This window comes from Amphibalanus amphitrite, unplaced genomic scaffold (genome assembly GCF_019059575.1).
Source record: "Amphibalanus amphitrite isolate SeventyFive unplaced genomic scaffold, NRLGWU_Aamphi_draft 000726F_arrow, whole genome shotgun sequence".
Taxonomy (NCBI): domain Eukaryota; kingdom Metazoa; phylum Arthropoda; class Thecostraca; order Balanomorpha; family Balanidae; genus Amphibalanus; species Amphibalanus amphitrite.
In genome coordinates, this window is record NW_024882220.1 from 57,985 (window position 1) to 202,163 (window position 144,179).

General features: G+C 54.5%; 2 protein-coding genes across 9 annotated transcripts; one reads left to right on the top strand and one right to left on the bottom strand.

Annotated features, from left to right (window-relative positions):
* Positions 1-4,695: 4,695 nt before the first annotated feature.
* Positions 4,696-5,616, top strand: LOC122365273 (adhesive plaque matrix protein-like). Its single transcript, XM_043336313.1, has 2 exons — positions 4,696-4,729; positions 4,990-5,616. Exons 1-2 carry the CDS (start codon positions 4,724-4,726, stop codon positions 5,497-5,499), a joined length of 516 nt encoding a protein of 171 aa, XP_043192248.1. The 5' UTR covers positions 4,696-4,723; the 3' UTR covers positions 5,500-5,616.
* A 579-nt stretch (positions 5,617-6,195) lies between these two features.
* Positions 6,196-118,172, bottom strand: LOC122365261 (ephrin type-B receptor 1-B-like). 8 transcript variants are annotated; one of them, XM_043336293.1, is made up of 20 exons: positions 117,969-118,170; positions 96,570-96,701; positions 75,397-75,476; positions 51,251-51,923; positions 27,310-27,465; positions 24,760-24,920; positions 22,506-22,650; positions 21,404-21,528; positions 20,433-20,601; positions 17,855-17,966; positions 17,076-17,146; positions 15,720-15,737; positions 14,587-14,634; positions 13,174-13,352; positions 11,229-11,441; positions 10,232-10,441; positions 9,702-9,880; positions 9,124-9,282; positions 8,585-8,659; positions 6,196-7,762 (listed from the first exon to the last, which is right to left on the bottom strand). In XM_043336293.1, exons 2-20 carry the CDS (start codon positions 96,637-96,639, stop codon positions 7,495-7,497), a joined length of 3,111 nt encoding a protein of 1,036 aa, XP_043192228.1. In that variant the 5' UTR covers positions 96,640-96,701; positions 117,969-118,170; the 3' UTR covers positions 6,196-7,494. The 8 variants fall into 8 exon arrangements, with proteins under 8 accessions (XP_043192228.1, XP_043192229.1, XP_043192232.1 ...); XM_043336294.1 differs by lacking the exon at positions 15,720-15,737 and having other exon boundaries at positions 117,969-118,172; XM_043336297.1 differs by lacking the exon at positions 8,585-8,659.
* Between the last annotated feature and the right edge of the window lie 26,007 nt (positions 118,173-144,179).

Below are 144,179 nucleotides of genomic sequence, written 5' to 3' on the forward strand. Positions count from 1 at the left end.
AGTTTGAAAATTTGACTTCTTCAATTTTGAACAGGTTTTTTGTATAACTTGGCCGAAAAATAGGCATTGATCTGAAATTTAGAATGTAAATAGAAGTCGGTAAGGGTGATTACATATATTCCGTTTTTTTTTTCGAGAATCGAAAAACTTAAAGGAATTTTTGCAATTATATTAACCCGCGCCCCGTAGGGGGGGGGGGCCGAAACGGCCCCCCCGTCCTTTTCGGTCGATATCTCCTAAACCGCTTCAGATATCGCCACCAAACTTTCAGGACCCCTCCGGGCATCAATTTTACACATTGTGACCAAAAATTTTCCAGAGGCTGTGATAGGTTGGCCACAAATGACGTCAGAATGACGTCATGTTCTGTCATTTTCGACCGAATAAAGACCTTCGCGAGAAGACCTGTCAGGCCTACAGCTTTGAAGATACAGAAAAATGATCAAGACATAAAAGGTGTAGAATTTACAGGGCTACAAAACTGCTATCTCGGATTTTTGAAATTTTTGAGTTTTGAACCCCAAAAATAAAAAAACATTTTTTTAGATATATTAGCCAAAAAATCCAAAAAGTTTTTTGAGTTTAAAAAAACGGAATATATGTGATAGTACCTACCGTCTTCTATCTACATACCGAATTTCAGATCGATACCTCGTTTTTTGGCCAAGTTATAGCAAAAAAACTGTTCAAAATTGATGACGTCAAATTTTCAAACTCAATTTTTGGCAGTTCTAGACCTCGTAGAGCAAAACAAAGACCACCATTAGACTCCCCGTGACGAGCTGCATCGAATAGATACCCATTTTATGCAAAAATATCAACTTTGAAATTTGACCTTATTTGACCTGACCTTGACCTGACCTTCACCAAAACGTGACCTAGGCTGGCCCCAAAGGCTGCCTAACCCACATAATCGCATTTGTCATGTAAAATGGACCATAAAACATGTATCACACGACACTTTCATATTGTGACCCCGGTGACCTGACCTCGCTGTGACCTGACCTGGTATCAGTGACCTCAGATAGCAAAGTATGTGTTTGACGAACAATGTACCATCGATGGTTTTCAATAAATTACCAATTAACTCGATTTCACAACACATTTCTTGAAATGCCTGTGAACGGTGAAAATCTGACCTTTGACCTGACCTGTGACGTCATCGGTTTGACCTAGGTCAATGAAATTTGGTCACAAGGTAGTTCCCGGGTGGGGCTATCGAACGCCGTTCGAATTTTGAAAATCGGCCGGTAACTTTCCGAGATCTTAGGGGGGGGGCCGAAACGCCCCCCCCCCTACGGGTGGTAGGGTCCGCCGATAGCCCTACGGGGCGCGGGTTAAAAAATAGGGGGTCAAAATTCGAAAACATTTAAAAATCCGAGATAGCAGTTTTGTAGCCCTGGTAATTCTACACCTTTTATGACTTAAACATTTTTTCTGTTTCTTCAGAGCTGTAGGCCTGCAGCTCTTCTCGCCAAACTTTTTATTTTGTCGAAAACGGCTGAACATGACGCCACTCTTACGTCATTTGCGGCCCATCTATCATAGCCTTTGGAAAATTTTGGTCACAATGTGTAAAATTGATGCACGGGAGGGTATAAATACTGAAGGTTTGATGACGATCGACGCAGCGGTTCTGGAGATATATCGAAAAGTCTGGAGGAGGGGGGGGGGATAGCCCCTCAGCAGGGCGCGGGTTAAAGAGACCAACATAGGTCTCCAAATAAGCATTGCAGTTTTGACCCACCCAGTAGAGCTTGAACACTGGATCAACCGACTCAAAATGTCATTTAAACTCCTCTCACACGATCAAGTGTTCCTTAACCCTCGCCCGCACATGGGGGGGGGGGGTTGCCACCCCCCCAGGTAGTCTTTCTGCTCTGCACTCAACATTTTTAGAGCTAGAAGGCTGATTTTTCGTATAGCTGCTCCTCAATCCTTTCTGGATGTCCACTGAAAATTTCACGTTTCTGTGGTTTTTGGTTTCGGAGATATGACCTTGTTTTTCAGGTCATGTCATGACCCAAATGGCCAATTCTCAACATCTTGCGTTGGCTATAGGCCTTGTGAGCTTTTGACACCTTGATTTCGGACTTTTTTGCCAGTCTTACCCCTCCCACCTATCATGGAACATGTTGTTCAACGATGTACAGATGTCAAGGTACCTAGGTCATCTAAGATAATTGCGTTTTAGGCAAGCGGAAATTACTTTTTGTGAAGTTTTTTGACTGCATTTTTGGTAAAAGCTTCTCAGATCATGATTTCACGTAATACGGACCCATAAACAATCGGTGCACACATCAGTATACACACAGACACACACAGACATACAAACACATATAATTGACCTTGACCTAACTTGACCTGAAATGACCTCAGCAGCAAAAACCTGGTCGGGTAGAGTGAGTAAGAGCTTCTAGCTGGCTTGGAACCAGAAAACGGCATCGTCATCGGTATATGCTAAGCAGCGCACTTGATATCCAACGGTGACCCAAAACAGCAACATTTTTTTGTTTGACCTGACCTGGAAGGTCAATGACTGACCTGAGAAGGTAAAACTGGGTATCATTGGATTCGTCTCCTCCCAAAGAATTTTTTTTTGGTCTTTACCGCTAAGCTCTATCTCCAACAGGAACGAAATGGCGCGGGGGGTGGCAACCCCCCCCCCCATGTGCGTTCTAGGATGGGAAAATGGCATGTGCGGGCGAGGGTTAAAAAGTCACGGACTGACCTAAAGTAATTTATGGGCCATGTAAAACAAAAATAGCTGCACAGTGGTTCTTGAATAGAGGTGTAGGAAAAAAACACGATCAAAGCACATCATTCGATAGCTAATGGATCGTAGTAGCTTTCCCTGCAAAACACTAGCTTGACCGTGTGAATATCTCGTTTGACCTGAAGCCGCTTGTAGCAAAGTAGCCGTTCTCACGATGGCTATCTGGTACACATTTGGCTCATATTTTGTGCAAATTGGGTGCACATTTAGTCAAAATAAGCTTGTATTTCTTAGAAAATATCAGTTTGGGTTGCGTAGTTGTTTATACCCACATTTTTTTAAACTATCAGGCTTTATTTTCGATTAAAACATTGAAAAAATGTCATGATATGAAGATATTTGTTGTAAAAGAGATCTGATGCAGATTTGGTCAAATTTGCGAATTCGTCCGATTACCCGTCGTGAAAACAGCTAACGCCTCTCCACCTAATTAACCATAGTTATTGCGATTCACTGAGCTTCATTTGAACCGGACTTTGATAAACTTGTGACAATTGACATTGAACTTCTACCGAGCAGCTGTGTGTTTGCGATGAATTGGTGAACTGCAGAAGCAGTGAATTCGCAGCAGGTGAATTTTGCGCAACTAATAACAGCGCTGCTGGGGGATTTGGTAGGCACGTGGCAAAGTGGATGTGGCAGAGTGGCTGCTGTTGCAAAATGGCTGCTCCGTACTTGATAAGCTGCTTCAACTTAATGGACAACAAACGTTATTGATATTGAAATGTATCGTCATGCGCTCATCTCGGCCACTTTTTGGACACATTTCACATTTCATCGGACACATCACATCGGACACATTTGACCCCCCAAAAATGCAGTTCAAAGCTTGTCCATGAATGTCCTTGCATTGTCTACCTACAGTTGGAAGATGAGAAATTTATCCTCGTTTAAACCTTTTTACCATCAAAAACACTTTCCGTACATGAGTCAATTATGCTGTCTCATGTCGGGACAAATAAGTCGCCGGTGTCCGTTTCGCCCCGGGGTTTGGGGCCAAGCGGCAAAAAAAAGCGAAACATTGAATGCTTTACAAATATCCTATATGTGAATTGTGAAGGCCTTTAGAAATAAAACAAAGTTGAAATAAAATGCAATTTAGTAGGGATCACATTGGAGTAAAATAATCGTTCCAAGTTTAAAAAAGTTTTAAAATCAAGTGTCGGCATCATAAAAAGTGTTAAGGTGGCCGCTTTGCCCTGGTCTTCCCTACAATGCAATGTAAAACCCGCACGGAATCTCATAGTTTCCTCATTTTAGCGTCTCTTCCAAGTGTTATGTCAAACAATTATGTACGATAAACTGCGGATTTTGTATATAATAATGTCGACTTGGACACCAAAATTATGCAATTTGATGGGCGTTAAATTAAAAAAGAACTACTAAAAGAATTAGCGGCATTTACTTGTAAAGGGTTGTAGAGTGAAGCATTCGCGCTTTGTCTTTCTTTTAACAACATTTCTCAAGCACAAAATATTGCCCAAGCGGCTGCCGTAACCACGGACGTATAAATAAACGGACGTTTATTTATACGTCCGTGGTCGTAACATTCTTGCCAGCTGCTGCATACAAAGCAAATAAATGTTTGGAAGACTTCTGCGTAGGTACCTGAATTAAAACGAAAGAAGCTCAACGGCAAAGGCTATCAAGACAGCATACCGAAGCCATTTAGCTATGCTCCATAAAGTGCAAATATTGAAATGATTCTGCAGAATCAGATCAAACTATTCGAAAGAAAAAGGGCACATGAAAAAATGCCGATGAATTCATACGATAATTCCCTTCCCTTCCCTGCACAAGTGAACCGTACCTACAGTGTTCCACATCTAACTGTTCGGCCCCGGCCCCGCCCTCCCTCCAATGCCCAAGGTTACGGTCGCTGGCTGGTATAAAGGCAGGCCGGTCCATCGTTCACAGTATCAGTCGCCAAAGACCCAATCTGCAAACATGAAGGTCAGTTCTTTACACAGAACTAGTATAAACCTTTACCTAATGCCTATACCGTTCTTCTGAGTGCATATGGCCTACGAATAAAAGTTCTATGAAGGAACCCCAATTCGGCTGTATTACCTACTAATAAATTGATCTCACCGTGTCCGCTTTCGAACATTTTACAGTCTCCAATTTTACGGAATGAAATGTTTAGGTGAAGTCCCCGTAAAACATACCGTAAACCTGCCCATTTCTGACTGCCATCTTTGTCTGTCTTCCAGTTCTTCGTCGTTGCTGCCCTGGTGGCCGTGGCTGCCGCCGCCCCCTCCACCCCCTACAGCCCCCGGCCGGCCTACCACCCGGCCCCGGCCTACGCACCGGCCCCCGCCTACCACCAGCCGTCCTACAAGGAGCCCGCTCAGCCGTACCAGTTCGACTACGCCGTCAACGACCACTACTCGGGCGCCGTCTTCTCGCAGAACGAGAACAGCGACGCCAAGAACGTCAACGGCTACTACTCGGTCAACCTGCCCGACGGCCGTGTGCAGACGGTCAAGTACGTGGCTGACCAGCAGGGCTACGGAGGCTACAACGCCGAGGTGACCTACGAGGGCGAGGCCCGCTACGACGCGTACAAGCCCAGCTACAAGCCCAGCTACAAGCCCGCTTCGTACGCCGCTCCGTCCTACCAGCCCGCCTACAAGCCCGCCTACAAGCCCGCTTACCAGCCCGCCTACAAACCCGCCTACAAGCCCGCTTACCAGCCCGCCTACAAGCCGGCTTACAACTAAATACCCGCAAACAAAATTGTCAATTCTATTTATATGTACTAAATAGCTCTATTTCTGTTTGGTCTGTTTGTTGTGAACGTTTATGAGTGCACAAAATATACATTTCAGTGTCGTTTATGTTTGGTGTTAGCATATACATATCTTCATCTTCACGGTATGGCCGACGATGAAAGCTCAGTTAGACATCTTGTAAAGCGACAGACCAGCGAAGGCCACAGTGAGCCCTTCACATGCGCAAGTGCGCGTTGCGAGACTCCGACTGACTTATGCAGGTCATTCTTTTAGCTCGTACTTGGTAGGAGTTACACTCGTAAAGCTGTCAATCAAAACGACTTCTAGTCAATCAGCCCAATAGTTGCTGAGATATGAACTTTCCCAAAGCCAAGTCATGTTAGAGCCACACTTCTTTGCAATTGCCTTACACTTGTCTGAGATACATAAATGAATCTAAAATACCTGACCGCTAATAACTAGAAGCCGTTTATTTCAGCTCGATGCGTATTTTGCTGTGCTTGGATCCTTTATAAACCTATCGATCCGCTTTGCTCGAAGCAGGGTCGAGAGATGACTTTTATTTTCTGCTCGCTAGTTTCATTCTTATGGGTATTTGTTTAACCTAATTTTGATATTTTATGTTTCCAAGGTCGAATTCAGCGTTTCGCCTCCCCCCCCTCACAAACCGGAACAGTCACCGCATACAAATACCATCATTTATTTTCAACTCAAAGCTCTATACAAATAGTACAACAGCGTTATGTATCAAAAACTTGATCCCTCTCACGCCAAGGAAGCTGAAATTTAAGCATCGGAAACGGGCAGCCAACGTTTCGAGTGCGCCAACCAATAACGCGTGCGTTAACAACAGTGTTTTGCAACCAAACGCACTCGGTGACCGTCGCTGCGCAGACGGCGAGCTCGGTACACACACACTCGTCGCGCATACAGACACTCTCAGAAAGGAACTAGCCGTGTACGTTTCGTTGGGTGTCCCGGGCGCTCTGCTCGGGCCACCATGGCAGACAAACCGGGTGGAATTGCGAGCTGTCAACTAGAGCGGCCGCCAGATTCACAGGGTCTGTGGATTCAGACAGGCGCGCTGGGCCAATCGACAGCAGCCAACACCACCGATGGGAGAGGGAGCTTCGATATGATGGTTGTTTAGTATCGAACTAATGAATGACAAGCCGCTGAAATGACAGTTTCGCTCACTCGTCCCCTGGCTTTGCTTCAGATGCACCTAGCGCTGCCCAGGGGCAGCGAGGAGAACTAGCATTTGAGTCAGCGGCCGCCAGTCGACAGAGCGTAGACACACGCTGAGCCTTGCTCCCAGTTGCGCTGGCACTGACACTCACATATCAATCTGATGCATCATACACACGCGTACGTCGCACGTTCGTTACAACACTTTCGATGACGGTCAGCACACACTGACACTAGCTGCAGCGAGCGCCCGAACGACACAATAACGCTCGAATCGCTACACGAGCCGCGAGAGATGCCCGTGCCAGTGACGGCTGCGCGCCTCCCGCAGTACCACCATAAAGGGCTTTGCATATTGGCGAATGTACAGTTTGTACAAAACATAAATACAGGCGATAAAACTCAGTACAAATGATCAAAGGCAACATCACAGGTGTCCACCGTGAAAGAAACAGCGAGTCGGGGGCACGGGCGAGGGAGAGCGAAGCGTCCCGGCGAGGGGGGCAGACTGGAGACTAGACATACAGCTGACGACACACTGGGGGAGAACGAACCGACGGCACACTTATCATAAGATCACAGGCTTTCATATTAATGTCTTTGGAAGGCGGGCGCGCCGCCTCGCCGCACTTCGATAACACCTAGCGCGGACACTGCACCGCTTATGGAATGTCCGCGGTCCGCGCACACAAACTGTGGAGGGCATGACATTTTGATGAGTCTCCTCGGCGCCACCGGGCGGGCGCCCGTTAAAGCCCGTTGACTTGGCGCCGCACTAGCGCCGCCACTCGACCACTACACGAAGTACGCCTCAGACATATTCGCATGTATCTGGGCGCGTAACGCTTGCACACTGTTCATGATCTTTTTCTGGTGGCCGACCAGCGTGACACCGAGCGCCGGCAAGTCGGCGTGCGTGAGCCGCGTGACGGCATCCATGCTGGTGATGCCGGCTCCCTGGAGGTTCTCCAAGTAGCGGGTCATCTTGATGGACGCCAGCCACTCCTCGACAGTGGTGATCTGGGTGAGGTCGGGCGCGTCCGGGGCCAGCGGGTTCGTGTTCCTGGAGAGCGAGAGAGACGGTGATGTCAGACTCAGAGGGAAGGTAGCAAGGGGTGCGTGAGATACGGGTAGGGTTGAATAAAGGCCAGCTAACTCTCAACCGTCAACTCTCATCGGGTTGATAAACATTGTTTACGCAGCAGTGGTTACTGGCCACCCATTTCCACTGTTGCAAACTAGTTAATTCAAAATGTAAGATAAATAATGAATAGTAAACGTGTGTATATTCACCAATGTAAAGGCCTTGCGGAAATTATATTTCTGAATAACTTTGCATAAAAAAGATTGCAAGCAGGCACGTCTCAATCAATGTCAGAAAAAGCAATCGGAGATAACAGCATGCCAGGAACCACGGTGCCGTTAAGTGTGACAGGGAACATAATGCACAGCCTGAGTTAGTTGCACACTGCGCAGAACGATCATATAATTACGGCAAACAGTACAGTTGTTTTTCGTCAGCTTGAATGAAAAGTGACCTAACTTTAAAGATGCAAAAGCTAGGTTAGGTGCTAGGTTTCTCAGCGATGTGGATAGCAAGCGAAAGCTACGCCAATAAATATTGCATTAGTCGTGCCGTGCAAGTGAAAGGGACCAGAAGAACGAATATTGGAGGAAAACTGCGGTAGCTGAAACGCTCATCCAGCTCATCTGAGTTAAGTTCAGAAAACCGGAAAGCTACGAAAATGGTTCATGTCCCCTCGAGTTTAAAAGTTCAACTGTCTCAAAGTGCAGCGTACCTATTCTCATGCAAAGAGCATGCAACCATCGTGCAAAGCGTGCGCACACAGTGCAGAGACAGGCAGAGACGATGATCGACTCTAACCTAGAGTATTCGGGGGTGAACTGCACCCAAGACGATGTGGTGGTATAGTACGGCCCATAACTTGGCATTGACCTGCTGCAGGGGCGACGACAGCCGAGCGGACGGAGAAGACAAAGGGGAGAGAAAGGGGAGGGAGAGAGAGGGAGAGAGACAGACCGTCACCAACAGGCATTTAACGGATGACGTTCACTCATGGTGAAAACGTGGAGATGCGCTATTTATGCAAGTACCGTTTTATTTATTCTTTCGTGGGCTACATCTTTCTCTTTTGATTGCACACGACTTACTTAAATTTTCTTTCGTTTCGTTAATTCGCCTCAGATAAAGCATAGCGTAAAACAGCTAATCTGCTTTGAAGCCCAAAAAAAGTACAAACGAAAAATCACGTCTGCCAATTATCTTCATAAGCAAGCCGCAATGATCTTGGCCGCAATGCCTAAGAAAATCTGCAAATTAACACAGCCCGTTAACTATCTACTACCTCAAGCCCCTATCCCAACGCGCCGTCCCTACCATCCCTCTGCTCCTCATCTGCTCACCTATTGGGCGCCACCTTTCGCAGCGTGTCCGGACAGTTGATGAGACTGTCCAGCGTTTTGACGGTGCTGGCAAAGGCCGGCCGGTGGGCGCGCTCCTTCTGCCAGCAGTCCAGCATCAGCTGGTGCATCGCCTCCGGGCAGTCCATCGGCGCCGGCAGTCTGGCGAGGGAATGAGTGGGGTCAGACGGTTTGAAAACAGGTGTCAGTCAGTTTGAATGGTACACAGTAGCGACAAACGGTTGGATGGAACAGCGGGGTAAGACTGTTTAGATGGAACTCAACACATGCTGTTGAATGACAGGGACACTGAATAGACTATCCGATACAGGCCATAGAACGGCTGTGCTGCTCTCTGAAAAACATTGACAGTGTTTCAGTGTTTCTTCAGAGAACAATACATCCGTGCTATGTCCGAGCCATCGTCAGCTCTTGTGGGAGGACAGCATCACTCCCTGATACAATTATGTCTCACCCAGTCCCCAAATACACCCTTCAACTCTACCTGCACATCTCCTAATCCGCCCCGTTCCCTTCATCCCCAGTTCTACGTTCCCTTCCTCCCTAGCTCCGGTCCTTACCGGTATCCCTTCTCTATGCTCTTGATGACGTCCTGGTTGCTCCAGTTCCAGTAGGGCCGCTCTCCGTACGACATCACCTCCCACGCCACGATGCCGAAGCTCCACACGTCCGAGGCGGATGTGAACTTGCGGAAGGCGATGGCCTCCGGCGCAGTCCACCGCACTGGGATCTTGCCGCCCTGCGTACCGGGAGAGAGGAAGTCAGTCACTGGAGGGGGATTTACGGGTGAAGCAAGCATAGGGGGGTGTTTTGAAAAAGGGGGATCGTTAATACGTTTAAAGACGGTAGAGTATGGCTGGTAAGCATGCTCTCTAATAACAAAGCAAATAAGCATGATCATCAATTTGCAATAAACGTTTGAGAGGTAAGACCTGTTTGAATAATTGCCTATATTGCTGAGTTGTGACGAAAGCTGAAACACATTTGAAAAATATCAGACCTAAAGTAACGAGCAAAACTGTTTACCTCACGTCATCCGTTTCGCGAGGATACTGAGCACCGATCCTACCAGTCCTTCGCCACCACTTACCCGTGTGGTGTACGCGCCCTCTGTGGTGCTCTCAATCTCTCTGCTCAGGCCAAAGTCTGCAATCTTGCACACCAGCTGTGAGTTGACCAGCACATTGCGCGCGGCCAGGTCGCGGTGCACATAGTTCATCTCGGAGAGATACTGCATGCCGGCTGCAATACCACGCAGCATTCCAACCAGCTGCAGAATCTGGAATTTGCCGTCGTTTGCCTGTCGAAGAGAGATGGGATGGGTTAGTGAGTGGAGATGGAGTTGAGGTGTCATCTGCGGTCTAAGACGGTAGTCAAGGAGGTTACTGCCGCAGCAGCAGCGGTAGCAGCAGCGGCAGCAGCAGCGGTAGCAGCGACGACCACTGCGTCCGACATGCCATTCAGTCGGCGCCGTCATGTTTAACATGAGAGACGCCACTGCCCATTAGGGTCTACACGTCGCTGTTGGCCGCACATCTGTGAGTGCTGCATGCCAAGTGACGGCCGTCAGCGAGAGGTGCAGTCGGCGGCGACAGAACTGACCACGGCCAGCGGCTCATTGAATATTGATGGCTCTCACCAGTCGGCCACAGCAGTTCTGGGAACAGGCGCCGGCAGAGCGGTAGCGCCGGCGCATATGCACCGATTGGCACGCTGGGAGAGCGCGACTAGGCGGGCGGACTGACCCTGGTCCGCTCCGAGTGAGCCGCTCCCCCCCCCCCCCTCCTACGCTGTGCCTCATGCGGAAAGTTGTCAAAGCGAGAGGCTGACCTAACTCTACCACCACTATATGTATTCGTAAATACCACAAGAATTACTAAAGGATTTCATTGAAACTTCACATCTTGAAGTCCATAAGCTACAAGCCAACGCATATTTAAGCCATTTCTCTCGCGCATTCAAATACTCTTCGCTTGAAAAAAGAAATGCCTGCATCTTTATAGCATAAATAAACTGCTCCCCACCGCACACACAATAAAACGTTTCCAATTGTGGTCCACCCTAATCAGTCAGGCGTCTCCACTGACCCTGAGGAATGTGTCCAGGCTGCCGTTCTCCATAAACTCGGTGATGATCATCACCGGGTTGCTCTTGGTCACCACTCCCTGCAGGAAGATGACGTTCGGGTGCTCGAACTGGCCCATGATGGAAGCTTCAGTCAGGAAGTCCACTCGGGCCTTCTCCGATGAACCGGGCTTCAGTGTCTTGATGGCGACGGTGATCTCCTGGCGAGCTGGAATCTGAGGGCAGAGGTCAAGGTCAGTTACAGGCGGGGTCAAGGTCCGTGACTAAGGGGTCATTGTCACAGCAGGTAGGTAGGTGAGTGAGTGACAAACAAGGGAAGCAAGTAACATTAACTCAGCATTTTCTGTACCACTGAGTACACCTTGACCATGTTCTTAGTCGTTGGGTTTGCCCATTTATCTTATTTGCCATCGGTGTACGAATTTGCCTGCCACCGGGAGCCAGATGCACAACAGCGCAGACGAATGTTCGTGTGGTTTACGATAAGACTCGTGGCCTTGCGTGACAGTGAAGGATTAGCCGCAATAGTAATCCGATCCTTGGCCACAGCTAGCAACGGCAGGGTGAGATAGACGGCCCGACTCCGGGTGGTGGCCGCAGCGCCATGCAGAGTTGCTTCAATGATACGACAAACGTCTTTTACAACTACTGGGCCTCGTATACCAGGATATAGCAGTCACCAATGGGCAATAGTATAGCCGACATAGCGCACACAAACCGAAATTGACCCGTCTAAGGCTAGACTATGCTCATAAAGCATAAATAGTTAGACACATTCTCGGTCGCAAAAATAGCACAGACATTCCATAACCATTTTAGATCCGACTGAAGTTCGTAATTCTCCAACATATCACAAACATGACCCGAGGCGTCGGCGTCTATTTGATCGAGGAGCGGCGCTCAGCGTCCCCTACAATGTGCGGCGACCGCGGCAGCCGGGCCAAATTCCGTGCCGACCCTCGCTCGTAAACCATCCACGACACGTCACACGGGCGCCGTAATGAGCGCGTGACAGTTCGTGACGGTTCGTGACGGTTCGTGACGGCTGCAGGACAGCTGACAACCGAAATCTGACGTCCCGCAGGTTTTGCGGCAGTGGCATGCGTTTCTTGTTTACCGTTTCCACGAATATCCAGCATTGATCCGACCCTATCCGCTAAGTAATGCGATGAATCACATTCAGTACCTGCAACTGACCGATGTGAAGTGCCGACGCTGATCTACTGAATAACGAACCACCGCGACTTGGATATGCATGTGAGGGGTTTCTAGCACCGAAAGTGGATTTTATACAGCCCCACGGAGTAGGGCTGTGAAGTAATAAATTTCAAGTTTCACATAGCGGGCGAGGTCGCTCACACTTGGCGGTCAGTCCACTTAGACCGGTATTAGGGCCAACTTAGATCGTTAACATCTAGTCCCAAAGAAATACGGGCTTGGCTCGGGAATTAAGCGGTGTTTGTGGACGTATTTTTGGCTGAGTGCCGGTTTAGTTATTTAGAGCGTTGTCAGACAGTGAAGCGGCACTAACATATAGCTGTCAGAGAACCATGTTTCAAAGGCCACCGGCTGAGTACTACAAGAAAAGGCTGTCTACTTCACAGCAGAGTGTCTTGCTCAAGACGGAGGGCAACAAATCTGGTCGACTGCAACTCTATCGACTGCCACCGAAAGGACTCAGCCAGTGACATGTTTACAGGGCTACAAACTCATAAATTAGACGTGCATTAAAGTCGGCTGGGGACTCAACCCAGCTGCAGTGTTTATAAAGTTGCATAGCAGCCCTGAGGTTCGTTTTGTTTTCATAGCAGAACACTCCCATGGGCGAAGAGCTCGGGGAGGCTGAAACTTGGTTCCCTAAAAGCTCTCACTTCTCATTCCCCTTCAACTAAAATAAGTTACCCCTGCCGTTTCCTCCGTTCCACGCTCATCAACTCCCAAACTCACCCTGAGTTTTCCTCTGCAGACGTCTCCAAACTCCCCTCCGCCGATCACCGCCTCGATGATGATGTGAGACGCGTCGATCTCTCGGGCGAACTCGCGTATCGCCTGGTTCGGGTCCTCGTACGTGTGAGGGTCGATGTAAGTCCGCTGGTGAGTCACCGGGTTGAACAGCGGCGTCGTCACTGAAAAAGGCAGAGACAGAGGTTAGTTCGACGTTTGGAGGAGGAGGGTTTAGTTTATATGTGGGATATCCCGAGTTAATGAGTTTCGATCTAGTTACTAGCGGTCGGAGTTATGCTCGCAGCCAAGCCAGATTAGATGAGTTTTTGGCATGCTGACTACGAGAAGCATCGACGAAAACTACAGCTTATTTATACCCAGAAGTGTGTTGGGTGGTTGGTTTTTACAACACATCTATTTCAAGCATGGCAAACATCGGGATCCGGTCAAGTATATTATGTGTCTCCAAGCTATAGAATCATCAAATAAAAGCATGGCCATTGGTCCTAGCAGCGTCATGCTTTCTCCCAACTGTGAATCTCCTTTGGGCAGCTTCCCTCCCAGTGTCATGTTGTGTGATGATCGCCCACAACCATTCACCCAACTCAGCCCTTCCACAAATTATCGCGATTATTGTTATCACCGGAATAAGTTACACCCGCCCGACATATAAAATTCCCCCAGCAATAACCCCATCAAATAGCCAGGTGGTAGCTGGCATGCAACCCTGCGCCACATACTCCGCCACCGCGCCACCACTGCCGCGGAGGGTGCGTCATTGATCGCGTCCTTTCGGCGGGCACGGACAGATCCCCTGTGCGATAGGCAGTCAGCCTCATAGGCGGCACAGCACGCGACAGCCTCCCCGACAGGCGAGACACGCGATGGGACCTCTCTGCTGCGACACGCGACCCTTCCCCCGCTGAGACACCGCCTCCCCTCCCCTGCATCCACTGAGGTTCCGCTCTATCCACATCATTTCGACTGGACTGACTCTCAAAGAGCAAAGCAGGGACATTTTATGCAGGGACGTAATGCAATTGCATATCATCAGACGCACATCACACGCATAGTACATTAGGTAAATCAAAAATCGACAGCCAGAGGCGCTAGCAGTACCGGGATACCACGAAGTTCCGTAATATTGCCAGAATCAGTGACACCAATGACCATTCAGTGACCTCTAGTGACCTTGTTCTGACCCCTGGTGACCCATGATGAGGGTGGTGACCTTTCACTGACCCTCAAGACCCTAGTGACTATTCAGTGACCTCTGATGACCAGGCAGTGGCCCCCGTTGACCCTGGATTAACCTCTGTTGACCCTGTTGACCCTCCCCCTCCAGTGACCCCCTGATGCCCCCTGTCAGCCGCGGGGACGCGTTGAGGGTCGGTGCGCGACACGGCCAGCACTTACTTCCTGCCGTATGGGTCTGCACTATCGATCCGTTGGCCACATGGTGCACTGCAACAGAGCCGGACAGAACAGCGGGGCAACGGTCAGAAGGGGCGGGGGGGGAACGGAGAGGGGGCAGAACAGCGGGGCACCGGTCAGAAGGGGCGGGGAGGGGGAGCACTGGCCAGAACGGGCGGGGGAGCTGAGGGTGGGATAGCGGTCAGAGGGGGCGGGGAGGAGGGCACTGGTCAGAAGGGGAGGGGGAGCAGGGGGCGGGAGTAGGGGCAGGACGGCGGGGGACCGGTCAGAAGGGACCGGGGCTGGGCAGAAGGACTATGGACCGGTCAGATAGGGCGGGGACGGGGATGGGAGGGTATAGCAGTCAGAAGGGGATGGGGATGGAGAAGAATGGCGCAGATGAGATGAGAAGGGAGCATGAGCAGGAAGAGACCAGACACATTATAAAATGTCCATCCAGCTTAAAATTATTCATCGTAGACGAGTGAACAATGCTTTTAAGCTTCCACAGTGGACCTAATGTCACAAAGTATAACGGCACCACTGACATTGTAAAAATGTTGAATCATGCCAGGAGGATACTAAACTACCGTTTGCATTGCTCATTTTTTTTTCTTACACATTCCTAAACACACACCGAAACAAACGATGACTCATCAACACAGGACACGAGGCACGCACTCTTGTGAGGGAGCCTATAGGATAGACAAAAACTGCAAATGCTACTATTTTTCCCACTTTCGCTGTAAATGAAACGGCTACAGTTGAATATGGTTGCATGTAATTTTCAATGTAATACATCGACTTTGAAAACAAGAGTCGACAGACATTCGGAAGCACGGTTCTAAGTTGATGAAACCTGGACGATCGTTTATACACTTTGTAAATTAAAAAGACGACAGAAGTAATATAATATTTACACAGCAATACAACATTCACAAAGTAATTCAGGTCCATGCTGCTCATTTTACGCTATTCATTTATCAGCGCTGTCATGGCATGCACTACTATGCGGGAGGCATTATTAAATAAGACCGGCTTCCGGCCTCACTGCAGAGGCAAACCGTCCGCTTCTCCAAGAACGTAGGCACATGCAAAGCGTCTAACTGCGTGGGCGAGGGGCAGGCCAGACTTACTGTAGGTCACTACCAGGCCTGGCAGCGTGGGGAGAGGTCAGCAGGTCAGGTCAGAAGGTCAGGTCAACGGGTCAGCGAGTCAGGTCAGCCCAGCTTTGGGTCAGAGGAAAACACCCAAAATGGACAATTGGTAGCTGGTCGCTGATATGGTTCGAAAGGCAAGATCTGGATGAGCTATCTGGTACTGACACTTAGGAAAGGACGTGCTACAGTTCTTTGAGCTTACTATTACTAAAACGTTGACAGATTCTTTAATCAATCAAGAGACTCGTTCCAAACCAATAAATGATCCACCACAAATGAAAGAACCGCGTAAGGGTGGCCAGTAAAGGTTTCAGGACGGTCGATGAAAAGGTCACCCGTCTGCAATTTGGCCAATAGTTATTTCCTCAGATAAGTTCAGAACTGATTAGGCTCACAGCCAGACTGATTGGACAACTTGTTTCACGTCCCTTCTGCGGCATAATGACAGGTCGCCGGTTTGAAGATGAGTTTGGGATACTGGGCGTTGATACTTTGCACATGACTTTTTTGCGTTCTTTCGAATGTTGAATGTCGAATGAATGTCTTGGGAATGTTACGATCAATCAATTGCCCTGCAATTGATTAAACTTACACCAGGAGTTTTTTTTTCTGGAGGGATACCTAATCGGTACCCTACATCCCGTAAACCATATTATGCAGCACACAGAAAGTGGTCGACTTTGGCCCTTCGTTTGAAAAGGGCTGAATCCACCAGTGGGAGCGTACTCACGTTCACTCCACCCTCATGTCGCGGTCTCCAGGGGAGGTCTGTTTATCTCTCACAATCTGCCCGGACATCATTCACCACTGTTTGCTGCAGCGCTACATGCGGTCATGTCTGAAGATTAACAAGGTCCGCCCAATTCAATCAGGATCCTTGAATAAGCTCGCGTGTATGTTCTGTCTGGAACGTCCTGTCCGACACCCATCTGCTCCCCATGACCTGGCTGTGTGCCCAGCGACCTTCTCGAGCGCTGATGTGCTTCCAGCGACCAGCGCGGAATAAGCCACCTGGCTGTACAGTGTACTCTGACTAAATTTGGTATTACCGAGTAAATAGGGCAGTTGCAGTATAAACGTGACCACCTGCGAATACCCAACAAACTCATCTAAACAATTTTACTTATCCAAAGAAACTATGAACGAAATATCTGAAAAGTTTACGGGAGAGTGCCAGACAATAAGTACTCAAAATAACTAGCAAGGACATGGCCGTGATATCGGTATGGGTACAGGTATGGGTATATGGGTATTGGGTATGAATGATTGTGGCCATAGGTATCGGTGGGCGTGGCAGGGGACGCGTCTCGCGCGCTGGTTAGTTCTATGTACCTTCACCATTGCGATACTCCAGCGTGTCACAGTCGCTCGGCTGTTTCTTATTGCACTCCTCGTTACCTCGGCTGTAACGGAGACAGAAACGTCGCGTCAGAAATATGGAAAAAAAGAAAAAATATGGAAAACGGTAAGCGGAAAACTGAAAACGGACAAAAACGGTATACAAATACATACTGTATGATAAAAAACAACGTTTAGCGTCTAGCATGCGTATTGCATTTAGCAACAAGCCATAACAAGTATTACTTCAGCGAAGAACATCAGAAATGTATGGATTCAGCAATGCCACATAACCAGGCAAGAAGTGACAAGAGTATGATGCCAAACAAGTCCCATTTTGATTCATTTATGCCTGCTTACATAAGCACATAAAGCCGAGAACACGGCGAAGGAAGCGATAAGAGAGGAGCATGTCAGACATTTCTGTAGTCGATATTTCGTGTTGCAGGTGGCGACAAGCAGCCTCATAAAACTTGTCACAGACGGTGACACACCCGTGATAATAACTATGACTATAAAACACCGTAATAAAAATATCCTGTTATGCATAATGTCTTGACTACCGCTCGACACCAATTTCCATTCAGGGCCTGTATGAAAAATATGATCGAACACTAAACCCTAGCAGTGCACCTGGGAGCCTGTTGCCAATTGACGACAGCTTGACGTTGTTTACAGACGCTTGCGTTTCTGGCATAGGCCTCGTGATCTATGTGCACTACATTAGTCAACGTTTGCCCTGTATTTCTTGAGTTTTTCCCGACGTATCTCACCTTCTGAGGAAGAGTACCGCCATGATGACGATTATGACGAGCAGGGCGATGACGGCCACCGTGGCGCCGGCGATGATGCGCACCTTCACGCCGTCATCCTCGCCAACATACGCTGTAACATCGGCAGAAACGTCAACGAGGTGCCACAGAGACAGACTCGGTTGACGGCAAGAGCTACAGCTAGCTCACAGGGGGAGAGGGGACACTACAGGACACTGAGTCGGTTTGATTAGCGAAAGTGCAGCGTGATAAATAGATTGGCTGTCGTGTGATCGCCCTGTACTGCGACAGGTATTTGTCAGCCCTGTGTAGCTCTGTGATCTGGCAAATCGCTTACGATCGCACCCTCCATTTTGGGTGACATTATCCAATGTAATCCGCTTCGTTTCTCAGTAATGACAATGCAACAGGCAATGTTACAATTTGCCAGCAAAACGAAAGCTTTTTAAAAAGAGCATCACAGCCAGCACCCTGGCCATCAGCCATTACGATCAGTTTTAAGTTTTAGTAAAACACGCATCTGTAAGAGGCTGCTACACACAAATGTATGAAGTACACAAACAATCGAAGGGTTCAGCAGCAAGTCAGCCCAGGACTCACTATACGTTTGGACTCACAAATCACTTCACAGCTCACAAACCCCGACCTCAATTCGAGTTCGGCTGAAACTTTTGGCAGCATTCGCACCACTCGATAAATCCTACACCAGTGTCAAACGTTATCACTTCGCTGGCGATATAAATTGAGACTCGAACCTGTCATAGTATGATTTAAGGGCCACAACCAGAGTGTCATGAAATGCAAATTCAGTTTATGTGTCGTCAACGCGCCTGACGCAAGACACGGCTTACCTAATAGGAACATCACGTGTCTTAGCCGTGTTAGAATACATTCTGTATCACTTTAATGTCAAGTCATCAAGTCAAGTCATAATGTCAAGTCATCAGCAGTTAAGTGCGGGAAATTGAGGCGATTTCATATCACACGACGCTAAAACCTAAAAGACGTGCAGTAATAGGCATGTTGGCAGAGAACGTCGAAAGGCGACTCCAGTTCTGAACGGGACTTAGAGGATTTCTGTGATGTTGAGAAAATTAACAAATACATTACGAGAAACGAAACGGATAACTTAGATGATACTTGACTGAAGAGCTCTCCTTCATCGATACCAAAGCGAACATATTCGAAGAAGGTAACGTACCGCGAAGAGCTGATTAACATCATTGGAAATCTGGGACCACACGATATCCTAATCCCGTCTTGCATGTCAATAGCGATACTAAGTTTTCCTACGGGTATTCCTCTCCAGAAAACCCATACCCGTATGACAGATTTATCGATACTCGATTAGATGAATAACGCAGGCCCTGGGGCAGCGAACGCCGAATGAAAATGTGCTTTGAGTGCCCAGTAGACCATCAATCGCAAATGAGATCTAACCTACGGCTGGGCCGGGTCGAGCCGCGCCGAAACCGATCCAATCAGTTGATTTGTGCTGCAGCCCAGCTTCGATCGTGCCCGCCGACGTCGCCAACTTCCCAGCCGTTGGCGCGCTTTGCTCGTGCCGGATTAGCTCAGCGGTCCACCATGAGCGGGGAGCTCGCGGCCATGGAGACCGCCGGCCTCCGGACCGTGCCCGGACCGTGCTCCGGACCGTCCGGGTCCGGTCCGGTCCAGGGTCCGGCCACTGTCCGCTCCTCCCCAGTCTGGCTGGCGTCTCCGGGTCGGCGTTGGTGATTTATTTCACACATAAATCGGCCAGTGATGGCTCTCCATTGGAAGGCCCAGATTGGTGCCGGCTGGTCAAGCCCAGAAATGTATATGGTCCCGAGGCGCCAGGGCCAGAGCACAGAGGCTACAGATATGGGGGGGGGGCGAGGGGGACGGATGGAGGTCAACAGTGACATTTGACCTTTGCGGTCCTTTACAGCGCTCTTACGTATGGTTGTAAGACGGAATAAAAATGACGATGCTGTATCAATAAAACTGAATTAAATTTGAATGGCACGAGTCCGCTATTCATCACTCCGGCTTTTCATTGGTTTCAAAACCTCCTCCTCGCTGCCAATGCGGTCTCTCATTCAGCGCCATATCAAACTGCCATAGCGGATCGTTTTCTCGGCTGGCTGGCGACCTCATAGCTCTTCAACTGCGCCCCATGACCGGCCTATCGGCCCCTGCGGTCGAGGTACGGCCCCCTGATACCGTGAATGACCCGGCCACATTTCCGGCACTCCGGGGCGGTCGCCGGCCGGAAATACGACGCCTGGGGCCGGCCTGCCGAAAACGACACTGCCCCGCAGCCGTCCCGGGGGTGCTGCGAATTTTCAATATGCAGGCACGTTCGTTTGATAATAGTATTTTGTGTTACATGCACGGAGCACATATTCTTATTCAGCATGAAACACAAAAATACTTTTCGGGCACCAAGTGAAAACGGCGAGCTGCATCGTCCTACCCTTAGTCGAACTCTACGAGTACGTTATATTCTGCCCCCTTACTCTGCCCCCTTACCCTGAGGCCTGCCCTGTCTCCTCACTGTGTCCACTCTCAGCCACTCTCCCCGCTCTCTGCTCACCTGTACCGAGCAGCTGGCCGGTGGTGCCGAACACAGGGTCCGTGAACTCGCCCCATCCGCGGCTGGTGCGCGCGCGCACCTGGAACCCGTACTCTGTGCGCTGCTGCAGGCTGGAGATGGTCGTACGCGGCTCGTCCGTGAACACACTGCTGGCGTTGGATTCTCGGCCCTGCGGGGAGAAGGGTCACAGGGTCATACTCGGGTCATACTCGTACACAGGTCGAGCCACATAGACCCAGAAAGGTTGGAAAGATGTCAAAAACAGATTGTGATTTGTCCAGTGACGTATCGATTCGTCATACTCGCATCCAGAGAACGCCACGGAACGCTAGTAAAGCACCGCCATCCCTTTCACTTAGTAACCACATAATCCAACTCAACCACAGAGCCACATGACATAAAACAGGCTCAGCAGCAGGTCCCACAAAGACGCCTGTTTGTCTCGCACTGCCTCCTTACCCGCCACCGACACCTCCCGTCCCCTCTGTCCTTTCCCGTCCCCCAGATCAGCACCAGTTAGCCCTCCGTCGCGGGTCCGTAATGCAGTTATCCACCCGGGGACGTAGCCAGCCGCCCCTGGGACCCTCTCCCCCACCCCGAGTCTCCTTCACTGGACGGTCGGAGCTCTTTGGTCTGAGCTGAGTCTGGCTGAGTCACCGAATCCTCCGAGTCATTACTTATGCAGCAGCGGGCAGAGCGATGGGGAACCACGCGCGGGACAGGGCGACAGCAGGCCTTCACAACGCCCCGGTGATGGTCAACAACAAAACACTGTTACCGCGGCCCCACGAATTTCCGTCCGAGACATCGTAAAAATAATTTGAGTCGTTGTTTCATAATACACAATGCCTGCATTATCTTTTACAGTGCATTATTTAGCACCTTACATACTTCCCCGTTGGATCCTTAACTCGATATTTCGTCAGACGAGCGGTTTTACTGAGTAGTTAGGACGTCTCTGAGCGGCGTACCTTGACAAAGTAGCGCGCCTCGTAGTTAAGGACTTCCTCTTGTGGGTCGGCAGGCGGGTCCCACACGAGGACAACCTCAGAGGAGCGCACGGCACTCAGCTCGAGCTCCGAGACCATCGACGGCACTGTGGGGTACAGGGTCACGGTCAGAAGGGGTCACCGGCCACAGCACGGAGGGGTCATGGAGATCATATGGGTCGCGGGTCACGGGGTCATTGGATAATTCACAGAAGGGGTTACGGTCATATTGTGCCGCATCCCCAAATTAAATTGATACCGAATGCGTTGTTTCTGAGACCACAACAATTATGATTTGAGATGAAAATGATTTCAAAACATCCAGATTCAATAAAATATGTCTTCTAAGCCATTCACAATCGAAACAGTGCCCCTGGAGCAATAGACGTCATGTGTAATAAAAACGTCGGTCAGCAGGTGCACACGTTGACCGGCAGACAATTTGTCAGGTCAGCACACATCTCGACTGACAGCGTGATAGCTGACATTGTGACTGTCTGACAGGTTGACGGTCTGACATTGGGCTGGGAGCGGCGAACTGACAGCAGGATAAGAGTCTGTCCACGATATGAAGACGGTTACCGGGAAATGCCAGGAGCGGCGGGGCTTTCCAGCACTGAGAGAGAAACGAAGTTATATGGTGAATCGAGCAATCAATAACAGAAGACAATGACTGAGTAGAGACTTTAGGGAACGCCATCTCTCAAGTCGTGTTACCCGCGCCCCATCATTGAATATTTGTCATGCCTTCATGTGCCGTCATGACATTCTCGAATCCAGCGCTGAAACCTTCTCATGACAGTTTCAGCGATATTGGAAATGCCGACGACGTTGACAAACGACATGATTTCTTAAATTTATCGAAGGGATCAGTCACCCATGTGACCTTATTTGTGACCTTATATGCTCTGACTCTATGGCTTCCTGTTGACCGCTGAGGTTTCAAAACTGATCTCAGACGTTTGTGTATCCCTGAGGACCTTTTGGTCATCAGGGATACACATTCACAATGAGCTGAAGTCACCAGCTGACCTGAAGTGGGCACCACTGACACGTGATGGCCTGACATGACCTCACTACTGACCTGAAGCCTCCGTGGTGACCTTGATCTGGACGTATTTGTCGTCTCCTGCCAGCGACGAGACGCCGTTGCTGCTGTAGATTTGAAACTCGTAGGCGGTGACCGGACTTAGGCCCATCACCGTCACCTTTGTGGTATTTAGACCCGCCTGGAAGAAAAGCGAAGGTCACGGTAAGACAGAGGTAACGTAAGACAGAGGTAGGTCAGACCGTGAAAGGACACGTCAGACGAGAAGAGTTCAGGGCAAGACGCCAGGGATCATCTATATTATATTGTTTAATTAAACATTTCCAACATCTTGTCAACTTCAGTCGTGTCGTGCCAGCTTGAGTCGGCATTCGAGCAGTTGCAACAACCGTTCCAGTTGGCTCACTTCAGTAATATGTCATACAGGCAAAATCAATGAGCAATGTGCACGATCTGTGTTTCACGGATGATGTGAGGACGGGGTAAGTCAGTTCCAGTTGAACTCGTGACCAGTCAGCGCGCATTGTTCTGTCAGTCATCCCACCGAGGAGTTGAACGATTAGTCATGGCTGACTGCCTAGCTTCCGCTGCTGCTGCTCCTGCTGCACATGATAAATAGTGACGGAATAAGCAAGGGTCTAGCTATCAAATCAAGAATCATGGGAGGGATGAGTTCATTTGGTTTCGATCCAAATGTACCACACATGTCATCGAAGCTGTGCATGCCGCGCGGAAGACCAAGTCACAAGCCAGAGCCATGGGTCTCAGAGGCACCCCAGGAGATCGGGCCATCAGAGACGGTACCTATACCGGGAGGGGAGCGGTTTCACAGAACGGGCGCAGATTCAACCGGTGATAACGGCGGCCAACCGCCATAAATTGGCTCCGGAGAAAGAGACACGGAAAGGGTTTCAGGTTCGTGGTCTGTTTGCACTCTAAATGGGCCATTTACTTTGACTCTGACGTAAAGGTAAATTTTCCGACAAACCAGAATTTCCTGATCGGTCAGTGAACCGGAATGTCAGTGCTTGCTATGCCTATGTCGCGGAAAAGATCTCTTCAATCGAGCTGTTACATTCACTCTTAATTCATATCAGCATAGCAAAGAAGAAGCATGACCAGGAACAAATTGATCTTCAATGCATGATGCTAACATCCTTCTAAAAAGCAGACACTGGAGCCCATTTCTAGAGACACCCAAAAATTTACTGATCGGTGTTGACCTTTTCAGCACTACCAACGTATTACATAACACCCTCGTCCTCTCAGTCCATACACGTCCCAACCCTTCACGAATCTCCATACCTAACCCAGCCACCCGGCCCACCACTGGCTCTCCCCCCCCCCCCCATCAGGGTGCTGCCTGCCCTCTCGGCCCGCTGATTCTCCATTCGCTCGGGTAGACCCTTTGACCTCCATCGGACCGCGCCCTGGCTCGACGCATCGTTAAGCCACAATTTTTCCGGCCAAGAGGGGCACTTGACACAATCGACGGGAACTGAAGATGGAGGGAGGGAAGGAGCCAAGGGAAGGGGTGGAGATGGGGAGAGGGACAGGAGGAGTCCAGTGAGAGGGTTAGGACTGGGAGAGCGCGCTACTCTTTCCCAAACGGACAACTATCGGTTGAGGAGAATGAGAATCATTGGTGGAGCCCAATTTGAACCAACTTATCGGAAACTCACATATTTTTGGTGTGCATTTTTTTCTATCAATAAAAAAAACATTGACGTAAAGCTCCATTCGTCCACGAGCAACCAACAGGAAACCTAAGACGTTGCAATAAATATGGCATAAAATGACACATTACCGTCAAAAAGCTGTCCTTATGAGATGACGACACGAGCATGAAATGACGTCCACGTTCACAGACTATGGTCATTGGTCTTGGGATCTCAAAGCTGTCACCCCTCTCATCAGCAGACAATGGTGTATGGATCATCCGACCCGGTATGTCATGTATGAGGCAGCACGTGCTTAATCGACGGTCAGCCATAGGGGATGGGAGGGAACGTGATCTCCTTCCCTAATGATTGTGGGTCACCGGGGACAGCGACCAAAAGGGCGACATAATAGCATACGCCGGGGACGGGAAAAGTGTTAAAAGATGTATCACTCACCCCAACGATGATCTGTCAACGTACCCAACCCACTACCCAGCGACGGTGACCCGTCAATGTACCCCATTACCTCACCGATGACCCCATAGACTACCCCGTCACCCCACCGGTGACCCTGCAGTGTACCCACGCACCCCACCGGTGACCTCTCGGTGCTCTCTTTCATCACTCACCTGAGCCGGAGTATAGTGTACCGAGCCGCCGCACTGGGCGCAGCGAATGTAGTAGGTGGTGTCTGTTCGTCCTCCCTCGTACATGGGACGCTGCCAGACCAGCACAGCCGTACCCTGGTCGACAAACTCCACCACCGGCCGCTGCGGCTCCGACGGCGGCTCTGAAACGACAGACGGAGGTTAGGTCAAGTCAGGTCAAGGCAGGTCAGGGCAGGGCAGGGCAGGGCAGGGCAGGGCAGGGCAGGGCAGGGCAGGGCAGGGCAGGGCAGGGCAGGTCAGGTCAGGTCAGGTCAGGGCAGGTCAGGGCAGGTTGGGTCATGTCAGTGCAGTGCAGGGCAGGTCAGGTCCGGTCAGGTCAGATTAGATTGGGGAAGAACAGGTCAGAGCAGATCAGGGAAAGGCTGAGACGCTGAAAAACCTGCTACACAAAGCGAAACAGATCGTTAGCTCGGTTCGCCAGTGAGTCATGCCAATCAGTGACGGTTTGTCATCCCTCCCCCTCCTTCAACACTCCACAGTCGTGTCACGTCCCAACTGCAATGGGACGGGGGAGGGGGACACGCGCCCCGCTCTCCCCTCCCCATCCCTTCCACCGTCAATGACCCACTCACGTGCTCATATTTCCACATTAATTAGCATCACCGGAAATTGGAGGACTCAGACGGCGCGCTTAGTATGCAGTGACGTCTGCGCTGGGCCCCCGACTCCGCTCACTCTTTCCTTTCCGCGCCCTCTTTCCCACGACCTGGCATGCTTTCTCACATATCGACAAAACTATTTCACCATACATTATATCTTTATATATCATATTAAATTATATCTTTTTATGAATCATAACATTTAGGTACTTGCTAAATTCTATATTAGGTATATCGTGATAAAATATATTACATTACATTACATTACATTACATTATATTATATTGCAATATTTATCGAAAATAGCCTATTTTACCCCAAATCTGGAGCGTTTTCAGGCCACAGCGGCCGATCGTAGCAGGCCGAGATAGCTGATGGCCGAGCAGCCATGACCACACCACGCCATGCATTTGGAATGACCCGCGCTGACCGGCGGCCGCCCCAGAAAGGTCGGCCGGCCGCCGCGCAAAGCCGCCGTGATGGCCCCGTTTGGACGCTCCCGGGATACGGGGCGCGTGCGTGAGGCGCGGTCGGGTGGTGAGATGGTGAAATGATCACCGATCTAGCGACATTGAAGTCCGACGTGCGTTCAGGCGGTCGGTCGAACGAGCGGTCGGATGGTGCGCAACGATTGGAGGATCAGGAGGGCGATGAGGAGGTGCTTGGCTACTCAATTGCGCGCGCAATGACACATCCCGTGAGAAGTGGAACGTCTTCGTGAGCGGTCATGAGGTCTCAACTCTCTTCAACCAAGAATGTATAATGATTCTCATATTATAAGTCTGTGGAAATTATAAATCTCAGAAGGATATCGCATCAGCCTGGCACAGAATGGGACGAGACCGTCACCTATGCACTAGTTACTGGTCGGTCCCGGGTAGCCAGAGTCATAGAAAGACGGCACGACAGAACGCATCCGAATCGTCCTAACTAGATGGACGATGTCGGCGTACCCGCGACCCCGGTGCATTGAATGCCAATCTCTGTCAGACACAAGAACCAGTAGGGCGGTCCTCAGCGATACATCAGGCCTAATGGGATGCCGCGTCGGCAGATAGGCATCGGTATAGATGCTTCTGCGACCCCTGTTTATCATACGAGAGTCGGTTTTTGCATTCTGATTGTTTAGATTCACTGTGGTGCTAGACGAAGAGGGCGTCATTTTATCAGCAGTCGTAACTAGCTCCGTCTGTCACGACTTTGGTAGAGCAAGTGAAATCGCAAAAGGCGATCCTCCCAAACATCTCCAAAGTTGGCAACTTTCAGTCGTAGTTTGCCGAACTTGAGATACATCGATACATTATTTGTGACTCACGGTTTCGGACAAATCGCATATCTTGGGACGTCGGGGCGTATTTGGTGCTCACATAAAGATCATATCTTTCCTGATATGACATTAATGGCCGCTGACCTTGTAACTTCAAAGCTGCTGTTTGATGTCGAGCGACACTTACCTATTCCCGTCGCAGATTTGGTCTTTTCTTCGAACGAATTTAATCGTGACTTGTATAACTCACGATCCATATGACCACAAATCCGTCGAGGCTGTAAGCCATGCTGACTGATCCGGCCAGTTTCCATGCCATTTTCCCGCAACGAGCTGTCCCCGCATCCCACATGCTCGGGCAGAACGGGCCCAGCAGAATCGCAGCCAACACATCACACCGCACGTCCATATGGTGAAATCATCGACCTTCAAACACGCCAGTAAAACATATCGCACCAATCTTGGCACGTTAGAAACCTTCCTGACTTCCACGTTTCACTGGAATAGCTGAAATTTATTGACACAGCTTTGTAACACTACCGGCTACCGCATGCATCCAACCACAACCACTATTGTCCTCCCATATCCCTCTACACTTCCAGACCCCGGATCCCTGCCGGTGCTACCGCGCCCTGTGCTACTTACGTGTACAGGGCGCGTCTCGTGGGTCCTTGGCCGCCCTATGGTAGCCGGCCTCGCAGTGACACTGCACGGAGGCCGCGTACGAAGCGCTGCTGTGGTCGGGACAAGCGCGACAGGAGCTGTTTCCCACCGTGTGCTTGAACTGCGACGGGGGACACACTGAAACAGAAAGGAAAGAACGGTCAGTGGCGGCTTGGAGATCGGGCTGTATGGCGCGATTGTTGAGGTTCGTCTGATATAAGCTAGTGGGAAATATGTATGACGGTAGGATCATCACAAGCCTATGCGGTGCGGGCCGCGGGGTTATATCAGGCTTGCTTCACCAACACAATGAGACAGAATAGAAGATGTTGGAGCTGTTATCATCGGACAGGACACAAAAAAGGAACATACAAACACAACAGATACGATCCAGATGATGAGACAGAGCAACTGTAGACAGCAGAAAAGCATAGTGTCACAACAAGAAGTCCCAAACAAGCAACAAGCTGCCTCACTCCTACGTTCCCCCCTGGGACGGATGCTACCAGCCGTGACACGCTACACATCTCCGCTTCTCGCATCACCGACCGTGACATGTCACATCACGGACCGTGACGTGTCACATCACGGACCGTGACGTGTCACAACATACGCCACGTCGTATGGCGCGTCGACTCCGCAACGCCGCTGAGGTGGACAAAGGGTCCGTCTATGAATCATGAACGAAAGAAAGCGTCATGTCTCTCCATACAAGACAACAGCGATGTGACGCGGTGGTCGGAAGTCGGAACTCGCATTCCACTCGAAATCATCTGTGATGTGCTTGTCTAGGGAAGAGGAAACGTGGAGAGGCGCTAATCCTTAGATCATGCCTCCGGACAGCCCTCTGTCGCGCTGAAATATTCCAGGCCCCAGCAGCGCTACAAGGGAAATGAAGAGAGTGACACATCGGGAGACAGGACGCCTTGTCTTGATACCCCAGTTAAAACAGGGACCACCCCGGCGTTCCAGCTTCCTCCGACGGGACGCCAAGATTCCCACGACTCGAAACGAGGAAGTCACATAAGTCAATATCAACATAGAAAGACGCTCAGAGACTTAGTGGAAGCTATGCAAAACAGGCGCCGAGATGCAGAGACAGATGGCTTTACGACGGATGATGTAGGAGCATCTTTGTGTTCTTTTGTTTTGTTTTGTAAAGCTTTCCCGGCGATCCATATCTTGCCTGTGTCTGAGAAGTCTGCACACTGCAGCGACTGGTATCCTTGATAAACATTACGTTTCCAGTTCATTTGCACAAACTGGTCAGCGGCTGCACGTCACACCACACTCTGACAAAGGCCACCCGTCGTGGTCGGTAAGGAGCCGGTCTGTGACAGTGGTGACGGCCGGACCACCGGCGACGCGACGCCACTTCCTCTAGACCCGTTCTCCTTCCTTATACAAAGTTCCCTCGGATATCTACTCTCTCACTTACACTACAGGGTGTCTCAGAAGTTCGTTCACAGGTACCAGCCATGCTTTTTTGTCAATAATTCTGAATCAACAAGAAATTAACAGTCGAAATTTTGCATGGGCATTGGTGACAACCTTCCTCAAGCAGTCTCATTGTTTTCAAGTGCATTCGACCCTTCATGAGCTCACAAAAAGGGTTCACCTCTGACCATGGGTCAGGCACGAAAATGTAGGTTGCAAAGTCGGGTATGTCGTGAAACTCTGTTTCAGGAGTAATGGGAATGGTTAAGTCGGAAATGACACATGGCTAAGTGTCGGCGAGGATGAGTGCAACATGATGATCATCTCATAAAAACGGTGGCTAAAATTTTTGAAGGACGAAACCATGCGAGACTAACGGCGTTTTGAACGACCCTCGCACGACAGCAGACTCGTGTTCCGGAAAGCAGCTGAAAATGCGGTCATAACTATTGAAAACTGGCAAGAAGGTCACAGACAGAGGTTACCCATTTTAAAAAAGTGCAGGTCATCGTAAAATAAAGACAAATTATAATTTAAAATTGTTTATAATATCTGTAACGCTAATTTTTGGGGACAATAACACAAAAATCGTCAATGCCAAGGACACCTGACCCTCCAAAAGTGTCAGTTATTGTAAAATTTTATCTAGCGAAGTTTCAAGAGGCAGATCTGCAGCGAATAATTTTCTTCTAAACACAAAATCCCGATAAAACCACACGATGGACAGGTTTGGGCCGTTTACAAAGCAGAACATCCCCCGAGGAAAACACTCCGCAACCGAGCGAAGGTCTTGGCATGGGGAATGACGAGCGCTTGGAATTTGCAAAATTTGCACAATGTGTCTGAGAAACAGACGTCCGACACATTCTGCTACCATATGATGCGAAAAATTTACTCCTGGCACTTCCCGTTTGTTCAGGACTGGGGTCGTTTTGAAAAGGAAAATGGCGCTTGGGATGTCGGCGCCAGTCATTCATGAAGGAGTTAGCGCTAGAGAATGCCTACAAAATACTCAAGAATGGTGTCCATGCAAGCTGTCGGCTTTCAGGGAAAATCAGATGTTGCCGGGGAGCTAGTCAAAACTAAATCCGACGCAGAAACTGCAGGGGATTCCCCTGCAAGAGCTTGAAAGCTGGTAACCTTTTATCAGCCTCCGGCAGCTGACGGAGCAACAAAAATCGGTATGGGCAAATATTTTGGAGATACAGCAAAAGGGTTGGTTTCCAACCTTCTTAATCAGTTGTCAAAGCATGCATATTTGTCTAGTGTACACACAGACACCAAAATTGTATACTTTTGGCCGGTTCTTGTATGCTTTATTGGCATGGGAAATGTGTGAACGAACTTTTGAGACACCCTGTACATCCCTTCCGACTCACCCTCCCTATAAATAGAGGTCCTTAAGCACCCTAAGTCCTCCTTCCCAAATTGACAAAGCCATACTGCTCTGAGTCCACATTCCGCTTTCATACGTTTTCACATTATACGGTTTTAATTCTGCGCTACACGAACAGGAATGCAAGTCGTTATTAGAAGCTACGTCACCTTGTAAAACAGCCGAACGAAATTGCCGGCAAACCCGTCTTTCCCGGTGACAAAGATTCAGTATCGAACCACCAAGGATGCTTGAGTGTGCATCGAGCAAATATCTCCAACCAAAACTAACGTTCATCCGATGGCTATTCAGCGGCTGAGCCATGCAGCAGAGCTCTGTGTAGTCAGTCTGAGGCGGCTGCAGTGCAGCTGCAGCCCGCTGACGGAGATCACCCACACCCCATCACGATCCCGACCTCCTGCGCCGATCGGACGGGTCTGGAGAGGGTGAGACCGGACAGCCCGGCCGCCCCATGCGGCTGTGAACGTCAGGGCGCGGACGGACCAGCATTCATCATGGGAGGAGAACAGGGCTCCTCGGTCAGCGCTTCGAGCTATCGGCATTCATCGGGCGGCTGGCGGTAGACGATTGTGGATCGACTGTTCACGGTGGAGAGTCGGGAATGTCTTCCACGGCGGACAGTTGGACTTTCTGTCCACATTGGAAAGCCCCTCGCCAGCAGCAGCCAACGGTAGGCCACTGAGCGCCCCCGCCGTCAACTGTCAGCGGCTCGGTACGTCAATGTGTCAGCAGTAGGCCGAGCTGTCTCAGATCGGTGTGATTCCCTGGCAGGCAGCGATCGCCAGCTATCTACGAGCAGTCACCGCCAAAGACAAACGGCTGCTTATTCGGCACTAACGCACCGGCTCGCCGCGCTATCAGTCGGCGATCGAGCCCGATCTCTCGACCGGGGGCTGCCGAGGCCTATCGTGGCGATGCATGTTTCATGAGCGCCGCCGGTGGCTCGTGACTGGAACACGGACCCCGGCCGTGGCCGGCGACAGCTCGACGGTCTCCTACGCAGAGCACGGCAGCCGTCAGCGGCTACGGTCGACTACGGCCGGCTACGGCCGGCTACGGCCGGCTGCAGTTGGCTACGGTCGAGTAAAGGTCGACCTCAGCAGCCGCCTCCAGAGAGCACGCCAGAGCTCACACACCACCGCAATAAAACGTAATGAAAAGGTTATGTTCGGTACGCTGAAAAGGACCAGTCCAGCCAACGCCCAGCCAGAATAGAGCCTCTGTCAAATAAGGAAGCTCGTTAACCAGCTGCGGTCCGGTGCCAGCAAAGCCGCACGGTGACAGTTGTCGGCGTGTCGGTCGGCCAGAGCCGCACTCAGCTCGGTCATCACGATGTGAGCACCGCTCCCCGCCCTGGCCGGCTGCTGTGGGCGGCTCTCTGACTGCACAGAGACCAGCCGCGCCGACACACGTAAAACCTGTTGGCACTGCCCCCGCCCGGCGCCGCGCCGCTCCTCCTAGCGCCGCCCCGTGGTCGCGCGCGGCAGGGTGCCAGCAATTCGGCGCGGCGCCTCCGCCCTGGCGCGACAATATGCACGTGCTAAATCACAGTCGACTGACGAGAGCAGTGTCCGGCTGGGAGCAGAGAGGGGACAGAGGGGATACCACAGCAGACCAGCCATGGAGCGTGCCCTGAGAGGCGTGATAGGAGGGAAGGAGAGAGGGAGGGAGGGAGGGAGCCCGGGGGTCCTGAAGGGAGGGTGCAGGGAATGCCATCGGAGCAGCGCAACAGCGACGGGAGGGGCTCGACTCCGAGTCACGCATGGGCGAGTCAGTACAGCCGAGTCGGACTCAGGGCGGAGTCATGTCAGACATGACAGTCCAGGGCGGAGCGCTCCAAATGTCTCCAGAACACAGGGTCGGCCGCCGAGTCATGTCACGTGACATCCGGGCCAGTCGCAGAGGAAAAACGGCCACTGCCAGCTGCGCAGCAGCGGAAACTATGAATGGTCACAAAGGAAAGCACCACGCAGTTATCTTTGGTACCGAGGAAAGCACCGAGCGGAAGGTTATCGCAACGATACCAAACACTTCTTAGAAACAAAAGTCTGGCACCTTTCATGCATGGCTGAGTGTTCTGGAGTTTACCACGACTCTGTTGTTTCGCCTGAGAATCACTGTTGTTGCCTCGTCGGCACTACATCGCATGACGCTAGAGACTGGCCAAGACGGTGTTATAGGTACCAAACGATTTTCACGACTGAAGACATTGTTTGTTCCAGCGCCTGCCTCAAGCCGATATGCTCCTATGAAATATTTTATCGCATGGAACATGACGGAACACCTGCAACAATAGCACGTTTCCTTGCACGAACGGACGCGACGCGAGACTGTGAACCCCCATGTCGAGGATTTACTTTGTGACGACAAGCACCGGGCCTCGTCAAGTCCGGAATAGGCCGAATTCCAACACTGCGGTCATCCCTGACTTCTGAAGACGCCATTAGGCTCCCCCTGACATTGACATACGGCTCGAGTCAAGTTTCGAATTAAGTAGACAAATCACACGAGGGCCTTAAACTCATTGTGCTCAATTCCGCGACCAAAGTTCGCAAAGCACGGGTATGCAATTTCAGAGCGCCCGACCAGCTAGTCAGCGAATATGACGGAGCATCACTGAAAGTTAGTGCGATTTATGTGGGATTGAAAATTAAGCCAGGCTCGCGCAATCTTCAGCACTGGTGCTCTCCAGAAATTGTGGTATAGGCGACAGCGAGGGACGCGCACTGATGGGCATCATCAAGCGCTTTACATCGAGAGAAGGCGCATTTGGACCTCGCTCACAACAGACTCTCAGGGGACCAGATGACACACCAGCAACAAAGAGGGATTCTCTTTGATTAAGAAACTCGCTCGTATCAAAAGCAAGGCGTGACACTGTGCAACCGGCTAGAGAGCCGCGCAGTCCATCCTCACAGTGAAGCAAACGCGTCCAAGCATACCACGACCCTTCCAGCTCACGCTTTCCTCACACATTCCTTTCGCACAAATAACGTCCAGCACCTCTTTTGTCGTCAGCTCACAGCTCTGAATCGCACTCTCACGCACAGATGGATTTCGTCGTGCCTTTCAGTGTCATCTGCAACAAAGCTCGGGGGCATTCAGCGCCTTGCAATGCTTACAGCGCCATTCCTGGCGTTGCATACCACGAGGTCGCGGTGGCGGGCCGCACCCCTCTCCTCCCCATGCTTTGCCCCGGGACTGGGTTCTACTGTCCGGCACCACTGCACAACCGGAGTGCTCTCCCGACCCGTCCAGACCCGCTCTGAACAAAGCCGCCGCCGCCTTAATTCCCGCTGATTCCTGACAAATCCATCTTGTGCACCAGCCGGTGGCGGCCCCGCGGGCTGGCTGCCTGGCTCGCCGGGTAGACGGATTCGTGGTACGCGGAGCTGAGCACGAGGGCCGGTCTGGCTCGCTCGGTTCTGCTCAGGCTTCACTGGAGCCATGATGCTGCCGTCACGGTGGTTAGGGCGGTGGAGCAGCACGGTAGGCCCTCCACCCAGCAGCCCGAGCACAGACCCAGCCGAGCAGGTATGCACATTATCTGCCGCGGTGTATCACCCGGAGCTGCTCCCCTCCCTCGCCCCTTCTCCGGGTGGCCCGCGGCGCTCAGAGCTGAGATCTCACCACGGCTCTGACCGACCCACCGGGCGCAGAGTCGCATTCCGGGCGGACCGCGGGCCGCCGCGCCGCCGGCGCCCTGTGCAACTTGCAGCCCGTGCAGCGGTGCGCGCAGAGCGAGCCGGCACCAGCCGGTAGCCAGCCGCGCTCTATCAGCTCCGGACATCGCCATAAAAATGGTGATTTGTCCGGCGTGCATTTGTTGTCCTCTCTCTCGTGAGCAAGAGCAGTGATTGCTCCCGAGATATTCCTCGAGCAGCGGCCGATCGCAATTTATAGTTTACTCACTTCTTGGAATCAGGTTATGACTGTGTATGGTAATGAGGACAATTACCATGGATAGAAGACTCCTGTGGAGTGTGCTGCATGCACGATTTTATTTCGCCACCGGTGGGCTTTGCATTCCGTGGTAGATTTGAAAGCCACGTCGTGAATCCCTGCTGGTGGCGCTAAATCAATGAAGGAGACATTGATACCGCCATATCTGTAGGGAAATGTTCTTTTCGCGCAGCACATGTGAGTTAAGTATTAAAATGGTTCGTAATATTGAATCACATTTTTCAGGTAGCTGGGCGTTTCTCATTTGTTGCAGCTGTAGATTTGTACGCTTCTGCAGCGCTTAATAAAATCATTAACCTCAAAACGTACGTCACAGTTCTGAATAATAAACCAAAGATAGCGCCGGCGAGGAGCAATGCTGTTTCTTATGCATGGACGGTCCAAATTACAGTCCTGCATTAAACGCGTTACGTCAGTCGTCAATTTAGCGCCGTCCTCTTTAATCCTGTTTAACAGCGCGTGCCGGCGATAGCGGAGGCAAAACGACATCTCTGGACTGAGCTCATCTCCGGTCCAGCCGCCGCCGCATGGCGCAAATGACGTCACCAAAACACCGGACCGACCATTAAACCCTCTCCCCCGACGTTCGCGCCGACTCCGACGCGACAACGGCGCATAAACTGTCTCGCAGAAGCACGGATAACGTCACTCCGATTAATTTCTGCGTCGCGTCGGAAGCGCCTATTTCCTCCACTGCGCGATAGGCGTCGCTTGTCGCTCTCTCGCGGCTAGCACCCCTTCACTAACGACAAATAAATCACACTCGATCCGGCCGCTGTTTCCGCGGCCGCTCGCTATCTTCCCCAAGAGGCGGCGTCTCCCTCGCACGCCTCACGCGGCACGTGCCACCAAAACACGCGCGCGCCGCCCCACATTGTAAGCCCGTGTTGCGCGCCGTCGCTCGCATTGTGCCCCCGTCTCGAACCGGGCCCCGTCAGAGCGCAATTTCCGGAAAACCATCAGTGCCGTTTTCATCAATTCTTGCGCTATCGGCCGACTTAATGGTTCCATGAATAAGAAACGAGCGCCGCCTCCACAATTGCCGTCCGTTGGTGAGAATAATGGGATCGCAGAAAGCAGAAGGCGAACTCTCGATCGGGATCGTGGCCAACCAATGATCGGCAGATTCATTCGGGATCATTTGAAGTCATTTGATGCCACTTCGGCTAGCCCTGCACCCATCAAAGTTTTCGGGAAGATTGCGAAATATCTCGTTCATTACTTTTCCATCATCCGCTCCGTTGCAAGTTTCTTACCCGTGATTCGCTGCAAACCCCGACTGTGTCTCTTTAAACTGGCGCCAGTGGCCTCGTCTCGAGTCCGCCGGGGGCGTTGTTGGCGGCACTCCGAGCCGGTCATAGCCCGCCGCTGGCGCGGTTCCCTGGGATTGTGAGCCGTGCGGCCACCGCCGCCCACCACAGTATCCGGTGGACGGGGAATTATGGCACACCGCACGGCAAGTTTCGTATTCAGAGCTCCGGCGCCGCCTCCACCCCCGCCGCCGCCGCCGCGTCGTACCACCTGCACCTACCGCCTCCGCCCCCGCCATCGCGACCACCCCACCACCGCCGCCGCCGCCGCTGCTGCCTCCATCTCCATCCCAAACAGCCTCAACGTCGTCTGACCGAAATTCCGAGCCGCGCATTTAGCCGCGTATAAACAACAAGGGTCTGCAATCGCGACCATCTTGCGCAGCGGGCGGCCGGGCCGTTAGGGCCATGTGCCGTCCGGTTCTGGGCGACACTGGACCTTATGGAGGCGGCGAGCCGGGCCACAGCGTCCGCCGGCCTCCCCCGGTTCGGGATAAAGAGGATAGAGCTCGGAGGCCAGACAGCAGGAAAACACCGGCCGGATATACGCGACACTTACACGCACCGGGCGGCGACAAAAAGCGCAGAGCGCCACTGCGCGCCACTGCGAGATGAGTCCGGGGCAGCCAGGAGGCGGGCGGCGGGCAGCGGCGGGCGGCGAACGGCGGACGGCGGGCGGCGGGCGGCGGGCGGCGGGCGGGAGATATATCGAGGCCAGAGCACCATGTTTGTAGCCTCTCAGCAGCCCTCGGTCGATGATTTCAGCCGAGCAACAGGCTGTGATCGGCCACTGGACGGCTACAGAGAGTCGAGCCGTTGATGAGAGGGATGGAGAAGGATGGAGACGGAGGGAAAGGATAGAGAATAAACGAGCTAGCAAGAGCGCTGACCGGGGTATGAGGATGGGAGGGGACGAGAGGGAGTAAATGCCGCGCTCAACCAGCCAGCGGCGGAAGGGATCGGAGGCCGACCAGTCTGCTACCATCGCCGCCCGATCAAGCACAAACAGAATCATCAGATCGGCGCACCGGGCCGCCTCCGGGGGACACCTGACGGGGTTTGATGAATGGGAGGGCGGGGACCACCCAGGAGAGCGGCCCGCTGGAGACGCCTCTCGGTATCGCACGAGGGGCAGATGGGACGTCCGGTGGAATTCATCAGATACAGCTCGTTGCATTGTGTATGAAAGAAAACGTGAAACGTGAAAACTGACATTGTTAACACGCCTAAAAAACATTCAACAGATGAACGTTCTTGGATAACACAAATTCGATTTTTGCAACAAAAACTCAGCACAGTGCTCTTGCTCACTTCTCACAATAAGAGCCGTGTGATATTGCGAAGCGTGCAGAGTTGGTTGGCTGAGCGGGTGAGACCACCAGCCGACGCGCTGGTGAGCTGCGCGTGCACGGCCGGTGTTAGCGTCCTGTGAGCGGCCGCAGTCTCCCACAACAATTGTCCGTATGGCCAGCGTGTGACCAGGTGAAAAACGAGCGTTCCTCCGCCACTACCTGCTCCGAAGACGGAAACGAAAGCAGTCCTGGACACCCTAATGAAAACTGAGCGGCACCAGATCCTCCAACAGCCGCCCGCGTCCCCCACGAGACGGGGCAAATCAATGCAGACCGGGACCCACGCCGCCGGAGTCCCACTGAGCGCACAAAGCCGCTCCGAGTCCGTCGCCCTCGCTGGTCACCCAATGGAGCGAGCCGGGCTTTTTCCGAGCGGCCCGCGTCGGTCCTCGCCCGAAGACGCAAACAAACAGGAGCGATGGCGGGGGTGGCGGGCGCGGGCCGGGGCGGGGCGGGGGCGGGGGCGGCAGGTAGTCCCACCGACGACAAGCCGGGTGGTCCGCCGGTGAACTAGCCGTGAAGCAGAGCGGATGACCAATCAGTGACCGGTGCGGCCGAGATGGGACCGACGTAACGGTCAGAGCGACCACTTCCGCCATCCTGCGGGCCCGACCGGCCGGCACGACACAGGCACAAAGGCGGGGTACACGCAGACCCTGAGCAAAGGATAAAGGGGAAAAACGAGCCACGACACACCATTCATTTCTCAGAGGAACGGCTTTCAGACCAATTTGGCTAAGTCGCCTTTCATGCAAGCCAGCGAATGTCCATTTATTCAGTCGAAATGATAGAAGCACCAACGCAAAAACAACCAAATCTCGAAACAATGCTCATTGCTACTCAAAACAAAGAAGCCAATATTCTTTCTGTTGAAAGTTCCACCACAATAAGTCCACCAATGGCCTCCAGTTTGCACACATTACGCAACAGTGGACCGTGGACAGGACACATTCCCAGGTGATGACGTCACGCCGGAAGGTCCCACGCCGGGTCGGGGTCGCTGCCTTGCCAAACGGTGCACCCTGGGACACAACCGGACACTGCCCGCTGTTCAGCGTACGAAAGGGAAGGGGCTCATTGAAGAAGTGTAACGTCTCACCGCATGGTATGCTGTGGAGACTCTGGGGTATTACACCCCGAGGGAAGACAATATACGAGGACCTTGGAATGCGCGTTGCGCGTCTGTTCACTACGGTGCGCCAAGGATAAGCCCCCGAGGCTTCAGACGAGGGACAGGAACCTGTCACATATGGACAGGGCCGGCACTGTTCGCCCGGCACGCTGTTATATCGCCTTTCAACGCGTCGCCGTCCAAATGGGCCGGCGCCTCCGACCCCACATTCCGAGGCGTCATTACAGCAGCGACGAATGTCGCAGAATGTGCTGCCGAGCGTTCGCCGCGCACCGTAATGGGTGCAAGTGCCGCGTTTGCTCCACAAATGACAGGCCAAGGAGAAAACACGACAAATAGGAGGCACACGAAACGACGGCAATGCATGGGTATGTGGACAAATAAAACCACCCATGATCGCTCACTAATGACACGACTCAAGCCCGTTATAACATCCGTCTGCGATTCTGTGTTGCATCTTTGTTGTCAGAACAACTTGGGCGTAGCTCCAGTCCAGCGTAAGTCCACCGCTCGCGCACCATCCTCCCACCGCGCACATTGTTATCCCCACCGGCATGCGCCACCCAGGCATAATAGGCATCAACATGACGACCCGCGGCAAAAACGACCGCTGCTCGCCGCACAAAAACCGGCCGACAGTCGCGGCCGGTGCGCGGAGCCTTGGGAATCGGCCATCGCCCGGTCCAGTTGAGACTCGGTGCACTGAGGAGTTTCCGCTGCGGCGGCCGGCGGCGCGGCGCGGTCCGGTCCCTCACCGGGCGAGGAGCGGTGCAGCGCTGTAACCGACCTTGGCTGACCGAGCGTGGCCGGCCGGCCGGCGTGCACGCCCATTACCGGAGCGGAGGAATCCGCCTGGCCGGCCGCTCTCCCACCGCCCCCGCCCCCGCCCCGCGGCACGGCATGGGGGGGGGAGGGGGGGGGGCAGTCGTCGGTCGTGCCGGTGAGTGGTCGCTCGCTCGGCCTGCACACCATTACCATGGTAAGGTCGTCAATTACCGGCCCTGCCCCGATCGCTCCCACTGCCGACAGACACCCGATCGACAAACGCTCCCAACGCTCTGCCCCAGACAGCAGCGACTCCTCTGCTCTCTCTTCGCTCTACCTTTTCCATCCCTCTCTTATCGGTCAGACAGACACCTTCTTTTCATTTTATCTATGCCTACGCCCTGGCCCCATTCCAGCACATGACTTATCCATCAGTTCTGTTGTGTTTTGTTCCGTCCTGTTTTGTTCTAGCTACCCCGTTCAGTGTTGGGCCGCACCCATGCCGCACCAAACACCACTAACCGTCAGACGAACTAAAAGCGTCTCAAGGATACCGCTCGAGATGGTTTGGCGATAATTCCGACAGCTTCTGCCCTTTACTTTTTGCCTGCGTTGCCATTGTTTTCAGGTTTTTCGCTGCGGGTTTTTGTTCCGAGATTCTGTCTCGCGGCGGTGGACCGGCTATGCTTCACTTCTGGCGCGGCAGTTGTGGTCACGGCGAGGGTCAGCCTCCATTCGTTCGGGCCACGGCGGCTCACCATCTGGCAGCACAGCTCGATCTGGCAGCCGCTCGATGAAACAATCACTCCGTCGGCGTCACGTCGGCCATATTTATTGGTGTTCTGCGTCATTTGACAACGCCGTTGGCACTAATGAAGCGGGCCAACGGCGGCGGCGGCGGCGCGACGAGGGCGAATGCAGCGCAGTCGCGGCATATTGAGCCCGCTGCGGCGGATTTGGCGCGGCGATCGCGCCGGATCTGCCCCACTGGCGCGCCGGCGACAATGGGGCCGTTTAATTAAAGTGGGATAGATACCTAGCTGAGGGAGCAGCCATTATGGTAATACGCCACGCCACTGGATACGTTGTCACGACGCCTAACGGCTGTTAGCTAAATAGAGCGCCGGCTGCCGCGACTGCCGACGCCAAAAACGTCCGGCCGCACAAAGGGGGCGATCGAGGTTACTCAGCCTACCCACGAGCGAGCGAACCATCGTCGTAACATCATCTGCGCTGCGCTCACCGCCTAGTTCCACGACCATCAAGCTTAATGGACCGACCTGACGAGCACTCTCGTCTGTCCAATTACAGGTCGCGTTTCTGGTCCTCCATCGCGGCGCAGCTCTGCTGCACGCAACAGGGCGCGTCGGTGACCCGGCAGCCTTGCGAGCGTCCCTCCCCTCCCAGCGTCCTCCCTCTCTCCTCCCGACCGACTACCTTTCCTAGCGAGAAATCACAGCTCGGCCCAATCTCATCTAACTAAACGCGGTGTAAAATTATGTCTTCTCGCCGAGTCACGGCGTCGAGCGGCGGACAAAGACGACGGCCGGAGACACGACGAGCGGCGCAAACCGCCAGTCAGCGCGGCCAGCGCGTCCGTTCACTGTGGCCACACTGGACCGAGCCGTGCCGGGCTAGGGACGACGCTCGCGTGTCCAGCGAGCATCTATCGCACCTCGCACGCAGGCCTGCTTTTTTTGCTCAGTATTTCAAGTGGGTGGATGCGGCATTGAGGCGGTTGGATGGCGGTCGGATGGCGGTCGGGACTCGGTCGGGGCTCGGTTGGGTCTCGGTCGGGCCAGTCTCCGTCTGTGGGTCGTTTCGGGCCGATTTCGGCGCCGGAATGGGGACAGCCGGGCCCGGCAGCGTCGCTCGGTGCGTCCGCCGGGACCCGGCTGACCCGTCGGACGGCGCACCCAGGACCCAGAGCGCCAATTACAGCGACCATTACCGCGCGTCGCACCGGTCCGCTCCTGCCCCGGGCGGCGGACCGGCCGCGCACACAGACCCGACCCGGACCGGACCTGAACTGACCTGGAACCGACCTGACTTGGAACCAACCTGACCCGACCCCACCCGACCCGACCAGGCCCGGACCTGAGCTGACTTGGAACCGACCTGACCCGACTCGTCCCAAACCGACCAAGCCCGAAACCGACCTGACCCCACCCTACCATACCCCACTAACCCGGATCCGACCTGACCTGCCAGAACCACGGTCCGCTCCGATCCGATCAGGCCCGAAAGCGACCACTTCGAACACCACCAATGTAATGTCAGTCCAAGCTGATCCTCAACCGCTCAATGTCGCAGGCTCGCCTCACAACCGCACGTCTAAACCGACCATGCTTCCATCCCAAAGCATTGAACGGCGCGGTCCCAACTCAGCTTCCCATCCGCTCTCCGCGGCGCAATAGCACATCACACGAGCCGTGCTGGCTGGTCGGGTTACACATCAGACCGCTCTGCCGACCGCCGACACAGACGGCCAACGGTACCGCCGGAGATGCTAATAGGAACGGCCACTATATGTTGGCCGGATGACCACCCGTATGATAACCGCGCCCGTGTCCGCCCCGGCTGGCTGTGACGTCATCGGTTCGAGGTAATGACCTCAGCTAGTGGCATAGTGGAGTCGCGGTGAGGGTTTTAACTTTTAACGTTAATCTGAATTCGAGAAACGGGAACTTCGCAATAAAGGTGGCAGAGAATGTCAACGACTTTGGGGAATCGATGAAATTGATAAAGATTCCATTTTACGTCCGTCTACCATTTGAGCGGTCGACCCACCTGAGAGTTTGTGTGGCCAATTTACAGCCTCCTCGTTCACGGTCGATCGTTATCGGCCCAAACTCGGAATAAATTCGGTCGTCACGACCCGGCTCTCGGCGTGTCCGTGCCTTCTCCGGCCGTCTCCTTCCTCGCTCTAACGGTGCCGTCTTCTATCTCAGCGAGTCACGTGACCGAGGCCGCGACCGACAGCCAGGGTCACGTGATGACGGCCCGTTCACGCCAGTTTGAGCATCCCGCTGGTCAGAGGCACGACAAGCTGACCGGGGACGCACGCCGCGCGCCGCGCCGCTCCTTGCCGCGCACCGCGCCGCTTCTCGCCGCTCAGCGCCGCGCCGGCCAACCCGTTAATTTTATTGTTCGATTTGCTGAACAATGTGACTGCGGGCGGCCTGAGCCAGAGAGCAGAACAAATGTGCCTCTCGTCGTGCCATGAATTACATCCAGCGAGCGCCGGCCGGGTCTAGGGAGATCTCGTTAGGGAGAGAACCGGCGAGTTCAGCCTGAGATTAGAGAAACTGCTGTGATGATTCCAAGCAGTGAATTCGTAAATGGCTTTAAATAAAAGAGGTACGATCCGATAGAATGGTAACTGCTACCGAGTTTCATTATTTTCAACATCTGTGTTAGCTGTGCTCTACAGTTAATTCCACTTCGTAAAAATGTAAATGTTATACGAGTATGTAGCATTGTAGACCATAAAGCTTTACACACGATATTTCATCGCTAACAGCGTCACGTTGTCTACCCTCTGCGGAGGGCTCACATACGCCCCTCTTCTTCATCCCTCTCCCCGTCTGTACCCCGCGCCCTCTAACTGTCGGCGGGCGCGCCCCCTGAGCCCGGCTGGTGCGATTGGACGCACCACCAGCCGCCGCCAGATATGGATGGTCCGGGAAATTATTAATACTCGCCCCGTTATTGCTACCCATGACTGAGAGAAATGAGATAATCCGGCTCCGGGCGGGGCTTGTGTGTGAGTGTGTCTGACGGGCCGCCAGCCGTCGCTTCAGATGAGAGGTCAGGAACCCCAACTGAGGGTGGGGTGGCTCATTCTTCGCAGTCCCGTTGCCATTGATAACCAGACAGCCGCCGTCTTCGCTTCCCTGCCGCCGTTGCCGACGATACCGATAACGACGATGACAATGACGACGACGACGATGATGACCACGACGGCGAGTACGTGACACAGGTCTCTCCCCTCGTCCAGCCCGGAAGTGGAAAGCGGCCTCTTCGTGACCGACTCCGCCTAATGATCATCAGTCACGATACGGTCCTCGTGGGTCAGCCCGAGTCATGTCGGCTGACCGCAGGCTCGGCCAGTGAGACCACAGGGCCGGAGACGGGTATTAGAGTGAACGTCCGTGATTGCAGTGCTCTGGCGCGCATGAGTACTACGACTACGACTACGCAGATTAGTGCAAAAGGTGTTGAGGAAGCGAGGCATCTTGCAAAGGAGCTACGATTTGCCAACTTGGTTACGCTTGATTTCACAGGACAAAGGTGGAAGATTTTTTTGATAGAAATTTTGTCCGAATGGATGAATGGGTGGCTATGGGCCCGGGTGCTCCGCTAATTACGTGGAAAGAGTTTGAACATCGGTTTACCTTTACTCCAACAATCTTCGACCTACGTTCCAAAAGTTCGTCCAACGTTTCAACAGCGTACCACTGCCGTCCATTCAACGTCCGACATAAGCTCGACCAGCGCTAGCCGGCCAACGTTCGGCCGGCGTTCGCGGTCAGCGTCCGACCGAAGTCTGTCCCTGTTCCCAGGCTGGCAGCGCTTTGTCGACAAAAGTGCCGCATCACGCTTCATTTCGCGCGCTCCGGCACAATTAATTTGTATCACGACCGCCGGAGCCAGCACATGGCACGTCGATTGCGGCGCTTCCGTCTCAGCGCAGCACGATTCCGGGACCGAAACGAAGTGATGACGCCGCGAAGCCAAGCGACAACACAACAAAGCGAAGCGATTGGTACTGGGCCATCGATGGATGGTCATGCTAGGCCGGCGAATGTAGAGCCAATATCTGGCTGTGAGCGAATTGCGCATCGAATGCGACCATGCGATGGCGGTGGACATGCAGTTTTTCAGTTGACTGGAATGGTCAGTTGGCGACGCTGTCTGATGCTGGGCTGCCCAACCGGTTTGTCCACCCAAAACCAGCTAACGTATTGCACAATCAAGCATTAACGGGACGTTGAATCGTGATTAGCGGGCCGACGTGACACGACGCGACACCGAGCCAGTGGGGTCCAGGGAAGGGGGAGGGGGAGGGGGGGGGGGGCGATAACGAGAAGGGTGGAGAAGAACAAACAGAACCGCGGCGGCCCCGCCGTGGTCGGCCGATAACACGCGCAGTGTGAGCCGAGCCGCGGTGTACAAGGGGTGCGCGGAGTGTTTCTCGCGCGGCGCGCGCGACGAATGCGATATAAGTGCTCGGTTTGGTGTACGGAATAACAGGACAACATCAACGGAGCGACAGGAGACGGACGCATGATGGCAGGTGGGCGCAGCGATAGGCTGCGGGGGGGGGAAGGATCTAGGTAGAACGGCCACGAGGAGACGGGATAGGGGGGGGGGGGACCGTTCGACGGGCGCTATAGTAGTGGGCGTGACGGAGAGGGGCGGGTACCTAGCTGACCACGACACCGTGCGCCTAGAGAGGCCAGCATCTGTGGTCCCCGTCGTGTCATGGCCACGGCCGACGGGTGTGACCTGATCCGTATATGCCGTGTGCACAGGAGGACCTGGTAACTGTGGTCCCCGTCGTGTCATGGCCACGGCCGACGGGTGTGACCTGATCCGTACATGCCGTGTGAACAGGATGACCTGGCAACTGTGGTCCCCGTCGTGTCATGGCCACGGCCGACGGGTGTGACCTGATCCGTACATGCCGTGTGAACAGGATGACCTGGCAACTGTGGTCCCCGTCGTGTCATGGCCACGGCCGACGGGTGCGACCTGATCCGTACATGCCGTGTGAACAGGATGACCTGGTAACTGTGGTCCCCGTCGTGTCATGGCCACGGCCGACGGGTGTGACCTGATCCGTATATGCCGTGTGCACAGGAGGACCTGGCAACTGTGGTCCCCGTCGTGTCATGGCCACGGCCGACGGGTGTGACCTGATCCGTATATGCCGTGTGAACAGGATGACCTGGCAACTGTGGTCCCCGTCGTGTCATGGCCACGGCCGACGGGTGTGACCTGATCCGTACATGCCGTGTGAACAGGATGACCTGGCAACTGTGGTCCCCGTCGTGTCATGGCCACGGCCGACGGGTGTGACCTGATCCGTACATGCCGTGTGAACAGGATGACCTGGCAACTGTGGTCCCCGTCGTGTCATGGCCACGGCCGACGGGTGTGACCTGATTCGTACATGCCGTGTGAACAGGATGACCTGGCAACTGTGGTCCCCGTCGTGTCATGGCCACGGCCGACGGGTGTGACCTGATCCGTATATGCCGTGTGCACAGGAGGACCGGGCAACTGTGGTCCCCGTCGTGTCATGGCCACGGCCGACGGGTGTGACCTGATCCGTACATGCCGTATGCACAGGAGGACCTGGCACTCTGTGGTCCCCGTCGTGTCATGGCCACGGCCGACGGGTGTGACTTGATCCGTACATGCCGTGTGAACAGGATGACCTGGCAATGTGGTCCCCGTCGTGTCATGGCCACGGCCGACGGGTGTGACCTGATCCGTACATGCCGTGTGAACAGGATGACCTGGCAACTGTGGTCCCCGTCGTGTCATGGCCACGGCCGACGGGTGTGACCTGATCCGTACATGCCGTGTGAACAGGATGACCTGGCAACTGTGGTCCCCGTCGTGTCATGGCCACGGCCGACGGGTGTGACCTGATCCGTACATGCCGTGTGAACAGGATGACCTGGCCACTGTGGTCCCCGTCGTGCCGTGGCCACGGCCGACGGGTGTGACCTGATCCGTATATGCCGTGTGCACAGGAGGACCTGGCAACTGTGGTCCCCGTCGTGTCATGGCCACGGCCGACGGGTGTGACCTGATCCGTACATGCCGTGTGAACAGGATGACCTGGCAACTGTGGTCCCCGTCGGGTCATGGCCACGGCCGACGGGTGTGACCTGATCCGTACATGCCGTGTGAACAGGATGACCTGGCAACTGTGGTCCCCGTCGTGTCATGGCCACGGCCGACGGGTGTGACCTGATCCGTATATGCCGTGTGCACAGGAGGACCTGGCACTCTGTGGTCCCCGTCGTGTCATGGCCACGGCCGACGGGTGTGACCTGATCCGTATATGCCGTGTGCACAGGAGGACCTGGCAACTGTGGTCCCCGTCGGGCCATGGCCACGGCCGACGGGTGTGACCTGATCCGTACATGCCGTGTGAACAGGATGACCTGGCAACTGTGGTCCCCGTCGTGTCATGGCCACGGCCGACGGGTGAGACCTGATCAGTACATGCCGTGTGCACAGGAGGACCTGGCAACTGTGGTCCCCGTCGAGCCATATCTGGCCCGACGACGGGTATGACCTGACACGTGACGTAACTCGCGAGTTCTACCCGGCAGGTAATGGTGCGAACTGATCCAGAACAGGCGGGCACGTATAGGAGAGGGGCGGGTATCTAATGGCCTCCATCGGGGCGCGGCGGCATTGGGTGAGACGGCAATTTAGTGGTGTCAATCGTAGCTTGAATCTGTGGATTTCCGATTTTGTCCAATGTCCAATCCGGAATTCGGTTGGACAATGACGCAGGTTTGGGCAACTTTGGACAATCATTGCTACACCTCAGCATTTCTATAAAGCAATCGTGGTTAACACTGATTGGCGAATAGAAAGATCAGCCTTTGAGATGATTAACACATTAAAGCTGCTAAAAATACATAAAAAAAGATAACAGTGTTAAGTGTAAACTATTGCGTAGGTTTCGGACATCTTTGGACAAATGGCTAGCTTAAACATTTTGGACGGAAATCGGCGTAAGCATTGGAATTGGACGGACATTGGACATACATTTTCTGCAACTAACACCACTAGACGGCATACGCCGAGGTGATAAAGACGAGGCGCCGTCAGCGAGGTGTTGTCGCGGCTGAGCAAATATTGGAGCTTACGACCGGTCGGGACGATAGCGGAGGGTGGGAGAGCAGAGAGGGAGAGTTTGAGGGCACGCAGCTGCGCGCTAAGACAAACAGGTCGGCCGTGCCGAGGCCCAGGGAGGGGAGATGGGGCGTTGGGAGCGGTCTCCAGCGGCGGCTGGGTTCTGGGGAGGGGCCGGTCATAACGGAGGGTGGGGGTGGGGGGGGGGGGGGAGGGAGATACACTTGGCTGGACATGTGCATCGGGTAGATCGAAATAGTCAGTGTCACTCTGCGGTGCAGTGATGGATTCCAGACTGGGTGTGTGCGCAGAATAGACCGTCCCAGTCAGTGTCACGCAGCCGTGCAGAGATGCATTGTATGTCGGCTAGCCGGGTGCCCCGGGCGCCCCGATTTCGGCTGGCTTTGAGCGCTAGGCGGATTGATATGGTGAGTGTCACGCTGACGTGCCGCGGTGGTTCCCGGCTGGCTGTGTCGACTGCGGTCTTTCCACAGGGCACGTATCAGCAAGAAGGCTCATGTTAGACCGTTTCCAACGCTAAGTCGGAATGTAACTGCACAACTGCAGGTCGTCACTGTCCCGTCGCGGCGGCGGCCGCCGCTTGTGATACTGATGGGTCGGGCTTTCGAATGAGCCTGATCCGTACACCTATCATATCCCTCGTCCGTGTGCGGCGTTCTGTTGCGTCTAGCGTGTGGGGAAGGGGTCAGTTGGACCCCCCCCCCCTCCCCCTGCCGTCCGGCTCCTGATTGGGCTGGAATGCCCAGGTCATCAGACCAGTTCGGTCGCCAATGGGACGTCATTAAGCTCCGCCAAAGCGAGCCTCAAGGACGTCACCCCAAACGGCCGACTCGTCTCGTCTCGTCTCGGCCGGCGCCGGCTCTCCCCCAGCAAGGCAGTGAACGCGACGGTTAGTGTATGTAGGTTGGACCACCGGCTGGAATGACTGGATCCGGTTATACTCTGACCACGTGGTGTGGGCGTCACATTTCTGTTGGCTTAGACCCGGCGTCGGCAAGGCGGTCTAGATGACATTAACAGGGTCAACATGTCGCCAACTGGTCGGTGCGTGTGCATGTCATCGCGGCCTCGGTATGGTATCGATATATACCTGGCGCAATAGCGGCGCCTGCCAGACATGCCAAGTTCAACGCGTATAGCCCAGCAGAAACGCAGCGCGGCAAACTCGCTGACTAGTGCTCGCGTCAAACGCGAAAGCCGGACATGAGGGGAATCTGTGGACCCAGTGGTGCTATTTGCTTACGGCCTGGGCGGCCGTCGCGGTGATAAAAGCTACACCGCCGACAAACCGACGAACAAGGGAGGGACAATGGCCTGGGACGGACGGAGAGGAGGGGAGGGGAGGAAAGAGGAGAGGAGAGGAGAGGAGAGGAGAGAGAGAGAGAGAGAGAGAGAGAGAGAGAGGTTGGAGGGCGGAAGAGAGAGAGAGAGGAGGGAGAGGAAGAGAGAGAGAGAGAGAGAGAGAGAGAGAGAGAGAGAGAGAGAGAGAGAGAGAGAGAGAGAGAGAGAGAGAGAGAGAGAGAGAGAGAGAGAGAGAGAGAGAGAGAGAGAGAGAGAGAGAGAGAGAGAGAGAGAGAGAGAGAGAGAAGGGGGGGGGGGGGGTGCGGCGACATGGATAAGGGAACGTGCGGCCGAGCGGGCGGACGCGCGGAAAGACGACCTCGAGTGACTCATAACGCACACCGCGGCGCCGGCGCGACGGGCCGGTCAGGCAAGTGCAAACAGCAGATAGCCCGGCACGGCAGGCTGTGGTACTGCGATCCTAGGCGTGACTTCGGGGGCGTATTCATAATTAGACTCGTGCATGATCCTACGCCGTCGACAGTGCAGAAGGGTGGAAGCCAAGCGACAGGCTGTGGACAATGGTCGATGCCAGAGAAACTGTCGTTGGGCGGTTCCGGCACGGGGCTGACATTGGATACCGCGGTGCGGCGCGGGGCCGTTTCGCGAAAAACAATCAGTCCGCCGAACGGCGCCGTGCTGGGGTGACGGCAGCCATTCGGCGAGAGGTCGCGGACGGTACGACACGGGGACCGTTCCATGCTCTGCACCGCTGCCGAACATGATAGTGAACCCGTTGAGTGCGCGCGATAAACCTAATGGCGAAGTGCGGCTCATTTTAGATCTATCACAGTCGAGAGATGTCGGGGTCAACGCCGGGTTAGACCCAGACGAGTTTCGTGTGACGTACACATCATTCGACGAGGCCGTGCGGTCGATTCTCCTAGCTGGAGGCGCCGGGACCTTGCTGTTCAAGACCGATGTTAAAAATGCATTCAAACTTATACCTGTCCGGCCCGGCCAGTGGGCGCTACTGGGGTTCTGTTGGGACGGTTTACTATACTACCAGGTTTGTCTGCCATTGAGGCTAGAAGCAGTCCATGGGTTTTCAATGATTTTGCCACATGCTTGCGCCTATGTGTTCCAGGATCAGACATCGGACGTGTATATACGCAATTATTTAGATGACTTCTTCGGGGTAGGGCGCGGAGTATCGGACAGTGCCGACGTAGCGTATGTGAGACTGCGAGACATTTGTGCGGAAGTGGGCGTGCCGCTGGCCGAGCGGAAACGCGCCCCGCCATCAACACGGATGGAGCTTCTCGGGTTGTGATAGACACAGAAACACCCTAGACACCCTAGCGTTGCCAGACGCCAAGCTAGTGGGCACCCAGGAGTTACTAAAGACACTGCTCGGGCGACAGAAATGCACACAGCGGGAACTGCTGTCGGTGGTGGGACGCCTCGTGCACGCCAGCAAGTACGTCCCGCCGGGGAGGGCGTTCACTAGACGCCTGCTAGATGCGGCGCACTCTGTTAGCGGACCGAACCGCCGGGTGCGGATCACGGCCGATGTACGGGCGGTTTTACGGTGGTGGGCCACTTTTTGCCGATGTGGTACGGCATTCCCCCCCCCCCCCCGCCACCGGGCGAGTACGACCACTGTATTGTGATGAACACGGACAGCTCACGTCGGGGGATGGGGGCGTGGCACGGAGACGAATGGTGGATGATGGAGTGGCCCCGCGAGCGGCAGTGTGACGCCGCGCCATCCATGACGTGGCTGGAGCTCATCCCCGTCATGGTGGCATGTTTGGTGTGGGGAGAGAGATGGGGCGGGCACCGCGTGCTGATCCGGTCCGATAACATGGGGGTGGTGGGGGTCTGGGGGAGGGGATGGTCGGGGTCGCCACTGATTATAGCGCTGCTGCGTCAGCCCCTGTTCTGGACGGCGTTCCATGAGTTCGCTGTATCCGTCGAGTACGTGGCAACGAAAGAGAACGGCGCGGCCGACGCGCTCAGTCGGCACGACTTGGCGCGGTTTCCGGCGGCTGTGGCCACAGGCGGCCCAGTGTCCGGTCCGGCCCCCATCGTGTGTGGCGGAGTACCTACAGGACCCGAGCCGTGGAACCCACGTGCTGACAGGTACCGCCTGTGAACCCTGTGAACGGGACACGCGCGCATAATCTAGTATGAATACACATACCCTTGGTTCCTTTGGGGTGTTTGGCGGTGGCTCGCACAGAGCTGGAGGCGAAGATAAACCCGGGTGTTGACGGCCTTTCACAGCCAAACAGGGAGAGGAGTTGATCGGAGGACACGCTAATCAAGCATTAACGGGACGTTGAATCGTGATTAGCGGGCCGACGTGACACGACGCGACACCGAGCCAGTGGGGTCCAGGGAAGGGGGAGGGGGAGGGGGGGGGGGCGATAACGAGAAGGGTGGAGAAGAACAAACAGAACCGCGGCGGCCCCGCCGTGGTCGGCCGATAACACGCGCAGTGTGAGCCGAGCCGCGGTGTACAAGGGGTGCGCGGAGTGTTTGCCCACCCACCATCCCCATCATCACCGTCCTGTCCTTTGTTCCCAAACGACCCTCGTCGTCCACCCGGGTTTGACGAAGCGGTGGCTCGCACAGAGCTGGAGGCGAAGATAAACCCGGGTGTTGACGGCCTTTCACAGCCAAACAGGGAGAGGAGTTGATCGGAGGACACGCTAATATCGCAAAAACATCCACGGAGCACATGTTGCGTTGCGCAGCAGATCAAACACGAACACCACAACTATCACAAAATCGTTTTACGATATCGCTTACAATGCTTTAGGAATGTTGAAGAGCCGAACAGTGTTTCGAAAACGACTGGCTTGTGCGAAGTTGCAGGATAAGAACGTTCAATCTCGACATAAATTTACTCTTAGAGCTGCTCTATTGTGGGCTTGCCGGAGCTTAAAACCTTGACAGGGTAATGTCTGATTTGAATCATCCTCGTAACTAATCTATCTGTCGGTTACCTGGTCGAAAGACAAGTTCGGTAAGCTCCAACAATGCGGAGCGAAATGCCATGTAACGAGCCACTCATAATTGTGGGACAAGTACCCACATATACAAGCTCATTCATACAGGACACGTCTAGGTCGCATGTGGCATGCAAGGGCACATATTTGCACCACACGAACCACACACATTCTTCAAAATCAAATACAGCCATTGCGTTTTTAACTTGAGGAAAATACTTGCTGCAAGTATTGCCGAAATAGGCGCCAGCATTTGAAAGTATAACTGGCCCTGCGGAATCCTAACAAACCAAAACCCTACCCAGCTTGAGCTGACCCTCCCAGACCCAGGCTAACCCTAGCTCCACCCCAGTGGGACTGACCTTGACACCGCTGGCGTTCCATGTCGGACTCGAAGCCGGGCTTGCAGAGACAGCCGCCGTCGAGCAGCTCCCACTCTCCATTGCCCTTGCAGATGTACTTGGGCACCGAGTCATGTTGTCGTACCGCGTTGGCGACGCAGCTGCCCCGTGCTGTTTTGATCATGGTCTCTTCTCGTCCGGTAGGTGTGGCCGGGAACTGCGCGAAGCCGGCCGTCACCTGCGGGCACGTCTGGTAGTACACCTTGACGGCCAGCAGGGAGATGCAGGCGCCCTGGTCGCGCACCGCGAAGTAGACGCCCTTCTTGGTGACGGGGATGGAGCGCGTCTCGACGTTGATGACCTGCTGTTGACTGGACGTGGAGCGACCCTGGTCGGCAGCGATCCGGTCAATCAGCCGGTAGCTCTCCGGTTCCCAGGGCGGAGGTTCGCGCGTGGCCGCGTCGAACTCGTAGTACAGCAGGCTGAAGGTTTCCTTACAGGTGAGCGGTGTTCCGGGGAACAGCGAGCAGTCGCGCATCGAGAAGCGCAGCTCGATGTAGATGCGTTCTGCCTCGCCTCGCTCGATGAACGGCGTCCACAGCCAGTTGTTGACGTTCTGGTGGGCGACGTCGCACACCACGTACGACCGCCAGTTGATGCCCTTGGCGAAGTTGGTGAAGCTCTCCTCCACCCACTGTGAATGACAGAAAGGGTTCGTTAGTGGCTGTCATTAGTGACAGGTCGTTAGCGGGGTCACAACAGGTCAGCCACACAGGTCAACTGCTGAAGGTCGGGTCGGTAGAGTGGTTTAATTAGCGCAATATGTAAGCACGCAGTCGACAAGGCCGATCACGCTTATGATTAACGGCCGATCATGCCCACATCGTTACGCGTATTTTGAGCAGCGCACACAAGCATCGAACGTGATTCGACTCGGCCGCCAAATCAAGCCACTTTAATGTCTGGACATGCTTAGCATCTGGCAAGGGGAACGGATGTTTTGCAGCCGGGTAAAAACTGGGACCATTTGACGGCCAAACAAAATGTTGCCAAACGACTAGCCATAACGCCCAGACAACGTGTGCCTGGTTTTGATGTGAGCTGAGTGGCAGCTGTCTAGTAAAAATTCAGTGCAACGGTAAGCATACATGTGGTAGCAAACACCGCTTCTGATCAGCTTGACTGTGATTGATTGTGTATGTTTATATCAACGCACGTTTTACGTCAAAAACTTTTGGCTAAGATCACATATTTTCATTGGCGAGTGAATAACGCCACCATGAGACCTTTCCTTGGTTATAAACGTTGCAGTTTGATGTATTAGGAGTCCTGTGTGACCCACCATAGGTCAAGGTGGATGCGAACACTACGCGCGTCCCCATCAGCAATTTGAAGGACCCAGAGGTCTGCCATCGGTGCCAAATGCACTTTAATGCCGCAGTAAAATCCGACGGAGATAGTTAGAAATGATAAGTGGATGTAAGTCCTCCTGTGATTGAGGTTATGGGACACGTTTCGCAAATAAAAGGAATTTTGTAGCACGGTAGGATAGTTAATCCCTGGAAATCAGGAAGATTGTAGCTAACTTTTGCTTCATATTCAAAGTTTATTGCCGCAAAGCCATTCGAATAGATTCACGAGGGGTCTACTGTAAATGTTTGGCTTCGGCCGGGGATAGTTCCATGCCATGTATCTGTATATCTTTGAGGGCATTAGTTTCGGTAGCACAAATATGCCTAACGAACGGAGGATCGATAATCAGGCTATTTGATCCGACTAAAGCCAGGAAATGTTTCTAATTATTCAAGGACAATCATAGATGTTATCCGTATAATGAGGTATCTTGGTAATGGCTCTTTCTAATAAGGCTTACGCTCCGTCAAAGAACTTTCAGAAGGTTTATCGACAGGCCAGAAGAGCTCAGAATACCGTAACATGGTTCATTGTACCAGCTTTCCGTCCACCAATCGTTGCAAAATGACCCTTGTGGCCCTCACTTCCTCCCCTAAAATAGCGCTATTCGACCGAGCGGGGGAGGATACAGCTCGGACCAAGTAAACCATCAGTCAACTGACACACTCCATCAGATAAAACCCACTGGCCGGGGGACGACGGAGCTCCGCACTGTATTTTATCAAAGCCCTAATGAATGGATTGGGTCCAGGCCGCGCTCTATCCGCGGACCCATTCAGCGCGATCCCCATCTCCGTGCACAGTCGGTCAGCTATGCCTTCACCCCCCCCCCCGTCGTGCACATCGCCGCGGGGCGGCTGTCAGAGCCCAACAATATCGCGCCCTAATCAGAGTTATGGGCGGGGCCGGCCCCTCTCAATATCAGGCCGAGGGTAATTTATCTGTCGCGGAGGAGACCGCGTTAAATTGTCCCCGGCTAACGAGCGACAAGCCGCCCGTCCGGGAGCCATCGTTCTGCCGTCCCCGCGGTGCAGTGTCACCCTCGCGACACCCCCTCTCGTCCCCCAAACTTCCCTCCACGTGTGACTCACACACACACACGCCCCCACTGACGGCAGCAGACCCCGTCAGCAATCTGCCGCTGCGGCGGCGCCGCCGTCCGCGCACCAACAGCCCTATCTGGCACCGACAAACGGATGCGTAATCCTATTCCAATGCATGGGCCCTTTTATTCGGCTAAAAGCCCGGGGGACTGTGCCGAGCGGGCCGCGCGCCAGGCCTGGGGAGGGGCGCCGCTGACGGCTCCAGGCCGTCCTGTCCGCAGAGACCGCCTCGACCAGGCGCAGAGCGTCCCGAGGTGCTCCGACGTCCCATAACGAGCCGCCTGCTGTCGACGGCTCGACTGCTCAGCTCCGCACCCGACCCGACCCAGCCCCGCGGCCGTCTCAGGGGACAGACAAGCCGCACGTGTCGCAAGAATAGGCCGCTTGGTGCCAAGAGCCGTGCACGTGTGTGTGTGTGCTCGGCGCCCGCCGTCGGCCCGGTGCGGACCAGTAACGACGCTTTGATTGGGACCGTGATCGATCCTGGGGGTCCTCGTGCGCGTGTTCGCGATCACGGCGACCACAGGCTGTCACACAGAGCAGACCGCAGGCACCGCGTGCCACAGGAGGGGGCGCCGCGCTCAGGGGCTTCCGCCCCCTCCCGAGCAATTAGTGATTTCATAACGAGCAATTTGCGCGTCGCATCGATTTTGGCTTTCCAACGGCACACGACACTCAGCGATTGGGGGACGTTCGAATCGATTCAGCCCCGCCCTACGGCCGCGGGCCAAAGCGGTAGACTTCATTCTTCGGAGAAAATCAGATTTTGTGCGAAGCGATTGGAGACGATAGCAAGTTTCAACGTTGCTGCCGCCACAACGGGTGAAACACAAAACAGATTACGACGAAATGTTCAAACATGGTTGAAAACTTGGAGCGTCTATTGTTGATACAAAGTGACGTAGGGTCTGCGATACCACTATGTGAAAATAAAGTAAATAAAATATATCTAGACAATAAAAAGCCGAGGCGACGGCCGATCGCTGTAATACATTGTCCCATAAACCGTGCTAGCAGTTTCGCTACGTCAGACAGTCACCGCAAACTTCCCGCGAGTGCGATGCATCCAGCGGCGGCGCAGTCCCGGTTGGGAGTTTATCTGGCAGTGAGTTGTTGGCGTGCCGTTTACGACCGGGCTAGCCTATCTTCCCGACGCCCGGGACAGCGGAGCTCGTCCCGGTCCTCGGACAAACTGAGCCCCGAGAAATGAGACCGTGTACTACGGCGCCGGGAGACGCGCTAGTCGTCACGCGCATCGCCGTCTCTAACACAGCCCGCAGAGCGCGTTTATCAGAACAAACGACGCCGCAATAAAATGGTGAAAAACCCCTCTGGCGGCGTGGGTCACAGAGGTCAGCTCTGTCTACATAACTCACAATTATCGAGCCATTGCTGAGGCGAGCTGGCCGCACCCACAGCCCCGGACAATGCACCTACACAGGCTTGATACGCACCGTTCGTCACAGCTACGTGCGCCGAATTCGCAGCCCACGCGCCGCGAACGCCGCTCCTCTGCCGCACGCAGCCTGCACAGTGCACACTGCACACTGCACAGGTGTGACGTCACACTAGCACGGTGACGTCATCACGCGCAACACCCGTCACAGGGCGGATCAAGATGAACGACGTGTCTCTCACGAGCGTGTATCTTGTTACGCGCTATTAAAATGCAGGAATACGTCTCGCGGCCCTCGAAATATCCAACTATTAATACTGGCGAGTCGGGCGGGCTGAACAAGCGTCAATTACGACATTAAATAATCCTGTGCACGCCCCTTGCGGTGGAAGAGGCGCAGCGGTGGGCGGAAGGCTCAGACTCTGCCGCTGCTGAGTCGCTGAGTAGCATCGTCGCATGACCTGCCCCTTGATGAGCGGGCAAATCAGCGCTGCCAGCTGGGTCTCCGGGTCACCAGGTCACAGCGGTGTCCGCGTTCAGCCTCCGGGTCAGCGGTTCGGTCGCGGGGGGGGGGGTGCTAATGAAGATTTACCGAACTGCACGAGCCCTCCGTCTTCCGAATCCCGGCAGCCACCACTTCTGAATGCCCGATTAGCCTCTCGGCGCGGTTATGAAAATAGTTCCGCGTCGAGCAGTCAACTTTAAAGCCAATCCAATCCATCTCCAGTATGGCAGAATAGTCTCTTTTGTATTTCGTCGGAACTCCAGATTCAGAACGGCATAGCCGGTATCATCGACCATCGAGCACGTGACCTGTCAGCTCGGCCATCACATCATAGCGAGCAAAACCACGTGACCCACAACCAGCACCACACATCACCCACCGCTGACAATCACGTGACCCGGTCGGCGCGTCTCGAAAAGGTCACGTGACAAAACGGCGTCAGTCTTGTCGCATGCGGCGCGAGGTCATGTGACACAAAAACTCCCCTGTTGACGGCTCCGCTTTGCATACAATGCGGCGGCGTCCGTTGGCGGTGTCATGTTGGTTGGCAGGTCGCGCCTAGGCTCCGGAGGCCGGGGTGCCGTGGTGACCGGCCCAGGGGAAAGGTCGCTCCTAGCGTCCGACGCCATCCGGGTATTGGGACAAACAACATTCCTCGCAGACGAACCAACGGCCACCGCCACGCAGGTGCCGGGATGAGAACTTATACAGCGATCTGCTGCAATGCGAGGAATATCGATATTTACTATCAGTAAAGGCAACATTTACCTTTTCCAGTGTTCTTCGAATAAAATACATACCTACCTTCCATTTGCCTGATTACAACCAAAAAAAGTGGTCAAGATGTTTAGACAATTCACCATTATTTTGCTGAGCCTACATAGACCCCCACCAATACACTGACCAGCCGACCCACCGCCGACCAAGCACCCTCTCCTCTCCTCTCCTCTCCTCACCAGCCTGACCGACCCGGCACTACCCATACACAGCACGTGGTAATATGGCCGCCAAGGAGCGGCGATATTTGCCCGCGGCGCGTCGGCCGCAGAGGGGGCTATCTATTTGCGTTGTTTGTTCAGGCTCGCCGCTGTGCCCTCTGCTTTGTGCACGAAGCGCTAGACCAACACACTCCACCGCTAATTGGCAGAGAGCCGCGGAAATTGAAAGGGAGACGGCCCATGGCGTCATGTAAATAATATAACCGACAAATGTGAGAGGGCGGAAAAGAGGGATCATGACTTACATATTGGATGTAGCGGGGTCAGGCCTTAATGAGCAGTAAATACTGACAAAAGACACTGCCACAAAATAACTAAATCATGTCACCCATTAGCGTATACAGTTACAACCCAAAGTCATGGCCCGATTGATGCAACATATATACCGACACAAACTCCTCGAAGAAGGCAGCACTGCTCCAACCAGTACTGAAAGACCGGTCTCCATTTGTGGGATCTCGCGTTTCCTCCGCCGTAATTGTAACGACCCTGGCGTTCATCGACGTCCCCATCGATTCGGTAGATAGTCGCCGGTCGGTCCGTTTTTGCTCGTTCGCGTGGGGGCGACAATTACACCGTCGAGTGCGCTGCCGGCGTTCCGTGCCAGCCGTTCAGCTCGAGACGATTGCCTCCGATCGAGTGGATCGGGTCGCTCCTTTCCAGACGACCGGAACAGTCTGACCGGCACACCTTCGCCGGGTGTTTGTGTTTTATAACACCGCCGGTCGGTGTTTACGGTTCATACCGTGAGCGGATGCCATGAAACCTGACCCAGTGGAGGCGGAGACGAAGAACCGTTTTAATTTGCGCCCTAAAAGGCGGATGGCATGCTGTTGCTTATTCACTAATAGGTGATCAGAATGAACAACAGACGGCTCAGTTATGGATTCTCAATTCGCTTGAGTATGCCTTTGCTGATTCCGCATAAGCTCTCATTTTGGCGAAGGGTGAGAATTATTCAACAATCGATATCCCGAGGCTAAATCAGTGCCAACGGTCTTTCCATTGTACACAACAACTCAAGCCCATTATATCCAGCGCACTTCAGTGTTCAGGAAACAAGAGCAAAACTTGACACGCTGACCAAATATTTGACTTGCAATTCCGCTTACAAAACACATCGCACCTAACTAGAGCCAAACATCTTGTTGAACCAGTACTTCAGTCCCAAATACCTTCGTAATCAGTCAACTTTCATATATCACTTGCCATGGAACAAACTAACGAATCTTCCGAAACGAAGTTTCTATCGCTTTTTCCGTGAGGGCAGCTGGTCCATGCCGGCGGGAGCGCCGTCCCTATTTTGATTACAGTCGGCATTACTCCACTTAGCTGCAGCGCTATCACGCCAATGGCGGCGCCAGCAACATGACATAACGGGGTAAGTTATGCCGACGGTAATCGGGGGTCATCGGACGGCGACCGGCGCCGCTCGGCCCGCCGCTGCAGGTCCGGCCGGCGGAGGCTCGCAGCTGCAGAGAAACTGCTGGGAGGTATGGCGGCCGAGCATGGGTCCGGCTCGAGCCCGAGTCCGGCTTGATGGAGCTGAGAAGGGCCGTCCCACCGAGCTGAGAGTAAGCTTCAGGAAGCTACTCCCCGGGCCGGCATGATTTTAGGTGGATAGTAACGAGAGAAAGGCGATGGTATGAGTAACAACGAAAGGGACAGGTTTTACTCAACGTTGCCATGCTGGTAACGTTAAAAATAGCAATTCGTCGACCACACATTGTTTTTCTTTTTTATCTGAGACAAACATGGAGGGATTAGTTTACTAAGAGAGAAATATCAGCAAAATATTGCATTAATCTTTGGAGCAAATAATCAACCTCGTGAAGCTAGAAAGGAAGGCAGGAAATCCTAGTTGATTAGGCAAGCCCACGCGTCACTCTGAGTCTGCCTCAAAGTCGAATAAAGTAGAATTAAAGTCCCGGGAACTCTAATCCACCGACACTTCAGCGGCGACAATTTGAATACGCCGCGGAATCTTTTGATCCAGAACGGGGAAGTGGAAAAAATGGGTGGCACAGAAGAAAGAAAGTAATCAGAAACCCCAAGCTCGTTCCTAATCAGCAGCATAGCGTTTTTCAAAGGGGCTCCTGCCACAGCCGCCGACAAATACGCTCTCTGAGGCCAACTGGGCCCATTGTGAGCGTCAGTGATATTAAACAGGCCTGTTGGGAAGCTGGCAAAGTGCACCGGCACACTGCCGGTCCGCCTCTGTTGTTCTGAGGCTTCGACAGAACATAGAAAAAGGCGAACAAATGTGCAGGAACCGGTTCTCGGACACCCGGGTGTGGGAGCGGCTGTGATGTGAAGACCGGAACGACCAAAAACGGAGCACGGCCGGAATACGACCAAAGCACGACCAGAATACGACCAGAGCACGGCCTACGACTGCGATTGAAAGAATGGTGTTAGCATGGCCGCCACCAAAAGATAAGATCACTGCATGACGACAAGCAGAGCAGGGTCAGTGTTGACGATAAAACATAAAATTATACAGCCTCGTGTTGTCTCAGTCACGGGGTGTGATTTTTATGTCTCGAATGTCCGATGAGAGGACTGCAGAGGTTCATTGAACTACGGTACTGGTGGGAAAGCTCCACTGAAGAGATAAGACGTGGAAGTTCCACGGACTGGCTTGCTTTTTACGTGGATGAAATCTAACAACCAATTATATCAAATTATAGCAGACATTCTCATTGTGTTCGCTGCATAACTTGCACTACCTATATTAATGGTTTGATCACGACTGATATTGGTAAGCTAACCGATCACGATTGGTTCCGATTAAAACCAATAATAGCCAATCAAAGAACTTTTATTGCGTTGAGTACCCACATGTCGGTTCTGAAGATTATTGGCACACCACAACATTACTTCCTGTCAAACCTTGTTACTGAGCCTGACGTTTGACCAACGCAAACCAAAGCAGTGCATGACAAAAACTCTGCACCCATGAGGTCATCACTGCACCTAAGCAAGCTGTGGCAGTAACGCTCAGTAAGACTCTACCGCTCAGAACCGCTGCTGTTGCGGCTAAAGTGGCGCTGCTTTGGGCCATTCTCGCCATTCGCTCCATCGCCTCTGTACAGATCTCAGCCATCGACCGCTGCGCACCACAGCGCAGATTTTCCGAACAATTAGAAACACAAACCGCACTGCTCCGCCGGCCGATTCGTCCAACTCAGGCGGGCCAAATTGGAACAACTGGAGCGCACCCACCTAATGAGACGCATTTTGTATCAGTGTGTAAACCTGCTCGAGAATGGCCGTCGGCAGAGGCGGTGATGATGAATCAAATATGGGGAGAGTTGGGCACACCCGCTCGAGGGCTATCAAGGCCGGTCGAACATCGATGACGCCGGAGTTGGGATTGACCCGAGTCGAACAGAATTCGGTGGTGGAGGGAATAAGACAGCTGCTTGAGAACCGGTATGCTGATCCGCGGGAGAAGAGATGATGAAAGTATCTGACAATACGGGACGTGATCGCTCAACACCAGCCGAGAATTGGGTTACCTGTTGGGAATAGCATTCATTTTTGTGTTTTTATGCTGAGTGAGGTAATCCTTGGCAAAATAAAATATAAAGCAGCGCACACAAAGACATGATTACTCCTTCATATTTCTTCTCGCAAAAATAATGAGCACCTCAAGCGTCCTCTGCGCTCTCTGAACTCCGCTTTGAACTAGCCGGTGCCCTCAGCTACCGCTCTGCATCAGACTTTCTCTCTCGTCTCGGAGACTTTTGCCTGTATCGCGCATCTCGAGCGTCTCTAACGTCCACCGGCGTCCTAATAACACTGAGCGTCCCCTGGAACCCTTCAATATCCGGCCGACGCCGGCCATCCGCCGTGGCCGGCCGCTCCACCAGCCGCGTCCGTCAGCCGTTCCCCGCGCACTGACCCAGCGTTGGCGGACGGTGACCCGACCGACCTACCCCACCTGCCACTAATGGCAGACGACCGAACGCATCCGATCGCGGCCGCACCGAGTTAATTGACCGGGATCCTCCGCTCCGCGCACTGGGAGTGTATCAAGGTCCTGTACTGGGACCAAATGAGAAGCGACGGCAGGGCCCGGTTCAAGGTCGTACGGTCCGCAAAGGCCGGTGTCCGGTGTCTTCGTTTCAGGCGGCCCGAACAACCCTTTCAGGCTTCAAGTGGATTGCTGAAGGAGAACCTCCATACGATATTGAGCATGGTGAATCTAATTCAGGATGATAAGCAGCATTGATTTTTCTCGAAAGTGAGCTCACGGGTCACATGGTACACATCAACCTATGCCTCGACCACGGTCAATGCCATCTGTTTTTCTCCATCCCCTGGTTCACCCCGCGTCAGTTGGCCGGTATACGCTGGTGGCGATGGAGGGAGGGACGGAGGGAGGGGGAGGGGAAGACACAATGGTGGCGGCCGGCGGCGGCGGCGGGTCCTTTGAGCCGCGGTCATCGGTCATATTTGTCAGACGGAGGCGGCCGCTCCCACAGCCACCGTCCAGCGACCGGATCATCTGCGGCTACTCAGAGGAGGTCCACCGGAGCCAGTGACGTCACGGGGAGATCTGCAGAGGTCAGACGAGGTTCACAGAGGTCTCAGACGGCTGGATACTGTCAAACGCCGACCTGCATTTGGGTCTGGGAAGTGCAGAGTGGAATCGAATTTCGTTCAGCTATAAGGACGGTTATGTAAGAACACAAAGGAAATAAACTATTTCAGACCGACAATGTGAATCAGATCTCGAAGACATAAGTGTACTAGAAATATGCCACAGGAAACTGAGCCAATTGAAAATTCACCTCAGTAACTGATAGTTCGGCCAAGTCGCGGCATATATAAGCCATATGCTAACCAGGGTGTGCCCTGAGATCCAGTGTCTCTTGGCCTGACCTCCATGGATATGACGACTGAGCCGGAACGCCCCAAGTGGAGAAAACCGGCCGGCGACCACCCGTCATCAGGCGCGCCATAATTTGGCGCGTTTAGGTCGGGGCCGAGGGCAAATTTCCGTCGTCAGATGACAGTGATCAGACGCACCTGGCCTCCAGTGAATACACAAAAGGCGGGCGACGACGGGCCTAATTTGTGACCGGGTCCGCCCTGACCGCGACCGTCGTATGGGAAACGGAGAAACGTGCGCCGCATACGGGCGGCGACCGCACAGGACGACACACGGAAAACGACGTGATATCACAGGTATCATGGGGAGTCACAGGGCGTCACCGAATGTCACAAACCATCACAGAGGCATCAGAGGCGTCCCGAAGACCCAGCCACAACGAGCTAATACTCGCCTGGATAGCCAGCGCCACCGCCACCTCCGACCGTTTGCAGTTCACAATGGGATTACAGGCAGAACACAGAAGCCAAGTCAGTGTGGCGGCCGGCTGGCTCGGCTGGCCGTCCAATCGCCCCCTGCCGCGCTCCCCGGTGCTCGCCCTTAAGCCGGCACCGCAGCCACTACCCTCCCCGGAGGCAAACGCTAGGCGCGAGTCCCGCAGCTGAGGGTCAACGGCCAGCTTTGATTTTCCTGGCCGTCTGCGTGGGGCGGTAATGAACATAAAGGACGCCGATTTATTCACAGCCAGGACAAGATAAACTTAATGAACCGAGGGAGTCAGCAAAAATAAAGGGACCGCGCCGACGTAATAACTGCCGGCGCCGCTGATTTGCAGTCCCGCGAATTTAATGCTCAGCGCGCCAAACTTCCCGAGACAATTGCAGCACTTCTTCGGCCAAGTTTCTGTAACAATTCAGCAAAAGTCTTCGTTCGCCACTGTTTTCTCAGCGAGCAGAAGACAAACACCAGACATCGCGGCTGATTTAAAACCTCATAAATATTTATAAACTTCACCTGGAAATGAAAACAAGTCGATCCGAAATTGCGTGGTGCTATCGCTTTGGCTGCTATTGCAGTCTCCGTTCAGCCACCAGCCTCCAACCGGGACACTGTGCCGCAATGTCTGGAGACTGCATGTCAAAGCCGGCGCACAAAACACTAACACCAAACCGCAGAGCCATCATACAGGACCGGCTCGAGGATGGATGGCCAGCCTCGCCGGCCCTGCCGCCGGCCGAATCTAAGGCAAACAACCCTCGCCGGTCGCCGCATTATTCATATTCATATTACCGTCCAGGGGCGAGGTAAATACCTGCGATTTTCTTCATTAGCTGGTGAACGGTGCTGGTCCGTAAACAGGCAGCCGATCGGGAGAGCGGAAGCAGTACCACCTGGCCAACCAAAAGGAAGGGGACAGGTTCAGAGGTCCATCGCCAGTCAACAATACAACACCTAGCGCAGAGGCCGCCAGGCTAGCTGGGACCCGCACTCGGCGACAAAACAGCCGCTCTCTGGGCCGCGCGGCACTACCACCGCGGCGCGGCCGGCCAGATCGCATTAGGGCCGCTTCAGAGGGCAGCAGACGGATGGCTCCAGCCGGCTGCGCCCGCTAAGCCAGCCGCGCTGCGCAGCCGCTGCCAGCCGGCCAAACACCGGGCCAATCCCTCGACAGGCTCCCCTCCAGCGGAACTCGTACAAAAGCGCGTCACAGCGGATGCATAAACAAGAATACGACACGTGCTGGAAATTGAACGCGTCCACCGATCGACTGTGAAAGGGTACGATTGTTGTTGGACTGCGTGAACGGAGAGGCAGGCGCCCGGCCAGATGAATCATGACATCCCCCTCGCCGACTCCCCTCTGACCCCCTCCCTCCCTCCCCGTCGGTCTAGATCTCAGTCGGTAGCGGCGGTCGGGGAGCCCGGAGGGAGAGACCGTCGAAAACAAAACGTTTCGTTTTCATTAGTGGTCGCCGTCGTCCCTGCCGTTGTGTGCGCCCCCGGGCGGTGTCTCAGATGGGCGGTCATTATTGGTCTGCCCGCAGCTTCTAGAGCAAGACAAACTCACCAATCTCCGCTCTCATTGAACAACATCGGCGTTTGTCCGCGGGTGGCTGTCCCGCCGGACGGCTGATTGTGTTTACACTTCCTGCACGGCACACTAACTGATACAGGTGGCTTTAGACCCCCAGGTTGGCTCAAAGCTCGCCTCTAGCCCCCTCTGGTGTCTGTCCGGCCACGGCTCCGTGGGAGTGAGAACTCAGATCCCGTGCAGCGCGCTGCCGCCGCAGAGCGCCGGGCAGCCACCTAATTAGAAGGTCATGGAGCGCAGTTTATGGCGGTCGGCCGAGCGTGCAGCCACCACCAGTGAGGGACGCACCTCACCTCCAGCCAGCCAGAGCTCTGCGGGAAGCCGTGTGAAGCTCCGCGCCGGCCGACGGCCCAACAGCCACTTCGCAGAAGAATCGCCGACCGCTTCCACACCACGAGCAGTAAATCAGACGCGCCGTAAAGGGGCCGCATTTCAGTGAGTCCCTGGACTGCATCGCGCGTAAATGTCGCCCCAAATTGCAACAGCTATAAGATGACTCCTACATCAAAGGCATGGGTTCAGTTTTGTCACTCACGGAGTTAAACTTTGCTTCTTAGAGTCAAAACGCATTAGTCCGAATTTCGAACTGTCACAAAGGACGCACGCAAACTTCTCCAGAAACACTCTGAGGCCCGCATATGACATGCATTCGAAACGACACTCGGCATTCTGGGTGAACGACGAGCAGTTCAAAGGCCTCTGGCCGTACCCGAAGGCTCACCCCAGAGACGAACAGATGATGCCCCAATGACTGTAACACGCTCGGTAATTGACATTGACTGCGGCATAAACTACCGACACAATGCCCGAAACTATTTATACTGCCCTCGAATCTGCACCGACCCGCTTACAAAAAGCTAATCTAGCGAGCATTCGGCTTATTACCTTTGCATTCGACCATGCCATTCACGCTCCGAACCCGAGGCTATTGGGCCGGACCGTTGTGCCTCTCCTCTCCATCCCTCTCCCTCTCTCTCCCTCCTCCGTCCCTCCTCTGACCGGACCAGGCTCTCGGCCGCTCGTCTCTGGCAATAAGGCGTGCTCGAGAGGCGGTCAGCGGGCTATGTGGGCAGCCAGCCGACCGGACGCCGCCCTCTACACGCCAGTCAACGCTAACAAATTCCCCCGGGCGCGCCCCAGAACAAACAAGCAGCGTTTTTGCGTCGGTGGTCGGGCTACTCACGACCCGTCGGCCGGCGAGCATCGGACGTCCGACGTACGTCTGACAGGAGATCGACAAATAGCAGCTCTTCGAGCTGATGACACACACTGACCCCACCGGATACTGTATCGGACACTGAGCACCAAGAATAGCATTAGTCAGAGCGTCACGAGACGCCAAAATGTACCGGTGCCTCCCATAAAAACCACCGGTATCCAGCACACCTACCGGCATCACAATGCACCTCGGTTTGCAATCGGCTCACGCGATTGTTTTTGTGCGGGTGCTCTTCAGAAGCGCCCCTCTGACGTGTTCCGCACGCCGCCCCTCCACTCCCACCCAGCGCGCGTCCTCCGTCCTCTCGAGTGGAGCCAGCAAAAACGGCGCATGTTTTCGCGTAAATGGCAACAACAAGAGTCTAAGCGTGCAACAACAGTGCCCAGCTCCGCCGACCTTTTCCGTCTGACAGCGGCCAGCGATTTTTCATCCTGTTTGTGGTGCATTCATCACGCACAAGAGCTCCTCGCACACTTATTGTTTGTATAATCTGGCGTTAATGGGGCTTTGTGTGCCGCTTATACTGACAGGCATAGATCGAATCCATCGGCCGTATTGAACAAACGGCGCTGATCGCGCAGCCAGTCCGAGTCCCGTTCCGTCGCGTCGTCGGTCGCAGCTATTTGGCGCTCGCCGTCGTCGCATCGAATATCCTCACACCAACCGACGGACATTAGCGCATCCTATATGCAGAAGACGGCGCCGCTGCCTTTACGGCAACATTTCCTGCCGGCACGGCCGCCACCTCAGGCCGGTAATGATGATGTAAGCTGTATCGCCGTGCATCTAAAACGCGCCGAGCGGTCGCCTAATTCAGGCCAATCGCCGGTCTTCGCGGCGGCGGCGGCGGCGGCGGCAGCGAAGGCAGTAGAGCGGAAAGGGGTGCGTCCAAACGGCGGAAGACGGGGCACGTGTCACGCCAGTCGGTCGCGCCCCAGGCCGCGCGACAGCGCCGCCAGCGGTGCCTAATAAAAACGCCACGAGGCGGCCGACGGCGTAAAATACGGCTGCTCGCGGGCAGCGGGAGGTATCGACGGCAGGGAGGCGGCGGCGGCGGCGGCGGTGGCCACGGCGGCACTCCCCCCTGTGCCCGCACACATCGGCCCTAGCAAACACAGTCGGCAGTCAGTGCGCGCACCATTGAGCTGCCATGCCTCCCCGCTGCAACACCAAGTAACGGCCTCGGATCCATCGATGCTCCGCCCCGTAAAGCACCCCAAACAAATGGAGCTGTCAGCCGACGCATCGGCTTCCAGCGCTCACGAATTAAGCCCGACTGAAAGTACGCCCAAAGGAAACAGTTGAAACAGCGGCTCAGTGGCAACACCATCAGCAACTGTCAAACAGCGGCGAGAGTGGCCGCCCCAGGAGCCAATTCAGCGGCCAACTTGACGGCACACCGCGCCTCGCGTGCAGAACCGGCCGTCCAGTCACTGGGGGAGGAAGCTCGGAGCGCCTGGAGCCTCCCAGGTCACCCAGCAGGCTCGGACCGCGCTGTATCCACCCTAGTCTCACACGGAAAGACTTTGGAGGCCCTCGAAGCCGCCTCGGACCGCCCGTAGCGCTGCCGAGAGCAGACAAGGCCAGTCCACCGCAGGAGTGCCGAAAACATTCCCTGTAGTGAAAAGGCGCCGGGAATTATACCCAATTAAGCTAATTCGGGCTCTGGCGCCGGCTGATGATGCTCTCGGGTGGGCGGCCGGGGCTGGGTCTGTTCACCGAGGGCCGTACCGCTCCAGTCAGCACCCACGCCGCTCCAATCGGAACCCTTCCAATTAGCAGTAATTGGCTGCTTATCTGTCAAGGCATGGCAGAGAGGGATCCCGGATAGAGGGGAGTTGTGCGGTGCACCTGACACTCTCAAAGGGGAGCGCTGCGTAGTTGTTCAGCATTCGCATCAGAAAGGGTTCAAACGAAGGCTGAAGCGAAGGCTGAAGCGAGTTTCTTTCCTTGACGCCCACAAGTCCCACAATGTGTAAAGTCAACGTTACTTTGTCTGTACTCTGAACAGGACGTAAGAAATGTTTCCTGCTAACACAGTCATGTGGGCGCTATCCGAACCCTGGCAAAATGTCTGCAATGACGTCAATGAAATGTCTCTTCACCGGTAGCCAGAGGTCATGAGAGCGACTTTGGCCAAAGGTCGAACAGAATACCGGGTCACCGGAGACGAGGCGACGACCTTAGCCGCCCTCGCCGGGAGACCGGTGACGGAGGGACCTCTCGGGCGGACACCGGGCGGTCGGGCGCGATGCTGGCGGGCGGGGGCGGGGGCGGGGGCGGGGGCGGGGGCGGGGGCGGGGGCGGGGGCGGGGGCGGGGGCGGGGGCGGGGGCGGACCGCCAGTGCCGTGCTCGGCACCCATCGGCTGCACACGGTTCTCACGGCGGCGGCTCGGTGCGCTCTCAGCGGCCGGTCGCTGCGGTCCGCCGGCTGAGAAGCGGCCGCCGCAGGCCTTATGATGTCTAATTAGATTAGCATGTCCATTAGCGGCAATGGCGCCGAGCCGGCACCGTGAGCCCCGCCCGCGCGGAGGCCGCCCGGCCGCGGGCGGTGCTCCGGAGCCGGTCCGCCGTCCGGTCCACCGTCCGGTGAGCCGTCCGGTCCGCCGCGGCTGAACCACTGTGAAGCTCGCTGCCAAGTCGACACTGTCCACTATTCAGTACCACAGCCACCAACAGCAGGGAACTCACCGTGTTCAAACTGTCCACCCTCCTCTACATTCAGGCATCAAATCTCAACTTAAACCAAATCAAACATGAATCAAGAGCTTGTTTTCACCTCACCGCTGCACGACATCCCAGCAAGAACACCCAACAGTCGAACATCAGCCTGTTCCAATCCCTTCCTCCCACGCGGTGCACGACCTTTGTGTCTGCCTTGTTGCACAGAAACTTCAGACGACGCCTCGGCGCGAGTCGGAGGCGCCCAGACGCCCACGGACGCCCCGGGACGCCCGTGGGACGCCCACGGACGCCCGTGGGACGCCTGGTCTCTGATCCGCTCACGTTTGATCCGCCCTTGTTGCCCGACTAATCGGGCTCCCGTTAGCCGGAGCTGAGCCGGTCGGAGTCGGGCGGAGGCGCGTCTCGGGGAGCGGCCGGACAGGCGGTGAGGCAGAGGAGAGACAACGGAGAGACAACGGAGAGACAACGGTGAGACAACGGGGAGACAACGGCAAGACAATGGTGAGCTGCCGGCAAATGCGCTACAGCGGTAGGGGAAAGAAGAGCTAGAGCCGAGGTGGGGATCGATGAAACTAAGTTGAGAAAAAGGCAGGAAGAAAACAGGAAAATACATATATGCAAAAACAAGCAAAGATGCGGCGAAAATATGAAGAGGAAAATGCAAGGCAAATGTGCCGATCCACAAGCGACAACCACGCTGTCGCAGCACTGCTGAGTGACGTCATCAAACAACTATGTGACGTCATACAGTGCGATGTTGTGAATCTGTCACCGATGACGTTCCAGGTATGTTACGTGATCGCCATCAACGTGCTAAACGAGGCACGTCGATAAAGCGTTCCATATCGGCTCATTCGTCGATGGAGCGTACGGCTCGGCGCGTCATTCATCCAGCTCGCCCCCGTGGTTGATCGACGTACTTCGATCGTCACACACTACCAATGCCACTGAAGACCGTAATCAGACGTCGTGGACTGCTTTAGCGCTTACTGAGCTGAGCCCAGGCATTTGAGTGACGATTCATACCTGAATCACCTCACCGCCACGCATTGCAGGAACAGCGAAATGAACAGCGATTGCACTTCTATCGAGCGCTTGCTAAAATTGCCGACCGCGGCCGGGGTGCGACCACGACAGGACGGTGGTATGCATACAGAATTAGATCTAATTTGCCGAATCATGGAATTCACGACTTGAAAGCACGATCGTGTGAGGAGCAGCTGGTGCGTGGCCAAGGTCGCCAGCTGTTTCACACCTGAGTGGTTTTCACGTCAGGAGCGGCCGTCTCACCCCGGACAAAGCACGCCAGGCGAGGAGCGCCGCGGCGGAGCAGGAAGGTGCCCGGACCGATACGGTTAGCTGGCTGCTGCAAAGAGCACCCAACTTTGAGTTGGTTTCCGAAATCAGCCGTCTTCCATCTAAGACATTTTTTTGTCTGTCAAAACGAATGTTTTGACAAAAAGGCTTTGAGTAAACAGTGAACACACTAAGGTAATACGAGATGCACAGTAAAACGATATCACTGTATAACTCCGCGAAGCAATAGGGCCAGCCACGTCCCGACGGTGACCGCGCTGATTGGCCGGGGCAGCAGCGGTCACCGGCCTGGGGTTCGTGACAGGTCGACGGCGGGCCAGCGTCGTCGGCAGCTGCAGCCAGCCCGGAATGCGCCAGTCATGAGCGCTGATGATTCTGCGGGCGAGCAGCCGGGGAACCGGTTGGTGGTGACGGCTCGGAGCGGCGCCCAATGCTCGCTGCGCTGGTCCGAGCGCCGTGCTGGTGCAACTGCAGGCATTTTACAGTGCTGGCCGGCAACTGAATCAGTGCTCTTTCCGCTTCCAAAAGTTAACTGCGTGAGTTCAGATTATCGACTCTCCCAGGTGACAGTCGTGCTCTCCAGCATATGTGAGGCAGAAACCTCTGTGTGCTCGTAGCTGGTTGTTGCCGTTCCCTCAGCCCGACTTTGGTCCACCACCGCCGCTGCGTCGCCCTCCATCCGCAGTGATACCCTCCAATCAGACGTCTAATCACAGAATGGAATGGCTCCGTCGGACGGGCCCGGTCGCCCGCCCGCGGAGAGTCATAAACCATAGATCGGCCTGGCCCGGTTCAGCCCAGCCCGGCTCGGCCCGCGTCGGCCAGGCGACGGCGATTTGTTATTCGTTAATAAAATCAGCCGCCCAGTCATGGCGGACCCCTGACGGCCCGATTAACACGAGACTCTGCTCTGGCTGTGTGGAGCAGTGTACCCGGCGCGGTTGGTGGGACGGAGAACGGTCACAGCACCAGGCTTGCGAGGCGTCGCCGCTGCCGTGATTCTGCACTTCTGCGTGCCAGAAGGAGGCCAATTTAGTGCGCGAATTTCTGCGGGCACCTGGCGGCAGCACTGGCCGGAGGTGACTGGCGGTTCTGCGCCGCCGCGGGGGCCGGTGGTGATGACCAGAGGTCAGGAGCCCGCTTTGATGATGACCGTGCGTGGTCACCCTTCGCCGACCGCCCAGGACAGTGGCACATCGCTGATACCCGCAGGCCGCCGGCAGTGACACGCGATCATCATCGGGTCACTCGCAGCGATGTGACTCCAGTCTCTCATTTCTCCAGTCGTCAGAGTCATCCTCCGCGCCGGAGGCGACCTCGGTCGTGCCGATTGCGGCGACGTTGACCCTGATGACGGCGGCGCTCAGCGGAGACACAAAGACTGACCTCTGACCTCCGGCCGGCGGCGGGCACCAGCCTGGCCTCCTTCCGCGCGACCGATCACCTCGCGATCCGCGGCCGCCGCGCCGGCGAGCAGCACAGTCCAGCGAGGGAGGTCAGCGGCAGGAGGACCCGCGGACGCAGCCAGCACAGCTCAAAGGTGGAGTGATCGGAAAAAGAGATGATGAGACAGTTGAAAAACCAAACACAGTTGGCCTGCCACTGAGAGCTTTCATTTCATCCATTCTTCTAAAAAAAGTTAAAAACAGTTGGACCGGGCAGTGGCTGCCAATGATAACAACCAACAGTTTTTGTTCTTAGTGAGAGCCTACGAATCTCACGAAGACTGATGATCATTCCATTTGAACTAAGATGTCATCCTGTCTTCCCTCGCCTTCCCATCTCTCTAGACAACGCACCCTTACGCTAGGTTCTCTGGCTGCCGGCATCAAATGAGCCGGAGCCGCACGTCCCCAGCCAACAGCGGCGCACGTCCCCAGCCTCCAGTTTCATTTGTTCCAACAGCTGGCCATTTGGAGTGCCAAGATGTGGACGGGGAGCCTCAGAAGACCGTCGGCTCCAGTCCAGTGACCTCGTCTTCCCTAGAGACCCACAGAGGAGCTGTCTGTCCAAACGAACCCGCCGCCGCCCGATAAAAAGGGTGTAAATGAGAAAATGGGGGACCAGAGAGTGAACAAATTGCTCGCGCATTTCTGTGGCCTCGTTGCGCGCCGTCGCCAATGAAGCCCTGCGCTGTCCTCGGCTCATCAGACCTCGTCTCATCTCGTTCGGCTGCGACCTTCTCCTGCCATTGAAGCCACCAGCTTGACGACAGATTGTACATATAAAAAAGACCAAGGACCAAACAAGTGCATTTCTTTGCCACTTTTTGCACTTTCGGATAAGCCCAGATAAACAGGTGTTGAGTAACGAGGTTAAATAGATCTGTCATTTCTCGAGCCAAGTCCCAGCCTCAACGACCATCAATTCGACATGGAGACCGTTCATGAGCGCGCTCTGAGCTCATTCTCAGGCTGTCGGCACCAGGTGGTGGCAAGGTCGTCTCAGGACTCCCCCAGCCCCACAGGAGTGCAGGCGTGCAAGGAGGGGGCACACGGTAACCAGTCTGCACAATTAGGCGTCGGTCGACAGCAGCCCGGTGCCATCTGCAGGGCGGGACTATGACGTGCGAACCGGCGGACCCACCCGCGCGAGCTGGCGCGCGCCTTAATTCGCGCGCGAATAATGACGGTCGCTCGGTGGCGACGCCGGCGCGCTGCTTGTTCTCACTAATTAGTGCCGAGTGCACGCGGCGGGCGGTGGCGGGCGGTGGCGGCGGCACGGTGGTCAGATTTATGGCCCCAGCACTCCCACTCCGCCCCGCACTCGGCGCGTCCGCCGCCCACCGCCGCCGGGCCCGGGCGACGTCCGACGTCCGACGTCCGACGTCCGACGTCCGTCAGGGAAGGTACGGTGAGACAGTCAGTAGTCAGAGTCGCTCGTGATCAGTCTGAGCCCCGCGTGTGGGTCCCGTCAATTCTTCCCATGGTCTGGGTCATGTGGTGTTTTTTAGTTTGAAATCTGGGCTGATGTAAGTTGTAACTCTGTCTCAGTAATGTCAGTCTAAAGTCTCTGAGTCACTGTCAGTACCTGTCTGGCTTTGAGTCGGTGTCAGTCTGACTCAGAGTCGCTGCCAGTCCCACGGTGTCACTCGACTCAGACTCGGTGTCAGCCTGCCTCCCGTTTACGCTCCCGTTTCCGGACATGCCTGAAAGGAATGTGGGCCACGGCTTTTTGGTCGCCTGTGCGCCGCAGAGTGCAGCCGTTTTTCTGCACGGTAACCATTGGTTTTTGCCGGGATACTGATGGACGCTCTCTTAGCACCCGGCGCCTGTGCAGAGTCTGTGCACGCCACTGGAGATCTTAAGGCGCCTGGCCGCATTTCGTGCCCGTGTCTGGGCAGGATTCCACCCTCTCGCCTACCCAATCAGCATTGGTCGGTCGTGTTGGCTCGACCGAACTGGGCTGATTAGTGTTGATTCACAGATCAAAGGGGCGCGACGGCCCGGTTCAGCAGCCGTTCAACAAGCATACACCGGGCTATTAACCGGCTCGCAAAGCCTGATTGATTGCGTCGTGAAATATCAGAGCGAATGCAAATATCGACACTGTAGTGTTGAGTCGACAGCTCACGAACGGGTCCACGGCGCTTTTCGGTCCACCGGCACAGTGTGACGTAACAATGACGTCACAGAGGGTGGCCATCCGGTGCCGTGAGCGGCCGACCCCCGTCCGCGATCCGGCCTCCATTTATGAACTCCAACAATAGCGCGTCGCCCGGAGGCAGTTATCAATAACGACGATATGACGTAGGCAATCAGCCGGGCCGACCGCCAATAACGATAATTACCGCCCGGCTGCCGCTCTTTGATTCGCACTCATTCGGTAGCGGGGCCGGTTGAAGCGGCGTCGATTGGGCACGCTGGGTCAAGTAGGTCCAATGCCTGTCCAACGGCCTGCCTAGTGGGTCCATCGGCCGGCCAGCAGCCCTCGGGCACGTGGGGTCGGACCTCTGTGGAGCGGCACGCACCGCCGAGACGCCGGTGCACGCGTGCCCACGCACAAAGCTCTCAAGGCGCCGCACGTGCGTGCACGCGTGCAGACCACGAGCTGGAGCACCAGCTGAGCCTTCGAACCGATCGAGCTCAAAAGGCAGAGGAGGGTTTTGTTTGTCTTAGCAACAGTGCGGAGACTAGGGGCTCCCCAAACAAACAAACCATAAGACCAGAATCGCTGGAAGTTGGGCTGAGTGAGCGACTCCATCACCGTACAAAAGTTGCGCCTTAGTTAAGAAACTCGAACTAAATTTGTTCGCTGGCGTAACCTCATTTACAGGGAAGAATAGAGCGTCGTTTCAGCCCGTCGCTTTACGTTCACCTCTTGCCGGCTCGCAGCATTAAACACTAGACACGCCCTGCTGTAGCAGCGGAGAGGTGCGAAGGTGTCAGACTACCGCCCCGAGCGAGAAAGGAGAGTGAGAGTAGCCAACGAGTGACGACTGACAGCACAAGACAATGGCTTGTAGTTACACACATGAATGAAAAGAGAGAAAGCAAAAGTAGCGTTGTAGATACTCCGGATAAGGCGATATACACAAAAAGTAGTGCTACATGTGGGACGATACCACGGTGGTGAGTGTGACATTGCGTCAAGAGGTTCGTTAGTGATCATTAATCCCACCCGGACAGCGACATGCATGAGGAATTCCAGGACCGCAGGGAAACAGCGCCCAAACAGGGTCGGTGAGCCGCCCGGAGACCCGCGAACATAGCGTGTCGGCCGACATAGCGCTCACGGCGCGTCGCTCGGACAAATACCGGCCACTCGACTGGTCCGGCCGGCTCGCTCCATCGCGCCGCATCAGACGCCATGGCCGCGCCAGTGACGTCATCAGAGAGCCAGTGACGTCACACCGAGATCGGCCGTGCCGCGCGGCCTCGCCGGTCCAAATAGGAAGAGCGCTGGGGCCACGGGGAGCGGCGTGTCCTGGGGACTCCTTAGGCATGCCTCGGTTGACCGACTACGAGCCGGAAACGAGTGGAACAGACACGGGACCAAACAGGAAAATGTCCGTCCACATCTGATCTTTGACCCGCCAGCACGGCTGACGGAAATGGATATCAGGCTCGGCCTTTTCTTCCCCAGTTCCAAAACCACCGCCATGATCAATATTTCCCACTTACATACAATCTCTTCAGCCACAGCCAGAGATGCACTATTCGCGCGGTTGGCCAGACACCGCTATATCGTCGGCATTCTCGCTCGTTGTCTGGCCACATCATCACCCATGAGACTGCCACTGCCCCAGGCCAGTAGGAGAACGCTCGCGGCGTTCTCCAGGGAAGCCATTCACCGCCACTCTTGGCGGACCGTCGGTAACGAAGGCCCCTGTCGCAACCCCCACCACCGCGCAGCGGCGGTCCGTCACCAGCCGCCGGCACCTCGCCTGCACTTGAGCCGTGCCGTATTAGTTTATATTCCCCGGCATTAGTCGCAAATGATGATACGGCACCGAGATTTACGGCCCAAATGAGAGACGAGACGGCGGCAGCGGCGGCGGCGGCGCCCCGCGGCGCTAACGGCGCCCCGGCGCGGCACCAGACAAACGCGGCGCACCGAGGCGCGACCGTAGACAAACATAGCGCACCGGGCCGCTCGCCGCGCAGACCGTCCGCCCTGCACCGGGCAGGCTGCAGCAGCGCTCTGCAATTGACAATTAGCGGGCCAGAGCAATGATTAATGTGCTCCGACTAATTGACGGGGGCGTTTAAATCGGAGCAGATCGGGGCGTTCCGCGTCTGGCAGACAGACAGAGCGAGCTCCCTTCACCTCTCCCGCCTCAGCCGGCTCCCCTTCTCCACCCCGCCCTTTGTTTCGGCCTCCGCTCTCCGTTCCATCTCCCCATGTGCCTGCTCCGGAGCCGTTCCCGCCTCGCCCGCGGCCGGCCGCCATCGCGGGGCCCTCTGATGAAGAAGAAGTCAGCGCCGCGGCGCCGCTCGGACCAGTCCGCTACGGGCCCGCGTACATTCCAATTAAGGTATACACAGTCGACGGGTAATAACGCCGCTAAGAATGAGTTATACGGTGGTATATAAAGTTTATGAGACAGCCCGGAGGAGAGCCGGGTCCGATAGCGGCCGGCGAGCAGGCGCCGACGAAGGGCCGACCGGCAGACACCAGCGCCGCGATGAAGAAGATAGAGGGTGCACTTAGCCGGGGAATCGTGGAAATACAGCCGGCGGAGAGCAAATAACACACACCGGGTTGGAGATGAGGTGGCCACGGCTTACAGCGCGCGAGAGTGAGACGAACAGAGGTCTGCACGGCGGAACTGGGGGGGGGGGGGGGGGAGACCGGACAGGCTCCGGCTGCCTGGCTCGGCTCTCCGGTCTGCTCCAGAACACCAGTCACCGGAAAGATAACTATATTTCCGATAAGACGGCGATATTCAATTTCTCCTGAATGGCCCCAAGTAGAGCGAGACAAAAGGAAATTCAACGTTGATTATGTGTGGGAAGATTAAATGTTAGATCTTAGAAAGTTCCGTTCAAACGTGCAATATTGCATCAGATGTAATTTCATCACACCGATCAAACACTTCATTGTGAATAGTCGGTAGAAACTGTGTAGTGAAGTGAATGTAGATAAATTGTACTCACTCCTGGCGTTTTTGATTGCGGTCCGAACGGATACTTGGTCCAATTCAGCTCCACTTCTCTCGTCGTGTCCAAAAGTACCACTGAAACAAACACAAACCACAGGTCAATCAGTGTTAACGACCCGAGAATCACACCCAAAGCCAGCTCATTCTCAAGCACACACTCACGTCTGGTTTATGTTCCCGCAGACCAGTCATCGCTGGCTGTATTGACAGTCTGTGCGACCCACCTCGGTCACCATAAACCCCGCAGCCCCATAACCCTCGCACCGTGACACAATTCGAGCCGGCTCGGGCGCCGTCCGACCGTCTGCAGTAACCCACGCGCTCAAACGTGACCAATCCAAACCATGATGTCACGCTCTGCCATAAACGGAATCGCATCACACATTGGGCTCTCAAAGCCCGGCCAATCGCCGTTACCCAAAGCTGGGCGGCGCCATCCAAGCGGTCAAAGGCGATCGTCTTGCTCTCGGCTGCTGCCGTCGCTGCGAGGGCCGTGCAGCGGTGTAACTTTATCGCCGGCGCGGCGCTCGAATGGGTGACTGTTTCGGTCGCGCCTGGCGCAGTTTGCACCCCTGTGCTCGCAGCTGCCTGGGGCGGCGATCGGTTCGCTGTGAGTCAGATCGGTAGTCAGCACGCTGAATACAAACTCGAGCCGTGTTTCACAACCACGGACGGTTGCGGACGGCTTGGTCCGTGTTGGTAAGAGTAGCCGATCCTGCCAGCCACAGTGCCACATTCCATCATCTCAAATGCTTCTCAGACCGTTCACGTATTATCTTTTTGATTTGTACGGTGTCTCTGTACTTTCTCGGCACGTGTTTAACTCAATGTCGTCAACGCTGTGGCCTATCTTATAAATTTATTTCAAATATTCCTTCAGCAACAAAATGAATTTATATATTCACGGCATTCCCACGTATCCTGCATGCCCGAGGCCCGTAACTACCCAATGCCCACCTCTGCCTGCATCCCCGCCGCGCGGCACAATAGAGTCGTCGTCCCCTGCCGGCCTCAGCGCTCCTCTCCCGCCAGGCTGTGCCGTAACATCTCCGTGCAGCCCGCTCGCTCTCCGCGCTCTGACCAGACGGGTCACGGTCGTGTGCTGAGCGGACAGCAAATCGACCTTACGGGCCGCCGTGGAGCCCGTGGAGGTCGGGCCGCGCGCTCGACAAGCCGAGTCCATGCAGAGATGCGGTGGGGCCGAGAGAACGCCGGGGTTGCGGCGGTTTCGTTTACGACTTCACAGCAAGGGGAGGAAATAGTGATACGTTGTCGCTGTGGATTTAACTGCCGCTGAGTTTATCTACAGCTCAACTTTGAGTCAGAGGAGGGGACGGCTTTGTTGCGGGTTGTGTCGGGGCTGGTCGCGCCGCCGACCTCCCTGTCCGTCACTGTTTGGCCAGGTGGGAGGCTGAGCGGCGTCACAATGCGGCACTATCGGTGCGCGGCCGCGGCGGCTGCCAGTCGCAGCGCTCACCCCATTATCAGCCCACCCTTTCTCTCGTCCCGATGGTATCAGTGCGGGCCAGACGCGTCCAAGGCTGGCGACCACGCGCTATCCCCGGCCACTATAGAAACACGCGGTACCGATCCCCGATCGGAGCGCCGCCGCTCCCGGCGCGAGCCGCGCTGTTATGAAACCATGGGAGGCAGGTGACGGGCGGCCGCCGACACAGCCGCCGCCGCCAGCCCGTCATCGCCGCCATCGCTGGAGCGTCATCACCGCCATCGCCCAGCCGCGGCGGGCGACACCTCAGAGAACGGCCGATCAGTGCCACTGTTCGCTGAACGGCAGCTATAGGCGACGGCGCGACCGGCCTCAGCAGCGATAGCCATCGCTTTCCGCGAACAGAACAAAGGCGTGGGAGTTGGCATGCAGGCGGCCCGGCGGCAGCGGCAGTGGACTCGGGCAGCCCGGCAGTGAGAGTCGTGGGTGCGCCGGCCGGCCGTGCAGGCGGCCTCTTTGGAGCCCCGGCGACACAGACCCCGTGCCGTGCATACAACAGTCGGGCCGGCCCGCGCAGGGGCTAATGAATTTCTTACTCAACTTTTATTGCTCAGTCGGCGCTACCAGTGCCAGATGGCTATTACTCTGGGGCGATGCCATTCAGCGGACGCAGGGGGAGGGAGTGTGGAGGTGCGTGATGGTGACACACGCACGGGGGCTGAGTGACGCAGAAACGGCACGAACAGGGCGATACTGCAGGGATTTATAGTTTTAATTACAGCAGCCACTGCTGAAAGGACATGGAGAGCCTGAATGGACCATCTCATCTACTGGCGGCCAGTGTATGTATATCCCGTGAGGAGCGGTGCCGTAAGCTCAACATATTCCGTAGTCAATTCCGCGCCTTCATTCTCTGAGAGAGCATGAGAACATCCTGGTTGCATGTCGGATGAAACGCTACACAAATGTTAGCAGTGCATGCTTCTAAATCCATCAGAACTTGGTCATTCCCTAATAGCCTGCAGATATTTCTGTAAAATTAACATTCCGAAAGTCATATCTCCCGGAAGCTAATGTTCGGCACGCCAGAAACTTCAGCTCCAGCACCCTAAACTACCGTGCACGAATTCGCCAGTTTCCGTTCTCCGGCGTTGAGTGCATAGTTGTGGTCGATTTTTCATCTCGCTCCGCCCGAGGGTCCGGTCGGCAGAGCTAACGGGACCCGGCGGCCGACTCCCTCCACCGCGGAGCACACCTCGGCGGCGCGAGCTGCGTCGGCCTCCTCCGCCCCTCTGCCCGCCACTCCGCGCTCTGCCCTCGGCGACCCAGAGTCTGAGTTTACGGCCGGGCAGCCTTGGAGCGGGGCGAGGGCGCGCCACTAAATTTCCGACCGGGCCCCATAATCGAGCCGTGCCGTGCGCGAATCACGTCTGTTTGATGATATAAACAGGCCACAAATATCAGGCCGCCGTAAGTGACACGTGTAAATAAATAAACAGACGGAGCGAGCCTCGCGCCGCCGCCGCCATTGAAATGAAAATACATGGACGGGCACCCTTTCTTGACTGCACGCACCAGTCCGGAACCATTAGTACCAACTAAGCTGTCACCGAAATTAATGCGCTGCTCAGTAGCGAGGAAATCGTAAAATTAATTTTCCGTGGAATTAGTGCTCAACAGCTAAGGTGGTCTGCGTTCTGCAAGCATACATCACTTCATTTTTAAGGACCATCACTGCGGAACTAAAAACAAAGAAAACGAGCCGGTAAGTCTAGGAAATGACCAACTTCTGCATTCACAGTACCAATGACTCAAATATGCAACCACATCACCTCCACAGCGCTACGTAGGCGGAAGCATTTCTTACCATAGATAACTATTACCGTCCACAGTAACGAATTCGAATTACGTGGGAGCGGCAAGACGGGCCTCGCGAGGTCGCTGGACCCGTCTCCCGTGCGTCACTTCCGTCACGACTTCGCGGCTCAAATCGGCCACAATGAGACGCGACAAGGCGCACGGCCAACATGTCAGAAACAACACGAAAATAGTCCGGCACTAAAGGCGGTGTCCGCGGTAACGGCTGCGAGGCGCTGGTGGGCTAAGTGGCGCATCCGGGGCAAGCGTGACGCAGCGGCGGCGCTTCCGGCGCACGTTGGTCGCGTGGGAAGAAAGAGGGCGGCGGATCTTTAAACAATGGTGCAAGGCGGTGGACACAGGCCTCGTCGCCAGGCACGCAGTGAGGTCGGCCCCGGCAGCGGCGGCGGCGGCGGTTGTGGTGGTGGTGCACGTTCCCACGCCCTCGCCAGCCGACGTTCCTTGGCGGCACACCTCACACGACCAAGGTCGAATGCGAGGGCAGGCCCGCCCGATCACACAGCCTGGCAACAACAGTAACATTGCAGCGCTCCCCTGGCGCAATGGCCATCGGTCGCTCCGGCAAACCCACCCCTGACCGGCCTCAAGGACCTCTCAGAGGGAGTCCTGCGCGGATTTTCCAGCGTCTGCAGCGGCTGTCCCAGCCACTGCCAGATCAGATTTGGGAGGCGGCCGACTCGAGTACGGCAGCCGCCGGCCCGGACGCCAAACTGTGCGGCAATCAACGGCGATCCGGCGTGTGCGTTTTATTCCGAGCGTCTCATCTCCCGGGGCCTGGTTTATGGGCCATTTGTTCTAGCTCTGCCGCCACCGCCCTGCCACCCCCATCGCCACCCGCCGCCTCCGAGTAGAAGTGTTCACCGGTCCGTACACACACTCAGACACACACACACACAGACACTCACTCGCACATAGACTCAAAGCCACATCTCAGCTCATTCAGGCCGAAAGGAAAGATGGAAATTAAAACGAGCTTCTGTAATTACTGGACAGCAGATGTCGCACAGTGGAGAGGCCGTGATGAAGTGTCCATCCAGAATATTCATGTCGACGAATTTAGCACGATGTCTGCGGCTGGCTGTGTCTCCGGCACCTGGTCCAAAGGGGTGGACGTCTCTCACTGACGAAATGCCCTCGTCTCTGACCAGTGAAGCAGAGCTCCCGCATGTCCCGGAGCTGAGCTGAGTGACGTGCTGGTGACGTTGTTTGGACGTCTCAGTAAGTCAGGCTGGTGGCTCGCCAAAAGCGGGAGCTCGTATGTAGTAGTCGGACGGAATTCTTATCGCCAGCATTCTGCTTATCTAATTAATTGAGCTCTTAAATTGTCTGTTAGTGTCGGACAAATCCTGACAAATGCTCTCTCCCGAGAGCCACGGAATTAGAATCGGCGCATTAGCTGAGTATTATTCATCGCGTTGATTGTATCGTCAGTTGGACCACTCGCGGGCCTCCCTTTTTACCCGATTCGCCTTTTACTGAACACAAACGGTGGCCGCGGGTACAAATAGACACGCCTACGATCGATACAAGGTAGCTGCTCATCGATTGGACATTTGTTTTCCACTCGTCAGACGGCGACGTATCAGCGGACGATCGGCTGTTTTTCCGAGCCGCTGATAGGTGAGGAATCCCGCCCCTGCTGTCCGTCAGCATCGTCCGCCCGACGTCGAACACACGCGCCCAGCCAATATCACGCCTGGTCGCCCGGAGCGATTCGTTTGAAGCCATTCTGACGCCTAGCATGAAAAACATGAGTCGGGGACCGTGCCGCCTCCCATCCGAATTGTGACCCGCGAGGTGTGAGGAGCTCGACGGAGAAATGCCGCGAGACGAACCAGTTTCATGCCTGGTCAACGTTGGCCAAGTCTGCGACAAAAGTTTACGGCCGAGACAAAAGAAATTACGAGACGTGTGAGAATTTAGAAGAGGTGTCGTGGTTAAATAACTTTTCAAGAAGAAGTTTCAACACCGAATAGCATCTGGCCAGTCCCACACGATGAAAGATATTGGAATCGTATGAGAGGAAAGAGCACTGAAGCAACAAACTTTGAAATATCTTCCCTTTTCCTCTTTTCCTTGCCTTCCATCTCTGGAGGCTGCAATGAGTGGATGTGGATAAGGCTAGGCGATATCAAAGATAATATGCCTATAGCCTATACAACATAAGGTAGGTACGCTAGAAATTAGTGTGCAAGCGCATCTTTAACGCGTCGCCTGCCGAGTCTTTCTTGGCATTTCATAACGACTATGTTTGCTTAACAGCTCCCATAAAAAATAGCGGCCATAAAAATGAAAAGCTGATTCACTGATTCAGCATGTTGATGCCAGTTTGCACCGCACTCTGGCGAACTATTTTCACGGGCAAAATTTGGCAGGTCTAATTGGCATGCACTTCAAACACCACACCAGCATGCAAAATCGTTGCTGCAACGATTACGAAGTACGCCCGTCTGATAACATAATGTAGCACACATCACTTCTGTCAATATGAACGTGTCAGAAATCCACTAAGACTTTGAAAAGACAGCCCCGGACATAATCGAACACGGGATCTTTCGCAACGACGCGGCCGTTGCCGCCTCGCTCAAGTCAAAACGTCCGAACGATTATGCAAAGTGCGCGTGCACAGAGCAAACAAACACGCGCCCGGCGCCAGCTGCTGTGAGAAGGACGTTGCGTTGCTTGGCACGTTCTCGTCTGCTCCCGGCTCCCAAGATATTCGCCCGGAACACCATGGTCGACGATTCGCCTCCGTATCGACAAGGCTTATTCAAAACAACACGTCGCGCAGATTTACGCCAAGCCCCGGCAAAGCTCGAGCTTTGAAATTCGACGCGCCTCGCGGAATGCAAAGCTCCTAGGCGGGCCGCCGATCGCGCCGATCCAAATGTCGGGAGCCTAGAGGCAGGCTCAGGGGAGTTTTTTATCGAACAGCAGTGTCACAGCTACGTGCCTAGACACCGATCGGCCGATTCCGAGCCCCGAGCTCCCTGCCTCGTCGCCACAGCGCCGCCAAACCCCGCCTAATGAACCCTTCTGTCTCTCACGAGCCGATCATTTCCTTATCAAGCGTCAGACCCCACGGAAAAATTGGCCCCTACAGCCACGAATTAGGCGTCTGGTGTTGTCCGTTTTTATGCTCGACCGGGCACATTATCACACTTTGTCGGCCTATTGGTCGGTCCGACCGGACCGGCTGTGACCACCGGACTGGGGAGGAGGGCGGAGAGTCAGAGTTTTTGGCCGGCCGACCGCGCTGACGCTGTGGTGGATTTTTGCGCCGCCGCTCAGCGCCAGTCAGTTTTTGCGATGTCTCAATTAGGGGGCGATGAGAGAGCTGGGAGTCTGGTCGGACGCGGACGTAGCTAAGGGTCGCGACCCATGGCGTGTTTTCATCTAGCCGCTGAGGGTGATCTGACAATGCGCCAGACAATGCATGCCCCTTATCCTTTATCAGAAGAAACGCCACACAAGGTGGCGTCAAGTTATAGTAAGCAATCAACAATGTAAGCGTTTACGATACAACCGTTCGCAAAGTAACTAGCCGTCAGCAATTCCACCTCCCTATTCTACCACCTGGTCCAGCATCCAGCATCCCTCTCTTCCGTCTCTCCCGACTTCCAATCCAAGCGGTCACCGACCGGCGAGTCCTCGGTGTGAGCCCGTCGATCGACCCTCTGGACAGGTGACCTGACATCTGACGTGCCCGAACAGCTCCCGCGGCCTCAGAGCAGCACTGATCAGGCCCGAGTGACCGAGTCCGTGGTAATATACTGCCGTCGGGCGACTCCTCTGCCGTCAGCAGTTGTGATGAAGGCGACGATTTATGGCCATTTATCTGCATTTTTCAGCGGCGATAAATTCTCTCCCCTAATAACTAGCGCCAGTGCGTGTGATGTAGCCGTGGCAGCGTCCCTTTAGAAGAGGCCGGCATCGAATGGCCGAGGTGATAATGGCACTAATTGAATTCCAATGGCGCCCAGTGCACGCGTCTTTATTCGGGGCGCGACCAGACGGGAGCCATATTGTCGGAGAAAGGGTAGGGAGCACAACACGTCCCCTAGCGTCATTTTAATACCGTCCCAATAACACTGGCCACTTGAGTCCGTAAATCACACTAATGGCCACTCTAATTCGTTTATTAATCTTGCCTCTAATCTAGGCGCCGTTACACAATTAAAGAGGCATTAGAGCCGTTTGAGTTCCGCGCCAGCCAGTGCCCTTTCGATGCGCTTTATAACCTGGCCGGCGAGCTCCACTTCATCTGATGAAGAGAAATAATTGTACATTTGTCTCTATCGCGAGAAGTTTAAAACTCTCAAGAGGTCATTTCCTCCCAGAATCGTGGCCTCTCGCCGAGCGCATGCCTTGAAAGCCGAAGCAGGATACAGCCGGGAAACCACGGGCATACTAAACACCCGCCAGAGCGGTTTATGCTACACTTGATCCCGGCCTGCCAGCCAGGTAATACCATGCACTGTGGCTTGCAGCGCTCCCGCCACCGACAATGTTCTGACAACGAACAAAGAGCAACAGTCGCTAAGCTGGAAAAGCTCACTGGCTCTATACGTGGCGGCTCAGCGCTGCAGTTAGCTTCGTGGTGTACACGACAGCTCCGGGCAAAGCCCGGGGCGAGGGGGGATGACACAGGATGGGGAAGTGATTAGCCGAGCTCTCCTCTGCCCGGGGAAGTGGTTTGCCAAGCTCGCTCTGCCCGGGGAAGTGGTTTGCCGAGCTCGCCTCTGCCCGGGGAAGTGACCACAGTCTCTGGGCGCACTCATCGCCAGGCCGGTGACTCCAACAGTGCAACAGACTGACAAGTCATACCGCGATCATCTCGGGCGACTCTGAAAGCCCATCTGTCGTCGCAGGGTGTCTGAGCCGTCCGCAGCTGCCCGTAGAGCTGCGCCAACTGTCACCAAGTGGCGAGCCGCAGCTCAGGCACCCGCTCCAAGCCGCCTCACAAAGCCAGCTCGAGTCGCCGGGCGGCAGCTCGGACGCGTTTTCCGAGACCGAGTCGACAGCACCCCAGAGCGACTCGGCGAGACTCCGACGCAGGGCGCCCGGGGGAAATTCGGTAAACAGGATTTAGTGTCGGTCTGCGCCGACCGGAGCGGGCGCTATACGTGCTCGGACGGTGAGATAGCGCCGCGCCCGGCACAGGGGCCCGCCGCGGCAATCACAGATCGACGATAAAAAATGGGAGTTTACAGTCTGCGGACGTCTCGTTTGTGGTAAGCGGACGCAGAGTTTAGAGCAAACGGACGCACAGTTTAGGTTCGCTGTGTTGGCTCAGTGACGGGCCGACCAGCCACAATGGTGCCTCGTCGGCTCCACTTTCCCCTCCGCGGGGGCTCTCGACAACACGCTGCACGCGCCGCATTGCACATGGGAGTGGAGAGCAGAGATATTGCCCGGCCGGTAATTGTCCAACAATGGGCGCCGTGCCGCCGCCTTTCTTGCAGCAATCACCTGTTGGCGGACAGGCCGGGCGCCGGGTGCCACGTCAGCAACTGGGGACCGACAGCCCGTCTCCTTATCGCGTCTGACCCGTGTTTTAGCTGGGGGTCATTATGAGCCGCCGGCCGCTATCTTGATGGAATGATATGCAGAATTCGTGACCACTTTCTGACAGCCGGCCGGGGTTGCAGCACCGGAGGCGGTAGCGGCGGTGGACGGCGCCGATGACGCCAGGGACGGTGACAGCGGCGCTGGCCGCTCGCCAGCGTCATCGTGCGGTCACCAGCGGGACAAAACCGACAACCCTGTGCGCCCGCGTGTGATCTTAAGATCAAGACATTGAGCGGCAATTTCATCATGCATACGCTTCCTTTTTTCAGCAACAACGCAGGGTCTGGGAAACGTCACATCATGACATTCTCACATTTCCAGGAAAACTGGAAGCGGACGCCGGGAGTGTCTCGCCGACGGAGCAGCAGCCGCGCGGTGTGTTGCTCCTGCCATCCCTGACTGACAGAAGAAACAACACAGGCCCGGAGGCGCCACCCGCGGTCACGTCAGTGGCCCACCTCGCAGCCGACACGGTGGCGCCCCTGACCCGTCCGTCTTCCCGGCGGCGGCCTTGTGGTGTCAATCTCCCGCCCGTCTGTCAGAGAAGCACCCCTTCCAGACCCGTGCAGCAGCACTGACCATCACAGTACACCGACACGGTCAACAAGCTCGGTCCCTTTGAGCGCACTTCCTCAGTCAAGGTTCCAGTCTGGTGATGTCGTCACCGTCACTCCATGGCGCGCTGTGATGTCCTGCAGCGGACTGTGACGCCCCGAACTGTCCGCGGCAATTCTCCGAGCCAGGGGCGTCACATCAGACACAGGCCGCACCGCGTCGGACGGCTGATTACAGATAGCTGTCCGCTCGAGATTGACGATGATGAACAGCGCTCCAAGACGAACGGACTAATAACAACAGCTCATGCGGCGCTCGGCCGTTAGTGTTCAAACTAATAAACAAAGACCGCCCATACTATTGATGAGCGCATTATCAGACGATCAACAATAAACACCTTGCACCCACGCTGCAGACGCCAAGCCTGTTTACCCGGACGTTGCAGCGAGGCGCTTGGTCGGGTCAGGAGGGATGAGTAGGCGGTAAAGGAAGGCAGTGGTAAGTGGATCAGCAGCCACCATCCCATCGAATTCGATTTGACACGATCCGGTTCGACTCAGTGTGGCGTCATGATGAAACATGAAGGCGCACGCAGCTGTCTAACGCCTGTGTCAGCCTTCCTGGCGCATGTCAGGCTGTCTGACAGCGCGTCTACCTACCTGACTGACGCCTGTGTCTGTCTACCCAGAGACCAGCGCGCAGACTGAAGGCCAGACAAACACGCCCAAACTCGGATATAGCTCTCACTCCTTGTGAGGCCGACAGGCAGCTTCTGGAGATAACGGTAAGGGTGGGGCTACAGACGTTGATCGGTCTGGGCGGATGGAAAGGAGAATCGTGTGAAGAATGGGAGAAATCATGGGAATTGGGAACTGAAGGGATAATACATAAAAAAGTTGAGTTCTGGCAGTGCGAGAGAGAGTTTAGAAGAACAAACAGTAAAATTCAGCAAACGGACTGGTGGAATCGGATAAGCTAGAATAAAATTCAACTCAACTTTCTTCAAACAACTGTGAAGATCGGAAACGGATATGCGGGCGCAGACATCCTGTCGAGCTCGAGGATATCTGTGCCACTTCACAGAAGAGCGCCGGACCCACATCTGGAGAGTTTCAGAGTTGGCCGTGCGACGATTGGACTATCGGATGTCTCCAACTTTGTCGCTGGTGTGAAGGGCCGCTGCGGGTCGCCTCTTCCCCAGAGCACTGTTCACTGTCCAGTGTCTAAAGGACACTGCTCAGTGCTCACCACTGAAGTTCAGAGCACACCAAGGAGCACACTGTCACAGCCGGGAGCACCGAGACCCACGCCGCTGCCCGTCAAGGTCAAGGCGTCGCCTACGCTTCTCGACATCCGTTGTCACATCCCCAGGGAAATTAATGGGTGTCCTGTCGCCACCCATAACTGTGCAATATAGTACGGAGACGCCGGAAGGTTAATAACCGAGCAAGGTGATACGGATGCCTGGAGGGAATTTCATGAGCCGACGATAGACTGAAATGGGATAGCCGTGAGAAGCACATTTGCAATTCGTGAGTCCGATATGAGCGGATCGTGAGACAGCCGTGACTAGCTCGTGAGTCGTGAGCAAACTATGGACAAAATGAGTGAATACCAGGCGAGATAAGTTCGTCATGAGCACGGGTGATTCATGTGCAAGTTCCCTGGAACCTGCTAGCGCAGTCACCGGCTGCCTGCCTGGGCAGACCGGAAAAATGCGGGCAAGAAGCGGACAATCCGCATGCCACCGTGGACAGTGGCCGTGTAAAACCATGCGCGCATCAGCCAACCGAGAGGACAAAGCCACCGCCGCCGCCGCTGCTGCCGTCGCCACAGCGCTCTAGGAAGGCACCGGACCAGGTGACGGCAGCAAAGGGCCACTCGCATGTAGGCCCAGCACGGCATCAGTGGATCACGGCGCACCGAGACGGTCCAGCCGGGGTCAGTGGCCCGGGTCGCCGTGGGGAGCGGTGAGAGCTCCCTCCCGAGTCAGAGATCCGCGCTGAGCCGACAGTTCCGCTGCGCGGTCGCCCGCGGACTCCGCCGGGTAAGGTGGATGTGAGGAGTGGTAATCTGGTAGCTGTCAGTCATCCAGATCTCTTCGGAGAAGGACTTATACGTTATTTTTATGGGTTATTGCCGCGGTCATTTTTCGAAGGCGGATGCTTAGCTAGAAATGGCACTTAAAATAGGTGCTACATTCCCTGGCAGGCATAAAACTACTCAGATTATCATCGTATTATTTTAGAACAAGCATCGCCCGCGATTGTCAGCATCCCGTAGCCACAATGCATAAGACCAGTCCCGATATCCTCCACATCACCTTTCTCCATCCCGTCTCCATTCCTTCTGCGCCACCAGCCCCCGTCCACCCCCAGGGCTCCGACCCACCATCACTCTCGTTCCGAGTCCATCTGTGGCCCGTCGGGCCCGCCAGGTCGTCTCCGGGGAGACGGCCCCTAACGACGGCAGTAGGCCGGCCGGTGATACGGCGGACCTGCCGCGTCCGCACCAATCACCCAAACGACCGGCCACCGCCGGCCCGCCGCCCCGCGGGACACCACCGGCGTCGATCCCGACGCTCTCCGTCGCTGCCGACGACGCTCCGTCGGGGCCGACGTGACGTGACGTCACGCGCGGCCATCGCTCACGGCGATCGCTCGCGCCGGGCCGAATTACCTAGCCCAAATTGCCAACAATGGGCGTCGGCCGTCGTCGCGGTCGGCGATGACGGATCGACGGTTCCGGATCGTCGTTGTCGACTATGTTCCGGCCGGCGGTGGCGGTGGCGCGCGGTGATGGATGGAGTTTTATTCACCGCGCCGTGGTCGGTCGTGAAAAATGGTCAGAGAAGACGAACGGGAGGCGACCAGCGACGAGCGGACAGTGGTCTGGGTGGGCTGTAATGGACGCCAGACTGGTGTCCGACGCCGCCGGACCGACCGAGAAGAGAAATGGAGAGATGGCCATGATTACGAGGACGGCGAGACGAGACGGACAATGCAGCGAGACCGTGAGACCGCGTAAGAGCACATCAGAATCTCTAACTAACGGGACGGTTTGCAATTCTCACCCAGCAACATACCTAGTCATCCAGTCATAGCAAGCATCTAAAATGAAAGACGTCCATCACGATGCTTTCGACCCTGTCGGCTGGGAAAAACCACCATCAGAGCAGCAGCACACCACGATGCGGGCATCAATGAACCGGAAATACATCACCTCAAGACGTCATACATACCTACGCTCGAGCAATGACTCACAACACCATCGCTCAGCAGTCGGTTCGACCATCAAGGAAACTCTGCACACGAATATTGCAGAATCGGCCAGGCTGTCTGACTGGTGGACTTTTTCTCATCAGTTGCATCGGAGCTGGGCGCGTCATCGCGTCATTACTGGCGGTCGGGACGGTCGCGTTCCCACGGGACTGTGAGGGCAGCTCGTGAGTCGCTCGCTGCGATCGTAAGAGTCATCGTCCTCGGAGTACGGAACGGCCGCCGAACGGCCGAGAAATTACGTGATGCTGCGGCCAGGACACCTCCGGCAGAGCGGGGATAGGGTGTGGAGGGGATGGGCCAGGCACCGAGGGGAACGGTTCGAGAGTAACAATTTCATGACGACAGCTGGACGCCCGCTGACAGCTGGACAGTTGACAGCTGCCCCGCGGACAGACCGACATGACTGAAGCCAGACCCGCCGGAACACTTGTGTGTGACAGCCAGAGGGGACCGGCCGCACAAATCCCCGTAAACTAGCCCTGCTCTCCGCGCAGACGGCACGCGCGCGTCATCCCGTGGTCGCGCTAAGCCGCGCCGTGCCTGTCCGCACCAGACCGGCGAGGATTACGCTCGCAGACAACACGCGTCTCTGTGGAGACAAACGCCTTCCACCTGCCCCCGGCGTGGAGGACGCAGGGTGAGCACGTGCTTGGCGCAAGGGAACAGCGGCGCCAGGTCCGCCACTTGAACGTGATGAAAAGCTGCTCAAAACGATTTACCAACTCAACCGCTCGTTTACAAGAAACATCCAAGGGTGAAAATAAATTGTAGCCTCATCACTAGTGAGTCGTAAAATGCGTTACAAATTTTACGTGTCACCTTGCAACTATTCTATGGAAGGATTGTCTTAGCGGCGATTCATCAGAACACAGCGCCGCTATCAACCTGAAAATATATCATACTTAGGTATTCCCGATTTATATCAAACCAGCAGACCCACCAGGGATCACCGTCCAATCCGCCTCAGATCCGCCCGAGACGCCACAAAATCCAGTTAGAAATCACTCCACTGCACCCACTCCCGGGCCTTCCGAGGTCATTTCTGCCCTAGGATGGCACACACCAGCAGACGATTGCGATGTTCTCCTCATTGTCCTACAGCATCTTTACCGAGGCCAAGATACAGCAGCGACAGTGCCAGAGGCTTGGACAGCACAGAGTCGCTGCATCTGCGTGAGGTGTAGCTGTGCGTGTGGCTGTGCGTGACACGGACTCGTTTGTGGCGGCCGCTCGCAATGGCCGGCGGAGAAGCCGGCTATTGTGGCGCAGCCGGGGCCATTGTGGCGCGAGGATGAGGTCGGCAGCCCCGGCCTCCTCTGAGACGCCAGCCGTGACGACACCCCGGAGACCGGAGACGGAGACGAGACGGAGAGGAGATGAGAGGAGACGAGAGGAAAGAACATGAAGTGGACAAAATATGCCCAGCCTTGTCGTAGTCAAACGGACTATCAAACGGCGGTCAGCAAGAAGAGAAATGTTGAAAAGTGCAAAATTCAAAGTGCAACGCATAGTTACTGCAAAGATGACTTGACGAAAGCTTTGGGAAGAGATACGAGTATCAGTGAGCGCCGCTGAGAGAGAGGCTCGACCGCAAATCTTTCACCCATGCCTTCGACCCCATAAGTCCGGCATTTCCTTTCGGCGGCTCCAAAGGCCATCAGCTCAGTTGGATCTCGGCTTCCGATCGTCTGGCCGGCCGATGCGGGCGGCTTACCGCGTAATCCTACCGGCGAAGCGACCCGTCGGCCGGCCACCGACCGCCGACCACCGACCGCCTACTGTCGACCGCCTACTGTCGACTGTCGACCACTGACCACTGGCTGTAGACCGCCTAACGCCACCCAGGCTAGCACGTGCAGAGCGGCAGCAGCGGCAGTATTTGCTAAAACAGCTTCCGGCGAGTCGATACCATCACCAGAGGCATACCGCGTGACAGTCGCGTGCCCTCTATCGCGATACAATTAGCATACCAAGCAGCAAAAACTCGCCTAAAACCTAAAACTACATGTGTATTTCAATTAGCACCCATTCTTTTAGTCGTCCAGCTGCATGAAACCCGTGTGATTCCGACATGCAAGCGGTCATCTTAAATTGATCAGAGCGTGACCGCGCACGGCACCGACGCTGACCGCTGGGCTGACGCTGCTCGTGCTGATCTCAGCGCCGCTGACGCCCGCTGTCGGCGGCTGACCGTTCGGCATTGTCCGTGACGGTCCCTGGCCCTCCACCTCGGACCCGATATCGGTCCGACATCGGGCCGACATCGGCCCGATCACAGACTGACATCGGCTCGCTCCGTCGCCAGAACAGGCGCCAGTAAACAGGCGGGCCCATTTGCACACGTGTTTTGCTCGGTGCAACATCAAAGGAGCCGGGGCGCCGAAGCCGACGGCAGCTCCGGCGGAGGCGGGCCGGGGGGCGGGGGCGCGTCTGTGTCGGCCCGACAGCTACACAGAGGCGTGCGCGTCGTCGGGGGAGATGGCCGATCTGTTATCTGTGCCGGGGAGAGGGGAGGGGAAGGCCAGGGTGGCAGGCAGCCCTGGCGCCGGTGACGTCGGCGGTCGTCGAGCACGGACAGTGAGGGTGACGCCCACGTCACGCTGCCTCTGATCATGGGTCGTCACGTCGAGTCACGGAGTTCTAAATCACGCCGCATGCCTCGTTACGCGGTCACGCGGCGCCTTCAATCTCCGGCCACCGGACCAAGTGCCGGACGCCGAGCCGTGCCTCCAGCCTGTGACCATCTGCGCCCCACCCCAGCCCAGACACGTTCAGCCCATGTCATCCCGCGCCGCCCTTCGCGCATCGCACGGCCCTTCACATCAGTATGCGGGCAGCGCAGCCTCCCTCGCCCGGCTGGCACCCAGCGTGGATGATTTCTATTACTGCCGTCACCGTGGCGCGTCCATGCGCATTGGAGCCCGCGGCGCGTGTTGGCCTCATCTGCACGACAGATCAGATTAGAAGCCGATGAGTATTCTCCCGGGACGCCCAGGCCTGGTCATCCGCCCCGCGAGTCCGGGGCACCGCACCAGCTCTATTGACGTCTTCGGTACTTGGTACTCTGGGTGACGAGCGCTTCAGATCTGCTTTAGAAGTTCGGACAGTCGGCGGGCGAGACAGAAATCCAGCGCCTCTAGTCTCATCAGGAAGACTCGGGGGTCGACTGACGTGTGATGAACGACGCCGTTTCATTCGCATGACCCTCTTCGTCCGTCGTTGATCGTGAAGCCACGATCCCCAGATCCCATTCAGAGATCGTGGCAAGACAGCTCACCGTCAACGTTTAATTAAGCGATCCGCAATAACGTGGCGCATTCATCAGTCGCCGGACGACGGCCGCATTTACCGATATTGACCAATTAGAAGGGCGTCGGTCAGTCGGCCGGCAGGGCGTCGGTCGATTGCCGTAACGGTCACGTTGACCCTTAGTGACCCCAGGAGCACTGTCGTGCCTGCTGTCACCAAAAAGGCGGGCCAAAGTGTCCCGCCAGTCGCGACCATTTCCGTCCGGTGCGTGCTGAGGGAAAACGACTCATCGACGTGGGTCACGCCTCCGCTGGCGCTTCCTTGTCCCGAGGTCAGGCCAGGAGGCAACAGGTCACGCTCCTGGCCACCACACGGCCGCCTGGATACCACACGTCCGGGTTGTCTCTCTGTCGAGCCACCCAGCACATCTGCAGGTGACATCCGCCTCCTCGGCTTACCCACGACACGACATTCTTCAGGGTTAACCTGACGCCTGGCCACCCTCCGCCTTGACCCATGTCGCGTCTACGGCGTTAGTGGCACCCAGCTGAGCTATGCAATGCGTCCTTGCGTAACAGTGCCCCCTGCTCCCGGTGGTATAATATTCAAATGGGGCTCCCTAACGACGTCCGTAAGAGATGGCACTTGCCAGGTGGTGCTATAACATAACACTTTCTTAGGCATCGAGCGGTGGGTTATACAGTTTTACAGATCAGTAAGTGAGAGAAATAGTGAATAACAAAAATTAATTTGGAGCCATAAACACCAAATTTACTTCGTTCACGCATCATACTCCCCAGAAAGGTCAATCACCTCTTTTCCTTTCCAAACTTCATCCGCAGTGGAGCCCAGGTCCAACCGAGGACGGTTGGGTCTTAGTAATTAATACGCTATCGGATGGCCCGTCGGGCAGCGGCAGCAGGGTTGGCGGCAGACCGCAGACACTAACTGTCGCCGCCGACATCCAGGGTCGTCGCTCTCCGAAACTCGCCGATAAATGTCGACCACCAGAGCGGATGCAGACATCGGGAGAATGGTGAGCCACGGAGGAGGGAGGAAAGGGAGTGCAGAGGAAAGGTAGGGGTGGGAGGTGTTGGCAAAGAGTTGGAGAGCTCTAAGAGAACGAGAGGTCAGAAGGTGAAATGAGAGAAAAATGCGTTAGAAAATACAGCAGCATTTCTAGGAGAGTTCACCCAGCTGCTGAAATAAAATTATGTTCCACTATACAGAGTCTCCATTGATGACTCCCAAGTTGACTGGGCAGCCATGGAAAATGTCCGCGCTATTTGCACTCCCGTCTCCCACCTGCACATGTCGCTTGTGTAATACACCGGCGACATCGTAAATAGCTGACACAAGGTCGAATCAAACGTTACCCCATCGAGCAACACTGTCAGAAGCGACAGTGACCTACTCAGACGACATGTGCTACTTGAAGCGCACACCTCCTGACGCTGACCACAGCGGCCGGGACACGCTTTTTATCTGCGAGGATGGAGTGAACTCCAGCCGGGTGCAGTGGGCCAGGGAGTGGCCGGCCGCATTAGCCCGCCTCTCCGCACCACGCCGACACGCTAACCGGTGACCCAGATCCTCGAGTGGTGCAGCAGCACCTGGTACAGAGTCTCGAGGTGTATGGCGAGGCAGGACATGCGGTAGCACGGAGTGGTCAGGGTATGGCGCAAGTAAAGTGCAACATGGAGCAGTATGATTCAGTAAAGCGCAGCATAGCGCGGCAAGATTTCCTCCAAGTATGCGTTGCGAAACATCCGTCAGAGTCGCAGAACTGCCGACGCGGCGTCTCCTAGTATCATCGTTTGATCGCCTGTAGTCTGTGTTATTCGCTCAGTCACCCTGTAGTCCATGTTCGTCGCTCAGTCACCCTGTAGGCTGTGCTCGTCGCGCCCATAATGGGTTCTCAATCTGGCCGTGCAGCTACGCTCGGCGGCCGCTGTCGCTGCAGCTCCGGCCGCGTCACGGTTCCGAGGCCACTCCCTGGTCCGGCTGCTCGGGTGCGCCGCCCGGGGTGCGGTCAGGGCTTCCCGCAGACCTCCGCCGCTGCCGCGAGGGCGTGAGAGCAGCGGAGGAGCGACGGTGGACGACCAAAGGCGACAGCCGGCTCACAGCTGCTCAGTGGAGTCTGCCTCGTGTCGGAAGCACGTGAGTCCTCTGTCAGACTGTGCCGACCATGCTCGGCTGATGTTTGAACATACCGGATGGTCGACCCAGAAGCATGTTCGTCAGTCCAACACTCTGAGTCGGACACAAAGAACACACCCGCCTAGGAGTCCGGACACGCGGACACGCTGTCCGTAATGAGGCCGGGAGGACAGTCGGCCACTTTCCGACACGAGACCGGGCCGGAAATGAGACACGCGGCCTGCCAATACGCCGCGGCGCCACGACAGGCCGACACGCGAGCTCGCCGCGGGCCGTCTCGCCACGGCGCCTGGGCCGGCGGACGTCACTCGAGCAGCCGGTGCCCAGTCTCAGTCAGACAGACGGGCAGGTGGGCGGCCCGAACAGACAAACAAACAGAGCCGGGTCCGACTGGCAGGGAGTCCGACTCCGCCCCTCTCCTCACATCGGTCCTACGCCGCTAGAAGGGTCGCGTTGAACCAACTAATGTAAAGCCTCATCGCCGAGCGGATAGGCCGCCAAAGCCCGCCCCGGCACCTTCGTTGTCCGAAGATTAAACTTCATGGCCCGTGCTCCGCTGAAAACCAGACGTGGTCATCACCTTGTCGCCTCGTCGGCGTCGCGGCGTTGGTGGACGAAAAGGTCGGGTCTCGCTCGCCCCCTCCCCCCCCCCCACACCCTCAGCGTTACCCTACGTTTCAGACCGCCAGCTTGGCCAAGTGATGGAGACCGGTATCATCGTCACAGCAATGTCCGCCCGAAATGGCAGGATTACGTCCGCGGCGGCGCGGATGAGTTGCGACAATGGCCGCACAGACACGGCCGAACAAGGCCGGACATCGCCCGCCGCGGTCCCGCAGTGTAGCCCGGACCACCGGAGCCGCAGCCGCCAGCGCGCGCTGACACCGTGTGCGCCAACGGCACTGGCCGACGTCTAACCTTTTCGGGAATGGCTACTTAAGATGCAGATAAGGCTGGGGTCACTGAGTACGATCAATGCATTATTATAATTGATATTGAGTTTTCTATTGTTGTGTGAAGGCTACATTAGTACCTCAAATGCAGAAATATCAAACGTAAGGAGATTTAATCCGTGCGGAATGCGCCCATGGGAGCGGTGATGGCGACGCTATGGCAGCATTCGGACGCAGGCCATGGGTATTGGGTAAGCTTCGAGCGAGCCTCTCGATCAGTGAGCCTCTCCACACCAGGCCAGGTGAGCGGCTGAGCGGTACAAAAACAGCCTCCTTCCCCGCCGGTGGCCGGGCTCGAACCGCCGATGGACGTCATTAGGAGGCCAATTAACCGGAGCCCGACCGGCGGCGGCGGCAGGGCCCGTCACCGACCCGTAAACAAAGTGTGACCGAGGCTGACCTTGATCGTCGACCGGTCGCCGCTCCCCGTCTTTGTGCCGACGAGGCCGCGCGACATGAGGGCCGGCACCGCCGCCAGCTCGGGAGGCGTCACTGGCGGATCGCGAGGACCCTAATTCGACCGTCGTGACCGCCGTCTGTCGTGACCTCCGGGCCCTCCGCGCTGTCAGACCCCCTCCCCTGTGGCGCGGCGGGCCGCCCCGTCTCGGCACGTCGCTCGTTTTTGCCGCCACCCGCCCCGATGCGGCGTTTATTGCCACTTCAGTGACATTTCTGCTAAATTTGGCGACGCCTCCGAGCACTGCCCAATTGCCCGCCGAGTCTCACACGCCGGATCTGCCCGCAAAAACGCCCTCTGCGGTGGGGAGACCGGCGCCGCGCCGCGCGACATCCCACACCAAAAGGACCGGCGAGGCGTCTTCGCACGGCGAGGGGCTCATTCCTGCAGTTTTTCTGTGCGTCGACGGCGGAGGGCGGGCTACCAGCGCACCACAGACGCGTGTGAGCGCGTGATGAGGCCGGCCGCCGCCGTACGCTGCGCCCACGGCATTCGGACCGAGTCCATCATCGTCCATCCCGGTCCCGTCAGCAGAAGTGGCTGCGGTGACGGCGGTAAAGGTAGCGGCAGCGGCGGTAATGGCGGCGGTGGTAGCCGCGGCAGCGACGGTGGTGGCAGAATATCCCTGGTAGAATTAGCTCAGTGGCAGACATAAACATAGACACCACTGACGGGAGAGAATAAATAATGTACTCCACCGCACTCAGCATTATCGAATGTGACATTCCATCCAGAGAAGATAAATCAACTTCACAATATGACACTGTTATCTTGTAACTCCAAACATTATTGGTGGATTAACGTTCCCTGTGCCATAAATATGGGCCTAAGATAAACGGTGATTCATATCCCATTCATTAAGTTGTCTTCCATCGCCTTTGCATGGAGCCGTCGCCAGATGTTTTGATTGAATATGCCCTGTGATGTTTCAGCTATGAAAAATTCCGTTTAATTACGGCATCGTTTAGCCCACAAAGAAGTCATCAACGAACCAAAAATAGTAACGTACTATCCATCAAACTAAAGGGGCATTGCATCAACAAGCTACCTAGAAATAACTGACGAATTTTAAAAAACCGCATGCAGCCGATCACGCTGATTTAATAAGTCCTCTATGAAGGTCATACACTCCTTCAACGGAAAAAGAAACAGAATTACGGATTCATAACTTATTTTTTTACACGAGTTTCATAACTGAGGCTACACTTTTCGCTTGAGACTCGCCGTAGCTGCCCCACGTGCCGCCTCCCCCTCCTGGCCGGCGCGGTGGTCCCTGGAGCCCCCTGGAGCCGTCCCTGACTGACTGCCAGTCTGCCTCCGATACTGGAGCGCCTTTCATTAGGCCATTAGCCGGACAGGCCGAAACTGGGGCTGGACAGCGCCATTTGCATTCGACGGGTCGACCAACTCGGCCCAGATGTGCTCCCGATGGCTACAGATGGACCCACCGCAGCGCGCCGGCTGACAGGAGCCCAGCGCTGGTCTAAGACAGAGCGCTGGTCTGTCCTGGTTACGGCTAGTCTGAACCAGCACTATTCTCAATCTGCAGCCCTCTGAAGCAGCGCTGTCTCGAGCCAGCACTGGCCTTCGGGTAACGGCAGAAGTTCTGGAACTTACCTTCCTCTGCCAGCGCCGGTCCTGCCAGCAGCGCCAGGAGCGCCAGCAGTGCGGCTGACGACAGCGCCATGTCTGTCAGCGCAGGTCACCGAAGGTCACCACAGGTCACCGCTGGTCACCACACATAGTCACCTGGTGAAGAGAAAGGTTCAGGTCAGAAAGCTGATCACAGGTTACCTACAGACTTCTACTAAGGTTATGCATTCTGGCGTCTCTGCTATTATATATTATGGCACAGTATTTCAAAGAAGATGCAGGACATCAAAACTTTGAGCACAAATAGCAAGCGAGCCGTTTAAAACTTCCCACTCAAAACAGCTCCACCTACGCCTTTCCGCATCTATATCTCTTGGTTCGGCAGCCTCGCTACAAAAGTTCAGCAACTCTGCTCGCCAAAAACTAGCGCCGGCAGATAGCATAGTGAGTCACGACGGCTGCCGTCGCAGCAACGATCTCTCAAAACCTCGCCAGTTGTTCAGAGTGTGGATCTGCTCTGTCCTAGTCGACACTCAAACCCACTCTTGAGCCATGCCCTCATGCCTCCGCGCCCAGGTCACTTCGTTCACATTGTGCACATGTTGGTGCTCGCGCCGGCCCAGCGGACCATGTTTGTTGTGGCGCAGCGCACAATCGGCGGCGAGAGGCGGCGCCGAGCGCCACACCACGTCTCGCCGCATCACACCACGCCACGGCGGCGGGTGGCGCGACTGACACCAGCACTGCTGTTGTGATAGATACCGGCTTTTGGTAAATACATAAACAGGACACAACCGGTGGTAATGGATCCTGGACGAGACGCCAGCGGCAGCGCAAAAACTGCTCCGGAGGGTGGGAAGACTGAGCGACGGTGGGGAGGGGAGACGGGAAGAGAGAAGAGGAGGAGCAAAGAAGATGGAGGAAAGTATGAGATGGCAAAAAAGGTAAAGGGTCAGATGATCGCCGCATCTTTTCACAAATCGTTTAGCTGTCAGCTTACCTGATCATGTGAAACTAAAGAGCCGCATGTAAAAATTTTGGTAAAAAAAAACACTTCACCGGTCCTTCATGGGTCTAAGCTACGCTTTGGCAAGCAACAAAACCGGATACGCTAAGCTGCCAGTGCAACTGACCGAACTGGGTTGGGTCAACATGCACAACAGCGGCAGCGGCGGATGGCGGGGTCAGTTTAGCTCGGTCAACAGTGTCTCGGAGGCCGTGTGACCTGTGCCGGCTGCGCAAACCAGCGGGCAAACATCGCTGATCCACAGTCGCCGCCGTCGCAGCTGCGGCGGCCACTGTGGGTCGCTGGTGGTGGGCAGACACTGCGAGTGCGGTCCCCAGTGGGCCAATTCGACGATCTGCACAACCGACGTATTTAGCTGCGCTAAATCATTTGTTATCTGCACAACCGAAGTATTTAGTCGCGCTAAATCATTTGTTATCCTGCTGCATGTGTTCTCAATAGCACTAAACCTGACCGTACCTAAAATACTCATCGAAACTAAACAAGATGATATTCATGGCAACTACGCTGGCGATGGGACCACGGTGACGCGCGGACCAGCCCGTCGATCGCGACACGCTGCTATCGTCGTCGCCGACGGGACCACCCACTCTCCGCCGGGTGACGCCTGCGACGCGGCGTTGACGCCGACGACGTTTATTTATTTTCCGACGGCGTGAGCTCGACGCGGGGCGTCGCAAACGATGTTTGTGCGCCTAAAAAGCTTTCAGTCAACTGCGAAAAGTGGTGAATTAGTGCGCCATTGTGCTAGCAAGGCGGCACGTGCGCTGCCGGTCCGCCCGCATAAAATGCATCGTCTTGAGTCAATACGGGCCCGGAATCCGGCCCGCATCGACCGCATCATTAGGTGTAATTGTTTTCACCAGAACGGCGACCATTCGGCGACACCGAGAGCTCATCAGGCCCATTGTTGGAGGCAATTATTGCTGCAGGTTCGCCCGGTGATACCATGTTCGCAGTCAATCCTTGCCGCCCCAGTGCGGTGTCGACGACCACTGAGAACTCCCGCAGTACACAGTCCCCGGGTGCTTTGAGGACGTGACATTCCGCGGCCACCGCCTCGGCCCGAACGGATTAATCCTGCCGTAAGCATGTTTGGAATTCGGCGAGGTGGACGGTGCGGAGCGGGTCGCAGGCGGCCGTCACGGTTTGGCGGTGCCCAGGTGCCCTGCCCGCCCTCCGCCGCCGCCCTCCGTCCTGCGCCGCCCCCGACCGCTCGGTCTCCGGCGCATTCCTCGCGCGGCCCGGCCCGTAAATCTCTGCCGGCGGTGGCAGTCCGCGCCCCAGAGGACCGTCCGATACATAAAGGCCGCTGGGCCATGGCGGCGGCTTAGCTCCGATCTCTGTGGCCCACAATGAGCCACAGAGAGCCATAATGAGCCGCAGGGAACGTCGGGATGGAACAACGAATACCAGTGACCAGCTCCGGCACGCTACAGGCAGCCGTATGCACAAAGGAACTATCAAACAATTACAATGCACGACGCACCAAGCCGGCACGACCCACATGTCTGCCAGCGAATCACGCAAACAAGAAGCTACAAACTCACGCCCATCACAGGGCCCTAGTGGCGTTACCCAACACCTCTCCAGCATCCCCAGACGCACAGGAGGCTCACAGGAGCTGCACCGGAGGCTCACCCGAGAGGCACGGGAGACGCACCGGAGGCTCACCCGAGACTCGCGGGAGGCGCCCAGGAGACGCAGGGGAGGCGCACGGTAGGCACAGGGGAGGCACGCCAACCGGCGCACAGTGGGCCGATATGCCATTCTAGCGCGACGGGGCCTGAATCTTCGAACGGAACCCTCGGTTTTCGCGAGTAATTCACGTAAAAAGCGGCCGATTGCAACGAAACTTTCAGTACCCTCGCGATAACTACTTTTACAGTTAACCTGAAAATTTCATGACCCTGACCTTAATGATCTTTGACCTGTGACCTTCTTTTGAGACCATGTTTGACCGGAATCGCGATTCAGCGTATGTCGGCTCGCATTAGCCGCGGGTTTGCAGTCTTTTCTTGGTTTAAAGCGCTCAAACATGAAATATTATGTTGCTCCCATGCATTAGGGTGAGTGTCAAGGTCACCAGAAGGTCAGGTAAGGTCATTGACCTTTAATGACCTTGGTTCACTTTTTCCAGTTTTACATGTTTCTAGGCTAGTTTTTGGAGCTGAATTCGAATCTAGCAACCATTTGAACATTTACTATGTAGCTTTGGTGCCTTCGTAACATGTTACAAAGCTGTCGGAGGCGGTTGCCACCTACTGCAAATACCCGGCAAAACCCTTACTGGTTGACCTGACCTGACCTGACCCGACCTGGCCTAAATGTATGAAGACATCATCTATGATCGTAAATAACATTATATTCGTGATCAGCACCCAAAAAAAAAAACATAGCAGCCACCCTTTACGACGTTCTAACAGGTCCCGATTTTCCCGATTTTTGGGTCATTGACCTGACCTGGAAGGTCAACCGATGGCCTAGGACCTTACAATTAGGTATCATCAGCTTCCTCTTGTCACGGGCAACATGCTCGTCTTTTCCGCGAAGCTCTAGCTCGATCAGGGGCGAAACGGCGGGGGGGGGGTCCAACGGACCCCTTCTATACGTTCGCGGCTGGAAAAACACCACTAGGGGCGAGGGTTAAGGCAAATGTGAGGGCTTATTTCAGAAAGACCGCTAAAAGAGCAATTGAATGCGCTTTCCCGCGACGATGTAGCTCTATTGGTCCCCGAGGTAAGGACCGGTTTTCGAGAAATGTTGATATATGCAACATTTTACCTTTGATGACCTCTGGTGACGTGACCTTTGACCTGACCTAGAAATGACTAATTACTCCATCTGGAATTTCGGGCGCTCTTTCGAATGCCACTTACTACGTGTCGCTACGTGGCCCAAGAGCCGAGTTAGAAGGGGACTGTTCAATCAACATCTCCCGGCCCGGCGCGTTTGACGCCGAGCACCGGTCCGGCGCGGGTTGATGTTTGGCTGCTACATCCAAAGTCGCAAAAAGTCGCAAAAAATGACTGTTGGATCTTGTAGTGCAATGAATTATTGACATGTAGCGAAGCGGTACTCCGCGGTACTTTTTTTTAAAGTCTATTTGTGTGTGACATGAATTATGTGAAATTATATTTTCGTCTTTAAATCTTTGCGGTGCCAATACATCATAACCAAGTAAGAGTTCGCCATTTTCATGTGGTTATGTGTGTTCTGCAGACCCGGAGCTATCGTTTGATGTATATAAATGTGGAATTCCTCCTCAAATTGTGATTGTTTTCGTGGATCAAAGATACGTTGTCGAAGAGTGCGGGGGACGAGTTCGGTCCAAACGATTCCGAAGTTCGTGTTTAAGCTGAGTTTTCGCCATGAAATAGCAATTGTGTTGGAAAACAAAGACCACAGCAATGTAGTATGATCATTTTTGAACAAATTGGTATAGGTTTCATTGCACATCCACAAAGTTCGATTTTTTTGCCCATGTCGTGCTAGACCTGGCGATCGGCCCAGTGTGCGGCGGCTGCGATACCTACGCCACAACGTAAACAGGCTGAGCCGGTCGGCAGCCGGCCGCGGCAGGTAAGCGGCGCTCGGCGGGTCGGATCACTGCACTGGCCGAGCTCAATGGATGGAGCGCACACAAACAGCGACAGCGGGTGGCCGGCGGCGGCGGCCGGTGGGCGCCGGTCCTGCCCCGCGCCACCCTCGGACCTTGCCGGAGCGGAGCGCCTGTTTGGCCACTGGGACAGGATCAGTCCGGGCCGTGGTACAGTGAGACGATCCACACAGACGTGTGAAAAGAACGTGTTGGATCTTGTGCAATGCGCATGATAGGGGCGTAAAACAGACAAGGAAAACGAAGGAAATACTGACTAAATGAGTCAACGAAACGCTGACTTCAACACGAAAACATGCAGCAGGAAGAAAGCACGACGAAGGAAGGATAAAAACAGGACAGTACTATCCAGATCAGATTGCGGCTAGTCGTTTGAATCGACTGTGCCGGTCTGTGGCAGTCGACTGACGGGTCCTTTGCCCAGCAGACTTGCATTGGTCTCCGCTGACAGCTCGGCCGTCCTGACATCCGCCAGCTGTCTCCGGCCCGTCTTCGGTGGCGACCTGTCACTCGGGCGCTCCCAAACGAGTCCCTCTGACGGTGGCCCGCCAGTGACTCCGGTTTGATAGAGCGATACCACCCCGTCTGTCGTCTGATCACGTCCCCGCTCCACAAACGTCGGTCATTAGGTATCATTGAACTCCACGTCATACCTGGCCAGACCTCTGACGTAACGTCATTGGGCAGATGGCGGCCCGTCATCACGTCACTGACGTGTCATCATCTCCTCCTGCGTCACCGACGAACTTCAGAGGAAGATGGAGAGCGTGAGGCGAACGAACGTCGGAGGCAGTTTCATCCCGGCGCTGGAGAGACGATGAGCGCTGCACGGCCGTCCCATGGCGGCACGATGGCCTCCGATGGGGCGGCGATGGAGCGCGCCGGCCGCGGCCCGAGTCTCTTCACGCCCCGGTGACGCGGCGAGGGCCGATTTCCGCCGCGCCAGCGCCGCCGCCCCGGGCGGAACGACCACCTCGGACGACGGAGGTGCCGCCCGAATTGGACGGGGGCCCGGCGGCGGTGTCGGCGAGCCGGAGAGACCGGCGGCGCTGGGCCGCGCGCCGGGCGGACCGGACACAGGGCGTACCCGGGCCGTTTTGGGACAGCCGCGGACAAAGTGAGCTGAACGGTCGTCGGCACCTTTATGCGTCGGCTGTTTAGCGCAAATGGGCCGATAATGGTGCTCCTTTATCCGGTGTTCTGTTCACGCCGGTCCTTTCTCGGCTGCTTGCAGCGGAAGGCTGCGCTCCTCCGTCGCGCCGGCCTCTACCTGCCCGGCCGGCCGTAAGGCGCATCTCGCCACTACTCGGCAGGTAAATATCGACCGTATCGCCGCCGCTAATACCGGTCCGGTCGGGACGGGCGATTTCGGCCGCCGATCAGATGAGATATCGCCCTTATGACGGCCACAAAGGCGGACGGGGGTTTGGCTCTGCCATTTTAAAGCGTACCGTGATGAAGTAGCGGCGGACCGGCGCGGCGGCCGGACCGGAGCTGTAACCTTAGCTCCAGATGGCTGGACGATAGGTTCTGTCAAGTCAGCGCCGGTCGAGGTAGACAGACGACCGCCCCGCGGCCCGGCACGGTCCCAGATGGAATCGGCGCCCGATCGACAGTCGTCCACCCGGCTAGACGACGGGTCCCGACCTCTCCCTCCTGCCCACCATTACCTAAGGTTTTGAGCCCACATCAAGACTCTGCCTCCCATTCTAACGGCTAGGGGTTCATTGTAGTAAGCACTGATCATGAAGACGAAACATCCGTAACCTGCCCTCAACTTCGCACCAACTACATTAGCCCTACCGTCTGGGCACCCTCCCTGTCACCCCCCCCCCCCCCTACCAAACCTCCCCAGTCTGCCCATCGTCCGGAACTTTCGCCCCTAATCGGCGACCAGTGACAGTTGGCGGACGGAACTTGGCGAAAGATGCAGATCAGCGCGGACGGGTGGTAAACAGGGGGTGAGGAAGCTGTCGTCGCCACCACCGCACCAGGCGAAGACGGCCGGCGGCAAAACAGGCGACGAAAGCCCGTCGCTCCTGGCAGGAGCCGGCTGGTATGTGTGGGAGGGGAATGGAGGGAGGGAGGGAAGAGGAGGGAGGGAGGGAAGAGAAGGGAGGGGTAAACAGTACGTGTGAGGACGTGCGTGAGGGAATCGGTCGACACGACGAAGAAAATCGGATTTGATGGACGCGAGGTGTTGTGCAGGACTGGCGATGTTTTTACCGCGCTGACCTATGTGAAGTCCGATAGTGTGCGTTGTATCGTGTCGTGTCACGTCGGATCGTGTCGTATCGTGTCGTGTCACCTGACACGCCATATCGTGACGTCCTTCTCATCTGTGGCGCGGTCCTTCCGTGACATGTCACCCCACCGGCTGCCCAGTCCCTCCCCGCTGCAGGTACCCCCACCCAGCTCCTCGCCGCCCCCGCCCCACCCAGCTCATCGCCGCCCCTGCCCGACGTCACTGGCAATGACCGGCTGCAGCAGCCCAACGTCAGACACACGCCGGGAGCCGACATTCCGACTGCAAAACCGGTGACCTGTTTTTAATGTCGGCGGCAAGACGCGTCTCAATCAGCACGCCCTCGCAGTCCGACGTCCACCTCTGCCTCGCGCACCCGGCTTGTCACCCTCTGGCGATCCCGGCTTCCGACTTGTGAATGACAAACGGTCTGAAATCTGCCCTTCGAACCCGCCCAAACTAAAAACAGGCTCGCCCACCAGCCTGTCGCTCGCCCTGCACGAAAGCCGGGGGTACCCGCCCAAGAGCATGTACTCGCTTCTCACCTAGAATGATAACCATCTTGAGCGAGGCCGACTTCTTCTTTAGCAACACCCATCACACACCCAGCACCAGGTGCCAAGCTGGTAACAGGCCGGCACCACACAGGCACCAAGCAGGCACCAAACCGGCACAAGCCAGTGCCTATCAAGCAACAAACTGACACCAAGTCAGCACCCACCTCGATACCCACCCTGCACCAACCACCTCGACCCCATGCCTGAGAGGCACCACTATGACACCCCTCTTCACAAGGCCCACAAAGGTCCCTCTGTTTCATGGTTTCCGGCGTGGCGATGCGAGTCGTCGACCGAGCTCGTTGAGTGACACCCGGTCTGGAGGGGCGCATTCCGACCGACCAAGCCATCGCCGGTGTCAGGACCACCGGAAAATGAGCGACGTTTGGGTGGTGGTACCGGTACGGTATAGGTACAGGATGCCCTCCAGCTTTCGTGTGTGCGTGCAGCTTTCGTGAGGTTTCCGTGAACGAGCGTCACGAGTTATAAGTCTTGCACGGCAATAGTTAAGAGTCAGGAGGATGAGTGCTACAAGTTAGCAATTGTGAGAAATTGCATGGGAAATTGCTATGTATGACTGGTGAGCGCTTCCAACGGAACCTAGCGCCTCGACTGTGAGAACTATTTCTTGACACTCTTATTTAAAAACATTCAGTATAAATGCAACTTTTGCGGGTTATATAAAAACAGCCAAACAATACCTAGATGTTACGCCCCAACGTACGAAATGAGTGTTTATAATGTTCTGGTACACAGTGTCATCCAGGTGTAACTGCGATCATGAGACCGAGACCTCAAGAATAAAGGAACAATGACAGCCGGATAGACAGCTGACACGCGGAGGAACTTCAAATTCCGGCTTATTCCGCCATCTGTGAGACGGGATTCCGAGGAAAATGTCGCTCTCTGTGTGCTGCAGCTTGTTCATGGTGTTGCAAAACGGTGCGAGGTGGCCCGTTGGTATATCCTGTCTCCGGCACGAACGTGATGGCAAGATTTGGGGAGATTAAATACATACTTGACGTCACTTAGCCTGAGAACATGTCAGCATGTCACCACTCTGTATTTCTGAGCCCGCGTAATCTCTACCACAAACAAACCTAAAACGGCAGAATATTACCACCCTTTGTGTAGAGCGGGACAGCCAATTCCAAGGGCCACTTCCCAGGCGTGGACACATGCAAAACAGCTGATAACGTTTCCCAAATGGAGCACGCCATTTATCGTATAAGGGGATCAGCGTTGCGGCCACTAAGCTCTTGGACAAATAAAACGTGAACAGCAGCCGGGAGAAGCCCAAACACAGGCTGAATATACACAGCCTCGATAACGTGCGTACCCACGCTGTCAGCGGTAGCTTAGTGAACAGGCCGATATGCCGCGCTCCTGGCGGACATTCGCTGAACGAAGCGAATGAGCCAATATGTCGTCACATCGGCTCGTGTCCGGCGTATCAGTTGGCCGCCGGACATTCGCTCAACGAACATAAACGGCTACTGCAATAACAGGACCCCATCCGCGGTTCGAGGCTATGGCAAATCATAATCGTGAAGGAAGGATTTCAATCTGCACCCCTCAACTGAGAGTGAATCTCTTTGTGAGAGTACTGGTAAAGTATGGAACAAAGAAACACACAACCACAAACTAGGCCTTATGTGGCGTGCTTCAGCTACTAAGCTGCCAAAGAAATGTTGAGAAGTCACCCGAATGCGGGCACATATCGCACAACAGCTACAAAACGCTAAAACCCGTGGGGGAACGGCCGTCAATCTAAAAGGTTCAAAAGTCGCTAAGAACGTCAAAGCAATTTCATTGTTGCGTCACGTTTAGGATCCTGTTGCAGTTAAAACCAAAATAAAGCATTGTTTACGTCACAAAGTATTCGGTATATTTTGACGGTTACTTTTGACAAAAGACGCATTTACACGATACACGGTTTTCCAGTTAGGCCAATCGCGTAAGAAGTTTTTTTCAGACTACTGCCCACTACCCAGGCTAAGAACAGAACACGGAACTTGTGTCTCCGCTAAGGTCAGCACCGTCACATTTTAGGATCTCACAAGCTACGCCCGGGAGGCTGCGATCACACACTCCAACCTTTTGCTACCAAGAACCGACGCAGCACATCAACGCTGACATAACCGTCGTCGTCGGCATCTTTCCTCCATCCGAAGACGCCCGAGGCGGGATTTTTAGCGACGCTCCGTCAGCCAGAACAACAGCACTCGGCTGGCACCGTCGAGATAAAAGCCTCGGGATGCTTGATTTGCCAAGCCGTGGCACAGCACTCAGGCGTCGAAGGCGCGCCGATCAGGCCTGGAAATTAATTAGGTGGTCCATTTCCGTCCCAGCCAACCGTCAAAAGCGAAGCGAGATTCCTTTAACTCGTCCAGAAAATGTTGATGGAAGACATAAATACGTTGGAGCTGGGACATGCGTTTCGCATGCAGGTCGCGGGAAGTCAGATGGTGTCGGTGATAGAGTCTATCGGTGGTGATAGTCAGATGGTGATAGAGGGAGTCTATCGAAATTCGCATGTCTTTGGGTGAGTCAACAGCGACAGTCACGTAAAAAAGAATCAGAGGACATCAAAGAAGCACACTCTTCAGCATCACAAGGACACAGATCACAGCCAAGAGACACGAACATTGAGCTAAAGACTGATGGGGCCGTGGACCCGGAATCGGCACAGCAGCACCTCCCGAGCCCTCTAAAAACCCGGTCTGCGTGACCGATCACCCTCACCTGGGTGGCCCCGACCTTGTGTGCAGGCTGCGCGGTCAAAAAGCGGGCATCCTACCTCGCCTCCCCGCATCTCAGCACACTCCATCTGCATAGATACCGCGATCCGCTGCTGTGGAGGTAATTTATTCCTCGTCGTATTCTCTGGCACTCTCGGTCCGTGTGGCGTGTGTGCGTTCCGTGCCGATCACGGGCCGATCGCGCCGCCGTGCACCGTCTCTGGTGAGCACAGGACACTCCTAAGGACTCTTGGCGGTGTGAGACGTCACCAGGGCGCGGTCAGGTCAGGGCAGGTAGTCAGAGGAGTCAGAGAACAGGCGGTGGAACAAGTGGAGGGCAGACGTTGGAGGGAGAAGCGGTATGTACGAGTTGTGTACCTGGTTGGGGTGCCGCGCGACAGACAGGTAATGTCGTGTTTCAATAAGCAGACCGGCAACAAAGCAAAACAGCGGATCCATCTTGCTGCGAGACGCGGCTGTCCCACCCGCTGGTGCGGCCGCTCGCGGGCCGCTGTTTTTGTAAACAATATAGCTCCTCTCCTGTGCCTTTTTCTCTCAGCCCACCTCCACCCATCGCCCTTTTTCTTTTCCACTTCGCTCACTTCGTCGCAATCCATGTGACACGTTTCGCTTCTTTACCTGACGCTTCTCCTTGCGCGATGCTACTGTTGTTTGAAACACCGTCCCAAACACCGTTGATCGATGCTGCTGCGCTGGCCTAGTGGTTGATGTCAAGGTTTATCACTACGGCAGCCCGACGATTAATAACGGCCTTCATGGCCGAGTGAGCGTGCTTGTTTATTTGTTCACTGACGCTTCACGGACCCGGTGTCGGCTGTCGAGCTGTGCGGTCGATCTGACAGCCAGGGAAAGAGCGGGCTTCTATTTGGACCGGGCCGAAGACCGAGGCTCTGCTTTACAGGTCCTGACGACCTCGCGTGCGTCGGATATCATAACAACCCAGCCGTCGGCACGGAATGATACATTATTCAATCATTTTCAGGAGTCGGCCCGGTATAATGAAATGGGAAAAGTAAGCGGACTCAAAAGCAGGTGGCCCGGCGATGTGGCCATCGCGCTCCGTCGTATTAAACGTCCAGGTGTAAGCGCTACTCAAAGCTGAGTCGATCGGCTTTTCCAGTCAGGCAGGCGGCCCGCGGGGCAAATTCCGCCTTCAAATCCCCACTCAGGAGGCAGTTACAAAAATGGAACAGTCAGATTCGGTCCCGAACCACCGCCTAAGTGACGCTTAATGTAATTCAATGTCGTAACAGGTCCAGCAAATGTATGGAAACGGCGTATTAGTGGAGAGGCACGTCCCCGTGTCACGCGCAGAAGTCGGCACAAACAACAGATAACGGGCCGGGACAGAGTGGCCCTAAACCGGACAGAGAAAGCACGCGGCCTTATTGGCCGCGGGGACACAGAAAACACGGAAATATGCTGGACTGGAAATAGGGGGATCACAAGAGATCAGGCAAATCCCAGATTCTCTATGTTTCTGTGATGAGGGTGCGGGAGACAACGACTTTTTTTCACTAATGGTCTGCATGAAAGTAATTGGAAAACAGACAAAAGAAAGAAAGAAAAACATGGTCAAGATGGTAGGTACCTACTGGGCACTGGTTTCCAAGATGACTTTGATATAATCTGCGCGAACTAGTAAAACCGACTTCCTAATTTCATGAAATAATTTATTTATCATTTCACTTTCAGTCTTAAACTCTGTAGGTGTTGAAGCTAGAGTTCAAAACTTTTCCCGATTGTTGGCCAGATCATCGGCGTTTGAAATACAAGGCCCAGTATTCTGAAAATTGCGGTCGGCAGAATAAACAAGGCCCAGCGAAAACACGCCGACCTGCCAAAAACAGTTCGCAAAGTTTTTGCAAACAGATGGTGTCAACAAATGCGGTATTTGCTGCAGTTCCTTCGACAATAATAAAGTCTGATCATAGTTATGGTGACCCTACATGCGTCTGTAGACAGAAACACTGCTGAATTTATTTGGGAAATAATGCTGATACATGGGATCTTAACAATCCGACAGGTTGTGATTGAAATAAAAGTGGTTCAGTACAACCGATCGGCATAATAACATATCAGCTAACTATGACAAAACACAGTCATTATGAGCACCCACAGTCGGCATGCAAGCTGTCCTTTTACTCGATGAGTAATGGCACACTTATGAGGAAAAGCAGCTGCCAACACGCACGCAGCAGCACAACCAGCGTCATTAAATCAGATCAACCACCTCCCACTAGCGCCCTCCACCAGTCCCGCAGCTCGCGCACGCGTCTCCGCACCTGCACTTCGAACAACAGCTCCACTTGTTACGCGTTCCCTACTCCCGGGCCGATCCATCAGCCGGATCGCCGGCCAATATAGATGGTCGATATGGGCACCCCATTGTGGCCTGTGCATATCGCCGGCCGTTTGACGGACTGGGGGGCGCGATCGCACGCACGTTCTCGGTGCATGCCGTGCGCCAGCCGGCGTGGTAGGGTTGAACGGTATGTGGGATGCACCTCACGCGCCCCGCTCCTGCAGATCAGCTTTTCAAACCGATTATAGCCAGGGCACCGAGGATGTTAGACGGTTAGACGCTCCATTGGCAACCTCAGCAAGCATCCGTGCAGCAGCAGAAATCGGAATACACATTCAGTTCAGCATCAGCCACATGCGTTAGTCATGCTATCCGGAGTCTAATCACCTGGATGTAAATAAAACTGAAGCAAAGCAAGAGCACGTTCAAGCCTGCCCCAAGTGTCTTGTGCACGCTAGCAACGAGTTAATAACGCCAGGACTGCCGCGTGGTGCACACCCGGGGCATCAAGTTACGTAGTGAGAACAGGTAGCCTCGAGACGGTGCACTGTGCGGGTGCACCGCTGACCTGCTGCGGCGGAAATCGGACACTCCACCGGCACACCATGACGGCATGCAAGCCAGGTGTCGCCTTCTTGCATACCAGCTCAGGCCGGCGTCCTACCAGGCGGCCACCCGCCGCCAGCGCTGCCTACCGCAGCGAGGCCGTCCACCACCGGCGTTGGGAGGGTCCCCTCGGGTCCGCGCGGTCGCCGACACGGCTCGACCCGAATCGATGCCGGTCAGGATCCGGTGTCAGCGTGTCCGAGACAGACGGAGCCTCGTCACGATCACCCTCCCCCAGGACGGGAGGGGGGCGGCGCAGGGCGCGGTCGGCGCAGCTCGTTAGGAACAGTGGCTGCGGATGCCGGCTCGCCGCCACGTCGATCGCAATCAGCAATCACGGCCGGTGGTGTCCGGCTCGGCGGGTCCGCCACCGCGCCGCAGCGGGGCGTGAGAGCGTCGGTGAGCGCTGATCGCACCGTGACAGGTCCTGTTTGTCCAGACATTCGGGAGCGGAGGCGATGGCGGCCGCCGCACTGGGGTCGGGCAAACACCCCGCGACGGCGGCAGTGGGTCCTGGCGCCACCGCCACCACCGCCACTGCCACCACAGTCGGCAGCCCCCGCCGTGTTACCAACGCCCTTCTTGGCTCACGTGTGGGGGCGATACGGCGGCAGTTTTCAGCCAGCTGACCGCTCAGACGATTAGCGCAAGTACACAGGTGGTAATCGATGCATCCTATATCGAGTATGAATGCCGTTTTTGTCGTCAGCACTCTTGTTTGTCGGAGCCATTCGTGCTCCAAATTGCCGATCTATTCGTGTGCAAGCGCGCGTAAGATTGCTACCACAATCGGTACGGGTGAACGCTAAACACACGTTGGAAGGCGATACGGACCGGCATTTTCCCCTGACAGTGCGCACCAGTCGCTGGCGCGAGCCCAGGCCCGGCGCGTCGGCACCCTCCATCCATCGCCTCTGACGGGCGGGCTGCAATTTTGGCCCCGTTGGCCCCATAATGGCGGTGGGATTACCCGCCCGACCGGGCACATGATACAGAAATCAATGACCGACCGTGCAGCGGCGGCCGCCAAGCGACCGACCGCTTGTTGTAGGCACAATGGACAATCGGCCCTACCGCGGCGCCATCAAAGCCGCGCGATGACTCTTCGTCGGGCCGATCGACGTTTTCGACGCGTCCGCCTCAGAAGTTTTTGTTGCCGGAGAGGAAATGAAAAAGAGTTGCCGGCCGTGGCCAGATGAAGTTGGACGGGAGTGAGCTCGACTCGGAAACCGAGGCGCGCTGGTGGAGGGAGTTACGTTCCGGAATGAAGACAGCAGAACGGATGTGGTCGCTGTGAATGGAGCAAACAATGGACACCAGCCACGGCGCCTCGTCGGCTCACTCCACCACACCGTCTCACCAGACGCGCGGTCGGCCGTCCCGTCGGCCGTCCCGTTCGCAGAGATCGTGACTGTATCGGTGATCACCTGAATTCCTCCCCAAACCACAGAGCAATGACACGACCCCAGTCCGGCTAACGAGCTGTCGAGCAGCGCGACAGAGAGCTGTAATAACTCTCAGCTCTCGGAGATCCGGTTCATGCGGTCATTTCGGTCACTCAGCTGGCGCTCGATCCATCCTCGGTCCAGTCACTCACTTCCCGGGCCGAGCGTTTGACTTTGTAGCCAGGTTTGTCTTTGTGAAAACTACGAGCGTGACCGCGCGACGGTTGAACTCGAGAGCGACTGGCAATTCATCAGCGCGTCCGGCCACCGGTCGGCTCGCTGGACGAGGAATGTTTCCAAGGCCGGCCGGGGGCCGGTCGGCTCTCTGGTGACAAAACCCGTCTGGTGCAGAACAGGGAAACGTCTGGGCACTGATCGCCGACCGATAGCCGTACCGCGGCCGACTCGCGGAGAGTCAACTCACGGAGAACCGACTCACGGAGAGCCGACTCACAGAGAACCGACGGGAGCGCGCCGGATGTGCGGACCGAAACCGTGAGCCGTGAGACCAGGCGTGATCTGAAAAACCTGCAGGGGAGCGGTGCGACTCTAAAGAGCAAAGGTGTTGAGAGAGCTGTGAGCTGCTTCCAGAGTCATGAAATGTCATCCAGGCGAGCCGTTCATGAGAGGTCAGCCGCTGGATAACACGAGGGATTTATCAACGTCAGTTTTCTGTAAACGGAACCCGGCCGACGGGTTCCAAGCAGGCGCTGGCCAGCACACGTGGGTCACTAGAATAGACCACTTCACAAACGGAGCGGAAGAGCCCGCCTCTCTAATGAATTTCCAGTCTAGCGGTCCCGTTCTGTCCACTGTCCTCCCTTCCAACTTTCCTCAGCCCCACGTGTCCTTCCACGATCCATCAACCGCCCCGGATGGAACCGCTGTCCGACCACTTACAGCGGGGTCGTCCGTCGCGCTGCGATGACCGCATGACACGCGCTGACCGCTGGCCGACCACCACTCGACCGCAGTCGCCGCCCGGCGTCCACCGAACCCCTCCCGCGCGCACGACGCACGGGGGACGGCGAAAAAGAAACATCGGCTTCCGTTCTGGGTAGATGACCGATGCGAGCCGCCACGGGGCGCCAGTTCAGACCGCAGGACACGCACAAGGCCCAGAGAGACCGACACCGGGACATGGCGAGACAGGTGGGACAACAGCTCCTGCGTGTTTAGAAGAAACCTAACCGCAACGCACGGCTCAACGCGGAAGGGGCGGGATCGTGACCACGAGGACACGCAGACTCTCTTTGGGCCGTTATCCGGGGACGATACGGCGTGGTTCGGTGGCCAGAGCGGGAGAGGGAGGGACGGGGAGGATCGCTGTTTTCCTGGGGTCGCCGGCAGCCAGCGTGAAATTAGACACATCCGAAGAGACAGGAGCCAAGACAGGGAAGCCTGACAGGGAGAGACACTAGCGGCGGGGACAGGCTGGGAGTGGTTGGGACCGAGAATGGGACGTGTGTTACGGAGGGTCCCGCCCTCCTCGGCAGGCTCGACACGCGGCGCGCCCCAGTGCGGCGGTGCACCCCAATCGAATTGGGGGCTGTAAAAGCGCCAGTGGCCGGCACGGAGATTGGGACCGGACGTGTCTCCGTCCGACTGTATGGAGCCCACGACGCACCGCTGTTTATGGACCCATTAGGTCTTCCATGGAAGCCAGCCTTGGGCGCGACATTAAGACATCGGCACGGCCAGCGTGGCGGGCAATGATACACATAAAACCTTCTCGGCGACGTTTACAGCCACCGTAAAGCGAGCCGCCGCGTATGATTCAGTCGCGCGAAGCCAACAACACGTCCCAAGAAAATAAAATGCGTCTTCTTCAGCGAACGACTGGCGAGGAAATTCTATTCTCCGCCCGGCTGCTCGGCGCTACGTCGAACCGCACACGCAAGCTTGGCTCGGATCAGCGCAATCTCGGCAGCCAAATTCTATTCAGCCGATAGCAGTTTCCCAATATCGACGAGGCGAAAACCATCCGCCCATCGCAAATTGCCGCCGCATAAGCGGCTTACTCTGTGAAATTTTCATCAGGGGATTTTTCGTCTGATTGGGTGGCAGCGCGCGTTCGGGTTGAATTTCCCACGCAAACTTCGTCTCTCGTCGATGCTCCAGCGGCTGCTGGGCGGATCAACACTTCTCGGACCCGCCCGGCGACTCGCCCTGCCCCACCCACACCGTCAGCGCCTTCCCTCGCACCTCGCGCTTCGTCGCTCGCGGCGGTGGCCGTCGACGAATTCTCGCCGAGATTGACCCCGTCCGCGGGCCGACATTACGAATCATTGCTTATTCATGGCTGGGCGCGAGGGAGGAGTCGCCGCCGGCTACCTAGCTGGGTAAACAGCGCCGGTGGAGACAGATGGACTGCGGGGGAGAGCCCACCGCAAAAACCCGGCCCCGGGCGCGGCCGGCCGGATGGGATATGGGATACCGAAGCCCTCAACGCGCACGCTGCCGGGGCAGGGCGTGGAAGCCATGGAGTGGTCGCGAAATGGTTGAAGGTTATCACTAAATGTGCAGAGGTATTATCCAGCAACGTGATATTCCTTGCTGGAAATTCCTGATCGATAAATGCGAGTAGTTTGCAGCACCCCAAAATGTTAACTGCAATGTCATTAATGCCAAAGAGTTTAGCAGCATACCACCACAGCGTAGCAAGCTCCCTCCAGCATCCATGACCATGTCGCGCTGCCTCTCAGGTCAGAAAGGTCAGGGGTGGGCGCGGCGTAGCCTCGGGCGCATTGATATGCCGTCGGCGGCCGGGCTGATCAGAGGGCAGCAGAGCTGGTGAGATGAACGACCCCGCCGCGCCGGGCTCGCCAGCCACCCATAACTCGCGACCGGCTCGCGGCCGCGCCGACCTGCCCGGTAAGGCCAGCCCCCGGGGCTCGGCGAGGTCCACCGCTGCTGCTGCTCTGCTGAAGGTGTCTTGCTGCTGGTGCTGAGGGAATCCTGCTGCAGCACTGGGTAAGTGGAAAGGCAGTCTGTTTGCTCCTTGCAGAGCAGATTTTGCATGATGTGATTTTGGTTAACATTTCTGCGTGCTGAAACGTGCACTGTAACTGAATGTGTGCTACTGCACCCTGCCTCCCAGTTGCTGTGGTACAAACACCGAGTTCGCGGCGTTAAACATCGAATATTCACCACCTCCACGACGGCGGCCACTCTCCTATGCCGGTACAAACCAGCGATTACCGTCCTTTGCGTGCCAATCTCAACACCGCGCCGCACAAGCTTCAGACACATGCAAATCACATTCCGATCGGAGCTCGCTGCCGGCTCGAGGCGGGTTTGGGGTGGCCTCGGCCAGGCAGGGTCGGGGTGCAAGCGGCGGGGAGACACATCCCCCGGCTGGGAGCGCCCGCTCAGAGTCGCTCGTGACGCTATTACAGGCCGCTCGTGAGCCACACCGCTGGCCGCCGCTCTGCAAACGTGCTGCTGACGCCATCCAATTAGACAATGACGCGCTGTCCGCACTGCTGGGAGACAGTGGTCGCCGGACACTACAGACCCGGGTGGGTATCTGGGTCCGGGGATCGGGCGGCCATGCGCGCTCCCCGCCCACCCGTCTGCCCGTCTGTCTGTCCGCCGCCCGGCCTCCCGCCCGCGGCGGAGCGGCCCGCCCGGGGTGCTAGGAACAACCGTCCGCCGGTGACCAGATGTTGGTGTGGTGACCAGTAGGTGGGCCCGCTGCTGCCTCGTGAAATGAGAACATGATTCTGGGTCTTCCAGACTCGTATCACGGTCCTGGTTGCTTCCAGTTGGTCAGGGTGCCAAGCGCTGGTGGATCTATGGAGTGATGTCCAAGAAGCAGAGCTAACACTGCATAATGAAAATTAATACCTATGTCCCTTCTGAGCTAGCATAAATACTAGATCTATTGGCTTTGCTGTTGCTTCAGCTCTTATCTCCGTGGCTCTTGACCCTTTGTCACGTTGAAACGGTCCAAGCCAATACAGCACATCTGACCCACACAAGTTTGATCAATACGCCAGCCATGAATACTTCAACAACAGGCCAGCTATGGCTCTGTTTAATACAGTAATGGATCCGGCGCTGACATAGTGGGGCACGCGTCAGGGGGCACTTTATAGCCCGGCGGCCCCATAACCCATGAGGCGAGCCGGAAAGTTTTCAGCTGCTTCAGACTTGGCCGCTATCGGAGTGTTTGATTTCTGCGGGGTTCCGCACACGGTCGGTTCGATAGAGCACCAGGGAAGGAAGGCCCTAGCGGTGCGCGCCACGACCTCGTCAGAACTGCCTGACGGCGGAGCGACGAACCGATAGACCAGAACCGGGGCCGCGCGTGTCGATCGGCCGGCTCGACGACCTGTCCCCCGGGCAATTGCAGGTTGGCCACGGACGATGACACAGAATGCTAGTTAGGCCGTCGACAGTCGAGCAATTGAGTGTGATTTATTGGTTACGGGAACTCTAAACGGCAGTTGAAAGAAGGAATCTAACGACCGGTTTGGTGAGTTGAAGTTGTGCCAAAGTTCCTAAGTGGATACCCACATGAAAGGATGTTACTGACGACTTTTACAATCGATAGATCAATGGTTTATTTTTGCGTAAAGAAAGAGATCAAACGTTTGAATCGTGCGTGGTGACGGCCAGTTTCACTTGCTAGCAAGAAATATACACGTGACGCATGTAGATCATTTCGTGATCGGGATTTATGCTTAAAATTCCTCTGAAATGCAAAAGCTTCTCGCACTTCTGTCCTCTAGAAGCTCATCAATTCTGAAGTAATAAGGGTCCAAGGATTACAGTTGTCAAGAAACTTTGTCCACAGAAACTCGCAAATATACAGAGGTCATCAGTTTTACCAAGGCGAGACATTTGCTTACTAAGGCGCTAAGCTGTTTCCAAGTGTTAGTTATATCTAATCCGACAGACTATATCCTTTTTAGAGGGAAACAAATAAATTAGGCCATCTTCATCAATCGTCAATGTCTTCAGCTCGTCGCGCTTACCAACATTGTTGTCTTTTCGGTTGTCCTCTTATCACTATAGGCTCATCCTGCCTAACCAGCCCAATATCTCGTCTCGTTTTCTCGTCTCGTCTCGCCTCCTGTCAATTTCGGCTCGTATCACCCTTCTCTAGCTCGGGTTACCCTATCCCGCGATCCGACCGATCCCCACCTGGCGCGGAGCCGATCAAAGGCTGTGTGTCAGCGCCTGCTAACACGACCCCGCTTCACTGGCCGCGCCGGAGAGGGCTGGTAAACTCGGCCGCTCGTCCCTCGTGGGTCCTCCCCGCTCCCCCATGCGTCGCTCCGGCCCCGTCCCGACCCCAGCCGGCCGTCCCAGCCGGTCGGCGGGCCGGGCCGGTGTCAGATACCATGGCGCCGCGATGGTCGGCCGGCCCCCTCACACCGACTGAAAGGACCGGGCGGCGGGGGGCGGCTTTTGGGCGGCCGTGGGGACGGGCGGAGGGGAGGGTGAGTGGGGAGAGCGGAGGAGAGGGAGAGGACTGTTTGTCCGCAACAGCAGCAGCAGCTAGGCCCACCGTTTAGTAAGGATACTGCTAACCACTCCCCAGGCGATATGAGGCAGTCACAGCACTGAATAATGAATATCAGCAACCGCTCACAGCAACTGGTCATCAGCATTCGCATACTTTCGTTGGAAATCAGTCCCAAATTACACCACCATTCGACCTTCATCAAACACCCTAACGCAGCCAGCGTCAGCCGTGGCACAACCCAGTACGGTCTCCTGTTTGTAGCGTCCAGCGTTTGACGCCCGCACAGCAGTGGTTCCCAGTTCAGGGACACCTGCTGATGGCATCTTACGCCGGTCAGACTCTGCTAAAAACCAGCCCGGGCCCAACTCCGCAGCCTCCCGACAACTCTGGAGGTGCCTGATGGGCTGCTGGCTGAGCTGCTGAGCCGTGTGCTGGCCTGTCTGCTCGCAAGCTGGCCTATCTGCTGGCCAGTTTGATTTTTTGAACGAACTTCTGGTCTGTTCACGATCGTCATTATATTCGGATTGTATGCACATTCTGATTGAAACTGATAGTTTTCCTCCAGATGGCTGGTCTGTTGGCCAAGCCGCTGACTTTTCTACTGGTCTGTTCGCTAGTATAACTGCTGTCTGCCTGTCAGTCTTTCAACTGCTGGCGTTGGAGATGACGCCCGTCGCCTCTAACTCAATTTGACTTGGATATGACACACGGCGGCACGGTGTCATACTGCGGCGTGACCGACCGATCATGCATCAATGGATCCGCTCTTACTGGGTATGTTAACCACTGCTGAGCGGTTTCTCCTGGCCCTGACATCACAAAGTCGTGTCAGTTTCCTGGCCACCGAACCACACTGGTCTCCCGTCAAATTGGCCACTTGTGGCGGCAACGGTGCCGTGGCGTAAGTGCCATAACTGCACTCGCTTGCATGTAAATTGCAGAAACAGAGGAAGAAATTTCCGTGGAAGTGTAGCTAAACGCTTCTGCGGGCGTTGGCCCGCCTGCAAAAGACGTGTAAGGAACTGGAGTGACAGGAATTGAAGACGTTGAATGATGACATGGGTGTGAAGTTTCTAGCGAGTTTTGATTTGATTTATGGCAGCTGAGTGGGGAGTACGTGAGCTGGCCGTGGCGCGGCGGATTGGTCAGAAAGTGGCCTCTTCAGGGCAGCAATGCCGGCTCAGCGACTTGGGAAGAGATCACGCCACCGACACATTGACTCCTCACGCAACGTCCAAACGATCGATCGAAACTCGGGGGCCATACTTTCCAGAAAGCCAGCCTTCAGGGAAGTCAGTGATCTCATAAATAGAAATTTTCATGCATTTCAGCAGGGACATGGTGATGAAAATCTGCACGAAAAAAAAAATGTGAAACTTACTTGGAAAGGTAACCATAAGCAGCTGGGCTCCAAAGTTCGGTATGTCGTACGGCACCGCGCTCACTGTGACTCACACTGGTCTGACCCTTCGCTGTAAATCACCGCTGCCGTTCGACCCAGTTCGCTCTGCGCGCCGGTCGTCGCGACACACACCCCACGGTTCGGCGCCCCTCCCTTCACCACGCGCTCCCGAGGCGGACTGGCGGCCGGCCGGCTCCGAACCATCTGCCGCTTCCTACCTGGTCACGTGGGTGCCGCCGACCAATGGGAGCGCCGGCCGCCGCGCGCCGCCGGCCCTGCTGGCGTGAAGGAACGCCGGCGAGCAGTCGGGCTGCGAGGCGAATTCCAGCGGGCACACAGGCGGGATTCGGGCCGAACCCGCCTCGACCGGGGGTGGGCGCACAGGGCCACCGGTGCCGGGGTGTTTAAACTGTGGAGACTGGGCGCCAGAGCTGAATGCCACGGTCAAAAGAGTCGATTTGGTCCCAGCCGAGCGCCGCCGTTCAGAACCGCTCCGGCCGCGCCCGCAGCCGCCTGGCAGGTTGGCGATACTGTGCCGCAATGCTTTATTATCGGGGAAATGCAGCGGCTCACAAAAGCGTAGCACCAAACCACGGTTACAGAATTACCGGTCATTGACATCATAATGGGGACAGCGGAACGGCGCTTCGTATTATTGCATTGTAGCGTGCAACACCTTTTGCTGGCTCATGGCGCGTCTTCCAGAGAGCCGGAGCTACCTCTGCACTGAATACCGCTCAGATAATATCGGCGCCCGCTACTTGTATCTGCGCCTGCCCAAAGATAATCGTATTTTATGCTAAGCAAGTATGTTTGCCCCGGCTCGCCGTAAATGAGACAATTAGACAGTCACAGAAACTTTATACCCATTATGGGAGGCAAGATAAAGCAGGTTTACATCGTCCCTACTTGAGATGTTTGCGTCCGAACGACCTGCTCCGGCTAACAGAAACACTGCCTGAATGATGACACTTTATCGGGGCACTGCCGCATAAGACCGAATTACCGGTCTGAAAAGTCAGGCAGACAAGATGAACGCGGCAAGTATAATGACATGCACTCAAACGTCAGGTCTGGTCTAGGGAGTGTTTTAGGGCATGATGTGCTATGACACCTACATGTTCTTGCACATATATGACTGGGAAGATCATGGTAGGGACCTCTAGCTCTTGTCGGCCTAATTGACCATCATTGGAGCGGATGTACAAATTGCAGGGCGAGTCTGGGTAGACTACTTTAGAACAATGACGTATGAATAATATGTGCGGTGACGTGGCAAAAAGTGTTAGTGGAGCGCAGAGCTCGAGGCTCACACTCTAAATTGTGATGCCACTTCTGATGCTCATTTTGGAACACGACGTGGAACAGAGGTATGTAGGTAAGTGGTTACCTATATATAAATAATGACCATGCATCAGTCATCCTGGATGTGGCCCTTGATGAGGAAAAAGCACGTCATATATCCATACCATATGCTTTCTGCTGAACTTCCTTCAATTAACTCAATTTCCTATTATAAAAATTGCAAGCCAAAAAACATTTGACGTGTTTTAGCGCAATTTTTACATTTATGCCTTAAAGCCTCTAAATGTTTAGGTAATTAGAGTCACCAAATTCATAAGTACGAGCTTTTCAATATCTACCCTGTGTGTTTATAAGTGCCATAGGAGCAAAATTTCCTGGGGGAGGGTCGTACCAGCCCAAGCCCCCTAGCAGTCCGCGTTATGAAAAGACCTTGGCCTAGCGAGGGGCTGTGAAAACCTCGAGTCGCTAAACATCACAGCTTTTGGATTACGTAATAAATAAATATTAATGTTTACATGACTTATCATTAAATGCCTATCCTAACTTTTGCCATGATGAAACCGTCACCTTTCGTCTTTGCAATTTAACGCCCGATTCACTCCCGGTCATTTCTGAGCGGGCCATATTTCAACTGCCTCCAGGGCCAGTTGCACAGTCGCGAACCAGATGCATATTTACATATGGACACGATGATTAATGCGCCAATTCATCATTTCAACACACGGTGGTACTTTGAATGGGTGGCCTGCTGGGATGAGTTCTGCACTATGCAACATTAGGGCTAGGCGCGAAAGGATTTGAAAGCACCAGGTGGTCGAAAGGGGTGAAATAGCTATTAAAACCGATGTTATGTGATAATATTTAAGGGAAATTAATTGAATGCAGCATAAATTGCTTTAAATCTGCACACATGTTATGGTGATACATTAATTGCATTATCTTGATGATGCATTAAACAAGTCACAGCACACTTATCAGACTCAACTCAATCTGACACTCGCAAGGAAAATACAGTTTTCCTTCGTTTCTCCGTCTATCCAAGGCTCTATCATTTGACCTGTATTGACCGACTTCGTCTTATTTCAACAGGGTTTATCGAGCCAGATTCATATTTCTGCGTTCGCTGAGCGCACGTGCGTCAAAATCAGGCTCGTTTTCTAGCATCACCAGTCACGCACGAGCTCTTCGAGACGACTCCATTCATAATCCGCCAATCTCGCGCTGAGCTAGGGCCGCGCCCCGAAATAGCGGGCGTTGCGCCACAGCCAAACGGTCAATCTCCTGAGAACGTACTGCGCTCCGTTAATTATGATGTCAAAATATGACGTGATGGGAAACAAGTGCGAGTGACGTGTCTTAGCACACGCATTGGCGTTCATTTGGTAGTGCAGTTCTGCGGTAACCATGACAACCGCGAGAGTCCTAACATTCATCTGGAAATGCTGCTGAAGATAACTCGTAATTAAATACAGGAAAAGCACTGAAATGGGGCAAAATTGTTTCAGCCAGACCTCAATGCTCTCCAGATCGTGTGCGGCTGGCAGATTGCCGCTCAATGGAGATGGAGTCCTTTCAGCGAGGAGTTCACCAGGAAATCGTTTAAATCCCGGCTCCGCTCCAACATAACACGACAATCATATTCGACGCTATATAGCATTGGAGTTCTATATATGTAAGTGTGAATGAGAGACCACATGAAGAAATAAGAGAAAGCTACCGAAGTGATTTCTAAAGTTTTGCTCCATATACATGTTTTTTTTTATTTACAATGCTAACGCCCAGTGTTAGTTGATCTTTTCTCTCTCTCTCTTTTTTTTTTTTTGCTAGTTAGGTAAGTCACTTCTCACAAAGTGCAGCCTAATCAAGAGTCAAATTTGCTCGTCTTTCTTCGTGATCGTTCAGAGCAGAGTCGGCGCCGGATCTAGAGAGGCCAGGGCCTCGCCGCTGACTGGCACGCTCTTAAGGTCGGTGTCAGCACGGACGACCATAGCCGATTAAGCTCGGGGAGCTGTGAAATAGATCCGAGAGCTGTGGCTACCGAGCTGCGCCAGCCTCGAGAAGATGGTCTTCCAGAGCTGAAAATAGCGGCTCTCATCTACCGGGACCGGGAGAACGCTTCACCGCGCGCTCACCAGACGATGATAGTTTTCGCTCCCCCGGTGTTCTGCTTTGTTGATTCCCACGACGATGGTAGGAGTCCTTTGTTCTTTGGGACTCCTCTCTCCCGGTAGGTCTACTATCCATCTGTACTCCTCTTCCCTGGAAAATTCGGCTCGCCATCTGCCACGACTGCTATATCTTTCCCTCTCCCTCTATATTTCCCACTCTCTCTCTCTCTCTGTCTCTCTGTCTCTCTCTCTCTCTCTCCCTCTCTCTCTCTCTCTCTCTCCCCTCCCCCCTCTCTCTCTCCTCTCAAAAGATTATCTGTCCTACAGAACTCCTCGTAAGAAGCTGATCTTTCCTCTGCCCGTTAAGGGAACACTGAACACCTCTGCACAGTCTCCGCCCCCCCCCCCCTACCGCCACCCAGCAGGCAGCAACAAACAACAGGCGTTAAACGGCACAAATGTAGCAACAAACAACAGGCGTTAAACGGCACAAGTGTTGCCTGACGATTCACACGAATCTCTTGAGACGGTCATTGGAGACTTTGCATGTATTATGCAGAGACTTGCATGCCGCGGAGCCTTTTGTATGTAAACTGCAGTCCGCCCGGACGACGACGCGGACAACGCTTCGACTCGTTCAATAACCGATGGGTGACGAACAGGTGGACAGACGGACAGACGGACAGACGGACAGACGCGCATACAGACAGATGGACAGACGGAAAGCCAGACAGACAGACATTTAATGTTCAACTTATCGGTTAAAAACAAAGATAATTTTGTTCAGCCAAATAAATATGACTTGCTTCTCAAATTCGTTACCACGTACTATACAACGCGGTCCTCATGCATCAGGTAGTGTTTTTAATTCAACCGCGCTACTTTACTGAAAAAAACTGCCGCTATGCCTTCCATCGTGTGACCCTTGCTGCGTGTACATCATCCTGTGCCATCTGGTCGCTGAAATGCTAAGGATATGTCTGTTCGCTGCTCGAAAAGGAAACATGAAATCGGCGTGGCGGACTACCTGGTGAAACAAGTGGGAAGGGGGCTAGGCGTAGTCTCTCAGCTTAGCAGGACCTATTTCCGAACCAGTCTCTGTCTCAGTTAGGCAGGACTCAGCCATTGTGGTTCAGCTCTATTGGAGCAGTGGCCTGTCATTTAACTCCAAACTTTCCTCAGGTGACAAAGTTTCATGACGATCCCAGAGACCTTTGATCCTATATTTTCCAATATAATGACCTCTCAGATGGTAGGTTATTCAGTCTCCAATACTCCGACAAACGAGTCTCCCAGTCCCCAACTGCCGATTCAGCTCGATTTTCTAATTATTGGGCACCGTGACCTACCGAAAATCGTCATCCGAGGGCTCGTTGGACCGGTCGCTTTATGTATCTCCCTGACAAAGGTGGACAGTCACCGATATTACCTGCTGCCAAAGGGTGCGTGACCGAGACAGTCCGTGGTCGACCGAGGGGACAGGGACGTGTTCAGAACCAGCTAACGTTCGCGGGCAGGTCGATAACCGGCCAATCGGTGGCCATTAACCCTATTCCTGGCGGGGGGGGGCCTCAGGAGCCCCCCCCTGAGGTTTTTTGGTTATATCTCCCAAACGCGTTGAGCTAGGAAGCTCAAATTTTCTGCCTTTTCCTCAAAGGCTTCTACGCAACATGTCTGAAAATTTTGAGTTGATCTGACCTCAGGTCAGGTCACCAGAGGCGGTTTGGTGACGCTACCTCAGAAAAGTTTGCAATCACGCCAGAGCTAGAGTTTTTGACCGATCAATTTCTTCTCTTCAGGGTTTAGTTAGGGTACCAGTATGTGCAATTTGTATATCTCGGAATTTTGATATCGGTGACCTAAGGTCAGGTCAATTTCGCGACCTCCCCATTATAAGTCAATGGGGGAAAAATCAACTCCCTGTTTTTACCACTAAAACGGGTCGGAATGGCCCAATATACCATACATGACTTCATATACGATCAACCTTCACTACCTTGAGGTCTGTTTTGCTGTTGGGCAGCTGTGAGGTCATGTGACGTCATCAAAGGTCACCAAAGGTTTTTGGCCAATAACTCCGTACAGGAACAAGATACAGACGCGTGGATGGTCTCATTGTGTTCAGCTCGTCAAGACGCATCGAATGATATACATGATGACCTCGAGGTCACGTGACCTGAGGTCAACCTTTGACCTTGACCTTTCGAGGTCAACATATATATCATTCGATGCGGATTGACGAGAGGATCACGATGATGCCCTTAGTTTGTTCCTATCTTGACTAATTCGAAAGTTATTCGAGAAAAACTCTCTCCATATCTAGTGCCGCCATTTTGACTTTTTCGACCCCTGTGACGTCATCTTTGACCTGACCTGAAAATGACCTTAGTAAAAATTGTAGATCTTGGCCGTGCGTATCCGATGCCGTTTACCGCTTGTAGCTATCTTGCTTCGTTCTCGAGATCTCAGGGGGGGGCCGAATCGGCCCCCCCCCCGCCAGTTTCTTGTCCCGGCGGAGCCCGCCAGGAATAGGGTTAACAGCCCGTATTTGCGTGCCGCTAGCGGTAAATCAGGCGCGCTGAACACGCACGATAGGGATACTCTGAGTAATTGTTAGCTGAGAGCTGACCATCGCTCTGCGCTAAATGATCGCCACGACCGATGAGGTTCTAACGGTGACGAGGCCAAGTAAATTTAGATTAAAAATGTATGCGCGTGCGAATACGTAAAAGATGGATGCAACTGCATACTCGTATCTGACTAAACAAAAATCCGACACAATGGAAGAATGTAAGGACTTCTAATTGTGCCTTCAACTTTCTATATCCCGTAGAACTCTCAAATAAACCTCATATCTAAAACATAAATTTATTTTTACTCGCATTGCTGCCAGACGGCAGTGGAAATGTGCGTTTGTGTCGCGCTTGATAGTGCTGAGCTGAGGTGAAGTCGTAGCATGATTCATAACTTGATGAACCAAGTAAGTCATAATTCAAAGCGAAACTCGGAAAGTCCACGGCCGTTAGTTCTGTCAATACCAGAGTGATGCCCGCTATGACCAAGTTAATCGAGACAGGAAGTTCTGAGGGCACCAATGACCGCAGTGAGCCATTTACTACATACAATCGATTCATTGTAAATCGTAAAAGCTTATTAAAAAGCAAAATATGTTCTCGGATGAATACGCCGACGTTAAAAAGAAAATCAGAAGCTAACCATGAGCCCCCTCTCCCTTACGACAACAGAACTACAATAAAAGTCTGGTTGCCTTATCGGACCTATCCAGCTCCCCAAAACAAAATATATGCAGTGAAATAAGTGCCAACAAGAGAGATACAGAGAGAGAGAGAGAAAGAGAGAGAGAGAGAGAGAGAGAGAGAGAGAGAGAGAGAGAGAGAGAGAGAGAGAGAGAGAGAAGAGAAGAGAGAGAGGGGAGGAGGGAGGGAGAGAGAGAGGGGGGAGGAGGGAGAGAGAGAGAGAGAGAGAGAGAGAGAGAGAGAGAGAGAGAGAGAGAGAGAGAGAGAGAGAGAGAGAGAGAGAGAGAGAGAGAGAGAGAGAGAGAGAGAGAGAGAGAGAGAGAGAGAGAGAGAGAGAGAGAGAGAGAGAGAGAGAGAGAGAGAGAGAGAGAGAGAGAGAAGCTCGGACCGGACAGGACTACTGCGGCCGTCTGTGTCCGCCGGCTTTAATCCGCCGCTGATCTACGCTGTCTCATCCATCGCGGCTGCACTGCGGATTATGAGCCGCGCGACGGAGCGGAGATGGAGTGGCCTCAGGGCTGCAGGGTTAGTATAGGGAGACAATCCACTGCCAGAGTGCAAAGCGTGCTACACAAGTCCCAGAACTGCTCTGAAATGCATACAAACCACTCTCTGTCTATAACTCTAAGCCACAGACAGATCCACACCAATAAAAGCACCCACCAATAAGCCAGACTGTCTGCTGCGGGTAGTTAGGTGCAATCCAGCAGCCCGGCTTTACAACACCTATCTCAGCAATAAACGCGGGTCGTGTCAAGCATCTCCGGTATATACTGCACCTCACATCGTACACCCTGAATATGGCGGGGAGGGTTCAGCAGGGTCCTTCGTGGCCTGAGATAGCGATCAGGGCCCGAGGTCATGCCTCCCGCTGCGCTCAGGACCTCTGTCATGCTAATTGTACCCGGAATCAGACATGCCACCTTCTCTAGCCACGGCGCCAATAAAAACATTTTACGCCACTGGGGCTGTGATCGTCGAGAATACTAAACGTGAACTAGAATGCACCTTATTTGCCGTAACCACAAGTGTCATGTCACAATCTGGGTATAATGGTGATTGGCGAACGGTAGGAGCCTTACAATAGTCACCGCTCCTAGAAATCTAAGAGGAAGATAGCTTGAAACATTTGAATGGTGAAAATATTGGGCATGCTCCTTTGTTGCTTGGACTGGAACATATTCAACAAGAAGGCAAACTTGTCGCAAAAAGTTATCTTCAATTGCGATATCCGAAGGAAAACTTTAGTGATCTGTTTGAAGAGCGTCAGCGTAGTTGTTATCGGAAACCTTTGTTATAGAACGCCTGAGAGTAAAACTTATGACAGAAATTCATTGCTGTATGATTACATGAATAATGGCATAAGAATATGAACCATCTTAGAGGAGGAAAACAATATCTTCCATAATTGTAAGCAACTAAAAGCCATGAGCATGTGTTTCCACTGTCTCGCAAACATCGCACTGTCCTAAACATGCACCATAATACAGAGAAGATATTGCTAGTAAATATTCCTAATGGTATCCAACTAACTACTGTTATCATGCTGCGGTAGCTCTATCTAGACTTCGCTTTAAGATAAGCCATGCATTTTGTAATTAATGTTTTTAAATCACAACCAGTACTTATCAATTGAAAAAAAAAACAATTTACGGCCTCTTCCGTATTCTCCTGACTCAATTTATAAATAGCGGCAAGTGCAGTAAACAATGAATGCTGAAACAGAGTAGGACCAATATTCTAAAAGTGTGTACTGCGTACAACATTTAGCGTGTGGCATGAAGATCTGTTCGACGTGCCGATAACGTCGTGTGTCAAACCGTCGAGCCCTGAAACCTCACCGGCTTCTGGCGCGACGCAGCGGACGGCAGCGATGCGACGGGCGCGTGCTTTATGGCCGCCGCCACCGACACTAATCGGGTCCATGTTTCTTTGGCGAGCGTCGCGGTCATCTGATGCGCCGTCACCTTCTGATGCAGTGCCGGCCACCGGTCCAACGTCGCTGCTGTCGGGAAGCTCCCGGCTCTGAGGTCGTGTCGAGAAGAGGTCCCACGTGACGTTATTGGTGGGCTGTTTAGTGTGAGCTGCTGAAGCTCCTGTCCGAGGCTGGCGCAGCTCCAGCCTCCTTGATGGGCTGGCGTCGGTCCCAGTGGTCACTGTTAGGGCCGTGATGGTGGTATCCGGATTTACTCGCTGATCCTGGATTGTGCATAGCTCATGTCATCAGATGTAATCCTCAGTCTAAATTATTCCGGTTAAACTGGCGCCTTATTTATTCAGCGGCGACCGTTGAATATAAATTTCTATATAATTCTCTCGTTAACCTACCTGACATTTTGCAAGTAGTGTACTTTGGCAGCCGCTGGCAGAATCGCTAAGACAGTTTAACGTTGGTTTAACGCTCCGCTTGGGGCGCTCCAAATCTAACTATAATTTACATACCTAAAATTGGTGAGCCTTCAAAATGATTATCGCTTATTCTTAATATTCAAAACGTCTCTCGCTCGCTAATTCAAAACGTCTCCATCTCTCTCTCTCTCTCCCTCTCTCTCTCTCCCTCTCTCTCCCTCCCTCGCTCCCTCTCTCTCTCTCTCTCTCTCTCTCTCTCTCTCTCTCTATCTCTCTCTCTCTCTCTCTCTCTCTCTCTCTCTCTCTCTCTCTCTCTCTCTCTCTCTCTCTCTCTCTCTCTCTCTCTCTCTCTCTCTCTCTCTCTCTCTCATCCAACAAACCTTCCCAGTAACACAGTCTGACACTCTCCTCCTCTGCACACAGTCTGAATCTCTTCTCCCTTCCTCTCCCACCCGATCGTGAGCCACGGAGAGGGTCATCCTCCACTCCTGTGAGACTCTCCCCGCTCTCCCGGACGCCGGGACCCACGGCCACCCGTCAGTGTCGCCCGCTGACGGGAGGCGTCCATCACGGCCCGCTACCAGTCGCCACTGTCGCCGCCATTGTGTCGCCGGAGTCGCCAGCGCCACTGGCGCGGCGACACACCTGTGCGAGACTGTCGCCGGTCGTCTAAGGGTCCTGCACGATCGCTGCTTCTTGTGGGGTTGAAAAGATGAGCTTTGGGCATTGGAAGCGGATGAGGAAGATGGCAGATTGTTCACGGAAAGACGATATTTCGAAAAAGTGATCTAATGAAGTATGTACCTACATTCCATTCGGCCCTGTCCTGTCGTGGTAGAAGGAACACATTTTTCGCGACTGCTAGTCGTATGGTTGGGCATCATGGAGAAAAGAGGGACATTTTTACATTAGCCGTTTTCACGACGGGCTATCCGGTGAATGCACCTGATTTGACCAGATCTGCACATAATCTCTTTTACAGCACATATGTATCTTCATTTTATGAATTTATTTCAGTGTTTTGATCGGTGATACCCTCTGATAATATGACAAAGCAGGCACACAAGCAATTAGTGCCAGTGGCGGATCCAGGGGGGGGGGGGGCAAAATGGGCATTTGCCCCCCCCCCAAACGGCATGATTTTAACATTACGCCTATGGACGATGCATGGAAAGAATCGATAAATTGTTATGGTTTGCCCCCCCCCCCCCCCAAACCTCTGAGCTGGATCCGCCTCTGATTAGTGCAACCAGCTAGCTGATAGCTACTAAGAGATACCCTGAACCTAATTTGACCAAATCTGCACCTAATCTGCACCAAATGTGCACCAACTGTGTACCAGATGGCCATCGTGAAAACAGCTATTATACAGGGTGATTTTTTATACAGGACAAAAAGTAAAGAGCAATGGCGGTACCAGAAAACAGATCAACTGACAGCAAATGTATATCTTTGTAGAAAGCACATTCTGACATTTCATTTGCACACACAAACTTTGAGTTTGAGCTCCGTTTAGGCTTACAGAACGTGCTCGAAGTGAGCACAGTTTTAATGCACGCAAGCCTGGAGTAATTGGCGATTTTGGGGAAAGCATTTTGTTGTGCGCCATTTTCACGGAACTTCACAACAGAATGAGTCCCAAGAAGTCTTTAAAAGGTCCTGAAAACAAAATGACAAACAATTTCCTTTCACATGGATATACTTTTTTTGGCGTTTGTTATATGTTTTGGTATCTCTAGGCTTAAAAACTTTTTGCCCTGTAAAAAAAATCACCCTGTAGATTAGTCACAGTGCCAGATTAGCTATACCTTTTGACATGGAACCTCGATTGCATGTTGGCTTCTCAGAATTTGTTAGTATGGCCAGATGTGGAAGCTAAAGGCTGTTGGCTTGAAGGTCAGGTCAGACTTTTGGCAGCTTAAAAAGAAAACACACAAGAAACATGAGCTAAGCTTTTCAACAATAAGATCACTACAATTAAACAAACAAATGACATTTTCCCTGTATAGTCGACTACAGAATGATGTTCCACTCCTCAGAAGCTATCAGTTGACCGGAGCGCATTAAGTTGTGCCGTTTATCACGCGATTAAGCGTGTCGATTGAGAGCATTGGGACAAAGCTATAATTTTTTAACTCAGCCCGTGTGATGCGGCACAGCCTACCGCTCCAGGCAAATAATTGCCTGTGAAAAGTGGAACATCATTCTGTAGTCGACTATACACCGACTTCTGTCTCGTGTCTTGACTCACTCGACGCATGCAAATCGATAGCGCCTGTCGCTAACCACACCCGTCTGTCTCTCGATATCATCACTACAGCTTTGTTATCTTGTCAGACATGTCATGAGCAGCGCCCGAGTGCACCAGCAGTAAACAGACAGCCTGCTCGGTGAGCGGCCGCCCTGCATGGTCCGCCGGTGACCCCGCGCGAGGGAGGACCACTGGGGACCGCCGGTCCGGTCCAGTGGACCGATATCCGAGACCAGTGACCGAGACAGCGTGTCGGAGGCAGAGGGCAAACAGACATGAGCTGATCAAACAGACCCCACCGCTGACCTCCACTCTGCGCGCTCCCCCGACTACCCCTCCCTGCAGTGCCCCTAACCCACTCTCTTGATCTTGTCAGAGACCATTCGGGTCTGAACGGAGGGAGAATTACCGTGATTTAGGTATGTATTTATCATCAATGCACACAGACGTCAAACAGTCAGCTCAATGCGAATAGCTCGCTCTTATTCAAATGGCTGTGGATATAGAAAAGTGATGAAATGGAAGTGAGCATTACATTATAATGGAATTCCCACGTCGATGTATACCAGGAAAGCCAACTACAACATTACATATTACTTAGGAGGAAGCCAACACCAAATTAGCCAGACAGCAATGTTCTAAAGCATGTCTTCCACACGGTTTCAACCCGGGCTGACAGGGCGTCTCGATTGCCAGCGATGCGTGGCGTTGTGCGCTCTTATTCGGCACGAAACTCCCCAGAAAGACTCAGACGTCGGCGGCCTCAGCCGTCTCCAGTCACGATATGCTTGTCTTTGACAGCGGAAGAGCAGCATCATTACAAGCATGCGCCATTAATGAAACTGCACTGCTGACGTCATATGAAGTCATGTGACGTCATCCGTTGCCGTAAATGCACGCAGCGTAGCTGCACGAGCGTGTAAAATGAACTTAACGTTGATAATGCGGGGAAGTTGTGTGGCTAAATCCATGATTGGGTGCACCTAAAGAAACATTTAGTTGAAAGCGGACTTAATCCTTCCTGAGATAAGCATGCAGTGGACTCAACAAAATAAATAAACCTAAACAAAGCTAGAATAAATATAGCATAGTGTTAGTTCACAGAGTGTGCACACAATGGACATCACAAATACAGCTCTATCCAGCATGAATTGACTAATCAAAGGTAGTCAAACAAACACCTATAGCACAAAAGCCCACAGTTATTAGCGTCACTAATCTCGATCAAAAAGTAGAGCTGCTTTTCACGTGGCCAGTGGCCACCAATTTAGTGACCCCCTACCCTCTCTCAACACATTTTCCTCTGTCGATGAGCGCTGTCAAAACTGGCTCCGGGGGGTTGGCAGCCGGGGGCCGCAGGGGCCCGTTCTGGGAGGACCGAGCTGCGTGCCCGGGGCACCGCCGCCGCCAGCCGCCGTAACCCGATTACGTCCTCCGATATTGGCCCGTCAGAACTGGGCCTTTGGACGGTGAGTGTGTATTGTTCTGCTCACCCCAGCGGGGCTCCGTTGGCAGTGTCATAATTTGATAATGTGCCGCCCCAGGACAGCCGAAATTTGAGCACAAATGTGATTTTAGTCGGGAATAAACCATCAGTGGTAGAGTAATTGCATTAACAAGCCACTGACAGGTTATCGAGCGCCGAGCGAAATTCGCTGATTTCGTTTGAATTATGCTTAGAGGTAAGCCACAGCTTCCAAGGAATAGGTGTGTGAATCGGATCGAACTCAATTGCAGACTCTCTATTTCTGGCTGCCAATTTTGGTTCTTAGCTCAAGCTCGGCAGACTAGGAAACCCCAAGTGATTCAAATGTTGCACACCCAACATTGATGCATCATTTCCTTTACTTGCACCTTTGAGGAAAAATATCATACGGACTCTTATGCAGCCTATAACATCAACCCGATTAGGACAAACGGCGTCCCTGCCGCAACGCTGTCTTTGCATCGACGAAATGAGGTCGCGGGTCCACTATCTCTATTTTGACGACAGTGTTGAATATTGCTGTCGTGCGTTGTGAGACAGTCCCGCATGGGAGGTCCACCGTTCGGCTATCAATATGGATAATTGGATAATTGAATAGCTTATTTAACAATTAACATTGAACCGAGCAACTTATCAAGCAGCCAAGGTTTCAGGCAATCTTTGACGGCAGTCAATTAGTTTGTGACTCATTTCTGCATTCTGCAACTCGGGCTTCCCTTTTGTTCCTCGATCACTGTTATTTCCATTGTACGCCTGTCAGCAATTAGGGCAGCCGCAATTTAGGCCACTTGGTCATTTGGTTATGCCAGACACTCAAGTCATTTGCAATGTCAGCTTGGGGTTTTGAAGTTGCTGCCAGGTCAATTAAAAAGGACGTAAGTGGTGAGTCGTTTGGTCTCCTCCCAGTCCGCCAAAGTGGCTCGCACAATACCAGTAGGGTACTGAGAGGGTGAAGTGTGTTGCAATATGACGTCGCTAACCCGGTCACGGTCGTTCGGGGTGATGACATCAACGACCAATGAAAGACAAACTAGATATCTGGATTGGTAGCATGCCTCATCTTAAAACGAGCGTTGCATGTCCTATGCGGTGCTGCTTAACATGTTATGTTTTATTTGCCATGCCAAAAGTAAACGCTATAAATAGCCAGAAAATATTACCTACTAGCAAAGTTTTGTTTCACAGAGAGCAGCTAAAAGTACATCTGGCAGTTGACCTTTGAAAAATGGCCGGCAAAACTATATGAACAGTGGCGTGGATTTAGAAAATATGTGGCCATAATGCAAGTAAATTGCATAATAATCCTTGTAAATACCTTCCTGTGGGCCGAGTGAGGAGTTAGTTCATTGAAACCGTTGAATGGTGAACCTGTCTCACACTTTCACTGGTCCCAACTGCTTACCGAATTTTCAAACGCAGCCGAGGTAGAAACATTTTGGAAATGTTCCTGTCTTCTTTATCTTATTTGAATAAATGTGCGCTGAGCAGACACGCTAGTGCGTACGTTGGCAATTTACTAGCTAATATGAACTCCAAATTTCCATTTAAGCTGAAGATCTGCACGGCATTTGTCTTCTACATTCTGGCCACTGTTAATAAACCCGGTCGCTCGCACTGATTCAGGATAGCTGATTTATGTCCTCAAACACAAAATGAATTCACGAAATATTTGATCATTTCTAGCGTAATTCAAAGTCAATGCGAATGAATGAAAAGCCTCGGCAGAGAAGGCACCAACTATTCAACCATTCAGCTATTCAGCTATTCAGAATGAATTAATGACAGACATTATCGGCCAAGCGTGCAGCATGCAAGGAACGTCACCAGGCGAATTGAAAAGAGGTCGCACGTGGCTTTGCTTGGATGCTCCATAACATGCATTTCGTGTGCTAACAAGAGGTACAAGTATGTGCCTATATAACTGATACCTATCAGTCAATAATAGCCGTTTTCACGACGGGCTATCCGGCGAATGCACCTGATTTGACCAAATCTGCACCTAATTTCTTTTACAGCGAATATCTTCATTTTATGAATTTTTTCATTGTTTTAATCGATGATGCTATCTGATAATATGACAAAGCAGGCATATAAGCAATTAGTGCAACCTTAGCTGATAGCTGCTAAGAGACACACTGAACCTGATTTGACCAAATCTGCACCTAATCTGTACCAGATGTGCACCAAATGTGTACCAGATGGCCGTCGTGAAAACGGCTAATATGGACACATACATTTTTGGTATATACCTAAAAATGATAATGTAATTGCCACCAACTTTTTCGTTTGATCAAAAGCAAGCAGTCTATAGGCAAACACTAGGCTGAGCTAGCGTCAAAGAGCTTTATACATGAGTTGATAGGGCGCACTTGCGCTTTGCATACAAGCTTTTCATCGACATATTAACATGTTTCACACTCAACATCTTCATTTAACAACAGTTGTTGACAAGATAATTTTGACTGCATTGCCTGAAGCAGATGCGTTCATAAAATAAAAATCATATAGGAAGGCTTCAAAGTCTAGCCTCCAGTTTATGAAAGAGAATAATTTCAGCCCTCCGATTGTAGCCCATCTGATAAATAAACGAGTGAAGGTGTGCGGATAATAATAGGGAAGCGTCAGTAAGCACAACAATTGTGTAGATTTACTGCTGAAATGGCCGATTCATTTCAAACTTGTCATGTCATATTACAACCACGTGCCTAACAGAATAGCACAAATTCGCTAGCTCGGCGTTTTGTGATCTTTGACTTTTTCCCTCATGAATATTGAATGCGGCATTAGCGGGCCAGCTGTGCGCCAATTGTATGGCACGACGGCCGTTGTCGCACCACCACCTGTCTCATTAGCGGTGGCTCTATAGCCTGGCAGGCCTGACGCCCTAAAACTTTACCACCGGTCTGTCTGATTTGCCGCCACCAGTCGAGTCGAACACCACCAGCACCTGTTTGACCGAGTGTTTATCACACCGGGTCGGAGTCTAAGTGATACCCCTACCACGAGGCCGCTACTGCCTGTGACCATGCAAGTCACAAATCCTACCGCTCCAAGGTTCACCGATGAGAGGCAAACATGCACTTCTAAAGACTTGATACATTCAAATTTATTTCGAACGCTCCTTTGGTGTCGCGGGCCGCACGCGGCGGGGCGGACTCGGGGTGGCACTTGTCTCCTAAATTGTCACTCGTTGAGTTGAGCACCGAGGCGCGAATGAAACACATCTTCAGAGAGTGTAGCTTTTGTAGCGGCGCGAGTTGGCAAGCACCCCATAAATCCCGCGGCGCCAAAATGAAAACAGCGCGCGCCGCCAATGTCGCAATGAGCTCACAGAGCGCCGCAGGAGCGGCAGCGCATTTGCGCAACGCAATCCGTTCGTATTGTCAGCACTGGCGGCGACGTCGGCGGCGGCGACCGAAGGCAGCCGGCTGATGCCGCTTGGCAGCTCGCTTGGTCACAGACAAAGTGCCGTCGCTCCAAAGGGTGCAGCTCACGTAGGCGCCACCTGCCCGTCGGCGACCGGACACCGGCCTCAGAGACGTCGGAGACACACAGAGACAAGCCGAAGACACGCGCGAGACACACTGATACACGGCGCGACGGAGCGTGTCGAGATCCGATCCGGATCGCGACACAGCGCGGCGAGAAGCGGCGCACGCAAGACGCTCGGACCGCCGTCGGAGACGAGCGCGGCGCGATGGGGCGACAGGGCAACCAGTCGGGTCTGAGGAGCTCCGCGGTACGACAAAAACAGCGCGCCGCGCGGGGGTGGTCGCGGGCTGACGACTCGTCGCGCCGGCCCCGGACCCCCGACAAGCATCGGGACCGGTCCGGCGCGCAGACACGCCCTGCTAGACGGGCAGGGAGGCGACACGTCCGCACTGAACCTGTTGGTGGTCGGGCAGAGCTGGCGGTGGGATGCGACAACGGGGCTGATATAGATAAAATAAAGAAAAATGAGTGATTTTGGTAGTTGTGTACGTGTTTCTCAAAGCGTCTGTTTTTTTTTTTGTGAGAACACATTACATCGGAGGGCAGCACATGGGAGTTCAGTTATCAAATTTCAGCATCAAAGTTCAGTCTTGTAAAACCAGAATCTAGGTAAGATACGCGCTCGTAAACCATAGGCGGCGGAACGGGGGGGGGCACCGGGGCACAGTGCCCCCCTTGATTTTGGCATTTTAGCATTAGCCCAATGGGCGTTGCATGGAAAGAATGGGACCAAAAGTCGGCAGTGCCCCCCTTAATTGAAGGTGTTCCGCCGCTACTGTCGTAAACCCGATTCCTAAATCGGCATGTCCTTATGCATTTGCAAAAAAAAGAAAGTTATGAAATGAAAACAAAACGTGCGATGAAAAGCAGCATAAAGTGTCTCCACTTATTAGATCGACCAAGCATTTTGAATATGAGGTCCCTTGGACCATCGCCACCCTGACCACCAACTGTGTGGTTTCGTCCGCACGACCTCCGCCTGTCCAGTGCACATGTGCCAACCGTGTGCACAACAGAATGGCACAGCTGGATGGCTGAGGCAGCGTGCAGCGCTCATGAATTTCGCACCGTCCAGTCCAGCCACCTCACGCCCAAGGCAGCCGGCAAATGGGTGAAGCAATCCAATGTACTGTGACAGCGAGGCTGTGTCATTCACTGCCAGTCAAGTTGGTCAGCCGCTGTTAGTGGTTTAACATGACACAGGTGAAGCTGCCTAGATCCGGAGGGCGTGGGTGGAACCGCTGGGGACGCTATATTAACCGTCACTATCGCCACAGCACATCGTTTTGTCCAATGACGTCATAAGAATGAGACTTTGATGGCAGTCGACGGCCACCTGAGTATTTCAGGACACCGCCGCGTAGAAGTTGAATCTTAAATTTGTGTCTTATCGCCGACAACTTCGTTACAGCAGCAGCGTTACTATTTCAAGCATAACTGCTCGTCGGAACGGGTCCTTTTTTTGCGATAACACCACCGTCGCCCCCGGGGGACCATCCAAACCGCTAAGGGTTTCGCCTCAGCAGCTTGGCAAGGTGCCAGCCAGCTGCCATATCGGCAATTAATGCAATTATTTCACGGACAACTCGGCGCGGCGAGGGTCGCTGCCCGTTCGGCGAACGCATGCATCACTGGTCAGCGACACCGGCGGCGTGGAGACCGGCTAATCTCGGCACTAGGATCTCCGAATGGAGGCGCCCCGGCAGCTGGACGGCCAGCCTCCTCCTCCGCAGCCGCGGGCCGCTCCGCAGAGACGCTCGCTGCCGGTGTCTAACAGCTCGCGGCCGCTGCCCGGCGCCGAGTCTTATCGCCCTGATGGAGTCATTCTGCACGATGCGCCGCCGTCCAGCGATGTATCAGCCGGGCAGGTCGGCCGTCCGTCCGCCGCGCCGGTCGCCGCTACCGACAATCAGTGCAGACTGCACGAGCGCCGTCGAACCGGGGGAGTACTCCTAATGATGGCCGGCCGGTGACGCTTGGACAGCCAGACGAATGGGCCGTCAATGCAGCAGCGTGTAATGACGAGCGGGCGACAACCGGTTCCGTCCGTCATTCGTGCCGTGCTGTGATCGCGAGGTGTTCGGTGATAAGACGGATATTGTAAAACGAATGCACCACTTGTTTGCAGGATGTTTGATATTCAAGATTAGGGAGTTGTTGTGCATGATGGTATTTGCGATACGCTGCAAATTGGCCAGAATGTGGGGATACGAAGAAGAGGTGCAAACCCTAAATCACCGAATTAGTAGGAATATCAGTAAATAATGCCTGTTACAATTTCAATAACCCGATTTCGTCCGTCGGTCAGCCGACACGCTATCCGCAGAGCCGCACGCGATCATCTACATCAGAAGCACAGGTGGCGGCTGATTCACGGGCGCTGTCCAGCTTATCTGCTTCTCTGGAAAGGCAGACCAGTCCGCGCTGTCTCGGATGTGGACTGAGCGGATTACCGCGCTTTTCAGTCACGTCAGCTCCCTCTCGACGAATTATGCAGACGATGACCTATGGACTGTTCTAATTATGCACTAAATAAACACCAAGGTGGGACTGAATTATTCCACATCAAACTCAGCTGAACTATGGCGGTAGAGCTGACTGACGTAAGTGATAAGCATAATCTAAATTTCAAAATCACAAGCATGCCTTTTGCCGTGCCTATAGAAATTATAATGAACACATGTCGGTGGTATGAAGGGTTGGAGCTTATCAACAAAATGTAAGCATAGCATACAAGGTCAAGACCATAGTCATTCGTGATGATTATGATATCGTTCAACTTCACGTTAATCTTATATTTCAGAACACTTCGACACATTTCCTATATGCCCTTTAGCCCCGGCAGATTAACCAGCCGCCCACCCCGTCTTTGTCTTTGGCCACGTATCCCTATCTCTCAGTGCCCCCCCCCCCTTTCTGGCCTCCGACCGACCACCACCGGTCCGTGTCACGTCCTCATTATACGCGTCACGTCGACGGCCGTCGCTGGCTCGTCATTGCCGACGCGTCATCGCGCGGCGCGTCACTCTCTCCAGTCGGCCGTAAGAAATTGTACAGGCGGCGCGTCTGATAGCGGCTCGCCCTTCCCCTCGCCCCGCACGGCGGCCGGCCGGTGTTTGGATTCGCTCCCCTTGTCGGGTGTTTGGGTCGACCCCAACGGCCATATGCTGGCAGATGAACAGAGAAGTGGAAGAGGGCTGTGAGGCAAGTCCTAACTCGCCGTCGACAAAGAAAAATTTGTCTCGAGGGCGCGCTGTGATGCTTCCGGCTAACAAGGTTTTCATCGTAAGACATCTGAAAAAGCCCGGCTTCTTCTGGTAGGGCTTCGTTATTGCCGGTTTGTGCAGCATTGGGGAAATGCGTGGATGTTTTCCAGACCTAAAACAGCGTTGTCTTTACCATTGAGGGGAATATGTCTGGGCTGCCACTCCTACAATGGCGGTAGTAAGGAAGAGGGGAATCGACGATCTACATATTTCATTGAAACAATTGTCGCGTTTTGGGTATGCGCAATAAACTGTAGGTAGTCTGTTTTGTCCAATGTTCAATGCATTCTCAGTTCCTTTGTTCCGTAATACCGCTATCGAATATCGACATTTTGAGGCACTCTCTTCCCCGTCTGCTGAATTTGTCTTCTCTGCTCATCGTGTTGTTTACGCACTCTCTAAAAAGTTAGCTCGTGAGATAATTTGGTTAGAGTCAACTTTTATGTGCCCCTGGCGGAACGGGGAGTGGTGCTGAGGAAAGGCAACAACAAAATATCGTCACCCAGAGGCCATAGATGGTAAAAATCACCCAACAAGGCGATATTCTAATCACACCTCGGGGGTAATAAATCTGATCTGAGATGCAAAATATAAAGCAAATCTATTTCATATCTCTGTAGCATAATCCAACAAAATAATGCGCCCGCCTTACGGTGAACACCGCCAAGCAACGGTTATAAATCAGCCTCCCCTATGACAAAAAATATACGATCCGAATCACGACCAATAAAATCCCACCAGAATTTCAAACACCACACATCCCTGGCCTGCGTCTTTGGTGATCCCAATCAGCGTTCTCGTTATCGAGCGGTGCTGCCCACAGCGCCGTCAAGTGTATAATGCAGTTCGACAGACAATGCTCGCTATTTCCGCCACGTATTCCCGTCCGTTGTGGGAACGGACTGCCCCGTTCGGCGGCGACGTGATGCGGATCGCTCACATGCCGTCTATGCTTCATTTCCGTTTCGTCTGTGACGCAATCTGCGGTAGTTTGGTGGCGTCTTCGGCGCTGGATTGTCTTGCATTCACTGATTATGCACAAATGTGTATATCAGTTTAAGCTTGAGTTATATGGTCTGAAGTCTGAACTATAGCAAACAATGCACATGCACATTGCACAATACATAGTGCATTATCTAAGGTTAGCGTGATATTGTCGGATTCTTCTCAAGGCAAGACGAGTTGTGATCTCAGTGGTATGGTGTTGCACAATGGGATTGAATTGTCATGAAACTATGCCGCGCCGGGACCATATTCCCACCGCTTCATCTCACCTTCTCACGGCATCGCCCTCCTTATTCCCTTCTCCTTCCCTCCTCTCACATCGCGACTATTGTCTTCCTCCCCTACCCAGGTCATGACTCCCGCCTCTTGCCGGCTCTCCACTCCCCTCACACGTCCCAGATCGAAATTGGTCCGCGATCAGCAGTAATTAGAAAGGGTCCGGTCGGCCAGTCGGCGATCTGATCACATCCGTAAGGGCGATCGTCGGCCGGCACGCCCCTGAAATTGAGCCTTCTCGTCGTGTCACTTACCATTCAGCTGTGGCGTCAATTAGGGCGCTGGGAATCACCGAATACCCCGACGGCCGGCCCCAGAAAGAATGGACCTCCTAGGAAGGTCCGCCACAAAAAGGGCTGCCCGTCCGTCCGGCGGTGTTTCTCAGCCAATCATCGCCGGACCAAGATGAGCCGATAGTCCCTCCCATCCGTCAAAGGGGACCCAGGGGATAGACACTGGATATTTGTCACTGCCTGACCAATGGTAAAGGATATGGGACAGCAGCTGTCTGGATCCAAAGCGCGCTCCGTTCACAAGGCAACTCCAAATCGGGTTAGCCGAAATGAAATGCAAGACACCGCTTCCCGAAAGTACAATGACCATTGTTGAAAACGACTCGGGAAGACATTCAAACAGACTCGCTTCCTGGCAGCCTTTGACTTCTGAGAAATGGTGTAAGTTTCGCACTTCCGAACCACTGCGAGAAAATAGACTCAGCACGTTCGAGCGCGGGGCCATTTGAAACTTGGCGAGATGAGGTCCTCTGCATGTAGCCTTTCAAAGTCCAGCACATGGGGCCAACTCTGGTGGGCGGTCGACTTCCTCGGTCGAAGTCGCTCGATTACATCCTATCACCTCCATCAACCATCGCTGCCCATTACTGAAGACTGCGGCACTTTTGAACGCACGCAGCTGCGGAGGACATAAACAGACTGGTGTCTATCTATAATGTATCTCCTCCGTTACAGCACATCGTAATGACCCCCAGATCAAACCTGGGCGGCGAAAGTGGACGCATTCCGCGAGGTTTTCCGTCCGGTGGCACGCACCGAGAATGCAGTAACAGTGCGCGATACAGACGCCGCTTTTGTTGTATCGGCTTCCCGTCACCGCGGCGGCGGCGGCCTCTGGGATGTCAGTGCGGTTCATCGGCGCTGCTCATGGCGTAGAAATGTCGCCCTAATGAGTGCGGCGAGGGCGACCACCAGTGAAGCATGGCCGTCCGATGCTGCGGCCAGCTGCTTTGTCTCTCGGCGGAGACAGGTGATGAGCCTGCCTTATCTCGTCCGGGGTCATGCCCGCTCTGGGGTCATGAACTCGTGTGGCGGAACGGTCAACATTAGCGCTATCTCGGACCGAGGGCCGAGGGTGATTGTCGTAGATGGCCGTCTATAATATTGCATGTGCAGGATTTTGATCGATAGGTGACGTCAATGCAAGTGGAATTCAGCAGAGTTGAGCTGGATAATTTGAAGATTTGTGAATTCAGATGATGAACAAACTGCCTTGCAGAAGTAGTTACCAACATTATAAGACACAAGCAGCTTAGAACGATGAATCCGCATCGAATGACATATATTGACGATATTTTGAATCGTCTTTGAAAAAGCTAACAGCCAAAATAAATGTCAGATAGCTCACCCGACCCGATTAATCGGTAAGTTTGCCTGTTCAAAGTTCAAACGTTTTGTTGCATACTTAGATTTATTTCCACCTACAAGAGCTGGCTTATCACTTGCATTTTGCATCAGCCCCGATCTGCGAAGCTTCGGAACTCGGCTGTCCAAAGAGGAGCTGTTCCATCTCTCTACCGCGTGGGGAACCTTCCATTCCCATCTCCGCGCTGGGAACCGTATAACCTTGTTTTTTTCCTTCCAAGTCCAAGCGACCTGATCCGCATAACGTTGCGCCAGCTGCTCCCAGGACCACGTCATATATGTATATCGCATAACTCCGCCCACCATTCATCACCGTGTGTCTCTGTGCTGGCACGGACGACCTGTGACTTCCCTTCCTCCCCCTTTGATAATATGTGATCACCCTGAGCAGGGATGGGCCCGGGATGTTGTGTACCGTGCAACATCACCGCCAGGGAAGATGTGCGGTGTCAGCCCTGCCCTGACAGCGGCAGTGTTTCTGTCTCGGATCCGGACAGAGCTCCCGGTCTTAGTTGATGGACGCTGCTGGCCGTCGGCGATCATAACTCATCATCGTGAGACAGGGAGCGTTCCAGTGGGAAAAATCCTGAATTAGTGACATCGTTCCGGTGTGACCGAGCAGTTGCAGTTCACTATGACTGGGAATTGCCGGTGTTTAGGTGAGACTGCCACGAGTAATGTGCCGTCGCCGTAATGCAGGCGGTGGTTGAACGTGAGATTTAGAACATTACGGGACAATTACTTAAATTGTTGCATGTCGAGCCCCTGACAGCTGGCGCTAAGCGGTGAGCCGTGCCTATCTCCAGCAGCTCCTGTCAGGGTGATGTGCTAGAATTAGAGTGGACAGGGCGGCACTGCCGGGGCTCAGAACTTGCATCGCGGGTTCAATTTGCCAACATATGGTAAATGTTTGTTGTTCCAGGCTATAACACCATCAACTGATATAAATCTAGCTTCATTTAGCTTTAGAAGCATTGATTAAGTAGATTTTAAGGAAGAATTCACTTTTTCTCAACCTTTTCATATATATTCATCTCTAAAGCAGCATTATACCTATACCACAGATTCCTCAGCAACACAAGTGCACCATCTCTCACCGCATGAACTCCGTCATCCGTCCTCCCCCCACCACCAATCCCACATCTATCGTCCTCACTGTCCCTTACGTTCCCCACCACCCTCGTTCCTCTGGCTCCCAGTACCCACCTGTATCCACTGACTGACACCCGGAGGTATCCAGGGGTCATCCAGGACCATACCGACCCGTCTAGCCATCCCCAGTGGCGCGCTGGCAGCTCCCGTGGCTCCCGGAGATAGTATCTGTGATGGCTGACACAGCTTTAAATCCGGCTCCCCTGGTCACACGGAGCCTGCAGTCAGGCGGTGGTGAGGAGTCAGGGAGGATGTGGAACGGAAGTGGGAGACGGAGTGGGAGGATTGGGGTTATAGGAGAAAGAATGTTGGGTTTTAGGATGAAGCTACATAGGAGTTGGTGTTAGAAGGGAAGAGCTCATGTTACTAGTTGCAAATGTTAGAGTTGACAGAATGAACTGACATTAAATGGGGACTAGAATTTAGAAGTGTGACTGCAAATTGCTGACAGCAGCATTGAGGAATGTTACAACATTTTTGACGAAATGAGGCTGCTGAATGAACCACAGCTTGCATAATCGCTAATGGAATCGCAGCTATAACTGGAGCTGTAATCACAACTGGAGTCGAACTGGTCCTGAACGTCGTCTGGGAGGGAGAAGGACCCTGCAGTGACGATCCCAGCTGGAGGAGGATCCTGCAGTGACGATCCCAGCTGGAGTAGGGTCCTGCAGTGACGATCCCAGCTGGAGGAGGATCCTGCAGTGACGATCCCAGCTGGAGTAGGGTCCTGCAGTGACGATCCCAGCTGGAGGAGGATCCTGCAGTGACGATCCCAGCTGGAGTAGGGTCCTGCAGTGACGATCCCAGCTGGAGGAGGATCCTGCAGTGACGATCCCAGCTGGAGTAGGGTCCTGCAGTGACGATCCCAGCTGGAGGAGGATCCTGCAGTGACGATCCCAGCTGGAGTAGGGTCCTGCAGTGACGATCCCAGCTGGAGGAGGATCCTGCAGTGACGATCCCAGCTGACGGTGTCACCTGACAGTGACCTGACAGTAACGATGACACTGCCCTGCCGGGCTGTCATGTCCGGGCCTGCTGGTGTCTCTATATTCATCAGGACCAGCAGCGTCCAACAGTCGGCGGGGCTTACATATCCAGCGGACGGCGGATGTCATGCTGCGCAGGCAGCGATAATTTTATGGCTTACTGTGGCTCGGGTTGATTATGTTCACTGTCCATGAGGTCTCCATTAATTAAGGTGTGCGCCGCGGAGTCCTCGTCTCATCTCAGGCAAGAGCTCTATAGAAAATGGATCCTTGAATACGGATGGCTCAAATCATATTATCATAGTATTTGTTCCTCCCCTATTTTGGCCCATGGCAGCCCAGCAAGCCTCCATTGGAATGCAGGCGTGCAATGGTATGCCAGCCGTTCATTGTCACGCACTCCGTTTCAATGATCAGTATCATTTCAAAAAACATGCAAAGAGATCGTACTTTTTGATGAGTGGATGCAAAGCGAATACTGCCATTACATTACAGGCAGATGCCTTCCTCTCTAGCTCATAGCTTCGCTGCGTCGTTTGTATCACATATAGCACAATCAGCACCGTTCCATCAGCCGGGCATCATGGGTCCCGTTTCATGCATTGCGCCTCGCACGCACGCACAGGGCCGTTTCACGCACCATCGTGCCCCGTCTATCACCAACAATACTCACCATTACCGGTGATCACCATGCTAATCACCAATTGTCTTCCTCGCATTACCAGCGCTCGCCTCCCAGACAAATCACGGCGGGACGCCGCCAGGGCGGCACCTCCTTGTTAAACATCCCATTCGATGACCAGCTCGTCCCGTAATCACATGACTCCGTTGCGCGCTGTGCGCCGGTCATTGCCGCACATTTCTCCTCGCGGCGATTATGGACTGCGAGCCTGCAGCGCGACCGTTATGGCGCACTGGCGACGACTGTGGCGCGGCCCGGCGTGCGCGATGATATCTCAAAGGGACGTCCGACGCCCACCGTTTAAATGGACGGGCTGGACGGCGACGGACTGGTACCGCCGCGCTGCAGAGTTTAAATCAGATGTGAGAGCAGTCAGCGCACAGCTGACACCGTCTGATTTGACCTGACCGAATGGGGTGAAGTTGCGGAGATGTATTCTCCACGGGAACTGAGCACACTTAAACTTCCACCTGGAGTTGTGGCGATCGAGGTGCCTATCTTCTTTAACTTTATTTTTAAGTTTTACATTTGTTCAGGTATAACGGCCCCCTGCATTTCTAGCATTCGGGCCTTCTGTCTTTCCTGTCTTCCTGTCTTCCGTGTTGTCTTCCCTCCTTTTTCAGCTATCTCCTCTTCCTCCCTCACCTTTACCCTCTCCCTTCACCCGTTTCGACCCCGCCCTCATTCCGCCAAATACCGTAACTTCCGGCGGCAGCATCGCCTCCCCTTCCCTCCCCTCACTCTCCCGCTGCTCCGCGGCCGCTCTGATGACGCCTCGATGACGGCTCTGACTGATGACGTCATCGGTGACAGGTTAATTAGTCTGAGGTGACAGCGACGGATCGGCGCGCCGTCGGCGCCCCTCGCAGACCGCCGAGAGCTTATTTGCCAATTTTCGCAGTTGGTGGCGTTTC

Coding starts and splice junctions, on each gene's coding strand:
- LOC122365261 (XM_043336293.1), bottom strand. CDS start 96,639: ATGGCGCTGTCGTCAGCCGCACTGCTGGCGCTCCTGGCGCTGCTGGCA. Junction 24,921..27,309: donor ACGAGACGCGCCCTGTACAC/GTAAGTAGCACA, acceptor CTGTCGTTTCAG/AGCCGCCGTCGGAGCCGCAG. Junction 17,967..20,432: donor CGGCCAGCTGCTCGGTACAG/GTGAGCAGAGAG, acceptor CCGATGTTACAG/CGTATGTTGGCGAGGATGAC.